Raw genomic sequence first — 144179 nt, forward strand, 5'->3', positions numbered from 1 at the left:
CGAGGTTCCAAGCACTTGAACCTTCCTGTTCCCATACCTTTATTTGCTATATTTCACCCATTATATTCCACCTGCTGTCTTTCCACATGCTACCACCAGCTACAAGTGGGTTTGCTGTTGTCATTTCACTGACCCTGGAGAAACTTTGTTCTGTCTTCAAAGTTTGGGTGGAGTCTGAGGCACCTCCCACAATGTGTAAAATAAAGCAGAAGCAGATGGGAACATGCCAGGCCTTTTTTCTGTGGCTCAAGTTGTAACCTGCAGACAAGAAGATCTCAAGAAACCTGAAATTCTCCAGAGCCAAGCACCCCTCCTGAAAACATTCCCACCAGTTCACTTCTTCTTTCTTAACTTTGCTCACAGTTCTAACAATAGCTGATCTTACACATCTACTTTAACACCAGTGGAAGAAAGAATGGGATCTAGATTTCCTGGACATTATTATTCAGCTTTGAGTAATGCACCCCCATGCCTCCACTCAGAAAGGAAAATGTTATTGGGGAGGTTTGGCAGATGAGCCACCTTGTGCAAAAGTCAAAGCTGGAAATATCTGGTTGCCTTTGGTTCCCTGCACTGCACATGTTGGAACTAAGCCCAAAGGAACAGCCTCACTTCCCAGTCCTCAGAAATCTTCTCTCCCCTTCCTCCCTTCTCCCCCCAGTATTCCTAGTGACCTAATCAGTTCTTCCACGGCTGCACAAAGGGCAGCTTTTAAAAAAAATCTCATTATTACACCATGCAGTACATTACAATGCTGATAAAAGGGGCATCTCTATTGAGCCTTACCTGGCTTCTAGGTTTCAGTCAAAAAAGGCTTAATTTTAAGGATGACTCTTGCTACTTTCTCATTATTACATAAGATTCAGATATTACATTTCCATCTTTATTAATTGATAATCTATGTTGCTCTGGATGTACTTTATTTACTAAGTTTCCTGAAGAGAGAATAAACAATTTGATTCCTGAAAGCTTTCTGATTTTTCCCTCCCCATTTTTTTTTTTTTGTTTCATTCTGCTATTGAACATAAAACAGATGGACAAGAAAAAACAAGGATGGAAAGAGTGCTCTAATGGACAGGATTAACTAATCAAAGAAAGATGAGAATAATGTTTCCTACTGGCAGGTTTGCAACTCTGTATTTTTCTTCAGCAAATCCTTAGCAAAATCTAGACTTTAACACAGGACAAGGAAATGAAAAGAATGCAGAAGCTGCTCTGTGTTTGGGATTGATTCTACTTCCTCCTATTAATGTCCTCCACTATTTGAAAATAAAGAAAAGATACACACCCCATGACTATATTTATTTCCAGTTAAAAGAAGATTCGTGCTTTCTTTTTTTTTTTTAGATACCGTAAAGGCTGAACACTCAACTAACCCCCTGTGTTTAGGTTTCCCTGAGTGCTTCACAGAGATTTGTTAAAGATATAAAATAGCACACCAAACAATGAAAGAGCTTGTTTCCCCAACCATTTCTGTTGAAAGCTACTTTGTATTTGTTCCTATGCAACAAAAATTAACTTTATGTGTAGGTGTTCCATGTTTTTACAAACTCTACACTCCTTAGTTGTTATAAGATTAAAACAATTTTCTCCCTCAGTAAATGCTTCCCTTGAAAACTGCTGGAAGCACATAATTCATCTGTCCATTTATAGCTTCTATTTTCTTCTAGGCACTGAGAAACTACTGATTGTGATTGTTGTTTTCCCTTTTTAGAAGCTGATGTTGAACAAGTGACAGATAAGACAATTTAATGTTTTGGTGACCATACAGATCGATTTTTCATTTATTCTGAAGTTTAAAAGACAAAAAGGACAAGCAACTAAGGTATGATTGCAGAGATTTTGTTTAGCAAATTACTCTTCTATACCCAGAAAATTTAACAAGGCACTCTCATTAAACCTGCAGGGAGTTTTAAGGTAGCTTTAGTACCAATATTTTTCAAAAAATGCATTCAAAGATTTTTCCTCTGAACCATTTTCTTCTCTATGGAATCTATCAGAACAGTTTAGAGATACAGTACGAGTCTTTAGGTGTGAATAATAGAAAAAGAAGAAAAAAAAAAAAAGAAATTTATTACCACAGGCTGCAGAAGGTCTCAATAAAAAGATAAGTGAAAAGGGAACATTGTGGGGTTTCTGAATTGGACAGAGACATGGAAAAACCTTACAAATTTGGGAAAGTGTTTGTATGGAAAAGATAAGGAGTGTCGCACTTTACATGAAGACACTAAACACTGCTGAAATCTGCTGTTCTGCATGAAGAAATCCTTCTGTGGAGAGCAGGGGGCCTTGGGTATCTGATCTCCCTGTCCTCCACAAGTTTAAGGATGAAGAACACCTAAGACAAAATCTTCTTTCCATTTTTTCTTCAAGAGTCTAAACTTGGATGCCAGAAGTGTTTATCTGTACCCAGTCCTGATGTCAGGTAAGGTGGCGCTTGCAGGAATCTGTGCAGTTTTCATGAAAGTACACAAAAATACAAACTGAGATGACTGATCAACTCTGAGTAGTCAACAGAGGCATTTAAATTGCTTTCAGTAACATCCTAAATAGCTTTCAGTCATGTTTCAGCCATATCCACCATTTTCAGCTTACTGGATATTTGCAAGAAATTTAAAAATTGTGTCAAGGATTTGACAGTGATATCCCAAGCAATCCTAGAAATGTCCTGCAGGTACTGTGTTGTTTTATATTCACAAATCTTACTGCCTTCACAATGTTAAACATCACAGATTCACTAGAACAACCCCAGGATTTTAGGTTCAGAAACTCCAGAAGTAATCCTAGAGATAAGCCTGGTTCCATCTATAGATGGATATAAAAAACATGAAGCTACTAAAAATAGCAGAAAATTCCCATCTTTGTTCTTATGAAGGAATTTTTTCTGCCTGCTCATTTTACTGATGGGAAGTAGAATTTTACATCCCAGGGATCAATATCTGTGAAAATAAGTTAGAATGTGTCTATAGATAGTAATTTTGCACTAGTATTCACTATGAGATTTTTCCATGGGCTTAACTGTTATTCTCATTTTTAAAAATACTACAAATCTTATGCCATATTAATGAACATGTTTCTAAGCAAGTTTTGCAGTACAATAGAATTACATCACTATCACTATCCTAAAAATAACCATTGGTTCTGCTAAATGCAAGAGGCATATTTTATTGCCTCATATACTACTCTTGACCACTTAATTAACTACCACAAAAGCTAATTAATTAGACATCACAGTCTCTAATCATTCTGGAATTTGCTCTATTATGTTCAGCTGGAATATCCTCTTTCCTCAACAGACCCCCTAAAGTTTAGATGAACACAATAAGGCACTATGGGGTTTTTATTGTCATCTTTCCAGATACTCAAGATCAGGATTGAATATTTAGACTGATTCTTTTTTTTTAAGATTTTCCCTATTTAACTCTGTCTTTAATTCAGTGGATGTTTTTGTGAGCTTTAAAGCCTTTATCCTGTTTGGCGTTAGTGTTGCAGCATTTTAACCTAACATTGCCAAAGAAATCATTCTTGAGAAGGCAAGAATTTCACCAGCTTAACTCAATGACTGCCTGCTGCTGCTCTATCACAACATGCACGTCACATGCACAGGTATTTTATCAAGTGACTTAGCAATTAAACTCAAAAGCTGCACCTCCACCATTCTAAACTGTTTTGTCAACAAGATGCAGCCGCTCTGTAAAGTCAGCCAGTGTATCGTGGTGGAATGAAAGTACCAATGAGAAACAAGCTGATAAATTGGTTTGACTAATCATTAAAACCCATCCAGTATAATCGTTTTAGCTGATCTTGTTTAAGTCATTCCGAGGAGCTGCCAAGAGAGTTCAGGGACAGGTCGATCTTCTATTCGCATCATGCAAGGATCAGGCAGATAAAATCCGATCAGTTACCTGACCATTCTTGCATTTATATGTAATTATTCCCTGTTGTTTTAAAGCTTCCATCTGGAGGAAAGAAATCTGTTCTGCTCCTGACCTTTTCAGACCTCATGTCACTGTATTTAGCTTTAACAGATGGATTCTACTGATCTGATATGAAAATAGAAATAAAAGATTGAAAACATGAAAAGAGCGAAAAAATATAGAATCATTAAAGCCCTGATTCACTGCTAAGTGCAGGTCAGTGGGTGAATCTTCACTGGATTCATGGGTCATTGGTCAGGCCTCACAGCTTGTTCCTGCCCTAAACTGCAAAAGAATTAAAGAGACTCTATTAAGAAGGTGACTGGCACTACCTTCCTCTGAGTGGGAGAGAGCAGGAGGGACTGCTAGCACACACTGTATCCCCAAGGTCATGGCTACTCTAACACACAGCTCCAGTCTAAAGTGCCAGCTCTGAACAACACTCACATCTACCTTGTGGCAGCAAGAGCAATTGCTCTGAGCACAGCAGATTTCTGTACAAGAGTAGAATTCTTCCTGCCTGTGCATGTCTTTTTGTCAATTTCTTCAATTTATTATTCAATTTTGCTGAATGCAACAGAAGTATTTGTTGTCTCCAGAGTGGGATGTTTTTTGAGTTGTCTCTTGGATCAGAGATAAGGGCAAACAAAAGAAATAAATTTTAAAAAACAAGGAAGTGTTTAACACCATTAATAAGAAAGGATGCAACTGTTTCCTATTTTAGTCTTCCTGTTTAAAAAAACCCTACACATCCTATCATTACAATATAGCTACAACTATCAAGTGATATAATTTCCTTTATTGTTTCCTGCCCTTAATACTATTGAGTATTATTAACCAGTTGTCTGTTATTCTCCAGCTGCTGCCTTTTACTGCAGCAGTGGTTTCATTCCACAGAGCAATTCCTGCACGTAGTGACTTTTATGTAAATAGGGAATGGTTAAATTCATCAGCCTAAATTTAGGAGTCACAAGTCTTGGCTGTAAGTTCTATAAACCAGACACTTTCTGGAGATTGTATTCACCTTACATTAAAGAAATCCAGTAAATTATTTCACCCTTCATCAGTCTAATGCTTTGTGCCATTTCTGGGTAAACAAGTTTGAAAATCTTGACTTACTTTTACAATGGTCAGCAATGTGTTTATGTTTTAAGGGCTATTTTCTCAGTTAACATAAACTAGCATAACTCAGCTGAAGTCAAAGTGCTATCAACTAACTAAGTGAGAATTTATGTTTTTAAAAGCCAATTCTACTATAACTTTGTGATCCAATTTTTCAAGACTCCTAAAACTGGCCAACTGTTTCAAAGCATGTGGCCACATATGAAGACAGTCAGTGTGCCACTGAGAAACAGGTGAGATCAAAGGAAAACTTTATTTTTTCTATTTTTCTTGCTATTTTTAAGAAACTATTTTTTCTACAGTAGTGATGAAATAAAATTTTAAACAAGTTCTAGGCTTTTTATTGTGACTGCAGAAGCATTTTATATTTTTAAGTGTTACCCAGGGTGTTTATTTAATATACATTAATAATAAGGAATAGGTTTGCAACAAAGAAGTAGGAGGGATATTATTTATGCAAGGATCTACATTTATTTCTTTTCTTTTCCATATCTGCACTGCCCAGTGCCTGGCTTCTGGAACCTGTGCTGTTTCTGCACCAGTGCCTAAGGTTTATTTGGGGAGGGGAGGGAGAAGGGCTGCTAATGATCTCCCAGAGATAAATGAAATTGCTGATTTAGTCAAGCTCATTCTTGACCTTGACACAAGATGGGACAGGCAAAGGGAAGAGCTCAAAATAGAGCAAGTGTAAGAAAGGAAGATCAAACGAATGCTCAGGTCTGGCCAAGACCCCCCCTACATTCAGCTAACACCTGGCTGAGTTAGAAAACATGACCAGCCCAACCTTCCTGTAGGAGCCGATTGAAGCTGTCAGCTCCCGGCTTGTCACCCACTGCATCAGGAGGCCCCTGGGCTGCCACAAGAGCCCTAATTAGGCAGAAATGGCACTTGGGCAACTGACCCGCCAGGACCTTTGGCAAAGCATTTAACATCATTAGTTAACATTTTTATTAAAAAAAGTGTGAATGTAAATGAACAGCCAATGCATTTCAATAGGGTTTGTCGGTGGCATTGCACGCCCCCCCACTCTCCCAACCACACACACACTTTTTTGCATGAATAGTTCACTTGTTTTCTCTAAAGGGGGATGGGGAGGTAGAGACTGTTTTTCAAAGGGAACAAGACACGTTCAAAGCAGAAACAAGGTCCTAAACAATCAGACACAAACTCTTGCCTTTTGGGAAGCGTGTTGGGGAGTGAACAAACAGCCAAATGCAATCCTACCTGCAACATGCCTAAGGGGATGTCTGAAAGGGAAGGCAGGCATAACCCACACCTGAGCACAGAGATACTAAATCACATGTTCATCTGATTGTTCCAAGGGTATTCATTGTGCTCTTGTTCTTTTCTGTTACATCCAAGAATAGGTGCCTAATCCAGTAAGCCTGCAACCCTTTGCCACAGCTATCAAATACTACAGCAGTGAAAAAGAATGAACATCTAAGAATATACTGTCCTCCTCTTTCTTTGTAATTCCTTTATTCATTGCACATTACCTTTGACAGAAGATTACCAAAAAATACCACTCAAGCATATTAGCAACCTACCTTAATTAAGTCCCCACTAGCAGCAGTTTATCTGTGAAAAGTTATTTATTCATACAGAAGAGTATGCAGCCTTGAGGCACTTTATTACTACTTCATTTTTTTCTGCAGGTTATTTAACTGAAGAGTTTCCATAATTTATCAATACCTGCCCAAAATCCTGGGACAGATTTTGGAAATAAGAGACACATGAAAATTAAATTATTACAAATATACTTCCTAATAAAGAACAGGACAGGACTTAGAAACGTGTACTGCCTTGTGATATTTTATGTCTGCTTCCTGGGAATATCCCCCAGTCCAAGTAACTTTTATTTTCTTTGAACCCATTATCTCCTTCTTTCTCCACTGGAAGCTACAAAATTCAGTACTAGGGCTGATTCCTTAGGCCAGATAAAGCCCATATTACCCCAGATTTTGGAATTTCTTCCCTCAGTCTATAACAGCCATATCTTACCAGCAACAATTTTTTCCACCAATGAAAAGTTTTCTTCATTCCATTACATTCTACGTACATTCCATTACACTCTAGCTACATGGCCTATCACTTATGCTTTCTAAATAAAGTACAAATGTATTAAGAAATTAAAATAGATCTCCCACAATTTGGGACTCAGGTAATGAAGATATTGGTTCAAAACCCAACTCATCAATCTTGCTCTGAAGCCCATGGAAGTTTATCCTTTTTCTCAGAACCACGTTTAAAAAAATGAAAGAATAATATTATCATTTTATCACACATTGGCTTACCCAGAGATTGCAGTCCCTGACTGTTTCCAAGTCATGTACATAACATACCAGGAAAAAAAACCCCAGATCCAAAACTTGGCTATGCATCTCTCCTGGTCTGGGCTGGGATAGAGCTCATTTTCTTCCTAGTAGCTGGCACAGTGCTGTGTTTTGGATTTAGCAAGAGAATCATGCTGATAATGCACTGATGTGTTTAGCTGTTGCTAAGTAGTGTTTACTCTAAGTCAAGGACTTTCAGTTTCCCATGCTCTGCCAGTGAGGAGGTGATCAAGAAGTTGTGAGCAAGCAGGGCCAGGATATGACCCCAACTTGCCAAGGGGATATTCCACACCACAGAACTGGAGGGAGTTGGCCAGGAGCCACTGGTCACTGCAGGAGGATGGGCTGGGAATGGCTCAGTGGATGGCAAGCAGTTGCATTGTGTATCACTTGTTTCTCTTTCATAAATGCTCTGGGATCTACAGATTAAGTCATGTAAATTCTTACTCTCTTTGTGTGTGTATCTATACACAAACAAGTGTTTGCATTCTCTTTTTAAACAAGTTTGTGTAGCCTTTGAAAGAACATGGAATTCTAGATATACATTTTTAAAGCACAATACTAAGTTTAGGAATCCATGTAAGAAGCCTGGCTTGATCTCTTGACTCAGCTGTTGACAGCAAGTGAGCAGGTAATTTTGGCAGCACTGAAATAATTTTTACCAGTGAATGAACAAAAACAAAATCCACATCTTTCTTTCTAGAGCAGAAATAAGATGAGATAGATATTTTTTAAAATTTATTTTTCAATGATACTCATCTGGTGACTTGTCTATCCCCATGATGCAGGTTTTTGGCTCGAAAACAGTATTAGGAAAACAAAATCCTTGGGAATTGCCCCAAAAGCAGAATCATACAAGGCTCAGAAAGTTGGTAACTGTAAAGAGTCTATATGTGACCCCTTTTCCCATCACATGACTATTTTCCAGTCTGGTTCTTCAGTATGGCTGCTCCTCTCCCGCTGGGAGCTCGAGGGGTGGGTGAAGGGAGAGAGAGGTGACAGCTTATTGAAAAGCCACTGCTCCCTGCCTGGTTTTGGCACATTTTCTGCAGGTGCCTCGCACTATAGCCACAATAGGCTCTGGAAGAGAGGATTCAGACCTGTCAACAGCTACAGGAGGCAACAGCACAGCTTTGTCTTACAGGATAACTTCATTGTCTGCTGCTCTGAACCCTGCAGCACAGGCACCCGTTAATGAGATGAGCCCCTTTTCCCTCCATTTGTTCCTCCCTCTGTTTCTCCTGCCTTCCTGTAATGATTTCACTTGATCGCATTGGTTGCTTTCTAGTGGGGATTGCTCCAACAATCAGATAAGATAATTGCCTGTAGAATACTGCTCAGCAACAACTATTACTTCCTTTGCTGAAAATGTCAGAGCAATTGAAAGCTCTTAGTGAAGTTCAAGAACAAGGAGGCAGAGAAGAGGCAGCTCCTCTATAGGTACCTATCTGTGTATATTTAGCAAGTTTGCAGTGGCCAGCTCTCCTGGGTGAGAGCTTTATAAGCAACATTTTGAGCTGACTTTATATTTTCATGACTTTTAAAACAACTTAAACAATGTAAACATACACACCAAGTATTTCTCACATTTACTTCAGCTTTGGAAGACAATATTATAGAATTGCCTGATTTGCATTTCCCCCAATTCCTATTCCATTTCTACAGACCAAACTAATGCAATTTCTTTTTAATCTTAAAATACTGTCTTCATACAAAAGTTTCTGAGGTGAAATGACAGCTGATAGAAAAGTGACATACCAAGAGAAGACCATTTAAATATTGCACTCCAAATAGAAGTACAATTAAAATACCAGAAATAGTCTGGCCACTATTTAATTCACTTCTTCACCTGAAACACACACTGCCACTGCCAAAACCACGTGATGTTACGCCCTGATGAACAATTCAAGAGCAAACCCACAGACATAATGCTTTTTATCACTAAAGTATACAGGCTCTAGAGATTTTGTATGACATCAAGATCTCCATTTATTTGACTGACAGGGCATATAAGCAAGAAAAAAACACACATGCAAAAATTTACTCAAAGCACAATTGGAAAAACTGCACACAACCTCATCCTTTATCCTTTTCCATTTCCCATTTTCCTATACTGTGTATGCACTGTCAACAATAACACACCATCACATGGCCATAGCCATCAATTCTTTTTACTGTGAATTTCATAAAGAATAAATAGCTTTTGAAAGCTTCTTAGAGTTCTGTGAAAGGAGCAGAGGGTTGAATCAGCAGCTGGATCATTACAGGCTATTCATATGCTGAGTTACTGAGGAACCAACACAGGGAAATTCCTTATTCTTTGGAGAGGAACTCCAACATAGCCAACCACATGACAGTTGAGTTTTGCAGCACCATGGGATTGCAGCACCCAAATCAGTGACTGATATCTGGAGAGATACAGGCCTCAGTCTTGCAATATTATTCAACCAAACTACACTAGTTTAATTATGTAGAGAGCCAGCTGTGCAACTTCTTTATACATTGGATGTTTCAGAAACTGAACACTATTTTAGAGTTAATTTCATGGCTGTGTTTTGCAATATAAAGCTACATGCAGTAGGACTTACTCCTCAAAAACCTGAATTAATCATAGTGTGAGTATCCAATTAAAACAAGCACTGATTTCTGAAGTCCATTTTAACTTATTCTCAGTTACTTAGAGGCTTTTGCTGGATGATAAGTTTTGCAGTAGTGAACAAAAAGGATTCTGTAGACATATTAAATATCATTTCCTCATATTCTTTTAATGAGTATGGTTTGATCATTGCAAGAGGCACATTTTTTTTTTTTAAATAGTGCCATAACTTGTTTGTCAAAATTAAAGTTGAAATTCTGCCTAAAACTTCAACATGAAGAACTGTCATACAGAAAACTGAGAGTAAGTGATCTCTCTTTGTGTCTGAAGCTTAGGCTAGCAGTCTGACTCTGGAGCCCTTGACAAAAACTCACACTTCTGGAGAAAAACTGGAAGTGGTAATTGCTACTGATGCTTGTCCTGAAACAACTTGGCCTTTGAATGAACTCCCATTACAGGGCAGACTGGTGCAGGAGCTTCACAAACACTTCATGACAGTCCTGAAAAAATGACCCTTTAGAAGCAGGAAACACAAAAGAAAAGCTCTGCTATCTTCTGACAAGGAGCCAGGGAATTTAAGATGTTCCTGTGCTCTTTTTCTTATTCTTATCCTCACACAAGGTGGGTAGAATTAAAACAAAATTGAGAGCCACACTGTTTATTAAGATGTTTTGCTGCAAGCAGGCAGTAACCCAGCTCAGATTTAAGCCTAAAAGTCTTTCAACTTGTAGATCATATTCTTGATATACACAGGAGGTGAGGAGTAGATGATCCAACAGCCCTTTGTGGATTTCAGCTAGTAAGTGCCAGGATACCTTTTAACTTTTACAATAGAGCGATAGTGAGCACTCAAAATAATTTCATTGTGTCACCTACTCACACACAGAATGTTCTAGTCTGTGTGTGATAGCCTGCTTCTCTCCCCATGGAGCAGGTGACTGAGAATTATTAAACTGGCACAGTCAAAAAACCTGAAGGTTTTACACCCTGACAAAGACAACTGTGTACATTTGATACTACTCTTGGCTTTATCACTAACTATCAGCAATTGACAAAAAATACATTCTCTTTCTTTGCTGAAGAACAGGATGAATTTTTTATGATGGATGTTTGGGCACATAAGGTGTAGTGATTGTTTTCTGCTTGAAGCCTCATGAGTTTCACACACAGTCTTCTCATTGCTTTAGGTGCATTTCACAAAACACACAAATGCAAATTTACAATCTTTATCCTGTTCTACAGAGTCTTCTGTCAAAAACCTCTTTTTCTCACTCCTCCCCTCATGTTGCTACATTAGCTACTTGTAAGAAATTGAGATTAGAATAAAGTTAAAGGTACATTCCTATCAGTGTAACAGACAGCAAGTAGACAATATTTTGAGTGGATAACAAGCATATTTTCTAATAAATAATACATCCTGGCAGAAATCTGACACTGAATTCTATTCTACAGCACAATTCCAGTGATGCTCCATTGAGCCATAACTTTTCTTACACTAACATAATGAAATACACCATATCAATACACCACAACCAAACAGGGTTGTGCAATTCCATCAGTGCAATTAATGCAAGAAAGAGAAGGACTTACTGGAGTGAGTCCTGTGCAGGGCACAAGGAGGATTAAAGGGCTGCAGAGTCCTTCATGGGAGAAGCTGAGACAGCTGGACCTCTTCAGTCAGGGAAAGAGAAGGCTCAGGGGGCTCTCCTCAGGGTGTATAAATACTTGATGGGAGGGAATGAAGAGGAGAACTCCTCTCAGCAGATCCCACTGGCAAAAGAAGAGGCACAAATTAAAAAATAGCACATTCAGTGTAAGACAAGAGTATAATTTTTGCCATGAGTGCAGTCAAACACTGGAGCAGGTGGCTCAGAGAGGTTATGGAGACTCCCTCTGGGGACATTCCAAACCTGCACATGGTCCTGGGCAACCTGCTTGGGTGGACCCCGCCTGAGCAGGTGAGATGGAGTAGATAATTTCAAAAGGACTCCTCCAACCTAAATTATTGTGATTCTGTAATTTACATCCTAGGCAACCTGCTTGGGTGGACCCTGCCTGAGCAGGTGAGATGGAGTAGATGATTTCAGAAAGACTCTTCCAACCTAAATTATTGTGATTCTGTAATTTACATCCTAGGCAACCAGCTTGGGAGCAGGTGAGATGGAGTAGATGATTTCAGAAGGACTCTTCCAACTTAAATTATTGTGAGTCTGTAATTTACATCATAGGATAGCTTCAGGAAAGAAAGATCAAATTTTGTGAAAATTCATTTGAAAGCTGTACCCTTGTGCTCTAGGAATCTGAAATGCTGTGTTAATATTAAACAGCATTTTCTTCTAAAAGTCATCATGTTAATTACCTTATTTATTTAATAAAGTTTTCAATTGTTCAGTTGAACCAAAAATATTTTCCAAAACCAAGCCACATTCAGAAGTAGAATATTTCTACATTGGTCCATATGTGTTTGAATTTTGAAGCATTTTTATCAATGTCTGAAGATAATGAATGCAGGTTTTCTATTAGAAACATTCACTATCTCTATATTTATATCATCCATTGCTTAATTTTAGAAAACAGAGATATTTGAAATCTGAACTAATTCCTTCTGTGCAAATGCACTGTGCCTGGTTATTGCTCCAAAAGTCACATCTCTTCCAAAACACTACAAACCCAGCAGACTGACCTCGTGGTCATGGAACTCTTTAATTTCCAGCCTTTCTGTCAGAAATGCTATGCATTTACAAGTGTCATCGATTTTCAATGGAAGTCAAAGGTGCACAGGCTCACTCAAAATCTTCTGCTTTGAGACAAGCCACACAACAAGCTTCTAATGGGATTCTCTCAGTACAAAAAATTTATAAAAATAGTATTTCATGGATGAGTAGACCCCCAAGCACTAATGCCAGTCAAGATTCTTTTCCTACAAAATAAGGTATATTTCATTGCAGAAGCTGGATGTCATTCAAACATGTCTGAGTGCCTTATATGGAACTGGTAATATTATGTATTCTTTACAAGTCAGACTTTAAAAAGCTTTTCAGTTTACAATCACATCTCACTTCAAAAATGTGCATAGAGTATGTAAGATCATTATTTCCTTTTCTTTCTTTTTTTAATTAACTGGGTCTTGAAGTGGAGAAAACAATTAAAGATAACAACAGAAATAGGGGAACATTGGGAATTTTGCCTCCTCACCTCACACAGCATTTCCCTAGCCCCAGGGGAACTATTTAGAACTTGTTTGTAGCAAAAAAGGGATCAAAACGGTTGTAAATGTCATGACTTTCATAAAAGATCTGAAAATTTTGCAGAGTTGTGTAAAAATACTGCAACAGGAAGCAAGTTTTTTGAAAAAAAAAAACAGACCATATTTTTGAATTAAAGAAACCTAAATTAGTGAAATGGAAGAAATGAAGTCAGCTATAAATTCATATGATCTTATGGGCTTATCACGAAATGATAGTCAAGCTTTGGCTCCAGATGGTGCAATAGTGCTTGTGACATCCACTTTGAACTGCAATCTAGTTATGTGTCAGGCAGGAGAGTCCATTATTCACTGCATCAGTGCTGGGGAAAGAAGGTTAAAAGTTCAAGACATGCCCCAAGTGATTAAGGTTGTAAAAATCAGGAGATATACCATGGGGAAAAAAATGCCACTCTTCCTTTTCTTCCATATTCAGTTTGTTCCCCAAAAAATGTGTTTAAGAAAAAAAAAAAAACAAATCCAAATAAAACACCAAAATCCCAAAACAACAACAAAAAAATTAATAGGATGCAGGAATACCGCAATTCCCTACAGTAATGTACAAATTATCTTTTTATTTGAACTCCTTAAACCATTCTGCTACCAGCTTCATTTTACCTAGAAAGAAACATAAAGGCTTCTCTTAAAATCTGTCCACAAGGACTTGAGAACTCAGTCAACACTTTCTAATTGTTGTGATCTTCTTCTCAGCTATTACATACTTGTAACTAATTCAGATTTCAAACTATTTTTCCTGTACCCCACAGATCACCAGTTCATCTGCACTAGTCAGGCTTCACTTCTCAGCCATGTAAACCTTTGCTCTACTGCTCAGTGACATAATCTACAAATTGCTTCCCACCACCCCAAAAGTTTCTGCGTTTGTAACTGCAAGTGCCACTTCTCCAATACTTAAGCAAATTTAGATTTCTAATTCAATATAAAAAGAAAAAGATGCAAAACTTGAATGGTGAAGCTTAAAACATTTCAATTAAAAAATACCTTCTGCAAAATTCTTCACAGTGAGAGTAATGTATGGAAAGTATTAGGAAAAAAAGGTGCTTTAGTGCTCAGAACCTTTGAAAAGGTATGAAGTAATTATTTTCAGGAAGGTCTCTTCTTTCAACAAACTGGTAGAAAAGAGTAATTCCATTGTAATAATTTTTCTCCCTGCCATTTTCTAACTCTCTGTTTAGCTCTGTGCTTGATTGCACATTTTTTATAAATTGTATTTTGTATTATGTACTATAAATGTATTATGGCCATGTTGCTGCATCCTCTTCCAAATTAAGCAAATACCTCACATGCAATAACTGATGTATTGGCACACGTTTCATGTAAAGTACTGAATATAAATTTCACATAGCCTGGTAACATTCAGACTCTGTATGTATTTGTAAGTGTGTTAACATTTCAGAGTAGCATATTGACAATGCAGACAATAATCCCTGTAATCCATCACATCAGGGTCCTTGAACTATGTAGGATTTAGTGGTGCCCCAAAGTTCACAACAGTTACTTCAAAATGCACACACAAAGAAATCCTGTAGCAAACTCCTGACATCCAAGACTAAAACCTAGCACTCATCAATAACCCCTGCATTACATAAAAAAACCTACACCCTACAAAACTATATCTAAATTTGAGGACAACTTCCTGTAAACTCAAAACTCAGCTCAAAAACTTGTCTTTAAGTACTGTGTGTTCCAAATCACCTTTGGAGCTAGGATGATCAAACCTGTGAGCTCTCATCCTGCAGATCAGCAGGCTCCTGCAGACAAGGCCAGGCTCACCCTCGCACAGCAGGAGCTGAACAGACCCACAGGAAGGATCCTCAAAGTTTAGAAAGAAATTAGTACTAAAGCCCACTCAACTTGAAGTAACCACTGGAGCAGAGAATGATTACTCAAGACAAATGAACTCACATAGGAGTACTTGGGAAATTAAAATAATAGTGCTGGGGGAGCTGGGGGAAGTCTTAAATAATGATCAGAAATTTCCAAACATGCCATATATATCCTACTAAAGTCCTTGCAAGTTTTTATCTAGACTAAAAGTCTAATCTAAATGTTGTGTTCAGCCACGTCCTAGGACAGAATTTTTTGTTTAATCTTATACATAAAGTTATATTTAGCTTTGTTACTGGAGGTTTTTTCTTTAGAGGATCTAGAATATTAAGAACAAAAAGAAACACTACAGAAGAATTTTATGTAAAAAAGTGATTAAAAAAAAGCCTTTAAGAAAATGAAAACGCCTCAAAAACAGTAATATATCTGTAGAAGAGTAATATATCTGTATATATAAGTAATATATCTGTAGAAGAGAATTTGTATCACCAAGCTAAAAAGACAATCCTGATTTTCTTGGAAACATCATGCAGTTTGTATGTGCTGAGAGCTGACTTCAAAGAAGCCCTTGTCAGTGGAATGAGCACACATTGCTCCTCTGTGAAATCCTACAAGAACACAGATGGCAGTGAGACCATGATCTTAATTGATTTAAGGGTCAAGTTTATATCTTTAAAGAAGCATTTTAGAACAGCAAAAAGCAAATCCTTCATGCAACCCTTAAGCATACTTGGGTTTAGAGCATTAGCACCATGTATTTGTACCCAAAGGAGATGCAGGTGAAAAAGAGAACACACACAACACAGTATCACAAACGAGGAAAAGCTGATTGTCTTTTCTTTCCTGGCACAAGACTTATCATAAAGGCTCGAGGTAAGTAAAAACTCTGTACAGTTGCTCTCAAAAGAAACACGACCCATTTCTCTCTGAAACCAAAATCTAGAAAATTTAGAAATCTAGAAAGCAATCTAGAAAATTTGGGGCAAAATCTGCTGAGAAGACATTAAAATATGATGTCACCCCTAGGAATGTCATATACAGATTGATACAATTATACAGATGGGGTTTTAATGTCTGTGTTGATATAAGGGAAGTATCTTCACTGTTTAAAAACAACAGAAAAGAAAGAACTGCTACAGGGTGCCATTTGTACCCAGTCATTTTTCAAAGGCCAGAGTTACACCAATCACAGGCTTTTCCTCACTGGGTTTGTTCCTTGGCTCTTGTTACATATACTTTGATTAGAGAGTTTTTAATTACACTTTAGCCTGTTATCACCATGGGGCCAATAAAACTAAGAGAAATAGAACTAAATTCTTTTCATTCAACACAACTGGTAACTAAACACCAATTAATTATACCCACACAAGCCTAATGAAGATAATGGGGTTGCAGAGAGTTCACGGATGGTATGAAGTGGCTTGTGGTATCCTAACCTTAATCAGTTAACTACTTTGTAATAGGGAGGATCACAGGATAAGCCACCCTCTTTCTACATGCTTACAATTACTATTACTGTTAATGGAAATTACATGGCCATACAGATAATTCATGTAACATTCACTTGATCAGGAAACAAAAATGATAAATACTTGAGGGACTCCCTACTAGTATTTCCAAGAGTTTATTGAAAACAAGAGTGCAAGGTTATTAAATGAGTATCATTCTGTTTCATCTCATTGCTTCACTTAAGGCAAACCTGGCAGATTTCTTCTTTTCCAGGGAGGGGACATCCACAGCATCTCTGGGAAATGTGTGCCAAGCTGTGCCAATGCCTCACCAGCCTCACAGCAAAGAATTTCCTCCTAATATTTAATCTGTATCCATTTCAGTTTAAGGCCATTGCCCTTTCTTCTATCACTGCATACCCTTGTAAAAAGTCTCTCCCCATCATTCTTGTAGGGGCCCTTTTAGGTACTGGCAGGGCTCTCAAGTTCCCCTGAGTTTTCTCTTCTCTAGGCTAAACCATGCCAACACCCTCAGCCTGTTCTCCAAAGCAGAGTTCTCCAACCCTCTGAGGATCCCAGCTGCTCTCTCTGAACTCATTCTGACAGGGCCACATCCTCCTCATGCTGTGCCCCCAGACACGGCTGCAGTGCCCCAGGGGGGTCTCAAACAATGGACTGGAGAGCCACAATCACCTCCCCTGAGCCGCTGCTCCTCCCTCCTTTCATGCAGCCCAGCCCCAGGGTGGCTTTCTGGGCTGGCAGCACACATTGCTGACTCAGGCTCAGCCTCTCCTCCATCCACAGCCCCAGTGCTGCTCCTGCTCAGCCCCTGCCCTGCCCAGCTCCCTGTCCCCTGCAAATGCCATGCTCAGGGGGAGCTCCATCCACTCCCTGTGCCACCAGTGGCAAAGCCATTCAAGAGCCCTGGGGCCAAGGGCAAAGCTCTGAGGGACACCCTTCATCTCTGGCCTCCACCTGGACATGGAGCCAAGTGGTCCATCCATCAAATCCATCCCTCCAGTTTAGAGAAAATGATGTCATGCTGGCAATGCCAAATGCTTTGCACAGGTACAGATGACACCAGTTACTCTTCCCTCAGGTACCAGCACTGTTACCCCTTTGTTCTCTCAGTCCTTAACTTTTCCTTTGCAACTTGGGTGGTGTAGCTGCAGCACTTGCCAGTGAATGGTAGCACAATAGCCATGGAGTGTATCAGCCTTCCTCATAATCCTAGGCAACCAGTTCTTCCTTCTTCCAGAGAAGTCTGACATTTTCCCTAGTCTCCCTTTTATCTTCAACATGTTCCTTCACATTTTGTTTAGAAAGGGCAGAAGGTGGGAAACTGATAGAGAGAGGCACTTAAACATATCAGAAGACACAGCTCTCATATGGAGTGGTATTACACAGCCTATGATTATGCTCAGAGACCACCACACCAGCACCATTTACCTCCAGAAGCCTTTTCTTCCAGGAATATTTAATTAAACTGGGGCTTTCTGGGGCAAGCCTGTGCATGTGACAAATATCTGGCACACTATGTGGCTACTGCCACCCAGGCCTCTGACTGCCCAAGCCCCTCCTGAGGCAATTGTGTGCCCAAAGGAGCAGCCACCCACCACACCAACTCCTCCCGAAGTAAGAAAATCTAATGAGGCATTCGCTACCCACTCTCCTCAAGGAACAGGTGGTGTCAGTTTAGAAACTTTTTCAGAGGAAACAGCTTTTAAAAAAAGAGGGTTTAAATCTCTGGAGAGGTACCATAGTGTTTCTAAGGGATGTGAAAGGAAAAGAAAATGATTCCTTAGGGATTTTCCTTCATTATCACCCCACCTGGAGAAGTGAGCACACAATGAGCAAAGGTCCACACATATTGATTTTAGAGCTGGGGAAGTGTGCAGCTAACAGCTTTTAAGCATCTCCATTTTCAGTTACTTCAACAAAATTACCAGTGAACAGTGTAAGAAAGTGAAAGTTTTTGTAGGAAATTGCGGGCTAAAAATGATCATTTAGGTCGCGAAATGTTTCCTTTCATTGAAAATGGAGGGCTTTCAAACCTACGAGTTACTGCGGGCGTATCGCAGCGTCGTCTTCACCAGACACTTCCCAAACCACAGCCTGTCCCTCTCTCAGAACCGTAATCTTACAGAGTTTTGCTGCTCGGATGCTTTGAAAACCGAGGAGCGCTGGGTCGGGGCGTCCCGGCTCGGGAGGCGGTGACCGGGCTCTGAGGGAAGTGCGAGCACCGCGCGGCACTGAGAAACCAAAGCCAGACAGAACCATCTGCCCCCAAGCCGGGCTGTTCCCTGAGGGAGCAGAGCCTCGGCAGCAGAGCCTCGGGAACGTGGAGCCGGGCACAGCGCCCGGAGGTGCCGCCGGCCCGCCCTGGAGCTGGCGGGGAGCGGGGGAAGGGGCGGGCGCTCCCTGACTCCGTTGCCCGGCAGCGGCCGCGGCCCCGCGATGGAGGCGGGCGAGCGGCGGCGGCTGCGGCGGGAGGCGGCTGAGTATTACCGAGGGCTCCGGGTGCCGGAGCGGATGGAGGACGCGCTGAACGCCCTGTTCCCGCTGCACCCGCAGGATCTCTACGGGGAGCTGGTAGCGCGGGGCGGGGAAGCAGCAGGGCGGGAGCGGAGCGGCCTCTCCTGGCCCCGCGGAGGGGCCCTGTGGGTGCCCGCCGTGCCCGTGCCTTTGCCGTGCCCGTGCCCCCTCCCGGCCCTTGCCCTCAGCCAGGCCGTGCAGCGAGGAGCTCGGCGTCTCTGTGGTGGCAGTTCAGTGGTTTGTCCCCTGGCCCGGGCAAGCATTGCCGTGGTTCTGTGTTTGTGGCCCGTGGCGGCTGGGTGCTGTGCATGTCCGCAGCAGCCGGGCTTCTTGTTTCGACACAAAAACAAAGTAGCCCACAGATGGACTAATATTTGTCCCTAACAAAGCTGCTGCTCAGCAGGGATGGCTCCCGGGCCAGCGGTGACAAGGGACTGGGTGCTGTTCGCCCTGCAGCTGCTCATGAAAGGCAAATGGGCCCCCATGGAAGGGTCAAGAATCAGACCAATTTTATCTGTTCCCACTTGGCAAAATGGTGTTGATGGTAGTCATAATGAAACTTCAATTAGTGACAATACTGGAATTGCCAATACTAGAATAGTGAGCAGATCTTGAAAAAAAAAAAGATTTCTAGTATGGTCTTTGATGGGAGAGTGGCTGTGGGATGGAAATATCTCATTCCATCTTACCCTGTTTCCCATCTCCAAGTGTTTTGCCATTATCAGTGGAAGGGACTGGAACTGGTAACACCTTTCCTTGCTTTGCTTGGTAGTTGGCATGTTCCTCTTCTTCGTAGCCTGAAGTGTTTTGTACTTTTCCCACTTGGTAACCTGTGGTTTGGTGCCTCTCCAATTCTGGATTAAATAATGAAACCAGTAAGGAAGTATGTAGAAACCTCAGGTGAAAATACAGTCCTTTTTCTAAACCAACATTAGTGTTTATTATCTACGAACACAGACCCAAATGTATTGAGTTAAGATAGTTCATCAGGCCCCATAAAGACCATGTTGGAAGAAGAATGAGGACTCTGCCTACAGAAGTCATGGTTTCCACTTTCTCACAGGGCTCAAAGCTTGCTGGAAAATATAAATCATGGAATAATAGAATATGCTGGGTTGGAAGAGCTGATAATGTATTTGTTTAGTGCTGTATTTGATTCTAAGGTATTTCGTGGAATAAAAGCCTCTTTGCCTGGAAATTGACTTTTAATGGAGTTCTTTCTCTTTCATTTAAGGCTAACTACTTTTCTAGATTTTCAAAAGCTCCAGTAATATGCAAATTACTTGGAAGAAAAGTTATTGATGGAGTTGGTGAGCCAACATTAGAAGTGGAAATATACTGTACAGTTAAAAACTATGAGAAGGTATGAGCTGCTTCTTCTTGTTTTATTTATTTTACTAGAACAATATCTGAGAGAGGTACTATTCTCACATCCCAATGTATGTTTTATTTTCCATCTTTATGACAAGACATAAATCCCAGTTGACTGTTGCAACTTGGAAAAAAAAGGTGTAATGAAAAGTTAGACAGTGGCAGCAGCTATGAAAGCTTTATTTTCCAGGAATTAGACAATATTTTGTGAGTGAGACCTGATAGTGTATCTCTGTATATTAATTTTTTTTCTATCTTCATGATCATGTAGGTTTTCCTTACACATATACTAACCTTATACATTCACTTTCATTTCACCTTTTTCTTTAATTTTCAGATCTTTAAATTTCTCTTTGTGTGACACTTTCAGAAAAATACAGTACAGCTGAAAAACACTATGGATAGAGGCACTTCTTTTACATTGAGCTAATAGGCAGATGTGGGTGACAGTAAAGTCAAACATACCCATTTAGCACCTGCAGTGCAGAATTGATGGCTCATCTCTTCCCCAACCTGAAATATTCAAACTACATCTTTGCAGCTCTAGCTATTGTGGAGTAATTATTTCTACTTTCCCTCAGCTGAACTCTGGTTCACTTAATTCTTGAATTACATGTAACCTCATAGATATTCACAGGATATAAAGTTAATATTGTTAATGCAGGCAACTGTGGGAAATTTGTAAATTATGTCTTCCTTTAAGTGAATTTTCTTAATATCATTTGTTGTTCATCAGTACAGAAAGATAGGTTTGAATTATCTAAGTAAGACAAAAGTAATTGATCATGAGGGATGGCATTAAGCATGAATGCTGATGAATCATGGTACAACAGGCTACCAACAGCTGCAATAAAAGGTGTCCTAGTGACTGTGTGGTCCTTAAAATAACTCCATTCTATTCTGATAGCATAATATGTGTATAAGGCAGACGTGTCAGAGGGGTTTTGCCTTTGTAGTTATAATTTTAGGTCAAAAAGCTTGAATAATGTCTGCAATTACCAAAGTATAAGAGCCTAAAAAGAAGGTGCTGGATGAGAAAAGACAAGTGGAGCAAATAGATCTGGGGATATGTACTTGTAGAGTTAGTAAGGACATAGCTCTTAGTCTTTCAAAGGACGTTTCCAAGTTAGAAATTAATCAGTGTTTTAACCCTTTTACATTGTTTTGGTGGGTTTGTTTTTTTGTTGTGTTTTTTGGTTTTTTCCCCAGAGGATTTGTTCCAGTGTAATGGCTACTCATTCTCAAATACCTGAAAATGCTTTACCTGAAACAATTGAAGCTGATGAGAGAGAAAGAAATGACTCTGTTTATACTGCTGTGGAATGGGTCAGTGAATCTCTGAACACAATGTTAAGGGACTTGGACCCTACTGACCAGTGTCAAGCTGATAAGATGCTTGGGTAGGTCTTGTATATTATGAAAATTATGGCATTTGAATATTTGAAATATTCACCATTAATTAATATTGCAGTGAAAGACATGTAGAATATTCAATGTTTTCTGCCTTTTTAAAAAGTATTTTTAGGATATAGTGTCTGTCTCAGACCCATTTCACTACATTATTGCCTGCTTTTCATAATTATGATATAAAAAGCATGCTGGTTTGGGCTGCACCACTGAACACAAGCTGTAGCAAACAGACCTAATTGCCTTCCATGTGGACTAGATTTGGGAAAACCTTGATAAAGGGAATAAGGACTCAGTTGGGAAGTGAGTCAAAATAAGATTTTAATGCATTGTTTACACTACTTAATGTATCTCACATACTCAGTTTGCCTGAATTGGCTTTCTGTGACCCATGGGTGAAGATTTCCTTTCATGCATGTAATTGAAATTCATTTCACCTCACTGTCTTAACCTAGGCCAGGCTGATGGATGTCATGAAGTCATGACAGGATCTGTTCCTACTCATGCAAAGGAAATAAATCCTTCATGCTCAGGCTGTCTGCTCAGAGCTGACTTTCAAACCAGAGTGATTTACAAAGCTTGTACTAAGGTTTGCAATGCTTCTGGTCCTTTTTTGTTTAAACAGTGCTGCAGATGACTACCAAAAAAGAATGATATGATAAATTTGTGGACTTCTCCAGCTTCACACAAGGAATCTATGGCAGTAGCTCAAATATAAGCACTTTACCTCCTAGCATGTTCTTTACCCTGCTTCACATCTGTCTATATGTCACATGTCTAACAAAATTTTGACCCAGTAATTTTTATGCATCCTCCCTCAGAGAGTACTTTGCTAACAAGGTAGAAGAAAAAAAGGAAATTGAAAAGCAAGAAAAAGAAATAAGAGAGGAAGAAGAATCAGCAAAAGTCACTTCTTCCCCTGCTTCATGCCGTTCAGCCGTGACACCTAAGCAAAAAAAGGGACGAAAATCAGGTTTTACTTAATTTATTTTAATATTTTCTGCAATACAGATATTGAAAAAGGTCCTAAAAGACACCCTGTCTCATGTTCAAAGGGTTTGGTTACTCTCTCCTGACCTTTTTGATCACAGCAGCTTCTGCAGTAAAATGAGGGAGGGAAAAATACAGTTTCCTCATCATTCACATGCATTGGTTGAACAGTTTCTGCCTTTGTTTTACAGTTGGTTTAGACAGGAGGTTATTATTCTTCAGAGTGAGGAATAAGAATGGAGGAGGATGCAAATGAAGAATGAAAATGATAAGGAAAGAAAAGGAAATCACAGAACTGAGTAGTAAAAAGGAAATAGAATTAAGATAGAAGCTGAAAACAATTGCAAGAGGAAGGAAAGTTTCATTCTAACACTGAGAAAAGGAGGAAATACAGAGAAAAGCAAAAGAGAATGAAAGAAGAGGGTGAGATGGGAGTAAGGGGAAGTATAGAGTAAAAGGAAGTAAGCAAACATCCTACTAGAGGAAAAAGGAAAAAAGGGTGTGAGACTAGAAAAACAAGGTAGGAATACACAGCCAAAACCAAACAACCCAAACAAAAACCACCATATGTTATCTCCATCTATACATTAAACTCAGACAAAAAAAGGGTTGTTGTCATTTGTTGGAAGGGCAGAAAATTTTGGCAAATCATTATTTCTTATCAGTTTAGTGGCAACTAAAAGACCTCCCACTTCATATGTTGGATGTGTGCACAGTAAGTTCACCTTCCACCTGAGATTTAACTTCTGCAGTTGTCAGGTCCATCCAGATGTCATCGTGGTGTGTTTGATATTTGAGTCAAGCTTCTGCTGATACATCCATTATGTGTTGTCACTAATTGTGGCATTGATTGTAATGTTATTGTTAGACTCAGTGCATGACTACTTGGAGCCAATATCAAACAGTTCCCAATGCAGTGATTCTTGGGAATCATCACTTATTGCAGGTTCAGCAGGTGCTCCCTGTAAGTGTTCATGTAAGCAGTGTAGGCAATAAATGTGGTAGTGGAAACTGCTTGATTTAAAGGATTTTGGACAAAGTTACTGTATCTGAAAGGGAAATAAATTCTTATGAAAATGTAATGTGTAATATTTAAAAGACCTATTTTCTCTTTGGGAATTCCAGTTGTAATAGGCCTGAAATTTTTCTCACAGTCATTACTAGATGAAATCAAGTGTTTGTACTCCCAATCAGGTTATAATGTAATCTGCAATTTTTTTGCAAAATCTAAGCATTTAAGGAGCACAATTAAGAAGACTGAAAACATGCTTTTGAAAGGAACCTGAAAAATGATATAATGTTATTGGATTCAAACACAAATAAATAAAAATTTCACATATTTCAGTGGCTGAAAGACCTCCAAAAGAAACAGACTTGAAATGCATTTGAAAACAGAGTGAGGACAGGTACTCTTCTTTCTTGTAAGGTCATTCCATATAAAACAGCTGACAAAATTAAGTTTTAAAAAAATAAATTATTGTTTTTTAGTGCATTGAGTGCACAGCGAATATTTACTCACATAACTCTGATCCACAAGCATATATTTAGCACCACGAAAATGCTTAGCTGCTACTCTCTGTGTTGTAGGAAAGAAGGTGTCAGAAGATGCTCCCATCTCACCTGCAGAGCCTGCTGAGCCGGTGCTGTGTGGCAGCTTGGCCATCGGGGGAGCATCACTCGCCATAGCAAAGGCTGGGGCCACCATCAGCCGTGTCCCGTTGTACTTACACACTGCACTGCTGAAACACAAGGTACACCTGGCTTTGGTCATTTGGTTCATTTCATCCCAGTTACCATAATTACTGCAGTTGTGACAGTGTTATTAAATGTGCCTCATAGAACACACCCTTAACACCATTGCCCGTGTTTGAACCCTGTACCATAACTCAAATATATAAGAAATTATTCTGATTTTTACATTTTTATTTTCACCTGGCACTCCCAATTACAGGAGACACCTAAAGAAATTACTCTACCACTCCCAATGGTTACTGTTTTGTACTGTGAAAAAAATTCACCTGCAAAACTGAAATTAGTCAAAGAAGTTATGCTTATACCACCAGTTGAGTTATCACTCCAGCAGGTACTGTTTCCTTTTTTTTAATTAATGTATTGTATAGACATCATAATAACTACATATGTACATAAGTCTTTTCAATGTTGTCCTTACAAACTATGTTTTTCATTTTTTGTTAGCTTAGAAGGCCAAAATTTTAACAAATGTTAGTGCAGAATTCTAACACTAATAGCATTAAGTAAAACGATTATTTAAAAGAAGAACCATGAAGATTTAAGTTAAAAATGGATGTTTGTATAGAGGAAAAAATCAGTGCATTGAAGAAGATGTCAAGGAATTGTGTTACACAATAATAGATTTTGCATTAGTAGATTATGAATATTACCAGTTGTTTGATATAGCACACAAAACAACAAAACCTGTAACAACTTCACAGGAAAGCATGAAATATTTGGGAATAAGTTGCTTTAAAATGAAATTGTGACACTAGAAGGGAATACAAAGAGCAAGAAGGATGGGTAAGACAGATGGGATCAACCCTCTCTCTTTTTGCTTAGCCATGTGTTGCATTAAAGAATGTATCTGCACAAGATGCCTCCATTAGGGCTGGGATTTCTACTTTGTGTGCTGCTGACCTGAACAAATAGCTGAGCTCGATTCTCTTTCTTTTGGCTTTTCCTTTAACTTTTCTGGGTTGTCCCCCAGGGCTGTTAACAAGGTCCCTGATTCTGCCCCATTCAAGGCCAGGATGCCTCCCAGTGCCCATGGCAGGGCAGGAAGGTGTTTGCTGCAGTGCAGAACTCGAAGCTGTTTGTCCTGCTGTTGCCAGCTGTGACTGACTTCTGCCCCCTTCCTGTACTGGCACCAGTTTGAGAAAATCTGAAATGTCCTTTGTGAAGTCCACACTCAACATTTACTAGCTCAGCTGAAAAGGAAAAAGAGTAATGCATTAAAAGTAATGAAAATCCCATAATCAAATATTCCTGCTCATTCCACTGCTACTAACCCTTTATTGTTGGGCATGACTGCATTTTGTGGATGGAGAGATTGTGGTAAGGAGTCTGTAATGGTTTGAGCTTTTTTGAAGACTTTATATTAAAATTTGCATTTAGAATGAGTGTTGCATCTTTTCTGATTTAAGCTGCTAAAATGAATTAATATAACTTTCTTTTGAAGATTACTCTTGTTTAATTTCAGGGCATAGAAATAGTTCAGGAAATTCAGAAAGAAATGACAAGAAAGATGGAGTCTCCAGGCAAAACGGTACAATAAAAAATGTGTTCTTACAGTGAGATTTACTTCATTTGATCTTTTACTACCCTTGTCCTTTCAAACATCCACATGGAACACTTAGCCTATTGCAGGCTCCTGACACAGAATAGAGGATGTGTTTCTCTGACAGATGAATGAAACATTGGTCATTTGGCGATACTAAATTAAAATTAGAAAAAATCATTGTTCTAAGCATAGGCTTTCTGTTTACCTTCAGAAATATACTGGGAGGGAGTGAATGGTATCACAGGGCATATACAATATATATTCTGACCTTGCTACACCTCTCACACAGAACATATTTTATTCCAGGTACTATTACTGCAGCAGTAAATCAGTCTCAGTGTGTGCATGTGCTTTTTGGAAAGCAATGTTGTTGTGTTTCTCCAAGTACAGAGTCTAGATTCTCATTTTTGATGGACTGGGTGAGAATGTCTTGAAAAACAAATGATGGTTGGACAGATGTCCACCTAGAAATAAATATTTTAAATTAGTAACCACTGCAAAATAAAACTATTAAACTATTAAATAAAGCTATTTCCTAACTGAAATATTTGGTCTCTTTTGACCAAAATTCTGTCAATTTTCTTTTCTTTTCTTTTCTTTTCTTTTCTTTTCTTTTCTTTTCTTTTTTCCATGGAATTGATTTCTATCTTCTTTCACTCCCAACAGCCTGTTTCACGAGCAGACAGTCGGAGAGGAAAAGCACAAAAAGCTCAGGTAAGAAAAGAGATTTTATCTCTAAGCCTTCAACAAGGTATTAACAGCAGCAGGGAACTTAAAATGTTCTTAAGGAAGGAAGCCTTAATCTACATCACCATTTTGGAAAGGTCAAGGCAAGACTTAAATATTCCAAATGCTCATATTTTACATAATAATTTAAATTCTTCTGACTATACCTTCCCTTCAGGGGCAGTAGAGGAAATAGGGAGAAATTTCTGGGATCTGATAATTTTTCTCAGATAGAAATCCTGGTAATTTGTCCAAATGAGCATTTTGCAGGCCTCTAACACCAGCAGAGAACTTTTGATTGTGTAGATCATAAAACTGTTAACCTGTGAGATTTGTGGATTGTGCTGTTTCCCAGCCCTGGGAGCAACACTCCAAATAGTGAGATAGAAATGCCATGCAGGTTTTGCTCTTTATTCTGAGATGATTTAAATATTATCAGGTGAGAATCATTACTGTTGTCAAGTATAAAAAAGAAAGGATCAACAAAAGCTTTCCTATTTTATTGTTGCTAAAACAACAAAAACCTCATCATCATGAAGATGCTGGCCAATGTTTTCCTGGTGAGTAGTTTGCATATCAGTACCACAATATGTACTGCAATCATAAGGTAGAATATTTCTGTAAGATATACACAAGGAAACAATGCATTAGATTCTCTGAAAAAAAATTCATTTATTTCAGTAGGAGAAAACTAAAGGAGACAGTAGTGAAACTGAATTTAAAACTGATAAAGGCACCATGTTAGTTTGAACTTTTTTAATGAGGGAAAAAAAGGAGGAATTATAAAGTAGGCAATGAAGAAGAATTTATTTAGGTTAAGGAAGTGAAAACTAGACAGAGGAAAATGTTTATATACAGATAAACAATGCTTTTAATAGAATGTAACAAGGCACAGCATATGGACATCTTGAAAACCACATCAAACTGCAGATTTAAACTCCATCTGAAGTGCAGGAAGACTGCAGCATCTTTTGCTGTCTATTGCTGCATCTTTATAATCCAAAATTTCCCTGGCTTTAAAGCTAAAAAACAGTGTTTAGAAAACCTACAGAAAAACTGGCAGCAGAAGGAAATACATGAAATATTTGCTCAATAGTTGCAAATGTGGCTGATGTCCAGCAATACTGTCCCTGAAGCAGACAAGTGTGTGCAGCTGGGCTGGAGGTATTTCCATGAAATTTCTATGAAATTCGTTCCTTCTAGAAGCCTTGGGAGATTCTTGAGGTTTCTTGAACACTCTCCAGAGTCAATATCAATGTTGTAGTTGAGGGTTAATGAGTAAAAGCTATTTAAAAGTGGAGGATGTGTTTCTGTGGCAAAGAGTTGGTCCATAGCACCAGAGCATGTATGGCAGCCCAGTGGTTGTTAAGAGTGCCTTTAATATAATTTTTTAAACCAGTGCTAGCCATACAAGACTGAGATCTGCATGACTAGACATATTTCCAAGGACTATTGCTCTCTACTCATTAGCACTTGATAATCCCTCTTTCCTAGACAATTGTTGTTAAAGCCACTAAGGAGATTTGTGAGAACAAATCTATAATTTGATGACTAAATGCAGACTGAAATGACAATGAAAAAGAGCCCATAAATATGTATAATAACTATGTGTGTAAATAAAATGATTCTTTTCGTTTTGCTTTCAGCCAGGATCCTTAAAAAGAATATCACACTTAGGCTGCCTGATAACAGGATATGATAGTCTAGAACAACTGCTACTCCAAATGCAAGCAGCTTGCAACAATTTAGGTCTGGAGCTGGGAACAGACATGTACTTAGCAATAAATTGTGCTGCTCATGAATTAATGGATTATGTAAGTTTTTTTTCAATTTCGATTTTCTTGGGTTTTAAAATAAGTGTAGCTGTTAGTTAACATTATTATTATTATTATGTTGCAGACTCACCTACAAGCTCCTAACTCCCTTTTTTAAAGATAGCAATCAAACAAACAGAAAGAATTATCTCTGAATTTATAAATTCTGGCTGAATCTGCTTGTTTTTCCATTCTATTAAGCTACATCTCTTCTTTTCTTCAAACTGTTCTAACATTTGCTTGTATTTTTACTATGGTGTGTTTATATACACATTAGTGCCCATCTCATTGTGCATCAACATTAATGTTTTAATATCAGTTTTTAAATGTTTTTATTTGACAAAAACCTGTCTATCTCCTGACCAAATCTTACAGTTCTTGCCCCTTATTCCAAGATCAATCAGGTTTTTCTCTAAGCAGAAAAAGGAACTTCCAATTCCATTTAGTACCTCATGAGCTTTTTTGTGTTGGGGTGTTCTGTAGTGCCAAAGCTTCCATTACCAATATCTTTTGTGAAAGCATAAGATATCACCTGGCTGTGATATCTGTATCCTATACCAGAATGTGCAAAATCTTAACCATTGAATTACCAGTAATTCTGTAACTTTCTGTTATTGAACTGTCAAAGCCACTAAAGCAGTGGATATCCTGGCACAGTTTTACAGGGGGCCCTTAAAATTCCTCCCAGGCTGCAGTTTGTGCTTCCCAGAATGATGAGACTGGTTTGAAATTAGTCAATTTTTTTTTTTTTTTTGAAAGGGGAAAGAAGCAGGAAAAGGCAGTATCTTGGTTTTGGGCACTGAGAGTGCACTCCTTGCCCCAGCAATATTTTCTTCATGAAAATGAGGAGAAAAAAATCACTTTTTTTTTTTTTTTGAAGAGAAAAATCAAATTTTTTTTTCACATGAGATTCAAGAAAAATGTCAAATATAGCTAACTTCATGCTGTAATTGTGTCAAAATGGCAGTGTTGCCTAGCAAATGCTGAAATAGATCTCTCTCCCTTTGGCAGTGGCGTTGTTCGGAGCCTTTGGCATGAGCCCACTGGAACCCAGGGTGTCACTTTAGGCAGAGTTTTCTGTGACAATGTGCTGACAGCTCAGACACAGGGTGAGGCAGATGAGTGAATGCCTCCTGACTGAAGCACACACAGCCCCTGCCTTCACAGAGATGGGTACACTCTGCTTTGCAGGGTCCTAACTCCTTATCTTTCATGCTTTTTACTTCGCTTTCTAGGATAAAGGAAAATACGAAATACTCACTGGAACATTCAGAAGTCCTGATGAAATGGTTGCCATGTATGTGGAGATGATTAAGAATTTTCCTTTTATTATTGCATTAATAGATCCCTTAAGAAAAGAGGTAAGATACCACAGTGCAGTCCTGCAAAAACTGGTGGTACTGTTCAGTGGTATATCACTGACCTTTTCTCGTTTTTACAAAACATGAAAAATACAAAGCTTCTGATTTTCAAGTTTTTAAGCACAAAAACATTACTAGAAAATGCATCTAACAATTTCTTTGAATATATTTCTTTGGCAATATCCAAATTTTTCAGTACTTTTTACATAATTTCTGATGGAAAATCCTGACAGAATAGAGTCAGTACACATACCGTAAAGAATTACAAGAATTTGCTTTTTTAATCTGATTCTACTTGCTAAACCACTGTTATTTTGATTACATTTTCCTCTTTATGTACACTATTCAAATTATAAGGTGAAATTGTAAAAGTCAAGTGTATTACAAAAAAATTGATGTGTAATGCAATGTTATATTAAGCTGGATAAGCAAACATTTGAATTGTTGTATATTCAGCCCAAAACCCACCAGAATATGTTATTGCTGCAGTTCTTTGTGATGGATATTTATAACCAAAGTCCTGCCACTGGCAGCATTGCTCAGCAGAATTTTTCAGGTGGGAGGAAGACACCTCTGTGATCAAAGTTAGAGGAGTTGATTAGTATGGCCAATCAAGTACAACAAAAAAGCACAATAATATTAAGCATGTTATCAAGCTGTAGATGGATAAAAGATTGCATAACTTTAAATATTCACATTTATACATGAAGTTAAATTTCCATGCGTTAAAAAAAGAATAAAAACTTAATTGCTGCAGAACCTACAATTGTAGACTGAGATTCTGCAGTTGCCCAGCTTAATACAAAATTTGCTCTTGGTGTCAAATTTCACTTTATCTTCTTAAAAATAAATATAGAGAGTTCATTTTTAAGAACAAAACACAAAAAAGCTGTGATTGAAGGGAGAAGAAAAGTGATGTTGGCTCTGTGAATCTGCCCAGTGCCTGAATCAATAATTCTAAAACTGATGAACTGCAAAATCCATCTGATTTTGTCCTTAACTGGACCTTTAAAAGTTCATTTTTTGCATAACTGTGTTCAGTATTCCCTCACTCTGGTTAGCCTTGCCTCCCTGTGTTGTTTCAGTCTGACTCCCTGAATTACCACGTTCCAAAACACCAGGTCATTCCCCACTCCTGCCAGGGCTGCAAACTTCCTTGAGAATTCTTATGAAGGAAAAGATGTGCAAGATGAGAACCAGCAGGAGAATTACAGCACCCAGTGAAGGGCAGTTGGGAACAGAGTACAGACTGAGGGGAAATGCCTCTCCTCTTCCTCCTCCTCCTCCTCCTCCTCCTCCTCCTCCCAAATCTCCAAGGTTTACCCATGCCACATCTTTGCCCCTGCTAATCAAATCCTTGAGGATTAGTTCTGGTACCAATTAAATAATTCCTTGCCAGACACCAGGCCACTTTGGTGTTAAAATTTAAACATTTGTTCAAGTGTCAAAAACTTCATTTTCTCTTATGCACAGGCTTGAAATCCATACAGGAATGGCCCCTTATGTTGATTGCAAGTACATAAGTACAAAAAACTGATCCACAGAGCAAGAATGGCAGAATTATGAACTAGAGATGTTTTTAATGTGAGAACTTTGCATTCTGTGGACACAAAGCAAGCGAATTAATTCGTAAATTTCTTCTTTCAAATTCTTTACGTATCCTTGTCCTTTATTTAGCCTGGACCATGTAGCATGTGGACAATGCATTAGAAAAAAAGAAACAAAGGCCCTGAAAAATGGAGCTTTGCTAGAAAAGAGAGCATTGCATTCCTCTGTTCCCTATGGGTCCTGCCATTGAGTCTATGTCTCCTGTTCATTATTTTATGTTCAAACAACTATGACACTTGAAATATTAACTTGAAATGTAACACAAAAATGAGTCATTTGAATAAAACAATAAAAATTATTTTATGTTCCATCAAAATGAAGTAAATTTCAGGAGGGAAATCAAAATAGCAGGCCCCTACACTTAATTGACTTTAAATATTTTAACTATATTTTGTGCAAATAGTGTTGATTAATTTCAGATTAAAATTTATGTTTTCTAGCAAAATCTTAAAACCCAAGGAAAATCCAAGTGGTATGTTTTTCTTAGGCAGACAGATTTAAAACACAGTATAAAATGTAGTATGTTTATATGAAGGGCATATTTAGGATTAAACCCAGATTATTACTTAGTTTTTACCTCCTCAGTTAGAGTTTCCATTCAGTTTAGTTTTTTTAAATTGCACCTGTTTGCTCAATTTGTTTGTGCAGGACAGAGAACAGTGGAGTAGCATCTGTCGTGCCCTTGGTTCCAAATGCTTCCTGATTGCAGAAGATGCTGCCACACAAATTTCCAAACTCAAAACCGACCAAAACATAAACATAGCAATGTGCAGTGGTGTTGTGCTGAAATACATTAACCAGACCACGGTGTCAGACCTCATAGAACTGACTGGAATTCTGGATGGTGAGTAGAGGGGGGAAAGGCTGAAACCAAACCCTGCAAGCCACACCTGTAAATATTACGTGTTTTCCTTTAATTATTCCAATTAAAGAAATGCTAATTTAGAAGGCACTTGTCAGAAGAAACTGAAATTCAAGTTTTGTTTCAAAAATCCCTGTCAAGGGGCTTAAAACAGCAGTCAAGGCTTCAACTATTGTCAGTTAATACACTGTGAATGTTTTGAACGTGGGTACCCTTTGACACTGCAGCTAAGTGTCATGCAGTTAGATATCAGAATTAAAGAAAATAAGAGAGATGTGGTCAATTCATCTAAATATTGAATAATTTTAGCATTAATAATTTAAAAATTCAGACGTGCAAACTGTTTAAAATTGCATTTAGATTATTGACTACATATTATTGAGCCTTTGTTGTAAGTATTAAGAATCTGTGCAGCTTCATATGTAAGATTTCTCTTTGTGTCAGATTTCCTTTATTCATTTTTATACCTAAGGAACAGATGGACAAATTTAATATAGTGTATTTTTTTTTCTTTTTCCTTAAAAACACCCAGAATCGCTGTATCAAAGTGAGTAAATAGCAACTAAAAAATTCCATTCAGTCAGGATGGTAAATTCTTTTTTGAATAGAAGAAAAATAATTTCTATAGTGAGGAACACATTTAAAATAAATAACACAGCCTGATCAGACAGATCAGGGAGAGGCAGAGACCAGGACAGGATGTTAGATGTTCCCTTATCCATCTGAAAATAAAACAGAATGCTAAAGTAGCAAATAGCAAATACAGCAATGCAGTTTACATTTTTGTCAGGTGGGGTTTACTCCTGTTTGTATTTAAGCTTGGATAGCCCAAGGGTAAAAAGAAAAAAAAAAAAAAGTCCAAACAATTTCTGTGTCAAATATATAAAATATACTCTAATGAAGGTGTTCCCTCCTGTTATATATAGGTCAAAGACATATTTCCATATTAGGAAGTCCAGATAGAGAATCTTCAGATGAGAGCCTCGTGGATCTGGTAAGTATTGAAAGCTGTTCAATTGCAGAATTGCAAAAATACTGCTTTTAACATGTACTATTTTTTAAGGAGAAAGCCTTTTTGTGCTTGAGAAAGAAACAACATTTTACAAAATGGGCTTTTTCTAGGGGGTTGGTTTTTTTTTTCCCCCACAGAGAGTGGTTATTCTTTTGAGTGTAAAGAGAGCACAGAGGAAATTTGCCAAAGCAGGGAGTATATTCAAAAGTGTGTATGATCCATTTGCTTGCATTAGTTTATAAAAAAACTGAGTTACTTACAACATTCCTGCGTAGTAACAACACTTTAAGCAAACACCCTTCACACTACTATATTTAATCTTTTGCACATAAAATTTCCCTTGAGATGCCAGCTGAAATTACTGTTTGCATCGGGCGGATCTTCCGCGGGGAGCTTTTATTTCCCCGTTTTTCTCAGCGGAGGGAGGAGGGTGTTCACTTAGACTCAGGATGCCGTGGTTAATTCTTGGGCATGACTTCACTTGGCCCAGCGAGGAGTTTTAGCCCGGGCCCTCTGTCGTTGCAGGCTGTGGGCCTGGGTGCCAGGTTCCTCAAGCTGGGAGGTCTCTGCCGCGGAGAAAGGGTGGCCAAGTACAACCGGCTGCTGGCTATAGAGGAAGAGCTGGCCGCGAATGGAGCGCTGCGTACGAGCTTCTTTCTTACTTTGTTTTCAGCCTGCCATGAATACGGGCACAAAGATTGGAGGGAGAATGATTGAAACTGCACCCCAGGAGGGAAGCGGAATCAAAAGGCTGTAAATAAGGGCTGACAAAAAAAGCCTAGGATAGCACTTGCCACAATGTATATTGTTGTCCTAATGGATTATCTGTTTACTGAATGTTAAAATAGACCCCTTCTTGAGGAGTAGCCTACATTAAGCTTTTTTTTCCCCCCCAGAATTAATTGGTTGGAGTCTTGAAGCCCACGGTGCAAAAAGGAACAAAACAAAAAACCGTGCATATAATGTGTCGAAAAGCTGCCAAAATGGAATTTTAGGCCAAATACCCCACCTCCCTTGAGGCCCGAAACATATATTGCTAACAAAACTTCATTTCAGAACCCTCTTTTGTACGTTACATTTCCAGCAAAATGTGTTTGGAAAGCTACAATTGCGTGGGTAAGCCTTAAATAAAACCCAAGAAAACCCCAAGTTGACGATGCACATTCAGCCTTAGCCACTTGTATGCATCTGCCTGCCTGTTTCAGGATCTGCATCTTCTTTTTACACTGTACCAAGGCACTGTTAAATGCTTAACAGTTCATTAGAGCCCCTTCTCACTTGCTCAGGTATCAATCAAGCCAGAATAAAGACACGCAGTCTAAAGGGGAGGCAGAGAGACAAGGAGAGGAAGAATGGAAGGAAAGGGTTTGCAGGAATTGTATTATGCCCAAGAAAAGGAAACACGAAGCAGAATTAAGTCATTTTACCCTCTTGTTTGTAATAATTTCCAGTGTTCTACGCATAGGAAAGCAGCACTTGACATGCACGCTATAGAACAAAGTTTTTAGTTGAATTTTTTTTAAATTGAAAATATGTTGAGCTTTTTGAAATCTCCCCCTTGCTCAAAAATAACCATTGTAAAACCAGAAACATATAAATTATTTTTTTTCTGATAGTTTCACAGAATGTACTTTTCAAAGATAAGATAGGTAATACTAGAACTATGAATTTCAACTGCCTCAGCATATTAATATATTGCCTCCTCAAATGGCAAAGGCTCTCGAGTCTGACAAATATTTAGACCTATATCTGATGAAATGAAACAGCAACAATCCCAGACACCGTTAATCACTCGGCAGAAATAAGATCCAGTAGCCAAATCAGCAGCAGGGCAGTAGCAGGTCTGAGCTGCACACCAAGCTCCTCATGTGCTGGGCTGGGCTGGGAATGCCCCGCAGAGCCCAGCCAGGGCACTCCAGCGCTGCCGGGTGACTCCGGGGGACATCAGGAGTGTGTGAGGAGCACCGGGCCCGGCGCTGCCATTGCCTGGCCCCTCGCCCGGGCTGCTCCAGCCAGGGCACAGCAGCCTCCCCTCCCCTGCCCTGCCCTGCCCTCCCTGGCGCTGCCCCTCCTGCCAGGGACACTGTGCTGGGTGGGCCAGGAGTGCCAGGGCTGGGAATAACCAGGAGCTGAACTGTTGGTGGCTGAGCTGCCAGTGATGGGATCATGAGCACAGTCGGCTGATGGGAAGCTGGCAGGAGCACCAGTGCAGGGGGAGACAGAAGGCAGCAAGGTGAGGTGTCAGTGAGGAAAGGAGTGCAGTAAATACCCCAGCTCAGGCTGCAGTGCACCTTGTCCTGGTCCTGTAAGCAGTGTTTTTCTTTTCTAAGGACCAGGCTTCTAAAGGTGTGTCCAGTCTTGGAGGCATCATGTGGCATTTCCAAAAGAACATTACAACAAACCCCATTACAGCAAACATGAGCTGCTTTATTTTTCTTTTTTTCTTCTATTTCAGGTAAAGCAAAACTTGAATTTGTTGATTTTGCTGAAGAATCACAGCCAGGACAACTTGCTGATGTGCTTCCTGCCCCAGAGCAGGATTAGCTGCCTCCACAGCTCTCAGTCAGCCCTGAAGATACACAGCCTGCCTGCTCAGCTCCCAGAGAACAGCACACTAACCTGGGCTCTCAACACTAATTTGGGGATAAATTTCTAAGAAAAAACATTTTACTAAGAAACTCACATATTAACTATTCCTAAATCCATTTATTTTTGAGCAGTTCAGCCAGATATCTCTAAAATGTTTCAAATACTGGCTTCTCTTTTCCCAGGGACCATTGCCTTCAGCTGAAACCAAATTAACTGAGCAGTGACTATAGTCACTGAAAATACCACAAAATTCTGTGCTGCATTTGCAAATTGACAAAACAAATACTGCTGTGTTAAGTCCAAAACTAAATGTTTGTTTTGAGAAAATCAGAATCTCCCTCCATACAAAGAGCAAGCTGTTGACAAACAGTAAAAAAGCCCCAAGCACAAACAGAACACCAGATTTTACAAAAAAAACAAAGGCCTTGAGTGTTCTGCTGCTCCATCCCCCCCACCCCCTCAGTGCTGCTCTGAGATCCAGCCTGCAAAGGAGATTTTGCTCCACTTGCAGCCCTCAAGACAAGTGCAAACCCCAAATGTTGGGCACAGAGCTGTGACTGGCATCAGTAGGAGCCCGCTCCAGTTGGCAGCAGTGAGTAACAAGTCAATTCCACAAGGTCTGGGAAACTTGTCAGGAGTCTTTTTAATAAGCAACAATGAAAAGTTAAAGAAATAATTTATGTTCTAGGTAACAAAACAGTTTAAGTAAAAGAAATGCTTTTTGAAAACTTCCGGGTTTTGCATAATTTGAAAATCTGAACATATAATACAGCAGCAATAATTTGAGGAAAAATACATATATGAAATTTTGCATTTTAAGTTCAGTGTAACAGACAACTAAGTAAAAAATTAACAACGAGAACCAATGCCCCCAAGAAATGAAAATATCAGTGAGAGACAAATTCCTGCAAGTTTATGAACTGTATGTAATTCAGTCATTAGATCAAGTCCAAGATTTTCGTAGCAAACATGCAAAAACCACCAAAATAGATGTGAAACCACCACACTCATTACTATCATTTTATTTTTAGGAAAAGCACCAGACAGTTGCATGCAGAGCCAAACCAACAAACTCAGAACATTCATCCTTTCAATACTATCACTGTTTCAAATAATTAAATAAAAAAGAATCCAAGTGCATTCAAGTATGTGCCCACCCAATTTCAGTTACACCAATCTTTAGGTAAATCCCTGATTCCATTTGTTCATTATAAAAGAATGAGATACTGTGCTGAATTTAAAGAGACTACAATGGAATGTGAATTGACAGTGGAGCAAATCAATGATGTTCCTATCTCACCCTTGTCATAGAAATAAGGGCTGAGGGAAACTGGGATTTGTGTTACCAAATACAGACACCTGAAGTGTCACCTAATAGAGAAATTAATGCCACCAGTGTGTGCCAGGTTCAAAGCAAGGGCTCATTTGTGAGCACTGTGAGCTTTCAGCTGGGAGTTCTCAGAATGTTGATGATTCCCAGTAACTTTCAATCCTAGAATGAATCCCAAATGCAGCCCATACCACTGGAGCCTAAGGCAAGTTATTTTTGTGCAGCAGTAAAAACAGACTCCAGCTGCAGCAGTTCCAAAGCTGCTGTGTAACATTGAAACAAAACTCAGGAGCAAGTCTTTCTTTGCAAAGCTTTTAACCCAAATGACAGCACCAGTCCCAGCCCACAAAGCCCTGACCCTGGCTATCACTGCCAAAAATCCTGGTACCACAATGAGATGCTGCACTGCCTCTGCATTTCAGTCTCTGTCCCCTGACAATCTGAGACAGAAGGGTTGTGCTTGTGCTTTTCACTTCCTGCCTGTGTGGGGACAGCAGGCAGGGGACCAACAAGATCTTGGTTTCAGTGGATATCTTTAGAGCAATGTGTCTAAACACATTTTAATTAATAATTAGTAACACCCCCATACTGAAGCTGATGAGGGTGTAATCACTTACAGGGTCTAACCCAAACCTGTCCAGCTCAAGAGGGGTGCAAGGGGCTTCTGGCAAGCTTTGGAACAGACCTTCAACAAGGCATCTTCTCAATAAAAGAAGAGTTTAAAAAGCCTCTTCAAATCCATTTTTAAAGGTAACTGACACAATCTAAGAAATTAATAACCATACCTGCAAAATTAAAATGGGAAAGGGATTTTGAGTGACACACAGTTATTTAACACTTCAGTGCATGTAACAAAAGCTGCATACAAAGACCATTTCAATCTGTATTGTTTCTGTCTGGAGTACAGACCGTGGCCCCTAGTAACACACCTAAGCAATTCACATGTCCAGATAATGATTCCCAAAAGGTACAGCCTTGCAGAGTAACAATTAACAGCTAGAACTATCTGTTTCTTTCATTTTCCCAACGTTAGTTTCTTTATGCAGTGGCTTGCTTTTTTCCTCTTTCACTTTGTTCTGGTTCAGGGCATTTTCAGACATTTGATCCCCACTGGTGGACACAGGATCTAAAACTACCACGGATTCTGTTTCTTTTTCACTGCTAGAAGCTTTTCTTGTCAATTCTGTGTGACTAGTTGATCTAGAAGAAAAAGAAGAAATATATAAATACAAATGACAGTTCACATATTCAGAAGAGCATAAAAACACAGAAAAGCATTTCTCTTAGTAGCACATACAACCAAGACAGGTCTGCTAAGCTAATAAATAGATTCATGGATTTAACAGCTGTTATGTACAGACAGCAGTGCACAAAATGCACCAGTCACATTCCCCCTCCTGAATCATTTGTTAAGCCAGGCATGGAAGATGAAAAATGAACTCACAAGGCACTGAAAAATGGCTTCTCCACACCTCTATCCCAGAGCCACCTGCCTGGGGGCTGCACTGCATGACTCTGAGGCACACAGTAACCAGGTGTTCCCTTGGCTGCTGCTGGTCTCACTGGGAGCAAGAACTGATGATTCCTGGAAATTCACCTGCTGCTTTGCTGAACTGTCAAGGGCGTTTGACCCAGGCTCTGTGCTGCAGAAATGGGGTTACACCACCATTGTTTGCAGTGCAGGGATTTGTGGGGATAAAAAGCCTCTGAGCAGGGAGGAAGAAAAGGTCAGAGACACCTGGGTTATTTGTCAAAGTTGGCATCAGCCTATAAACACTACAAGCACTTGTGTGTATTCAGAAGCTTTGTACTGATGTTGCAAACATGCAGGCAAATCCTTAGATTAGCTGGAATGCACCAGCAGAGAACATGGCAAACACTGGGAATGCTCCACCTGAACAAGTGGCAGACTGGGTGGGTGTTCCCACTGCCACCTTAACCCTGCTGGCTGGGCAAACAGAGCCTGAGAGCACAGGCTGTGCCTGCTGCACCCTGCATTCCAGAGCCTGAGCCCCTGAGCTGAGCCCCCAGAGCCTGAGCCCCCAGAGCCTGAGCCCCCAGAGCCTGAGCCCCCAGAGCCTGAGCCTTCCAGAGCCTGAGCCCCCAGAGCCTGAGCCCCCAGAGCCTGAGCCCCTGAGCCTGAGCCCCCAGAGCCTGAGCCCCCAGAGCCTGAGCCTTCCAGAGCCTGAGCCCCCAGAGCCTGAGCCCCTGAGCTGAGCCCCCAGAGCCTGAGCCTTCCAGAGCCTGAGCCTTCCAGAGCCTGAGCCTTCCAGAGCCTGAGCCCCCAGAGCCTGAGCCTTCCAGAGCCTGAGCCTTCCAGAGCCTGAGCCCCCAGAGCCTGAGCCCCCAGAGCCTGAGCCCCCAGAGACTGAGCCCCCAGAGACTGAGCCTTCCAGAACCTGAGCCTTCCAGAGCCTGAGCCTTCCAGAGCCTGAGCCTTCCAGAGCCTGAGCCCCCAGAGCCTGAGCCTTCCAGAGCCTGAGCCTTCCAGAGCCTGAGCCTTCAGAGCCTGAGCCCCCAGAGCCTGAGCCCCCAGAGCCTGAGCCTTCCAGAGCCTGAGCCTTCCAGAGCCTGAGCCTTCAGAGCCTGAGCCTTCCAGAGCCTGAGCCTTCCAGAGCCTGAGCCCCCAGAGCCTGAGCCTTCCAGAGCCTGAGCCCCCAGAGCCTGAGCCCCCAGAGCCTGAGCCCCCAAAGCCTGAGCCTTCCAGAGCCTGAACCCCCAGAGACTGAGCCTTCCAGAGACTGAGCCCCTGAGCTGAGCCTTCCAGAGCCTGAGCTCCCAGAGCCTGAGCTCCCAGAGCCTGAGCCCCCAGAGCCTGAGCTCCCAGAGCCTGAGCCCCCAGAGACTGAGCCCCCAGAGCCTGAGCCCCCAGAGACTGAGCCCCTGAGCCTGAGCCTTCCAGAGCCTGAGCCTTCCAGAACCTGAGCCCCCCAGAGCCTGAGCCCCCAGAGCCTGAGCCTTCCAGAGCCTGAGCCCTCAGAGCCTGAGCCTTCCAGAACCTGAGCCCCCCAGAGCCTGAGCCCCCAGAGCCTGAGCCTTCCAGAGCCTGAGCCTTCCAGAGCCTGAGCCCTCAGAGCCTGAGCCTTCCAGAGCCTGAGCCTTCCAGAACCTGAGCCCCCAGAGCCTGAGCCTTCCAGAACCTGAGCCCCCAGAACCTGAGCCTTCCAGAGCCTGAGCCCCCAGAGCTTCAGACCCCCAGAGCCCCCAGCCCAGTGCCTGTGGGCTCAGAGCTGGGCAGGCTCAGGGATGGCAGCCACGTTGCACTGGCCCATCCTTAGGCTCAGCCTTACAGGCCACTATGGATGCACCATCCACACCCACAGAGCCCAAACTGGGCAGCTGCTGAAATCCCTCAAGCTGGAAGGTCCTACATGCACTGTAGGCTTGTCCTTTTTTTTCCCCCACTTTTCCTTTTTTTTCCTCTAAATTTTCATGTTTATTTTTAAGGAACAGTCTTCGATTCTGGCAAGGTAACACCCTTGAGAAGGAAAGGTAGAATCAACTGGAGGCCAGAGAAAGAAATTCAGCTACAGGATCCATCTGCCATGAACTGCCCTTTACTGTGACAGTCTTTGTCCTAAAGAAAATGACAAAGAAGAAAGAGGTCACCCCACTCAAAAATCAGAACACTGGGTGGGTACTGCACCAGCTCCCATGTGATGGGGAGAGAGGAAATGAACAGGTTAAAACCAAGAAATAAATACAGAAACAACAGTTGCTGCACTTTCTATTTCAGAAAGTATTTACTCAGCTTGCTGCTGCAGCACTGGATGGAACAAATGAAATTCCATGTTCAAGCTTTAATTACAAGAATTGTCTCTAACATTAGAATTTTGGTATAAGTTAATTAATGCAGAAATTGGCACTAATAGATACAGTTTCAGACTCATTTGATTATCATCAGAAGCTAGTGATTTCAAAAGGAAAATAATGCTTATTTTATGCAAAAGTTGTCAATCATTCCAGAAAAATACAAGGCGGGGTATTTTGAATGTTACAGCAAATTAAACTTTTTAAAGCAGTGTAACCAGAAGAGGGTTATTTTAAAAAGTGCTACTTTTGAAAAGCTGATTGCCCAACACTATAAAAATGGTCAAAGCCATAAATGCCAAGTTCATTTTTATTTCACTTTGGAGGTAACTATCTTTCAAATCCCAACAGCTGGACTATTTAATACAATCTGGTGAATCAAAGTATAATTCTTCACTGGGCTCACAGTGGGGAGTCTGCATTAGTGTATGGCAGCATTCCAACAACTGATGCACAGCCAAACGCTCTGAAGTCTGTTTCATTTATAACAAAAATGGATAAAATGGCAATCATATTTACCACCTTCAAAGGACAGAAAAATGAAAGATGTCGATATAAAGTAGTTTAATGGAGAAAACCGGTGATTAAATCAGTGTTTGCAGCATAAAAATAAGAATTACTATCCGACTTTGTTGTACCAGTATTGCCTTCTTCAAATTCCTCACACTGGTGCAGCACCAGCCTGACAATGCTGCTGTTACAGCTGAGGCATTGTTAAAAATTATTAACCCTATTTATCAGTTATTCACGGCTTACTTTCAACAGTTTGCCAAGAGCAGAATGTTTCAGTGGGAAGAATGAACATAATTTTGGTGCTCCTTTTCAAAAAAACAGCATCTACTTGTACAAATAAAGCTGGGAAAAGCAATGAGCAAAGACAGAGTTTGCTACAGTTCTGAAAAACTCAATTTTGTCCAGCCAAGGTATTTGCATTTAGTTCTGTGCATAGCTCTTCCCTCAATGAGATGGTTAATGCTGTTATCAATACAAATATTGTTATTTGTCCAGCTATATATTTAAACCAGAAATTGAGACCCTAGTTCTATTGTACTCATTCACACAAAGTTGCTCACAAGTCTGCATTGTATTTTTTTAAAACTAAACACATCAAATCTGCACTGTGAAATATGGATTTAGATGAGAAATGCATTTGAGATTAATTCTGTGGGATATGCAATATTCCATGCTTTGTTATGTAAGAATATCAGAAGCAATCTATTCTGTTTATGTAGTTACAGAGCCTACAGAAAGTGTAAATACTAAAGGGTTACTAAAGCCTGTGACGTAGCACTGCTGTGACCTTTGCATAAAATTTACAGTAGGAGTACAAAAGGACAAACTAGGGATCAGATTGTCAACTGAGACTTGGATTTTCTTTGTTTCCTCTGGTAATATCAGAACCTTGGCATTATTTAACCTGGGTCGGTGTTCTATTCATGAAATTGTTGTAAAATCATTGTCATGTGTATCCATTAGAAAACAGAATTTTATGTCAATATTCATTGAGAATAAAAGCAAAAAACTGCACGTGTCTATTATTTCAGAATTCTCAACAAGGTAGGAGAATAAACCAGAGAAGAGCACAGGCTAATACTGAGCAACAGTAAAAAAGACACCAATTCCAAGTTTTGAAAGTCTGAGATGAACAAAGAATTCCATCACAGCACTACCAGTACTTGTCCAGCAGTGATTACAGGGAACATACACAGTGACACTGGTGAATCAGCCCTCTGCTCCCTACTGAAGTGCTACCTGCAACACCAGACACCTGTGAAGGAAGGGCAAGGAACCTTCTCCATTTCAGAATGCCCCTGATAACCCAGCTGAGTACAAAGCAGCCAGCAGGACAGAGCTGCAGCCAATCTTTAGCATGGACACTGTTCCCACTTTCAGGTGCTTCTTTTGAAAAAGCTCAAAAAGATCAGCAAATTTACTTAAATGAAGAATCTTGGTGAGTTTCTGCCTGCACTGAGATGGCACACAAAGAGTACAAGCTAAGAAAAATGCCTCAGTAGCTTCTAAAGCAGTTAAAATTGAGGAGACCTCCAACTTCCAGAACATCCTATTGTTTTCTTCATCTGTTGTTTAAACTAAATTGCCCACGTTCAAGCTGCACTGGAAAACCTTTGCAGTTCATTCCAGCTGAGGCTGAGCTGCTCCCTGCAGAGCTGGTAGATGATTTGGGGTACTAAGATTACAGCTGGGAGAGGGAGGACAAATCCTTTAATTGTATAAAATCATCAGATTAAGACTAACCCTCTCTGTAGTGCACTCTGTCAGCAGACAACTCTGCACCCCAGGAACACAATGCTTACCAAGTGCTGAAAAAAACCCCACCAAACAACCCAAAACCCAGGGGCAGGGCCAGACACACCTTTCCCTTCTGTGCCCACACGCTGCAGGGGGTCATGGGAACTGGCTTTGCTGCCAAGGAAAATAAATTGTCACCTCTTCTAAGCAGTTGTCCCAAAATTACACTCATACTGGGTTAAACACTGGGGAAGAGATCTGCAGAGGAAGTTACCTGCACACTCAGGTGAGGCCTCAGTTTCGCTACAGGACACAATTACTGATGTCTCCCCTCTAAGCAGCACCTCGGCAAGATTTCACACATTCCAAACCATCTCCTCGATGGCTTCAGACACACAAGAACCTCTTGCACTGAAATAACACCTCACCCAGGGCCTCTAAACTCAGGTTTTCTATAGCAAGCTGTACATTAAAATCTAGGTGAAGAGAAAAGAATAAAGCCTGCCCTGCAAGAGACACCTGGCAATGATGAGACATGCAGTGCTCCCTGTGATGGGAAAGGTTTGCTCAGCTGCTGCAAACAGATTAACAAGTCACACCTTGGTTAGACTTCAAGGAATTGCAAATGATGGGAGCTGCATCTTTCAATCTCAGGTGGGAATAAGGAGAAGAGGATTTCTCCTGCAGGGTACCCAGTCCAGGCAGGGCACTGTTTGTTCAGTGCTCTTCAGGGAATGGAGCAGTGCAACAGGAGCAGAGTGTGGAGGGAAGCAGCCCCTGCTGCAGGGCACTCAGCTCAGGGTCATTCACTGTGGGGCCCCCCAGGACAGCCAAAAACATGGATGGATCACATGTCCTGGTTTAGCTTCACTCATGCCATGAATCCAGGGATCCAGGATGCACTAAGGGCACTCCAGATTACAAATCAAAGCATAGCAAACACAGACAATAGTGAGATTTGCTTCAGAAGTGCTCTGCTGATCCACGCCAAGCTGCTTGCAGGGAAGCCCAGAAAACTGCCTAATTACAGAGCTGAGTTGTCAGACCTGCTGGCCAGATGAACTCCCCTCTGCTGCCTGCTTCCAACAGTGCTTCCACACCTCACAGTCTGGAGGCTGCTTCTGCCAACCTCTGCTGCAAACAGCACCCAGGAGAGAAAAGCAAAGCAGTTGCTCTGTACCGTGGTGTGGGGCCTGCAGGTTATCCCTGCTCCTCCTGCCAGCCTGGCACACAAGAGCAGGAGAGCCCCAGCACCTCCTCCCTCACTGGAAATCCATCCCCAAGGACGAGTGGTCCCAGTTAAGCAGGTCTACACCAGCCACTCAGTGCAAGCAAGCCCTGCAGCACTAAGGACTCTGGCCCACCACATTTGTTTTAATGCTTTGAACAGATAAATTCAAGTGAAATGTGTCTTTCGGGATGTCACTGAATAGGCAAGCTGAGAAATAAATGGAGCTTCACATATGCTTTTCTAAGACATAACAACTGTGACTGTCAGCACAAGATCCTTTCCACAGCCAATTCACCACGCATTCTGTGAGACCTTGGGCCTGTAATTATTTCATTTCCTTTCTTGTAAATGCAATTTCCACTTAGTTCGTTGAAATAAATGTACACAAAAGGTGGCAGGAGTTGTCTTGTGTTTTCTGGTTTGTTCCAAATCATAGAAATCCACAAACTACAAACACAATTTTCAGGATCAACCTCACCTTTCTGTCAAGGGTAGCTGCTCAAGAAAATGCAATGGCACTATTCATGCCTAAACAACTGCTGAAAATATCTTGATCTTTCTGATTAAATTAAAATGAAGATCATTTTTCTTCTAAGGATACTTAAATGAAATAAAAGGGGAAAATACATATGATTGAAAATGGCATTCTGCTTTTAATTCTCTGTGGGAATTAAATACAACTGTAGTGCACAAAAGGAAATTGGGCTCTCCATCCACTCAAAAATAAATGATGAAAGTACCTGCATAAGAATGAAGTATCAGTTCATAAAAATAGATGCAAACTGAATATTCAGCTCATTTGTTATGAGTTTCTCCTCTGAACAAAGCAATGGAGACTTGCTAGAATAGGTACTGGTGGTATTTTCTAACTGACAGAGCAGGAAATCAGAAGTTTAATTAGCCATAACTACAATATTTTGCCAATCTGATTTGTCTCATCTCTCTCCTTTTCTTGAAATGACAAACTGACAAGCAACCTGGCAAGGCAACAGAAAGTGCTAAGCCTAATTCCAAAAGGAGCCTGGTACTGTTGGAGAACAAACCAATCCTGCAGGGAATCTGAAATAAATATTGCTGAAGTAGGTTTAACTCTGATGCTGGTTTCAGGTCTTCAATTTGCTGTGGTGAAAGATTCTGCTGCCTACCTGTGCAAATGCAGCACCTTTTTTTTTTTGTTGTTTTTTAAACTTGAGATTTCAAGGTAATTCAAAATTTTTACCAACAAATATTTAAGAGCAATAGTCAGGACTTGTTTTGGTTCAACAGAAACATCCCTGCACAGCAGCATATAGACCGAGATGACTCACGTGATTGTATTTTTTAAAGTATTTGCCAGAACTACTTTTAATCAAGAGTTAACAAGATAATTATCATCCCTCTTCAGGATATGGAAAAACCCTCAACCTTGTTATTCTTCAAATAAAAAGCCCTCTTGAGGGCTTTTTTTTGACAAAAATGAACATGTTTTGAAGAATGTTCACAGGTTTTAGAGGAAAAAAAACTTTATTAAAGAGAATTTAATTTCTCCTTTCACATGAGGCTGCAAATTATTTGGGGAGTCAGTGGTAAACAGCTGCAGACTGTGCATTTATCTTGTTAACCAAAACTGATATTAAATCACTTACCAAACACATCTTGTACTACAATATATCTGGAAATCCATGTTCTACTTACTGTAAAGTAGGCTTGGAGCCTGTAGCACCCTTAGGCTGGTTGGGGACAGGACCTGAGTTGGGTACTTTGGAAGTGAAATCTGTCTCCACATCTTTCTGGTTCAGTGCTGCCTGTGGGCCACTGGCTCCTGAACCCAGCACAGGCAGAGACTTTGATTCTGATGTGGCCAAGATCCCAGTGGGACCTGAAATCCAAACAAAGTTTAATGCTTCTGTTACCCAGACTGGTCTAGAAACAACACAAGAGCAGAGCAGAATTCAAGCTAACTGCAGAAATCAAAATGCAATTTTAATGAACAGCATCCAGTGCAAGAGAATATCAAAATACTGCATTTACAGCTCCTGCTCTCCCTTCCTTGTACCACAGGCAGCATTTGCTGTGTTGATCCTCCTGTCTTCTGGGGGGTGAGTCCTGCTGCCCTCACAGCCCCACTCAGGCACAGTTTTGGTGCTCTCCCAGCCTGAGTGCAGAAAAGCCAGCTCTCAGTACTAATGAGCTGTCTGCAAAGATAAAGCTCTACAGTGACATTCAAACCAGCCACACTTGCACCAACTATGGCAACACCTGCACAAATTGTGTTTGTAGCCAAGCAGAACATCAACAGTTTCTTACAGAAGATGCAGTAAAGCACAGCATAAAAACTGGAAAACTGGAAACCCCTGGTTTGCAGAGGAGGTTAATTCAAAGCACCACTCCTAAATCTCATTTCTCTGGCTCTCATTACTCTCAAGAGTATTTTCACAGTAGGTCTGTCATGGTTTTATGCTGGTGCAATGCCAGTGCCCCCATGAAAATGTACTCTCCCTAGTGTCTACTGTGACCAGAAATAGAGCAAAGCAGAGACAAGGTTCAAGCAAATAACATCTGAGCTCCAGGATGGAAAGAAGAATCTGAGTGTATGTGTGTGCAGAAAATCCTGACAGAAGCAGCTCTTGGAGAAAATGGAATGAAAAGCAACAGGTGAGACAGGGAAGAAGAAGAAGAAGAAGGTGAAGTTCTTATAATGGCTGCAGTGGCAGTGGTCTGGAAGATAATGTGAGCTCCAGGAGCCCCTGAATGCAGGGAGGGGAAGGGGACTCCTGAAGGGCAGCACTTACTGCCACTGTCCTGGTCAGTGGTCACTTTCCGGCGCCGCAGGACTCGCTCCAGCTCTGTTTCACCACTGTCTGTCTCAAGGGACTTCAGGCTTCGGGAACTGGTGGATTTATTCAGTGTTTCCTGCAGCAAGAGAAAGGCATGAGAAACTCTCTGAGGACAGATGATGCCAAGCAGCTCACGTGCACAACTTCAGAATCTTTCACACTGCAGCTCCAGAGCAGCGTGCCAAGCTCTGCCATTGGCACAACGGGAGCAGCTGGGATCCCCTCCCCAGCCCACCCTGACCTGGATTCATGATGCAGGGACAAACCACACTCACTACACATTAGGGAGGTGATATCAGGCTGAAGAGAGATGCCCTGGCCCTGCCACTGATGAGAAAATTCTGCTGTTTGTGGGAAACTGCCAACTTCCTCCATCTTAACGTGTAAAGGGTCTTAAGAAACTGCTGGAGAGTTATCATGCACATAATTAACCTCTGCTAACAAAGAGCCAAAGATCCATTTTTTACTGCTCCAGTGGGTTTTATATTTTAGCATGGTCCTGTGTTGCTGCATCCTGGTGTATACATGTATGTGCAGAAGTCAGTGTTTATCAGCTACAACTGCAACAGATTATATCCTATAACGTAGCTGCTCTGCCATAAACCTGACTCTGTGTCTATATACTTCAAGGCTTCTCTTTTGCACAGAGTTAGATCTCAAGCTGAAACAGTTTTTTATACATACAAAACATAAATAAATAATATTATTAAATATTATTAAATAAATGCTATTAATAAATGCATAAGCAAATGCTATTACTGCCTTATGCCAAGGCTAGCATGTGGTATCAGTGAAGCTGCAAGTTCAGGAGCACTCTTCTTAAAAGTGGGAGGAAAAGAGGCTTTAAGCAAAGCCTGAAACCTCACAAACTTGCCTGCAGGAATTTAAACACACATTTAGTGCATACTGAATGCATTTTCCCACTCCCAAAAATCAGTTGTTGGATCAGAACATACTTGATTGTAAAATTTGCCCAAAATGTCTATAATGCAACTGGAAATTTGGTACCCATATACTATTTCATTTTCCCTCTGAGTCTTTCCATAAATCTTATTCATTCAGCCTTCCAGAACATGTCAGACTCATACAGCATTTTTCCAGATCATAAATAACATTCTATTGACATGTTTTGTTGATAAGCACATAACTTTTGACTAGAAATAGCCAAGGAAAAAAGGAAATAGCACTGCAAGTTGCAAAAGCTGTGCTACTTTCAGGAGCCCTGCAAAGATGCTCTTAATTCTTCACTCCTGCCTAGAAGTTAAAAAATTTTCTTTCAAAACTATTTGAAATTTAACTGAGCAGGTTTTTCATTAGTAGCATGCCCCAGATCTGTACAAATGTACGTGTACAAAAGCAACTTAAAAACGGGAGCCACTCAAACTCTGGAATTTGCACAACATAAATGTGTTTTGTTTGTAACAATTATATGGAGGTCTACACAAAATGCATAATTAGCATAGTAACAACAAATGTTTACTCCATCACATTCCACCCCCATGTTTGTTGTCTGACTGTGCATAATCACTGCTCTCAAGAACAGACTGGAGCTGCATTTTACAGAGTTGGTCTTGCACTGCAGATACCCTGAGAGGCTCGAAAGCAAGGAGCCTGACACAGAACTGCAGTGCCTGCAGGCTTCTCCCTGCTCCCCTGAGTGCACAACCAAGCCTCCCTGATGTCAGAGACACAGTGCTGGAGAAATAAAGCAGCTATTAGAGAAAGGAGCCTGGGCAGGACAGCCCTGTCCAACCCTCACTGCTGCAAACAGCACACCACATCCCACTACTCCTGTAATTATGGAATTCTGCCTAAAGAACAGTCTCACTGCTGCATTTTATTCCTTTCCTATTTACTGCCACATTTAATTAAGTGTCCCTCTAATTAGGGCTCAGCATTAGGGTCTAGTGACTCTCTCTAGAGACCATTTCTTCCCTTCTTCCCCTGCTTCTTCACATGACTGGAGAACAGCAACTTTAACCCATCACTGCTGATTTTAAATCACACTCTGCTGTACTTCCTTGCATCCCCCAAAACACCACTGAACTGTTTTTGTATGGGCTGTTTAGCACAGGGTGATGAGAATGATTAGCTTCACCTTCTAGAGTGGACATGAAGCATTTTGCTTCAATACTGGCAGAATTTCACCTGCCAAAGAGGACCTCAAACGTTTCAGGGTTACAAAAGTCAGGGAGCAAGAACTACAGCTCCTTCTGACACAATTTTAGCTCTTGTGCAAAAGAAGCAACAAGCAATGATTGAGTAAAGGACACAACAGGAGCACATTGCTTACAACATGCCTTAAGTTTTTATTTTATGATAAGGGGTTATATGGACAGCTACTCAGAATCCATTTTTTCTACATATAAATGCAGACAGACCAGAGCTATTGCTTTATTTAAACCTCACCTATGCTAACACGAAATCTGGTGCCACAGGAAAGAGACCAGTTGATGAGGACAACTCTTCATCTACTGCATGTGCAGTCCAGGGGCTTTACTTTGGACTAGGTGCAGATACTCCATCCCCAAGCATCCCCACTGTGAGTACTTGGAAATTTTCCAAAGAATCTATGGCAGACACAGACCACAAAATCCCCTCTAGTGGCAGGAGCACACAAACCCAGAGAAGAGTGCAAAAACTAATTCTCCTTAAGCCAAACCAAAGTCAAGGGTGGAATTGGGGGATTTGCTTCTATGGCTTCAACCCAAAAGGCAGAAGTTTCACAGTTTGCACAGAAGGCCCTGTCAGCTCAAGGAGAAGAAAATGAAATTTAATATGAAAGTTTCCTCTTACCAGAATCCCTTTTAGCTCTTTCATTGCACTTTCAGAGGGCTTTGGTGTTTCTGGCTGTAAGCAAACACAAGACACAAATGTCAAAAGTCACATGAAGTGGCGCAGGACAGGCTCTGTGCCTGCAGACAGACCTCACCCAGGGGCTGTGGCTGTGTGACACCCCCCTGTCCCCTCCTCCCCTGGGCACAGGGCTAACACTCCATCCATTTCCTTACTCTGATGAGGAGCAGAGCCTCAGCTCTCAGCATCTTGTGAACCACAGACTACAAATAAAGATTATGCTTTTGTGAAGGAAGTAAGCAATGATCTACAGTAGCCACATTCAGGTACAAGTTGTGTTGCATAAAAGAAAAAAAAGTGTTAATGCAGTCTACTTGTTGATCATCCCCTTTAAGCACTTTAGGTATTCTCTCTGTGCTTTTTGTTTCTTACCAGCTGTTTGTTTACAAGCTTCTTTTCTGTGTCAAAGAAACTGGCCTTTACTTACTTACTGCTGCCTTCATTGGTGTTGTTTTTTGTTTTTTGCTGCTCTAATTCATTTTATCCAAAATCAAGCAAAGTAAATGAGGGGAGGAAAATGTGTTCTTCTGAATGTATAACAGAAAAGTTTATTTTCAGTGTAAATTACTGTACTCAGCTAAAATTATTGGGCTGCTACTTATTCCAAACCTTTGTTTTAGGCCTGCTTGACTGGTTGACTGGTCTCAGGTGAACTCCCTTTTTAATCCTGTCCATCATTTCTTCCACAGCTTGCCTCTTCAGATCTGTAACTTCTTCACCTGCTAAAAAAGTCAAATAACAGATCACAATTCAGAGAGGAACTGCCCAGAAATGGTACAAAGTAAAAAACCATGTTCTCATTCTGGATACAGGGATCTCTGCTATCAGCTCAGCTGTCCCCAGCTCCCCAAGGATAAAATTCCACCCTGCACTGAGCATCCTGACTTTGCAAATGCCCAGCTGCAGAAGTTTGGGCAGAAGCAGGGCCCTCATCCTGAAGAGCACCAAGCTCCAGGACCTGTTTGGGAATTGCACAAGCTCAGTGCTCTAGGCTGAAGCAGCAGGGGCTGGAAGAACACAGCTCTGCTTCCACTGGGGCTCAGCAGAAACTTCCACACTGACACAGGACAAGCTGATAATGCCCCAGGACAGAGACTCCCCCATTTCTCATGGGTTTGAGGACCTGGCAGGAACAGCACACCAACACCTCAGCCTGACCTAAACCCACCCCTTCAAAAAACCCTGCATCAAGTTAAAGGGAAAAACTGAAATACCGTGGAAGGAAATGGCTGCTTTGTCAAGAGATTTGGTATCAGGACTGCAAATTATTGAGATGACATATGAAGCTCTGTGATGAACCTAAATAATGCCTGTTAACTTATTCTGGATAACAAAAGAAAAAACCCTTAACATACCAGGAAGGGGAGGGGGGGGAAGAGCACTTAAATACTTGGAGAAATAGAGTTGATGCTATTCAAAGCTGCCAACCTTGTACCTTATGTAACAGGAATTTTAAAAAGATTTCTGCTCTCTCACTTGTCAGGGTACTCTTGATGATTCATAGAAATGTGGTTTATGTATTCTAAGCTGATTTAATGTCAGCCTTTAATTTCACAAACAGGCTGTTTCAAATATAAAGGCTTAATTGGTGGTATGGGATAGAAACCACTCATTCTAAGTCCTTAACAGGGGTTAAAACAAGACTCAAGTTTGATATAATAACTAGATAAAGAAAGAATTTTCTGCCTTTTTAAAATTGTTATTTTAAGGACAGCTCAACTATTAAGAGGAAAAGCAGTTTATATGTAATTGAAGAAAGGTCAGAACTGTTAGTTTACTAATAAATAATGAAAGAATGGGGAGTTGAGAACTTAAGAGTGAATTTCAGAGTATTTCATGCAATCACTGCTTGTGACAGTCTCAACAGAAAGTTGTAATCAAAACATCTAGGATGCTTCAAGGAACCCTGACAAATCAAGGCACCATAATTGGACTTCTACTGAAAGATAAGACTGACCCTTCATCAGAGATCTCACACAAGGTCATCTCTCTAACTGCTCTATCCAGGCCAACAGCCTTGCTTCTCTCAGACTGGTAACCAGTTCCCAGAAATTCCCCCAGGGACCTGCCCAAGTCACTCCATTCCTCAGTTCCTCACCTGAGAATGGAAGGAGTAAAACTCTCTTTCCCCCACTTCCTGCCTGCTGGCTCCATGCAACAATCCAGCCTGCCTTACATACCATTAGTCTGCTAACAGCAGGGGGCTTTTTAACAGTTATATCCTATAATTTCAGCCAGGTTCCCTTCTTTGTTTAAGTGGCAGCAAATGAGTTAAGCAATTCACTAAAAACAAACTCCTGCTGCTTCAGAAGGAAGAGAGAAACAGCAAGAAAAGCCTTGGTTATTTAACTGGCAATGCCTGTCTAACTAGCCCCGACTCCTCAGGCACTCACAGTCATTTGCAAATCTGTACTTAACTCCTGTTCTCAACCTACTAAGTTTCCAGCTTCCATCAACAACAATAAAATGCAATTTCAGCTGTTACTTTGCATGCAGAGCTACCTTAGTGCAAGACTGTTTTGTTTTAGGTTTTCAGTGTTATTAAAGGATTAGAATTACAGTCAACTCTGAGTGGTAATTTCACAAGATATGAATTGAAGGACGAAAACTGAAGTATTTAACAAACAAGCTCTGTGGAGAGGCTCTAGACAGAAGAAATTTCCATGTGGAAGTTCAGAAATTTCCCTGTATGATGCTGAATAGAACCTGCTCTCTGTTTAATGCTCATAGGTTTGGTCTTCTGCCTCTTGCAGGTAACCTGCAGAAGCACAAAGCCCTGCACATGCTGCAGCTCAATCAGGAAAATTAGAACTTTTCTCCACTTACAGCAAGTCCTAGGTGTTCCCTTGAGGTTTTTGACCTGCAGCCTCAAAGACTGTTCATACTCAAATCCTTTTGGAAGAAGTAAATTGGATGCTGAGGACCAGTTCATTGTGGAGGCAGAGGTGGCTATGAGGGCTACACAAATTTACTTGGGATCTCAAGGAAGTTTCGAGTAGAATACAACAAAATGTTTCACTGTGACCATCTGGTCCAACAGCCTGACCACTTCAGGGCTGACCAGAAGTTGGAGCATGTTCCTGAGAGCCTCAAAAACCTACAGGCTTGGGGCACCAACCACCTCTCTGGGAAGCCTTTTCTAGTGTCTGACCATTCTCACCATAAATAAATTCTTCCTTATGTCCACTCTAAGCATTCCTTTATGCAGTTTTAAACACTCCCATGTGTTCTGTCACTGGATCCCAGGGAGAAGAGCTCAGCACCTCCCTGTCCCTTCCTCAGGAGCTGTAGAGAGCAATAAAGCCACTCCTCAGCCTCCTTTTCTCTGAACCAGACAAGCCCAGAGTCCTTTGGTATTCCTAGGAATACCAAAGCTAAAGTACCAAAGATATCACTTCCCATCTTGGTGCACATATGTGACTGTGTTCACTGGGGTCTGAGGATGAGGGAAGAGATGAGGATCTGACTCCATGCTTCACAAGGCTGATTTATTATTTTATGATATGTATTATATTAAAACTATACTAAAAGAATAGAAGAAAGGATTTCATCAGAAGGCTGGCTAAGAATAGAAAAAGAAAGAATGATAAAAGCTTGTGTCTTGGACAGAGTCTGAGCCAGCTGACTGTGATTGGCCATTAATTAGAAACAACCACGAGCCCAATCCCAGATGCACCTGTTGCATTCCACAGCAGCAGATAATCATTGTTTACATTTTGTTCCTGAGGCCTCACAGCTTCTCAGGAGAAAAAATCCTAAGGAAAGAATTTTTCATAAAATGTGTCTGTAACACACATATTCCTGGGCTGCAATCCCATTTCTGGACTGCAAGGCAGAGGAACATGCTGGACATGGAGAGCTGTAGATAATGCTGTCAATCAGAAGCATTGAACCACCATCTTTATCCCCAGCTCCTTTCCTGCAGCCCCAGAAGATAACCCACACAGCCTGAGAAGGGATGAGCCATACCTGACTCCTGCTGAGGAGGCTTCTCCTTCTTGCTCACGTTGGTGTTGGAGTGAGATCTCTTGCGAATCATTGACATGAGAGACCTTGGGGGGAAATGAAACACATTGTCATTCTGTCCTGGGTCCCCTCACTGTCATTCTGTCCTAGGTCCCCTCACTGCCAGAATGAGCCTGAACATGACACAGCAGCAGCCTGCTTACACCTGATTATACAGCCACTTACAAAAGACTCATTTAATGGTTCTCGAATGCAGATGCACTGAATTACCCCCCACAATGCCTCCCATCAAAATGCACCAGAGAAATTTATTTCTTTTTAACAGACATTAGGCACAAATCAAAACACTCCAGATTTGAATATTAAAAGCCAGGGTCTCGTTGTGACACATGACAAACAGAAGCTGCTCTGGCATAATAAACAGAAAAAAGAGCTGGAGATGTTGAAGTATTGTTCTCCAGAGGACACTTAAATATGGTGATCAGTATCTCCTCACCATTTCCAAGTTTGTAATCTCTTACAGTGTCAAATAATTATCCCCTCACTATATTCACAATGTATAAGTCCACACCAGCAAATGATTCATCTTCAAGAACAAAGCTCCTGTGCACATCTGATGTGTCAGTGGGGCCAGTCACTCCCTACTGAACATCATTCCCTACACAGCAGTGACATCCCTGCCTAAAAGGCCAAACTCTGTCCCAGAAAAATGCAGCAGCCATTGCCTATGTCCTGAAACAACTTCTACCCACATACACATCACAGTGCATGAGGAAATAGTCTGACTTTGCTTAAAATTAATAGCTGAACCTACTCCAAACAGTAAAGGGCACAAATTTAAACAAAAAATCCCATGACATCCCTCCACAGTTACTTCATGCTACCCATCAGTGAGAAAGGAGCAAGCAGGCAAATGAGTTAATGGACATAAAAGAAGCAAAAGGCCAAACACAATCTTCCTGAATATGTTCAGTTTTCAAAAACAATGCAAGATGCACAAAGGGATGAATTCTCCCCAGTAATCAGATCTACTCATAAGTTTAACACAGGAGTTAACAAGACTCCTGCATGTCATTTCTATTACAGAAGGTTGCAAACTGTCATCCAAGCCCATTTATTTTTAAAACCAAGCAGACGATGTCAAGGCTAGCAGAGTTTTTGAAATTAACTAAGTGTCCTTTAGTGTTTTGTTAATTAATTTGGGTCTAATGCCTGATACATCAGCATAGACTGGTCATCCTCTTTTATAGTCCTTTGTAGAAATCAAGCCAAATTTTGATAATTTTGCCCAAAAATGCTTGATGACTGGGTGGTGATTTTCATTTGGTTTTTTTTTTCCTCCTTTTTAACTTATGAAAGTAATTGTGGGAACTCAATGGAGTCTGCATTTTCATCATCAGTATCTGACATGAAGGAACACACAATAATCCAACATATCCTTTGGTTCAAAGGAGTTTTCTTGGCAATAGAAAGCATTTCACAAGTCTATAATTACAGCTATCAGGTGAATAGGAAAAAAAATAATCTCCTAAATTTAGAGGAGACAGGTATCCCTCCTCCTCCAAAATCACAGTCTAGACAATCTGTTAGGCTTGGCAAGGCAGGCACTGCTCAGAACTGGTCAGGCTGTTAAGTCTGGGGGCAGGTGGGGCACTGAGCATGTCCTGCAGTACAGTAAATACAGAGCAACCCCGATGACAAAGGGAGAAAATGATGCATCTGACTCCACTGATATAAAAGGCTAATTAATTCCTTTATTATACTATATTATTCTATATTATATAAACTATATTACACTGAATCTGCACAAGCACTCAACTCCACTCAACTGAACTGAGCAGAATCTTGTGACTGTCTGCTGACCAACAGCCTGGACACGTGCTTGGCCCTGACAGGCCAAGGAAACAAAACCCCGTCACTCTGGCTAAACAATCTCCATATTGCATTCTCCTTTGGCACAACACAGGCACAGCAAATGAGACAAGAATTTTTTTTTTCTTTCTCTGAATTTCCCTGCTGTGATTCTCAGAAATACCCTTGGGAAGTTGTGCCTTGCTTTTCTCTGTGAAGAGAAATGCAGCCACGCTGCAGCTCAGGAGCCCCAGACAGGTGGAGAAAGCCTTTTTTCCTTTGAATTCCACTCTTCTGCTTGGATGCCAGTGATGAAGGAGCCCTGCTTCTGCTCTGCCCTGGCCGGGAGCACTCACCGGATGGGGTTGGGAGGAGGAGGAGGAGGGAGAGGCGGCGGCGGGGGCGGCGGCGGAGGCGGGGCAGGATTTTCAGACTGCTGGATTCGCTTCTGAAGCTCATCAACTGCACGGGGCAAAGAAACAAAGCACAGTCAGCTCCTGGGCTCTCTCGTCCCCTCTGAAAACCAGCTTTGGTAGTTGGTGAGAAAAATCTCTACTAATTAACTAAAGAACAAACAGGAGTAAACCACGCAACTGCCCAAAGTCAATTTTTTGACGTTTTCTACCAAGAACAACGCACAGGATTCCCATTAAAACAGCTGCCTCCAACCTGAGTTACTACTGAAACTGAAACTCTCCCTCACACAGGATTCTTCAAATAAAACCACAGCGCAGGGAAAACTTGATCCCATTTCTGCAACAGTGTATCAGAGGTTGTATTTGAGAATGAACCAACAAGAGATCAAAGAAATTGACAATTTCAACCTCCAGACCTGTCTCTACCTCGCTGATGGTGTGGGCTTTGCCCATAAAAATGGTTGAAATTGGGTCGTGGTAGAATGGATTTTTTTCTCTCCTGTTTTCATGTCAGACCTAAAATGTAGAAATTGCTTTTCTGCACTTGAAATGCTGTCAAATATAATTAACTGGGAAGGGGCAGAAACAGAGGCAAAAAAAAAAAGTCCTGAATTTCTTTTAGTTACAAAAATCCTTAGCAACTGTTTTGTGTGCAGTAGGTTATGGGAGAAGTAAGAATATGATTTCCAAAGTGGATATGGTTCTTTTTTCTTGCAATGATGGATTCAAATTAAAACTGCAGTATTTCAAACTTGCTTTTAAATTTCAAAAGGTAACAAAAATTAAAAATCAACGAAGTGACTTTAAAGTCCGTGGGTAATCTTTTGTGTCTTTCACACAGACACCTATTCCCATATATTTATCCATCTCTAAGACTCAGGGCAACCTAACCACAGGACTTTTGTTCCTGACAGAAGTTTGACAGGGTTATTCCTGGACACACATTTTGGACACAGCTGTTCTGCCACTGAAGGCAGCTGCTGTACTTGGTCTAATGAAGCAAAGGTCTGGGTCATGGCTACACAGAAGCTTCTAGGGTCTCAAATGTAGATGTGCACCAACCACACACACACCTCACCCCTGAAATCAAAGTTATTACACAATTTTACCTGAGTGCTTTAGGTCCCTAGCTTTTTCTTCTGCATGCTGACACTTCTGCTCCAGTTCTTTTTTGTCTTCTTCCAAAAGTTCTAGTTGCTGTTTAAGGCGACCAATCTCCTTGTGCAGGGACTGATTCTCTAGCTGCTCTTCTAATTCTTTAATCTGCAGTTAGCAAACAAGAGCATTCATCACAATAAAAGACATTTTCTGTCCCTCCTGTTGGCAAATAACCCACTAGGAACAATTATGGCTGAAAACATCATGTTATAGTACAGGAGTGAAGCAGAAGTCCCAGAAAAAGGAAAAATTTTGAATGAGAGCTGGAAAGATTCTTCTGAGAGATGTCAGAATTTTCTGTTATGATCCCAACTTGCTTTATCTCTTCTTTAAAATATGTCTTTAGCTCCAAAGTACTTAAGCTTTACGTTGTTCCCTTTTCTTTTTATAGAGTTTTTATCACATAATTAATTTCAGAACATTTCCTCATTTGAAGCACGAGAACGTTGACATTTTTGTTCTTTTACAGCTTCCACTGACAGGCTCATTATTTAAACTCCCTTGTCTCAACTCATGCAGATGCCAGTGGGGAAATTATGGAATATCTGAATCAGAGGCAGCATTCAGATGCAGAGTAGCAGTAACTTCACAGCTCCCTAAATATATACATTTTGCTCTAGACTTCAAAGTAGCCAAAGATGCAGAGGTTTTCTATGAACTGGAAATGATTCTTCCAAAATATTCATTCAGAGCATTTGAGAATGCAGTCTTAGTATTGCAGTGTTGATGGAAGAACAGGAATTGTTTACCTATCCCTTCTCCTAACAGAGTTTTAGGAACAGGCCTCAGGGTTAAAGCAAGGCTCATTTTCAGGCTTTCCTGGGAAGCAATGGTGACTTCTCCCAGTAAAGAGATTGATCTAGTCTAGTTTCAGAGCACAAATTTGTTTGTATCCAATCAGTTTAGATCCTCTCACAGCACTTTGCAGATTCACCTAACACTTCCCTGCTCCAGTGTATCTGTCTGGTTTTCCCCCATCCATTTTTTCAGCGAGAACCAAACCATTGCCTACCTCTCACCTCTTGTTCTTTCCTTACACCCCTAAGACACCCTTTGTATTACTCAATGTCCAAAATATGCTCTTGCCATCTCTTCACTTAATGGAACCTGACTCACTGCTTCTAACTGCACTTCACTGGCACCCAGAATAAAATACTTGCCTAAACCAGAGCCTCTTCAGGCTCAGGAGCCTTTGAGTTCTGTACTCACATCTGAACAGTGACTCAGAAGGAAATCACAACCTTCTCTGAAATTTAGTTTTTAAACTCGAAGCTCTTACAGGGGGTATGATCTTAAGTAATCCTGAACACAATTAAGACACAGCACTCCTTAAATTCAGGAGGTTTTCAAAGATTTCCAGATGAGATGAAAAGAAATTCTGTTTTACCTTTTGCTGGTGTTGAAGCCTCTCTTCTTCTAATGTGTGGGTTAGCTTAGCATTGTCATCCAAAGCCTTCAAAAGCTGTTGATCAGGAGCAAAATTTTGCAGAAGCAACTGACTCTGCCTTTTCATCTTGTTTTGTTCAATAAACATCTGCCAAAACAAGCCCACACCCAACAAAAACAACAGTCAGGCAAGCACAGTCTGATGCTAAAATGGCAATTGGAAAGAAAGTGAGATATTAACATCATGTGAATGTGGAAGAAATAATGAAGAAGAAGCTGAGAAGGAAGGGGAAAAGAAGTTTGAGAGCAAAATTCACAAGGGCTAAGCTCACACTGAAAGGAGCCAGGTGTTTGCTCAGAACCACCCACTGGTACAACCTCAATTACCCACATGTTGGCAGCATTCAGAATTTAAGCACATCTCTCAATTCTGTTTCCTGGAAATGGGAACAATCTGAGCCCCATTCTGGGAGCTCTGGAAAGACTAAAAGAACTCTAGGTGGAAGATAAAATATCTATGAATTCACAGGCTAGCTCCTCAAACACATCTGCAAGCCTTGGCATAAAGCCACTGGGTTAGCTGGATATGTGAATGATGGAAACTCATTTCTTCAGGAAACAAATTTCAGCCCATGACTGTGTAATCAGTGTAGGCACTTGCCCTGGGAAAATGCTTTTTAGGACAATTTCAGCCTTTTAGTTCTGATCCTTGTGTTTCTTCCTCTTCCCAAGTTATATTTTTGATGTGGCAAATGAATGCATTGCAGGGGGCAGGCAAAAATCAAAAGGTCTAGAGACCTGACATTGATAAAAAATTCCCACACATCTCTAGGCTTCACTTAAGAGGTGCAGAAGCTGTCAGCATATGCAGTTTCACTGAGAGATCTGTTCCTCCCAGACTGTTTAGGAACTAGGAAAAAGAAAAAAGATTGCTTCCCATCAACAAAAAATTCCTAGTGAATTTGTTCTACACCTTGACATCTCTTTCAGGTAGATGTTTGCCCCCAGGCAACAAGGGCTTGCACTCGACAAACTCAGCTGTGCCTGTTCTTGGAGCAGAAACAGGGACTGGGTCATGCTGAGGTTTCACGGGAGTGTGCACAGGTCAGCAGAGCCACTTCTGGCAGCAGAACAGAGAACAGCCTGAGAATGCAGGTACTCCCTCAGACTGCAAAAACACTGTTGTAGAGCTCAGCAAAAGCAAGGAGATATTTTAAGAATAAAGTATTAGAAATACAAAAGTGCCATGACATCTTTTCAGATTCTCATCCTGTTTATTCACAAACCAGAATTACAGACACGACCCATGGTTTCTTCCCCTCTGGTGCCACTGCAGTGCTCTGTGATTTATTTCTTTTAATATAATTAGATATTAAGTATGAGCTGATGCTTGTGGCAAGCATTCTTTGCACAGACACCTCAGCTGAGCCTTCCCAGCAAGCAGCTCTGTGCAGACAGACTGAGAAAATCTCTGAACTTTTACCTGCCCTGGCAGCCTGTGTGACCCTGCATGCCAGGAGGAGTCACCTGGTGCAGCCCTAACACCAAGAAAACCTGCAGGGAACACTCCACTGGGCAAAGCTGTGCCATGGGGGCAGGCAGCAAAGGACTGGAAGCATTTGATGGAGAGGAAATGATGAACGTGGGCTCTGGCGCTACAGTTTGTTACACAGCAAACAGGAACAAACTGCTGACAGTGCAGAGTCAAATGTGCACTGGACATCAGCTCTCTGCCCCCACATTCTGCCAGTCAAACCAATTTATGCTTATGTTGTCTTTTACTGAGAAATCACTAGTAGGGCTGTGGCAAAAACAGTTCAAGGGCAAGAGAAACTGGGAATCAAAGCTACCCACAACAATCCATAAAGGTTTGCCTTAGTACTGCAACTGATTCATTTAACACTTGGGAATATTCTCAAAAGAAACAGCATCTTTGAACATTATACTTGAGAAAGGCCTCTAAATCACTGCAAAACAACTCAATACTGTCTCTAAGTTTTCTGTGTTCCTGTCAAGTCACTCACAGAGGTTATTTACCCCTGAAAGAAAACAACCTCTCTCTGGAAGCCAACTTCAGCAAACATCAGTTTACACATTTTCAAAGCAAAACGAAACCTGGATTTTTAATTTTTTTTTTAATATGAAAAATACTTTAGGTGATCAATTCCAGATTTTTATTCACTAAGTTTCTGCCACTAAATCCAACCAGAGTTGTTCCAGCCTGAGGGAGCAGAAAGCTGCCAAAACAAGAAGAAATCAAGTAGAGCAACTTGATTTCTTCAACTTGAGTAGATACTTCACCAAGTGTAGAAAATTCATATTCACTTTGTTTCATGTTCTTCTGCAACAGAATGATAAAAATCCTTTTGAAGACCTGGATGAAAACTTTTCCCTTCAGAAGCTTTCACATCAAGTCCTGCATTTTCAATTAGCTTTATAAACTGCTTTAGTGATACTGCAAATATTTTCCTGCTCACAAATATGAAAGCACCTTCAATATCACAGAAGAATAATTTTGATTATAAGGTAATGCTGCAATCAGACACGTGGGAACCAAATTCTCACGGGGAGTCCAAACCATCTCAGAAGCTACTTACATAATTTCTATAAGTGCCAGCATATTCTAAGTGGAAGGAACAATACCAGACAGGACAGTTGTGTCAAACAAGCTGGTGGTACTGATTCCAAGTTTTTGAGAGGCTGCACTGTTTGACATAGGACAAAAAAAAGACACTTGCAAATTAATTCTAACTTTAAATTTTAAAAAAATCAATTCCTGCTTTAGCAGGGTGGAAACCTGCCTATCTGCACAACCCTGAATATTAATTAAAGTGACTGCTGAAAGGGCAAAACAGCTGCTAACAAGATTATTTGGACTAGGTGGAATTTAACCAATTGATGGATTAGTTCCGACTTTGCCACCTGCTAGACAATTATCTGCAGAGCATCCCAATCAATGCTGGAAACACAAGTCAATGGTGCAGGAATCTGCTGAAAACCACACCTGCAGCTGAAGGCAGACCACAAAGAAAAACAATTTACTTACACCTATCAGTCTCATTTTTAAAATCACCCATTGTTGTGCAAGCCAGTTATGTATCTTCCTCTCCCTGAGTTTACAAAGAGAAGCTGCAAAGTACAGGAAATCTGGGCCACTTTCTACCAGCAGAGTTTTGACAAGAGCTGGGGAGGTGGAAAGAAGGGGGTGAAAATAACAGAAGGTTTTCCCTCGACCTCAGTGAGGCCAGAGCTCATGCTCAGCCCCTGACCCGACAGAGCGTTCACTGCAGCTGGTTGTTGTTTACAGCAGGGCTGAAAAAGGAATTCTTCCTCATTAAAAATGTTAGAAAGCAACTTTGTTAGTGTCAAATCCCTGGGAACACCAAGCCTTGTTCAAGTAAGGTTCATGATAAAACTGGATACTTTCCAACCAACCCTTCTCCCAGGAGCAAAACACTGACAAAGGAAATTCTTTAATATCTGTGTGAGGCTGCACTTCCATCTATACATCCTTTGGGTATTTGAGCAATAACTTTTTTGTCTTAGTTACAGTTTAAGGGAGAAAAATGTCCCAATTTTCCAATGTCCAACAACAGCAGGTGTTGTTCTAATAAGGTAATTTTATGGCTGCATAAAGTAAAATAAAAATCAGTGGCATGCTGTCCATTATAAATAGAGTAAAAAAAGGTAAGTAGCAAGGCAGAGTCAAACTTGGGACAGTCACACAGAAGTGAAGATCACTCAAGTGAGCAGCTGGTCCTTTTTTCAATCCTCAGCAGCACTGCCCCATCCCCTCCACAACCTACAGAGGGTAACCCATTCACATCTGTCACAGTTCACAGGAGCTGATGCCTTCTGCCCTATGTGCACCCCAAAGCCTTACAGCTTGTGCTCAGACCTCAGCTAAGTCCCAAGAGAGGTAGGTTCTAGGTATTTGTATCTCCCCAAAGGAACAGGCTGTTTGAGGGATTTTATGTGATGGGGAGAACAGAGTGATCATGTCTAATTATGGCTTGACAGGACACTAAGTGGCTCTAAAATTAGGATTAAAATACAACTCCAGGTATGGTTTTTAGTTCAATGGCTAATCAGGAAAAAAACCCAAAAGTCCCTTAGTGGAGTCAAAGTCTAATCTAGTTGTATTAAGTGAGCAGTGTGACCATGACAAATGTCATATACATAATATGGACAGCCAAGAGTCACTCATAGATGATTCATAATATTTCTGACCAATAAAGATAAAATCCAGTTGATTTTAGTCACCTGGCTAATTGCCAGACAGCTTCTGAAGGGACTGTTTTGAAAGAGCTACAAGCTGCAGCATTAGTAAGTTTTGTGGCTCAAAAGAAGAGGTCTAATTCATCCAGAATGGGAGAACTGGAGGAGATGAGTTAAGCCTATTTTTTGTCCATTGTTTGCTTCTCACCACAGAGGTGCTTGGAGCCTGTACTTCTGAGTGTGAGCAGACTGTACTCCTACCAACAATGTGACTTCCTTAAAAACAGAGCATTATTTATTTTACCAGCCTGCTCTGTACAAAAGGGTTTCTCAAACTACAGCACTCATTCTTCACTTATGAGGCATAACTGCACAAAATACAGGGGGAAATAATCTCTATTGTTATTTATTTCTTCATTTCCTGCAGTTTTCTTTTTGTCATGGTAGAAGCATAGGGATACATTCTATAATGCTCACAGCCTTACAACATTTAGACACCATCTAACAGATTCACAAGTAGATCATACACCACATGAAAAAGGAGGAAACATCTTCACTATTTTTCCCCCATAGACTAATTGCCTGAACAAAAAGAGATGGGGGGAAAAGAGACCAAAGAGTTTCCTGGAGCATACATCTGTTACCATTCCCCAAGCCTCTTCCTGGGAAAAAGCTTGATGAAACAAATTAGCATTACATCATGCTTCAAAAGTGGTAACATCCAAGCTCAGGAGAATTCAAGTACTAACTACTTATGTCTCTTTAATTATTAAATCCAGTTCAGTTAGCTGGACTGCAAATTAATTATCTTCAGACACCAGTTGCAGTTGAACTATCCTGGGTAAAGCACTGAGAGTGGCACTTGCAAGCACAGAGTTGCTTCTCCAGTGCTGCTTTTGCAGTATCCACTCAAGAGATGTAATATGTTAATGCAAAAGTCCTCACAAATTAACCCAAAAGGTCACAAATGCATCTCAGGAAGATGTCTTTGGGAGCTCATGTCATCAAGATAACCAAACTCATTGCATTCAACCTCCTGAGTAGTGCAGACACCTGCCAAGAGTGACAATGATTTTCCCCAAGCTGACAGCCACCTTTTATCCTTCAATATGGGAAGATTCAGTCCCAGAGTAAGTAAAGTAAGCTGTGCACTGGCCCAGGGATGGGATGCAGGTATTTTGAGGAAAAGAAGTTAAATACACATTTTGTTGTGCAGTAGTTACTTAAAAGCACAAACAGCTGTAGGATGGTGAAAGCATTGAGGAGGGAAAGTCAATGAAAAGATGAATGATGCCCATTAGAGATTCACTGAATTGTTTTAATTCATCTGGATCATATTTCCTCTGAATGCAGCCTTTCAACTTCTTAACTGCAAACTGTTTTACAGGTTACCATAAAGACTTGGGAAACCTTTCTTTTTCCAGTTGTGCATTTTGAGCAAAAAGCCTGTGTGAGCCTCAGAAGTGAAAGGAACCCCAACAAACTGCTCAGCAGTTTCACACTTCATTTTTATTTGTCCAAAATACAGAGGGCAGGGAAAAAATCAGCTCAATGTCATATTTGAGAGCACTCTGTCTCTTCTGAACCATGAGGTTTCCAGAGCACTTCAGGTGCAGGGATTATCTCTCCACCAGCATACACTAATAATAAACTGTTCACTTCTGCTGGTTTTGGCTGGGAGAGTTAATTTTCTTCACAGTAGCTGGTATGGGGCTGTGTTTTGGATTTGGTAACAGAAAGATATTTTCATTATTGCATGGAGCCAAGGCCTTTTCTGCTCCTCACCCCACGCCACAGTGAGTGAGCTGGGGGTGCACAAGGAGCTGGGAGAGGACACAGCCAGGACAGCTGAGCCCAAGTGCCCACAGGGACAGTGCAGACCAGGTGGCACCATGCTCTGTGGCCCATTGCTCTGCATCCACAGCTGGGGGAAAAGAAGGAAGAGGGGGACCCTCAGAGTGATGGTGTCTGCCTTCCCAAGTGGCTGCTGTACCTAATGGAGCCTGGCTTTCCTGGAGAAGCCTCTGTCTGCCCATAGGAAGCAGCGCACAAATTTCTTGTTTTGCTTTGCTTTGCTTTTGGGTGCAGCTTTAGCTGTACTTAGGAAACTGTCTTTATCACAACCCATGAGTTATCTCATTTTTAACTTCCAATTTGCTCCCCCATCCTGCTGGGGGAAGGTGAGCAAGCAGCTGTGTGGGGCTGGGCTTCAACCCCAACATCACTTTACAAAATACTGTTGCAGGGCAGGATGTATGTTTAATAAACACTTATGCAAGATTATTTTGTTAAACTCAGGAGATTTTTGCATGCCTAAGAGTTTCAGTTTGCTTCTCACACTGTGTTCTTCTGCTTTTGGCTTGCTTTGGCTGCATGTACTGTATTTTGCTCATCTTTGTGGGTGAGTGCTTTTCAGGGCTACCTCTGTATTATTGCAATGGCCTTCAAGATACTCTCTGCCTTCCTTTGTTTTCTTATAAACTGCTTCACAAACAGCTGAGAGATCTTCAAGTGTCTCTTAAAACCTGACACTAGAATTCTGGTTAAGCTTGCCAAGATTCCTGTGTTAACAACCCTGTTTTATTCAGGTAGGTACAGATTTTTCCATGCCTCCGCCCCTTACACACTCTATTTATTTAGTTCTTTTATGCAGATTCCTGTACCTTTCACAATGGATTGTGACTCACTTCAAAACCTCTCTCCTTTTCCTTCCCCCTCTCCACACCACGGCTGACAATATTTACTCAGTTTCTTTAGAACCTCTAAAGAGCATGAATTCTAATGTTTGAAGTTGGATCACTTTTGATTAATTAAATATATATTATGGTGGTGCCAGCAGCATGACTATAATTAAAGCTGTATTTGGCTCTTTTTTTTTTTTTTAATTTTAATCAAAAGCTCTGATTTTCAAGTGTTCCCTCACTCCTATATGTGCCTGCTCCCTCCATGTCTCTGCTCTCCCCCATCTGTGCTGGCTTCTGCACACAGCTCACCTGCCCTTCCCTCTCACACCTGCACTCCCAAGTGCTCCTGTTCTGGGCAGAATCCTCCTCACCTGGCACAAGGGCAGGAGGCCAAAGGCACCCCTTTGAAAAGCAGCCCCACCAGGCACTCCCCTGAGAGCCATAATGCAAAGACAGAAGATGAAGCCATGAAAGGGCTGAGTCTGAATGCATGAGCTGACCACACCATAAAGGCAAACTTAAGGTGCTTCAGCCCCTTGGACAGACAACATGCCCACCACCACATGGGAACCTCCACAGGCTGTAGTTCTGGCTTTTACTGAGCTAAAACACACATTTGACTGTTTGAGACATCACAAAAATCCAAAACACTAAGATGTGCCATTTTTCAGCTGCAGTGACAGCCACATTACTTGGGGCCTTTTTCCCTTCTCCAAGTGCTCCAAACAAATCAAGAACAAAGCACTGCACATGCAGTGCTGCCTTTACTCAAAGCTCTTCCTTCTGTTGACACTGCATAGCTTAACACAACCAACTACTGTGGCTTTTGCAAAATCCAAGCGAAAACCCAGCAGAAATTTTGAGGTTTAAAAGAAACATTTTACAGAGACAGAGAAAACAGGCTAATGAAAGCAGGCAGAAAATCCCTGAACATCCTTACCATAATCCAAACACGGCTACTGTAAGCACATCCTAGAAAACTTCGCTCTCCAAACACAGCTGTGACCTTGCAGCACGATCCCTGTGAGAGGAAGCTGACACAGCCTCACTCGAGCAGAAAGCTGTGCTGCTGTGGATGCAGTTGTGGCCAGAGCCTCTCTGATGTCTCAGGTCACTCAAGGGACACCATCAGTGTGAAACTAGGCCAATGATAACAGGTTTTTAAAGTAATTTTAAATATTGGCTCCCCAAACATGAATCAGCAATGCCTTTGTTGTCATGTGGTCAGGTATTTTAAGAACTGTTCTAAAAATCCTTCTGAGCAGCACAATACCACAGGAAGACAGGCAGGTACAGAAAGGGAAGAATAATACAGGCCTAAAGTTCACTGTTGTAGTGATTCCATTTTGGGTAAGAGAATTTTATGGAATTAAAACCTTCAAGTGAACAGCTACTCTGACAGTCTGCACCAACAGGGGCCCATAGTCTGGAAGAGGCAACAACTAAATAATGACAAAACCCAAGAAACAGCTGTTTGCAAATAATCAGCATTTCTTTTGCACTGTAGGTAAGTTGCCTGTCAGCTTGTTTGTCAATTACAAGAAATACTTTAATATAATGTTTCAAAATGTGTCCCTCAATTGATACTATAGCTTTAAACACCTTTTTTAGGAGTCCATGTATTTTTCAGGAAAAAAAAAAAACAGTCCTTCAAATTATATCACTAGAAATTTCGACAGCTAATCCCTCCCAATATTCCACAGTGGGATGTTGTAGCAAACTAAGCCCATGATAAATTTAAAGCCTTGCCTTGAAAGGGGATGGAGGTAGGACTGCATGAGTAATTCCAAAGTACTTGTAAATGCTTGTTGAAACAGTAAACTCGTTTTCATGGATGAAATACAGATGTTACCTAAGCAGAATCTGGGGCTGGATGAGAGCTGGGAATTGAAATCAAGTCCTTCAAGCTGGCCCACTTGCAATGTCTTGATTTTCCCTTGACTACTCACCTCCTGTGCAAATGACTCTGCCTTCTTCCGCAGGTTCTTTTCCAGCTCAAAGTTTTCATGAAGCTCTTCATATTCCTCTACTGCCAGCACAGACACTGTTTATGTGAATTAAACAAGATCAGAAGGAGCAGATCAAAAGAAGAAGTACTGTTTGATTTTCCCAGATAAGCTGCTATTCCCTAGTACCATGGATCCCTGACTGACAGCATGACCTAGTTTTACATTTCCATATACAATCTTCTCTGCAGTATTTGTCCTAAACCTCACCACATATATGCACAATTACTAATCTTCTGAACAGAGTAATACTCCTCCTTTTCAGACTGAAAATCTCCAATAACAGGCATCAAGTAACACAGACCAGATTTTGCCTCTCTTTGCCTCAAAAGAGCTTTACTGAATCTATCAAAAATCTATGTTATTCTTGAGAAATCCATATTTGTTTACCTGGTTTGGAGATGAGCATAACAGTTTTTAAAGGAAGGTACAGTAAGTGGTAATTTAGACAGTGGGATACACATACCAGCCTACCTGACTCTCAAAGTGATTCTAACTTAAAAAAGCAAATAAACAAAAACCAACCACACACACAAAAAATACCCAACAAACAACCCACATACTTAGAAAGATTTAAGATCAATTCATCAACTCTGACTCTGAAATGCACTGAGTGCACAGCTCCAACACAGTGCCACATAAACAGAGGATACAAGAGGTATTGAATACTTTGGTAGCTCATTTTATACATACAAAAAAAATCTTGCTTTAATTTAACTCTTTTCTCCAGGAAAACAGGCAAATGTGAAACTAGGGGTTGTTCTTTCCATAATGCTTAGAAAAAAGAAAAAAAATTCAGAAAATTTTCATCTGTCATATTATCCCATCAAAATCTTCCAGCTAATCTGTTTAATCAGCTGTTCTGAAGTTTACTGTTTTGAGAGCCTTCAAGTACTGCCTGTCATAGGTTAAGAAATGCAGACACCTGGAAGGGGTAAGGGATGGACACCTGGAGAGAGCTTACAGGATATGCCCTACTATATCTCAGCCACTCCAGGAAAATGGGAAACAGCCAATGAGGCTTTCTACCAAACAATTTTTAATTTTTTAAGGCTTAGTAAGCAGCAAAAGGAAAGGGCAGAGTAATCTAAGAACTAAAAACTTTTCCCTCTCCTCAAAACTTCTTTGGAATCAACTATTACTCATGTAGAAGCATGCACCTTCATTAAGCAAAAGCTTTCCTTTTTTGAGCTGTATCTCTTTTTAGTCTTTCCCTGCCCTGGTTTTACCTCTCTTCTCTTTCCAGTAAAGGAAACTTCATTATTTTCTTCTATAACTTGGAAATCTTAATTCTCATATTCTAGCACTCCTGCCTTTTTCTCATCATCCTCTGAACATAAAACAAGTTATTCCCAAGACATCAGACATTCAAAATGAGAAGCTGCATCCCCACAAAAAGGAAGGCTGGTGTAATGATTTAGGAAAGCAGGGAAGTAAGGTTCAAACCCCATCTCTGTGAAGGACTGTGCCCCTGGTTTCCCACTTGTGGCACACAGGAAGAGATTTCCCTATTCTCACATAACAGCTGCTATTCACATTTTCCTGGAGTACAGAGTCTGGAACAGTCCAGGAGTTGATGCAGTGCCTGCAGCAATCAGCTCAGGTGTCAGATCTGGGCCACAGTCACTGTGCTGTAACCTACTCCTTGTACTGCAGCAGAAAAGCTCTGCAGCTTCAGCAAACTCTTGGAGAACCTGCTGAGACTACACACCTCTGTTACACTTCTCCAACAGTTTTTGTTGCTTATTAACTTCAGTCGTCAAAACAGCCTTTTCTTCTTTCAGCTTATTTACCTAGAAAAGTATAAAGAACACATCAAAACCAAGAGCATTTCAGTTAATGGCACAAGGCTTACAGCACATACATAATTCAAGCAGTATTTTGCTGTCAGTAGCTCTGTTTCCTAGGTTTGGCTTGATGCTGGAATTTCCAGTGGGATGGAAAGCACTTTTACTCCACCTTACAGATGTTGTAACAGATGTCATAAAAGGGTTATGAACTAATCCTCCCATGGCATGTTCCAGTCACAGCTGCAAATACATGATCTTTGGAACCTTTCTGGATCAGGTGCCATAGCACCTGGTTGGAAAGTTACTTGACTGTTTGCATTTTTATATAGTCAGACCCCTGGGCTCTGTTTATTGTCCAAGTGCTGTCAGCTGTGTCTTTCTGAATGCAAGTGCTGCATAGACAGGAAGAGCCACTAAGTCTTGATTTGCATCAGTACATGGCTTATCCAGTTTTCAAGCAGGAATGAAACTCTGCTGGCTTAAAAAGCCAATTTGCTGGTCTAATTATGATGACACAGCACTGCCAATGGCTGAACTTAAGGATATACTCAAAGAAGTAGCACCAGTGATTAAACTACGTGTCCTACAAAAGTATTTCTGACATATCTATGGGTTTAAGGAAATCCAGAAAACCCCTGCAGACTGTGAGGGGTGAGGGGCTGTCAGGAAGGGGACCTGACAGTTGTAATATGGGCTTAGATCAAACAGGTAAGGAGAAGTCATGTGCCAGCTCCAGCAGCAGACTGGACTGTGATGCAGAGGGTCCCTTCCAGGGACATGCCCTGAGTGATCCATCACTGGCAGGACTGGAGATTAGACAGTATTCAATTAATTTCACAACTGAGCGTTTTCAGCAAAATAAGCTAAAAGTTACAGAAAGGACAGACTCCAGGCTGACATGGTCTCGCCTTCCATGGTACAATACATACTTCTTCAATTACTTCTGCAAGTTTGCACCTCAGGTTTTCCAGTTCAATGGCCAAGGTCTTCTTTTCCTCATGAACAGATACGATTTGATCTCGCAGCTCTACGGTTTGAGGAAGGAAATGAAGAATATATTTGATTGGAAAAACAACAACAAAGGAAATATCACAGCAATGCAAGTACAGTTGGATATGAAACACCTGAACTACGTATCAAGCATCAGTTGTAACCAAGGAACCTCCTCAATAATTTATGAGCTTTGCATAAGTGTCAAGTAACAGATCTATAACTGGGTCACAGTTTCAGATTTACTCTGTTGAGGTAAGCTCCTTGTTCAGGCCTGATGTCTTTATTTGCATTTTGAATGATTAATTTCCTGCTATAACAGGGCCAATCCTGCCACCACAGAGGGTCCTCAGTCCTGCTCTTGAGACTGTCACATCATAGAGACTCTGGTATGGAGGCAGCAGAAAGCAATTTTTAAGAAGCATCCTTTAAAACAAATTAATACACTTCAATTCTTTTTGGATCGTGAGTTCTTGTCACAAGGGAAATAAACAAAACAACAGGCAGTTAATACTTGGGAGGTTTTCACAGAAGAAATTGTCCTGAACAGCTGCCAATTTATAGCCTTTGTAACATTATGTGAACAGAGTCAGAATATAACCTTTACTGATGGAAGAGCTAATGCTTGTAATTTTCCCCTCAGAATTTTTGTTCCTTAATTATTAAAATATGAAATAAATTAAATTCACAATGGAATAAAACATTTGATTATAATCACTTCTTAACAGGAGATCAGTTTGCATACATAATATATCAAGGTTTAGGTTAACATAAAATCACCACAAAAATCAAAATTTATTGATATATATTAGCTTTCAGTAAGTGCTCCCATTCACCACCTGCTTCCAGTATTTCACAGCACTGCTGTTCATTGAATACCAGCCATGAGTTGAGAAAATTGTGCCTAATCAATTGCAGATGATGATGATGACATGCTGGATGTCATTCTGGTAGGTCTCACATCTTCAAAATGTCCATTCTACACCAGCATCCCCCCTCCCAGCTCTGGAGCCTCAGATTTATCGTCCTCTAAATTAAAAGCATACACTTTCTAAAGTAAATAAAAAGACCTGTTTTCTCAGAAGATTCTTGATACACCTTGTCCATTTTATGGATCTGTGCTCTCCAGAGAAATTAATGGAGGAAAAAAGTCTCACTGAAATTTATGAGACTTGGATCAATTCTGGTTTTACAATACATGTATCAACCCCACTATGCAGAGAAGAAATCATATCCACAGACCACAGAGAGCCTCAGGTTTTACTACCTTATTTGTATATCCTTACAGAAAAGTGGTGGGAGATTAGGGATCATTCCAAGAAACATCCAATACTTTCTTGAATGGTGAGAAGGCTAAAGGACTTAGAAGATCCCCCAAATGCCACTTTTCATGCTTTAATGAATTGTTCATCAAGACAGAAAGCAGATACATCAAAACCTTTCTTCAATATTTCTCTAGTTTGACCCTGCTACTCTCCCATCTGATCTGCAGGCAGTGTTTATTCCCTAAATGTATTCTAGACACCTTTCTCCAGTACAAAAGTCTCACTTCCCATTCTGATGGGTTGCATGGTGTGCATCACACCATTTGCTGCCTGTTCTTGCATCTAGAGGATGGCAAACTGATTACAGCAGGGTACTATGACACCCTATTTCTTCAGTGGGATTGTTTCACAAGCATTTTTACAACACACACCATTTTCCCTCAGTGATACTTTGTACTGCTCCTTACAGCTGCTGCTTTCAAAAAGACAACAATTAACAAGGTCAAACTGAAAAGTTCAAAAAAGTTGTACTTAAACATCATGTGGTGCTCCAAGTTACAATAAAAAAACAAGTGAAAGCCTTTTTTTTTTTAAGAAGTTAAACACTTTATCTTGTCACAAAATCCAGAATGTTGGCATTCCCCTTTTATGGATACTATGACACAACAATATAGAAAACCATGGTGACTTCATCAAAGGGATGAGAAATAAGACTGATTTTGGACAATGGGAATATTAACTGCCTTTCAAAAAAGAACCAGAAATTTCTGAAAAAAAAAAAAAAAACAAAAAACCACAGCTCTGTCTTATCAATAGATTTCCATGTTCTCCAGCTGTGTTGTTTTACCCAGTACAACAGTCCCTCTTTAGGCTGTTTGTTTGGTAAGCTCTGGAACATGAATGAAGTTTGTGCATACAAAGGTACACAATGGAAACAGAAATGGAGAGTTCTGTCTGACAGGCTCTGAAATAATGACATTGCAGTTGAGGATGACCTTGCCCTTCTACTTAACTTTTATTTTTTAAGGGTTTTAGGAAATGTTTCTTTTACTGATTCAGTAGCATTGAACTCTCTTAGCTGGGTAGATCTCATTTTCCTATTGCATTTAACTTCCTCTGCAGGCTGTGTATCCCCCACCATTTATGTCACACACTACCAGCCCTCCATGTTCTCAGCCATTCCTGGAAATCCTTTGATTCTGACCACTCCCAGAGGCATCACTTGGAACAAGGCCAGCCTCTGGTCCAAACCAACAGTGCTGTTCTTCAGATAACTCCTGCCCTGCAGGTGCTGTAGGATCAGCAGCAATGCTCACCTTTTATTTGCTGCTGACAGTGCACAGAATTGCATGGTCCAGAGGTAGCTTCTGTATCCGTGGATGATTCATCCTCATCAATGTTAATCTCTTCAGTGATAATTTCTGGGCCCAGTTTGGCCATACAAAGCATACTAATCCTTTTCAAGGTTTTATTTTCTTTGTTCAGCTGAAAGGTGAGAAGTACAAACAGTAAGAAGCTGGTTAGTCTGTCTTTAAGCTGCTGGGCAAGAGAAAAAAAAGTCAACTGTTTTTTGTCCTTTATCATTAAAAGATCTATCAAAGAAGTCAAAAGTAACATTAGATTAAGTTCCATTCAACACTAGAATGGTCTGAAGATGGGGTGGTTATCCACTTTTTCCTCTGAGAGGTTTCAATTCAACGTGATGCTTTGTCCATGCCTTTTTTTCCCCTCTCTGGTACTTCTGTTTAATAAATACTGTGTAGGTTTAAATCAATCAAATCAACTATCAAGCTGGCTTAATGCTACACAGGCTTTGTGACAGCTGCTTCAGCTCCTCACCTTTAAACATGTACCAGGAGACCCAACTGAATGACCTGAAGAAGAGTTTGTGCTCCTGAAAGCTCATCTGGTTTTCCAAGTTGGATCAATTGGTTAAATAAAAATCCTTACCTTCTCCTATATATAAACTACAAATATATATAATAATATATAAACAATAATAATAATAAAATAATATATAAACTATATTATATATTATCTAATTTTAATATATAATTATACATAATATATTATTATATATGTTTTATATATATATATATATATATATGAAATAGATATCAGATATATATAAACTACAAATACTACCACTACTATATTCCTAGTCACAACAGAATTATCTCAAAATTCTTTGGAGTTATTACTGTAGAGTCAACATACATAAGATGAGAGCCATCTCATGAACCAATTCTTTATGGGTCTGACCACAAGTCAGAAACCACTTTGGGCTGGATGCCTGAACATGTGGCTGGCTGGTGGATGGTACACAAGAGATCCTACATAGCACCTTGGTCTTGATCAACAAAAACTCAACAGGAATCACTGCAAATGTTTAATTCTCTTTCACTGTCCTGCATCCAGACACCCCAGGGGTGTTCAGGTAAATGTCAGGGTGACTGCCCACCCATCAGCCAAGTATTCCCTGTGCTCAGGTTTAAGAATGAAACTCAGTTTTCTACTAAAGACACACCATGTGCCAAAGTCAACACAGACTTCAGAACTCCAGTATGCATCTTCAAAGAAAATATACACAATACAGCTCATCTGACCCCAAATTTTCACCTGAACAATCATCTCTGACCCCCCTTATCCTCAGCCTCTCAACTATGGGAGATTCATTCAAGGATTTATCTCCTTCCTAAGGAATGAAAGTGAGACAGTGGGGAGAGTGGTGTGAGAGCCCTACATGGTGCAGCCAGCTCACAGACAAACAGCCCCACGGAGCAAAGGGAGTCTTTGAACTGCCCTTGTCCCTGCATTAAAGGGAAAGTGCAGAGAAGAAGACAAGTTGCATAAATGTGTTCATTTTCTTACTTATATGCTGATTGTCTATCTTATGAATTCTAATATAGTGTCATTATGCAAACAATTAAGTAAATACCTCCAGAAAGTACATTGCTAATGCATCTAAATTAAAGTGATTTCTTGCTGGTGTGATTTTTACCATATCTAAGGATGTACTTTGGGCAGGGAATGGGGAGGGAGGGGAAAAAAAAAAGAAAAAAAAAAAGGCAGTCAGCATTGCTAATGAAATTTGGTTCAAAATTGCTGTAATCCATTTTCTGATGAAGTGGCTCAGATGCATTTTACACAACCAAAAATATATAAGAGAGATAAAAACATTCTTTAATAATAATGCACTTCTGATGAGATGGAATATAGAAAATTACACACTTGCTAAATTCATCAGACTAGACGCAATCAACAGAGCAGTGGAGGTCACCTTTCCCCTGCCCTTGCTTTGCTTTCATAAACAATCACCTGAAATGTAATGCAGTGGTTGACTTTTTCCATTTGATTTAGACACTGAAATGCTCATTATTGTTTTCACACAGAGGAGTTCTAAAACTTATTTTCCATTTAACCTAAATGCATACGAAAGCTAGAGATCAGGATGCTTGTCCATGAAAATAGAAACTACATTAAAATGGTTTTTTTTCCTTTAAAGGCAGGAATGGTGTTTTGCATCTCGCATCTGGCTGTTAGTTTTTTGCCACTTCCAAACTATTTCACAGCTCCACAAGACTATACAGAAATATATAAGGGTCATGAATACAATCTCAAGTTTTAAATAAATAAATAGGTAAACAGGTGAATAAATAGATCAACAAAAACCCAGCATCACTATAATTCTTCTCACCTTAGAAGCCAAAGCCTCAGCACTTTCACGACATGTCTTCTCAATTTCAAGATGGTTCTGAATACAGTTCACTTCCTCAATAACCATGTGAGAAACTAAGGGAACAGTTCAAAAATTAGTCAGTATTTTCCTGAGATTGACACATGCTTCCCATGATCAGAAATAGCATATCTTCTTCTGCTAACTTTCATTGTGAGCATTTCAAAACACAGGGAAGAACATAGATAATCTCCACGGATAGGAACTGTTCTGAGCATTGGATATTGGAGCTGTTCCTTTAAGCAATTCTCTCAAGACATGTTTGCAGCATTAGAGGGGCAACTGTAGAACTGAGCATAAACTTATGGAAGCAGAGGACCAGCAGGAGCCTCCTTGACAAACCTCACTCATCATCTTTATTTCACTAACACTTGAGGATTCAGAATGACACCTTTAGGATAATCCCTTAAGAGATGTTCACAAAGTTCCTCTCCACTTTCTGGTCTGTTTCTTATTGCCAGTCTCTTTGTGCTTGAGTAGGCCCCAAAACGAGCACCATGGTCTCACCTACCTCCACTGTTCACAACACAGACTTCAACACACTCACAAAAATCTTCCCTGAAACCAAGACTGGGCTATCTGACTGCAGCTGGAATGCATGGCTGTACATCTGATGTCACAGCTGGAGGAGCAAGTGCCACATCTGTCCTCTGCTCTTAGAAAATCCCTATTACAATTGTGGGTACACATCACTTTGCCAAAGACAGGCAAAACAGTGACCAAAAAGTTCTGGAACAAATTCTGTTTTGTAACATGGGAGACCAATGGGAATCAGAAAGAATTTAAAAGCACAGATACATTTTATCTTGCAATTCCACTCATCTCCCATCAGTACATATGTACTTTATGAGTGTTCAAAGTCTTAAGGGACAGGTTTAAGGTTGCACAGGGGAGCAAAGCAGAAAACCCCAGAATAGTTTTCCATTTCTCAGGCTCATGGATGCAATTCCCCCTTGGCTCCTGGCACACTCATCCCATCCCAAACAACAGCCTGGACCCTAATTCTGCAAGTCATTGCAAGGCACAAATTCCTCCTCAGCCCAGTGTCACGATTCCAATGCACAGAAAACTTACAAAAATGCACAGGTTACTTGCAGCTGAAAAACACTTTGGAGCAGGAACAAGGCTGGAAAATACAGTGTAAATACAGAGGGATTTTTTCCTAGTAGTTCTTCTCCTTTTCATCAAGATAAGCTTTAAAATCTAGGGATTTTATACCACTGGGTAGAAAACCCCCCTTACCCTATTCCAAGAGTTTTGACCAAAGACTGAAGAGAGATATTTAAGCCATCTTTGATATACAGAGGTCATCTTAATAACTACAAAACAGGACTTCATGATAGGAAAAAGAAGGTCATTAACAAATGTTATTTATGCAGCTTTATACTTAGCATCCACTGAAGTTTTCATTATTGAAGTTTTGATGTTGCCAGAGGGAACTAGCAACACATTGGTTTGCTGAGTAGCTGCATGAAAGACCCAAAATCTACAAAAAATAAAAGGCAGGGAGGTGTACTGGTAAATCTTGGTCTAAAAACTATATTCACGTGAAGTCTTCTACCAGCAGTGCAACCAGACCTCTTTCTTTGATTATCTTTTTATTTTCATTTCTCCTGGAGAAATTATCTTCATTTTATTTTATTTTCATTTCTCTATGGAGAAATTATCGGCTCCAAACGTGTCCTACCAGCTGCTACATTTGAGAGACATACAATAGATACAATTTGAGAGAGGAAAAGTTTCAGGCAGTACCATCTCCCTGTCTCTTCTGGTTTTATTCTTCTGAGCCCTGGGAGCTTTGAGCAGTGAGATGCTTTGGGCTGGGTGAAGGAGCAGTGGAGATACAGAGCTGCTCCCATTTTACAGACAGCAATCTAAGGGCCTCAAGCAAGGCTAAAGTTGGGAAACAAGGATCAGGCTCTCATGGCAGAACTAGGGATTACTCTTGGTTCATTTAAACTTAATTAACCTGCAATTATGATTAACTCAGGGGAAAAAAGTCTTTCCAAATTAAATACAAAAAATATATTATTTCCTAAGTCTGCCCAAAGTTCTTATTATGTTAATATTAATATTCATAAAGAAGCACTAAGTGGCCTGAAACATCTCTAACCTTGACAGTTTTTTTCAGGGGTAATAATAATCCGCAGCAAATGCAGGCCAACCAAAAACCACTTAACTAATTAGTAGTTGCAGTCACCGAGAAAACATGAATCAACACTGTTATTACAAGTGGCACATTTGAGTGGCATCTAATTATGACTTGATGAGCACGATACTTGCATTATCAACATTACTACTGCATCCCATCAGGGACTAAAAGCCGCTGATGGCATTGACTGCGAGAAACTCCCCCTCAATGGTACCGCAGCACCCAACAATCTCCTTGGCAGGGGCACCCTCACTAAATGACATGTTAAGCATAATTACTGGTAGACATTGTAAATAAACAGGATTGGAAGTGAAAATTGTACCAAGTGCATAAGACACAATCTGACACATTGGAAGTGGCAGCCTTAATTGAGAGTTTCTTTGACTGCTCAAGATCATTTCAACTGCATTTCTCGGAGGACAGTGATTATAACTGTGGAGACAGACGGCATAATGGTATCAGCACTGCTGACAGAGCAGTGAATTAAATTGTATCTGCTGTTGTGTGAAAGCCTTGATGAGAGGTACAGATCCTTAGTGGTCTTATCATTATAACACAATGGTCATGTTGTCATCAACCTTGCTGGCTCCAATTGAAAAGAAATGATTGTGTGTTGAAGCTTTCCCCCCCACCACCACCTTCTATCTCTTGTGCTCAATAGAACCAATTTTCAGAGAGCTATGAAATCACGCAATAGGGCCTAAAATGCAGCTGCTTGGCATACAAACGGGGCCCCATTAAACTGGAATCACACACAATATGTGTTTATGCCAGGAGAACAAATAGAAGCTGAGTACAGGCCAAGTTTATTCACAGACACAAAGCCAATGTAGCTCTTCATCAATATAATTGCCTTTTATATTGTCGTTTAAATAATGGGCTCTATTATTGCTTTAAAATCCTAATATTCCTGGCATTTTATCACTATGTTTACAAGGTATGTCCTTTAAAAATGTGAAAGGAAGATAAAAGAAACCTATAAAATCTTACAACATCAAATATTACCTCAAATTTTAAGTCTTAACTACTTGACATTTTCTGCCACACTCCAGTATTCCTCGTATCATAACAAACACAAAACCGGCAGCCGTTTTTCCACAGGAATTGTACTCCTTAGAGAACATTCTTGCTTACCTAAGATCATTCAAGGCAGTAGACAATTCCTGTTGATTTCAGATTATTTTCCATAATTGTATCACACGAACTATTATAAAACAGAAGTGAGCAAATTCCTCTTTAACACAGTCACACAAAAGTACAGACCATGTGATTTCCTTCTCCTGCATTAACTTCATCCACATTTCTGATGCTTCACCGTGCAGTTCACTGTACTGGCACAAACCAGACGTAACAGACCACAATCCCATTGTAATTGTCTCTTCTAAGGAGCTATTCCACTAGGATACTTCCACTCCCATTAGATGTGCTTTGTTGCTTCCAGACACCATACAGTTTCAATAGAACCATTACCATAAATGTGCAAAACTGAATATTGAGGTTCTCACAGCCCAGACGAGATAGAACTTGCTCTAAAAATTAGCACCTGAGAGCAGGTCGTCCTAAAAACCTTTCCTGGTATGTCTGTGCTTAAAGTAGTATTACTCCTTCATGAAAAAATGGCCATTTTAATTATTATTATTATTATAATTATTAGGAATCTCAGCATCAGATCCCACTCACTTCAAGCATGCATCATTCCAAAAGTCACTTGCAGAATCCAGGTGAGACAGAGCCACCTTTGCACCACTGTATTTTCACCACTTTGCACCTTGAGGGTGACTACCCATGCCAGAGAGTACAAATGCTGTAACAGCATTTATTCTGACTACTGTGGGCAAAGTCTCACTGGATTAGCTCCTTAAACTCAGCTTTCAAAGAGAAACAGCAAGTGGACCTGAATCTCAGCATTCTTAACACTGCTGTAGAGTGTGCAGAACTATGATGATAACTGTCTACGTCAAGAAAATCCCACTGACATTGTCAGCTTACTTTTCTGAAACTCCTCCAGCTTTTTGACAGCCTCATCTCGTTCTTGCTTGATTTTGTCACACTGTAGGAAAAGAGAAAATTGAAATGAAACACTGATCCCAGTTATTTAATTAGCAGTCAGTCACAACATGCAAAATCAACCAGGATCAATTGCCAGCACAATAATGTACAGAAGCCTATCAAAGCATTTCTTTTTCCTTTCAGCCATGTAAGATCAATGGAAATTATGCATAAAAAATTCATTACTCAGAGTACTTCCCAGCCAAACTGGCACACTGTACTTGATTTAGGTTCTGATTCAGAGCTACTCTGAAAATATTTTAAAGAGACACTTTATCCAAAACTGAAATAAGCAGTTATCCATTTTACACCAACAGTAGAAGCAATACTCAGCATGTCAAAAATAGGCTTCAGGTCTAGTTTCTTTAACACAAATAGACTCAGAAAAGAGGCCTACATTTCTATACCCACCATGTGCAGGGAAAACCTCAGAGCCAACCATCAGGGACATGCTGTTTAATTCCATTACATCATGAGCATAGTTTCAGCTTTGTAGAGACAAAGGCACTCATTTCATGCTTTAAGGAGTTCCCATCACCTCAGTTTTATTAATTTTGTGGTTATTGCTAACACTACACAGGCCTGCAATCACTGATCTTATGATGGAACGGGTTCTTCACAAAGAAAGAATAAAACAGATGTGAAATAGAATTCTCTAAGAAAACCCATTCTGTAAGTAAATGAAAGAACTCAAAGAAATGAGTAAAATTCACAAGAGACACAGTCAGTGATTAACCACAGTGTGAAAAACACATGACCCAGGGGGAAGTATGACTGGCACACAAGGTGCCTTACACACACATCCTTCCTCACATGCGGCTGGGCATGTTCACAGCAATAAATCAACCTAAAACCATGAGTTAACTTCTGGAAGAGGTCTGTGTGACTGAGCTCCTTACAGTGCAACTCCAATTACAAGGATGCTGGCCACTGGAACAGAACTGGGTAAAAAAAAAAAAAAAGAAAAAGACAAAAAAAATACCCAAAAAACCCTGAAATTATTTTGCTCGATTTTCGTTTTTTCCACATGAGGAGCCACTTTGAGTAAGCTGGGAAAGGAACCTGCTGTTAAGCAACAAGAAGGGGGAGAGTCTGATTCAAAGGCAGCCAAATTCAAGAGAACTCTTCTATGAGCTACAGAGGACCTTGGATGAGACCCAAAGAAGCATCTGCTCTCAGGCAAGGTGAGGATGCCCCTGGTGCTGGCTTGGGGCAGCTGATGGCTACCTGTGGGAGCAAAAGGAGCTGCACTCAATAACAACTCTCTTCTGATGGCACTGGGGTGATGAGGCTTCAAGGGACAGGGGCTGAGTAAGGGGACAGGTCAGTCACCAGCTGCTGTAAGGACTGTGAAAGAAGGCAGAGCTGCAGAAGGAGCAAAGACACGCTGAGCCAGCAGCGCCAGACGAGGACTCACCATTTCCTGGGGCCCTGTTAGCAAATAACCTGGGAAGAGAATCTTGCAGAGGAGAGGTGGGGAAGGGAAATCTCTGCACGAATCTTGCTGCCCTCCCTCCGTTTCCTCAGAAAAAATCTGGGTTACCTTTGTGGCAGAAGTGCAGTGTAAGAGCAGGAGGCAGTGGAAGATGCAGAAGGTGTTTCTGGCTGCTCTGCAGAGCACAGTTCTGCCACAAAAGGGAACTGGTGGGAGCTGCTGCCTCCTTGGATTTCCCCAGAAAGACCCTGGAGCCACAATGACATATTTCACCCACACATGATTTTTCTGCACACTGCAAGCTTTCAGCCCACTGCACATTAAATGAGCAATTTAAAAACCAGAAACATTAACATTTTAAGGATCTGATCTGTTGCCTGTAGAAGTCGACAACTTTCCTACTGATGGAAACCTTGCTGTAGAGGACATAGCACACTCCCTTATCCCAACGACGGGAAAAACTCCTTTTAAAATCCTCCAGGCAGCAAAAACTCCTTTTCAAATCCTCCAGGCAGCAGGCTGTAAGGCAAAGCAGCTTTCCCTGTGCAGTCAAAGGGGAAGTTAAATGACCTATTCCACTTCACCTCGAGTGCTATTTGCAGAGAGAGCTCCATTTGGACCACGGCAAGCTGACTATTCTCCTCATAACTGCCACATTTCTCTGCACAATCAGGGTCTCTAGGCTTGGGTCTCTGCAGAGCAATTCCTGCTCCCAGTTGCAGTTTTCTCAATACCTTCCTTTTGCTGCTACTGTGCTTCAGAATGAAAGAAGAAGAAGAAAAGGAGAGTGGGAGATTGCTGCCCTTGCTGAAATGATCAATGGAAAGCACTTTGCCTTCTGTCTTGCAATCAGAGCCATGCAAGCAGAGCTGTTACAGGTCCTTCCAAAAAATACCCTGGTTTATCTTCTAAGCATTAGAAAAATTTGAGATTTTCTTTAACTATTTAAACTGTTTCAAATTTGAAATTTACACAAAAATAAAAATCCTATAAACTATGTTTCATAATAAAAAAAACTCTGCCACCCTTTAAAATAAATTGACCTTACCTTTAAAACTGAAAAGTTTTAAAATCAAAATTTAGATATATGAGCTGCTCCTAAAATGCTCCAGAGAAGTCTTAAAAGTTCATAACCATCTCACTTTTCAAAAATGCAGTTATAGGCATACACAATGGAATCATGAATGGACAAAAGTATCACTATTCCTAAATATTAAAAGGCAAATATCATAACATGACTATAAAATCTTCCCTTTCCACATTCAAGCACATGGAACTGCTAAGGAGAAAGTCTCCATGTATTTACTAAGCTTTCCCTTTTCAGTGTTAAGGGATAACTCCAAACTAAAGAGTAACCTTGAATAAAAATTTAAAAGTTTGTAGCTCCTGGATTGCCAGTCAATTTTCAGTTTTTAACTTAATTAAGAGTTCCAGCTTCTCTGCAAAGTAAAATAGCCCTTTATTCTATTTTATTTAATATATCTAGTATTAGTAATCTAATATTTATACCACCATTATCTCACCTATAAAACCCTAACAATGTAAACAGAAAATACTGCAGTGCTGGACTGGCTACAGTGATAATCTCCTAGCAGTACAAATACATAGCATCTGTATTTTTAGAAATTAACAGTCCAGCTGCCACAGTTAATTTTGTGAATAACTCCATATATTCTTCATCTTTGCAGGCACAAGTTCAGAAGATTTGTCAATCCCACTCCTTTCAGATTTTAGCCTTCTAGGTAGCCAATACACAAGGCAATATTTTAATTTCTAGTTTCTTGTCTATTCTCTACTAACAGGCTTCTTTTTTGCCAACTATTTTGCACATAAGCTCCTACAGACTTCAGTAAAAGGCCTTCAAAGGGCAAAAACAACAGGGAGATTGTTCAGCCCAGATATTAAGATGCAAGAAGTTCACGTAGTAGTCATATAGTCAATTAAACCATTGCTAAGCAACACAAGACACAATTCTTTCCCATTTACACAGATTGTGAAATGTATGCAGATTTAATGCTTGCTCTAAAACTGTGAGTTTGGTGCAGTGCTCAAAAGTATCCAATGACATTTGCAGTACTCTACTCAGAGAAACAATGAGCGTGTCATCAAGGCAGAGTCCCTTCCCCATTCCCACTTGGTGATAAAACATATAATCCACTCCATCCCTGTGCTTCAGCACAGCAAACACCATGAATGATGTATAGAGATACACTATTACACCTACTGTTTTGGATAGCTGTCTTGCTTTTTTTTTCCCCTACTGGCAGCATGACAAAACACTGTCAAAACCAGCGTTCAGAGTCATTTCTGTCTGATTAGCAAGTAGTCAAATATTTATTCATGATCTGACTCTGAATATGTCAGAACTGCATATTAAGTTACCCACATTTGTGTGCAGCTGAACATTTGTTATCCATTTTTGGGGGGCTGGTATGAATGTTTTGTTGGCTGCATCATTAAAAAAAAGGTGACCTAAGAGACGTAATCTGGCAATATAATTTTGCCTCCATTGTATCTAAAAGTATTTAAAAACACTAACAAAAAATGTCTGGGGAAATGTTGTCAGAGACTCCACCAGTGGTCTCCAAATTGGCAGTTTTGCAAGGCAATGAGGAAGAGACATTGTGGATGAAAGATCTTGTCTTTTGCTCCTGAATTTTCAAGGTTATTAGCATTCCTTTCAAAGCAGCAGTGCTTTGAACAAAGTAACCCACGTAAAAGTCAATTTACTTCCTAATTTTAAGGAAAAATATGGAACAAAGAGCATAAATTTTCAAAAATTAAAATTATATCTCAAGTTACCTACCCATTATCCACTAAGTTCCATGTGTCTGATGGAAACTAGGACAATTTCTGCATGCACAGCTCATCTTTCAGAGCCATACAAGCACAGCAGTGACCTAGGAAAGTATTCCACCAAGTGTACCAAAAGCACATACACACACACTGCTATTTAATTCCTCTGTGGCACTTTCCACACACACTCTGCAAGTCACCTGCTAAAAAAATTAACATCTCATTCTCCTGTCCACACAATTAATTATGTGACCACAATTGATACAGAGGAAGCCATTTGCTGACATTCACAGTGACAGACAGTGGCAGAAATAGGAACAGAAGTCACCCACAACTTCCCAGACCACAAGCAGAGAAAGTCTGTGCTACATTTTTCCAGCAGCAGGTTTGATCCTGCAAAGCACAAACTAAGATACAAAGCAAGAGATGCTAAGGACCTTTAGAATTACTCTGCCCTCCCATAACACAAGGAATAGTTTCATTTCAGTATTGGCACTGGAAGCAAATATAACCATGAACTCTGTATCAGTAGATTTATTTTTTTTTTTTGTGGAGGAAATGCACTTAGAGCCTCACACTTAACCACTTGAGTCCAAGCACTTGAACAATGAACCATGACTGCTTACACAAGCACACCAATTTGCAGGATGGAGATTTTGGAGGGAGAAAAGTTGCATAACAACTGAAAATCCAGCCCTGAGCACGTGTTTAACTGTTTGCTCAGCTGGGAATGTAATCCCCATAGGCTCAGGCTTGGGGGATTTTTGGGTGTTATGCAAGAATTCTGCAAAAGTTCAAAGCAACCTCGAGATGAAACAAGAGTAGCTAGAGATTTGCAGCTGTAGGAAAGGAGCCTTGTGAAAGAGAGGAGCAAGGAGGCAAGAAGAGCAGAATGGAAAAACAACCTCAGAACATCTCATTCCATCTCAATTTCAGAAATAAAATTTTTCATTGACATTCCCTTTGAAGGAAAAAAAAAAAAAAAACAAAAAAAAAACCCATAGCTCAAGGGAAGTCTCCCCATTCCTCCCTTCCCAGCTAAAGAGAGCTTTGCTGAAGAAACACCAAAGCTGATGGAACTTGGGTTCAGGGCAAAGCTGGGGAGCCTGTTTTTCATGGGGTGTACTCATGTCCTGGCATGGCACTCCCCACATGTGACAGAAGCCAACAGCCAGCATGGGACAACCTAAAGGAGCAGAGCAGTGCAGGGCAGGATGCTGAAACCACTCCCAGGCTGAAAATGGTTTGGAGACTGCAAGAGAAACCTGCCCAGGTGTTAAACGTGCTCCTACACGCCTCCCTTTCTGCTCTCAGAGACAGCATTCTGGGCTGGAGGAGTCCTGGTCCAAGTCAGTCTTATTCTTATTTTCTTCTGTGCATTTCCTCCAAACAGCAAAGAGAGAGGACAGATTTCCTGGGAATAGATCAGCAGAACAGGAATGCAGCAACAACCAAAGGGAAAAGGACAAGGAGGTCAGAGCACAGAGGGAATGAAGCACATTGTGCTGACCTCAGTAGAAATACAAATAATCTTTGCTGAATCATAAGTGTACATAAGTATCAAATTTTCTTCAACAATAAGAAAAGAGTTAAGGACAAGATCTTCTCAATACAGCCTTGAATTGAAACCTTTGTAACTAAAAATGACCATTCCAAAATGATTTCAAAAGAAGCTCAATTAAACCTACATATCCTGGCAGCTAACAGGGATTTAAAAACGAACAGATTTCTTACATCTTCAGCTCACTCATACTGGAGAAGGAGAATTTTGCTTACAATACAGCGTAGCACTGACTCCCCTGCATTCCTCCCTACCTTCAGAAATCATATTCCTACATTATAAATGTTCAGAAGCTGAGGGAAGTTTTTCTCTTTTTTTTTCTTTTCAGTAATTAAGTCCCCCATGCAAATGAAGCAATAATAAAACAAGACTTAGATCAAAGAGAAACAATTTTATCTGAACACGTGACTTGGTCTATGCTCCCACTGATATCACATGCAAATCTGGTAAAGCAGCAATCACTTAAAATATATTTACAGGAACTTTTCTGCAGTGGGACAGCCAGAATAGTTGTGAGAGCTGCATTCATTGCTCCATAAAACACATAGGTACAAGTAATACTTATTATCATAAATTAACAGTGAACTCAAAAAAGCAGTCAACAATCTGCCACAGTCCACAAGGTGTTTCAGTATTAAATGAATAATTGGTTCATACAAACCTCTTCCTTCGTTTTCTTATTTTCTGCTCTAAGCTCTTCATATTCGCCAATAGCTACACATGGGGGAAACAAAGAAAAAAAGTTAATATAGCAGTACCTCTTTCCAAATTAGTTCTCCAATTGATTAAATTGAAAACTCTTCTTTTGTCTATGCAGACTTCTTAAATAACATGGGTCATAAACTTCATTAATAGCCTGTTAATGTCCTATGAACTGGACAGCCCTCTAGAACTGAAGCAATTAGGAAGTGTCTGAAAAAGATGGTAGCTCCCAAAACAATCCATTTTTGATCAATGTAGAGTTAAATAATCTTATTGATTGGGTTAAAAAATTATAAAGTGGATATACTGGTTTGCAATGACCATTTTAAACCCACACTGGCTCGGGTTACAGATCAAGCCCATAAAGAATGGTTGGTGTGATATATGGGTTCTTGCAGAGCAGCTGATCCGTGCACCAGTAAAACCAGGGTCTCCCATCCATCCCTTAACTTCTCCATATGTACCCATGATTCCATGCCCAAGAAGCAGGAAAAACAATCAACAAAACAAAACAAAACAACAACAAAACACACACACACACAAAAAAAAAAAAAAAAAACAACCAAAAAAAACCCAAACCAACAGATAGATGAACAACCAAAAACTCACACTGGTGAAACATTGTATTTCCTACACAGGAGCACAAAGGCTGTGCCTCTTGGTCACTGCTTCACTGCCAAGCTATTATTCCCTGTTCCCCTCAGGAAAATAAGGGAAGAGACCTCTACCATCTAGATGCATGAAAACATCTAGAACATCTAGATGCATGAAAAGGAATGCAAATTGTACCAACAGAGTCAATTCAAGTTTCTTCATACTTGAAAACTGCTGGTGTTTGCTTGCCTTTAAGGCAAAGCCATTCTTGACACTCAATACTTTACAAATGACTGAAAAATGTAAATATAGATTTGCCCCACCCTCGACAGCTCTCTTCACACACTCCATGAACAGAGAACTCTGACTCATTAGCCCTGAAGGAGAAAATAACAGAATATTCTGGGCTATAGCTCTTAACCCACCCAACTATTCCCAGCCAACCCTGCTCTTTCTTACAGGAAAAGAGGAAAACCCCAAAAGAGCCAATATGAGTGAACACAGCACATTCCTCCACAACAGTGGCCTCACTTATTCACCAGCTTCTCACTCCACAGCTCAGCAGGCCAGAAGGGACTGTCCTGGAAACATACCAATAACCTCTATCAGTATTAAATTAAGCAAGTAACTTTGTATGCAGAAGCTCCTTTAATTATAACTTAGTCTTTTGATTTTCAGTTGTCAACCTGTGTCTCCTGAACCTGAATTTGCTAACAAAATGTAAGTATTATCTAAATTAGATGTTTTAAATATTAGGTACTTACTATGGCTGAATAGGACTTTTTACTAAAACAAAGCCATAAGGGTAAAAGTATATAATGACTATATTCACAATGAACAACAGGAAAGATACCTTCATTTGCACAGAGTGAGGTGGTGACTATTCCTACTCTTTTTATTAAAAACTTAATCAACCCCTTTCCTAAAGCTGCATATTAAAAAACACAAGTTAAAGAAAAAAACCCCAAAGTTTAAAAATGCTACATGCATAAACTTCAGCATTTATATTGCAAACCAGGGCAGCCTTCCAGTCAATTGAGAGATATTCCATGCCAAATCAATCAGTAATGGATTTAAAATCTACTCATTTACTCAAAAAAATAAGAAGAGCTGTCAAAGGAAGCAAGTGTCACTCGACTGTTTTTGCTTCCACACCATGGACAAGGCATGTCTTTACTGGTACAGGCAGGAGAAAGAGCTGATGGTGCAAAAAGTCCTCTACTCCAGATGAAACAAGATATCCCAATTAAGTCATATCTTGTTGGTAGAAGTAAACTAACACCTGGCTTTTTGGATATATCATTAGAGACAGAATTACCCCTGTCAGCACCAGAAGCTTTAATGGAATTGCTGCCACCACATTGCTCCTCCCAGTGTACATGGAATAGGAAAAATCAGACCAAAAGTGCTGTGAAAACTCTCGAACAACAATGGCCTCCTACATGTACAGCATGCACAAGACTGTGAAGTGCTGTCAAAAGGATAAAAATAGCCAAAAGGATCAATTTTCCCCTTGTTCACCATTTTAGGCTCAAAGTAAATCCAACTTATCAGCATTTCAACAGGATGCAGTAAGCATCAGCAGCACCAGCCAGGTGCACACTATTTTCAAATAAAGCCTGGGTGGCATTTTTAACACCTCCTTCTGTTGAGGGCAATCTATGGGACAGCATTAGCATTACACCCAGCACCTGACAATGACTCCAAACCCTGACTCACAAACCTTTAGCAGGCCTAAAGCTTACATGGGCAAACCAAGCTTTTGGTCAGGTATCAGTTGCATTTGCTGAAACCTACATGGCTCAATTACCTAACAGTTCTTTAAAAAATAAATAAAAAGCACCTGTGTAAGTACACAATGATAAGTGTTAGGTACAAATACTGTAAGTCTGCTCCTGTATCTGTGTCCCCATATGCCTTGATTTTACTCAAACCTGTGAAAGTGTATACAAGTAAATTTAATTAAACCCTGAATTTGCATCTTGCAGTCTTACACCTTCCTTGAAAAAACAGGGCAGGAAAACTAAACACACCACTGCCTGATAATGACCAAGCACTAAGTTCACACAGAAAGACTTGCCTTCACAAGTTTCTGAAAAAAAAAAAAGATAGGGTTCAACACAAGAAACTGAAGAGGAAAAACATCTGAACTCTAATACATTCAAGAAGGATGGGTTCTGCTGGGGAATTAATGTTGTGTACTAAGATATACACACAGGTACACGAGGAAAAAACAAATTACAGAGCAGGTGAAGACAGCAGCCAAGAAGGTGTCCTAAGACCATAAAAATTACCCATGTGCTACAAAGTAGAAGGAATTTGTCAGGCCACATTAGGAGCTTGTCAACAGCATACATTTAAAAGGTACTGCTCTGAGATATTGCTGTCAGATTGGCACTCTAGTCTGCTCCTAAGAAGATACATATAAAATGTTCCCTTATTCAAAGGTACTGACATTATAAGAAAAAGTTTAAAGAAATCAAATAGATCATAATAAAAGAAAAAGTATACAGAGCCACAGTGCTTGGGACTAGAGACTGGAAATCATCACACTTCATCAAATCCAGCCAACAAACAGAGAGCAAAGTTAGACCATTTGAAAATGAAGAAAAAAACCCAGGCAATATAAACACCTTTAGTATATGTGTGGTTAGCAGCAGTTATTAACCACTGCAATGTAGCAAAGTAACCAGAAATGTGGCTATGACAGTACTGAAGTGTAATTTTACCTAGTTTGTAACTCCAGACACTTTGATCACTGACTCCTGTTTTCAACTGAACAAAAATGGGACTATTGCAGAAGATGACTCTGTCTTTTAAGGGCAAGGTTCCAGCAGTGCCAATAAAACCAAAGACAAGCAAGGCAATTTTCCAGGCAAGTAATCAATTACTGTTATGATTCAGCTGTTAGTCAACTTTGCTACCATTCCTCAGGTTCTACAACCAACCACTAAAATAACACAAAGTTTTGCCAATCTACTTTTTTTTGGTTTTAAGTCTTACCCACAGAAATATAAGGGCCAGTTGAATAGAATGTACATCACTGGAAACATCACTTAAAGTACAGTGAGGCAATAGTAATATTTATAGTGAAACTGCTGTATTAAATCATGACATTTCAGAAAACTATTTGAGGATTAAAACTCAAACAACACTTTTAAGTCCAAATACCATCAATACAGAGATCTTGTTTCTTCATGATGCTCACCTTAAACTTAGTAATGGAGCAAGCTGAAGAATAATCAGTATCAGGTATCTGAGTCTAACACACAGGACTTGGAAAATTCAGCATGGGTGAAAGATAAGAGTATCTTACACACAAACGGCTTCAGTGTCCTTGTTACTGCTCAGAGCTCTGCCAAGAAGCCAGGCAAATTTGCCCAAGCCCCAGAGAGCTTCACAGCTGCCACTGAGAATTGAGTGGGCAGCCACAAAACACCTGCCTCAGGTTCAATCTCCTGACCTTGGTGAGGAAAGTAAGAGCAGCAGCTGAAGTGTGACAGCAGTCAGCCACAGACACTGCTGTGGCACCACTCCTCAGACATGTCATGTACCTGGTGCCAGGCAAGCCTCTCAAGAGTAGAAAAACACATCCTGAAAAAGAAACCAAGCCAACAGCTACTGAATGAATGTTTTCTGAAACCTTTCCAAACCCATTTGCATTTTTCAGAAATCTGAGTACACATCAAAATGTTACAAAAACCTGAAGCCATACACTGCTCTGAACAAAATAAAGATAGGACACGCCTGTGTACCATTACCCCAAATATTCAGACCCAGCAGATCCTTCCACCAACTGCATTTGTTTCCAAAATACTGTTATTTGCATTTGGAAGCAATAAACAAGAAAATTAAGAGACTCTGTTCAACAGACCATCCTAAAATTACTTGAGGGAAGTTGGTGGTATCTAAAATAGTCTTGTTTTGCTATCAATAAGAATGGAGGGGACACTATCTATTCCAAATTACAGTATATAAAGAGTTGGCAAATTTACTTGTCTACAGTAACAATGTATTTTATCTAATGACAAGAATAATTTCATTTATGTCATTACCTTTTCACTGCTTGAGTTTTTCACTCTAGGCACCAGACTCATCAGTTAACACAACTACTGATTTAACTATGTGTGCTACCTTTTTTTTTGCATAGTTTAAGATGTAAAACAGAGAGTATTTTAATTTTTTTCCACTAGCTAACTTTTTGCCTACAAAAAACAACTTTCTCACCAGCCACATCATCACAAAAGTGTATGTTAGCATAACAACAACACACCAAAACTCCTGTGTTAAGGATGAACATCCACTAAGAACAGAGCCTTACAGGACTGGATCTGCCAAGTACAGCTTCTATTTCAACAGCTCAGGTGGATCTGGGACAGCCAGTCCTCAAGTTACAGTAACTTTCCCTTGAACTAATTCTTCTAGTCCTGTAAAATTTCCTTAGACATTAAAGGATACCCAGCACACTGGAGGAGAAGACTTTCAGAGAGCAGAACTGAAGCCCTGCTCTAAACAATTTCAACAGGCTGTTTTCTCTAAAGAAAATAACACAAACTTGTCTTTTTTGCAACTTATCATTGTCACTTTAATAAATGCTCTCTTGGAGGCAACAGTACTGGAGGGAAGCAGTCAGTCAGCAAGAGAACCAGATTTTGAGCCATGTTTTTTGGTCTCAGATTACCTAAACACTCAGCTGTAAGATTATCATTTTATACCTAATGAATCCTTCCAAGGCAGAATCTATCTTGTGCTGATGGTAATTGTGAATTTCCGAAGCTGAGCATAAAGGAAAAACCCAAAAAGTGACAAAGCACGTCATAAATAGTCCATTAATATTCAAATGAAACTTGGTTAGGAAAAGCTTCTGCTAAACACAAAAGTGATGGAGCACATTTATGGTTAGAATGAATGACAGAAAGATGGGCACTGATCACACCCCTGTAATTTCACTCCTTTACACAACTTTGCCCAATAGTCCCTTTCCAAATTGCCCCTCCCCGGCTCACAAGAGACCAGGAGAGCTCAGTAGTGGGAAATGCCAAAGGTGAATTCTAGCGTGGGCTCCTTCACACCTCCTGCACATGCAGGAGGCAACACCGACCACTTGGTGCACGGGAAGATGTTCACAGTTCAAACAGTCTGGTGCACAGAAAGATGTTCACAATTCAAACAGATCTTCAAACGTTTCAATGTGCCCACCTGAGTAAGGCTGCAGCTTTGTCGGATCAACCTGGCTCAGGGACACAATGACCACGGGGGAGTTAAAAATGGCTCATGAGCACCCCAACTCCTTTCCACGCGCCTTCTTGCAGAGGATTAAGTATTACAGTGTTCTAGTTTCTGAGTCAGACTGTGCACTCGTGAAACTGAACATGCTGAAATTCTGGCCTTTAGTAGTAAAGCACCGAAAGTGACTCACGCACGGCACCAAAGCGCCAGGGTGCAAGTACTGAAAGTGCTACAGAAACCGACAGCGCATCAGGACAGCCCTGAGCGATCAGCGGGAACTTCGATCGCTGATGGGAACTGAGATGCCAGGAGTTCGATGGGTCGGGCCAGGGCCGGACCCTGCAGCACGGAGCGGGACATGGGACACGCTGACAGCTCAGCACGGCCTGGCTCAGCTCCACGTGAGGCTGAGCCCCTCGGAGGAACAGCGAGGAGAGCAGACTGTCACCCCTGGAGCTGTCCGGTCCTGCTGCTCCGAGCTCCCCGCCAGGGCAGCACCGGGCACCCACGGCCCATGTGCGGCACCGCCGCCTCCCGCCACCGCCATCGGCCCCCGCGACGGCCGCGCCGGCAGAGCCGCTCCGTCAGCGGGGCTGGAAAAGCCCGCAGAGATCATCGACTCCAAGCCACCTTCAGCCACAGCGGGCACCTGCGGGGCGGCGAGGCGGCCGCGGCGGGCGCCCACATGGGGAAGAGCCAACACGTTCCACTGCCCTGCTTTATTTCATTAAGGCTTTTATTATTTCCCTCCGCACGGGCAGAGCAAGGGGCCTGGGAGCGGAGCCGGGGGACGCCCAGGCCGCGCCCGCCCCGCCGCGCCCCGTTCCCCCGGCGGGCGCGGAGCCCTCGCCCCGCGGCGGCCGCGCTCCCGCCGGCCGAGCCCGGGCCCGCGGCGGAGCGGGGGGAGCCGCTTTCTCCAGCGCCGGAGGCGGCGCCGCCCGCCCCTACCTTGGTCCTTCAGGCTGGCGAGGAGCTCCAGCTGCTTCTCCTCGTCGGAGCTGTTCATCCTGCCCCGCCGCCGCCGCCACGGGCCGGCGGCTGCCCCGCTGCGCTCCGCCCCGGCGAGCGCGGCTTCACCTGGCAGCGGGCGGGCGGCGGCGGCCGCAGCCCCGGGGCGCGGCGGGCGCGGCGAGCGGCCCGGCCCGCTCCGCTCTGCACATGCCCAGACTCCCGCGGCGCCCCAGTGAGCATGTGCGGGTGCGGGCACGGCGGGCCCGGCCCGGGGCGGGGGTCTCGGCTGCGGGAGCCGAATGGCAGATCGGTTCGGCTGGAATGGGCTGCGGGGGTCATGGAGCCCAACCTGTGAGCGAACACATCGGTGTCAACCACACCATGGCACCAAGCGCCACGTTTAGACTTTCTTTGAGCACCTCCAGGGATGGGGATTCCGTCACGTCCCTGGGCAGCCCATTCCAATGTCTAATGACCCTTTCTGTGAAGAAATTCTTCCTAATGTCCAACCTAAACCTCCTTGCCTTAAGACTGTGCCCTCTTGTTCTGTCGTTGGTTTCCAGGGAGCAGACCCTGACCCCCATCTGGCTCCAACCTCTTTTCAGAGAACTGTAGAGTGAGAAGGGCTCCCTGGAGCATCCTCCAGGCTGAATACCCTCGCTGCTTCAACTTCTCGTAGGACATCTGCTCCAGACACTCCACCAGCTTTGTTGCCCTTCCCTGGACTTGCTCCAGCACCTGTGTCCTTGCTGAATTGAGGGGCTCAGAACAGCACTGAAGGTGCGGCCTCACCAGTGCTGGGTACAGGGGAAGCATCATTTCCCTGGGCCTGCTGCCACACTATTCCTGATCCAGACCAGGATGCCTTTTTGGCTGCAGACCAGCACCCCCAGGTCCATTTCCACGAGGCTGCTTGCCAGCTGCTCTCCCCCAGCGTGTAGTGCTGTTGGTGTGGCCAAAGTGCAGCACTCTGCCCTTGCCCTTGCCCAGCCTCGTGCTGTTGGCCTTGGCCCATCCATCCAGATGTGTCCAGGTCCTGCTGCAGACCCCAGGCAAGGTCTCCCACAGTGTCAGTCCCCCATGAGCTGGGATTAAGCCCTCCTGATCCACTCCCCACACAGCTGCTGGTGTGTTGCTGCATTTTTAATGTGCCCTTTTGCACAGCTTGCATAGCACAGCTTTCCACTGAGGAACCCTTGCCCAGAGAGAGGTGGGGACATAAAATGGTTGTTTGAGTGCTTTGTTACAAAGAAAACTAAAAGGTTTTAAAAGAACCCTGGAAGCTTGCATTACTGTTTGTGAGGATCCGAGGGAAAACAACTGCATGCCAGTGTCCAGCACTTTAAGGAAACTTTGGTACAACATTAGGGCAGAGGGCTTTGACAGAGACCTGCTGTGTTCACCTCAGAAGAACACGCTTCTCTCTGCTATTCTCTGATGATCCCTTTCTGAAAAAGGAGAGGATCCAGTCATAATCTCTGTATTGAAAGGGTTACCTTACCCAGCTTACCCCAAGGCTGACAGTAAGGTGCAATGCAGAGTTTGCTTCTGTTCTATACATTTATACATTTTGCTGAGCTCCAGCAGCAGTCAGCTGAGCAGCAGCTATCTCCAGACTGACATGGGCAAAGGTACAGTTCATATGCCTCCCTCCCTCCCTCCCTCCCTCCTTCTTTGGCAAACACCCATCAATCCCTGTGGCAGGCAGGTCAGAACACACTGACGTGGCAACATTAGTTAGAAATACCAGAGTGAAGGAAAAAGATCCTGCTGCAAAAAGTTGCTCCGTCCTCTTGTCTCCTTTGTCCCATACAGTATCCTCTAGTTTTCCCATTTTTACCTAGTAAATCTTTAAAACATGAAGAGACTCTCTATGGATGATTTACAGTACTTTTTGTCCTACAGGTAGTTAATGACACGTGTAACATCCTGGAGAGAAGCCATAGGAACCATGTGAGCTGTGCTGATGTCTCAGAGGCATGATATGCCCCAAGGCAGCAGCAAGTTCATAGGCTAGTCAGCTTATTTGGATCTCATCAGCACAGAGCACCCTTAACTGTACCAAATGCAAAGTTATGGATTTGTGCTCCTAGTCATATGCAAAGAATGGGAAATCACCTTGAAAAACGAAGGCTCTGTAGAGGAAGTGGGAGGCAAAGTGCAAGCAATTATGTAAGTGCTGTCAGAAAGTTACTGCTGCAGAAGAATGGGGGTATGCTGACAGCAGGGTAAAAAGTTTCTTCTGTAACACTGACAGGACCAAATAAATTTTCAGTATCCACTTAAAAAATGGTACAAAAAATTTAAAGAGAAAGCACAAGAGAAAAAAAAAAGACCTAAGGTCTGAGAAGAATGCTTTGCAATGAGAGACCTTAAACCCTTGATCTTTTTAATTGAGCAAAAAGGAAACAAATTATTTGGTTATGGCAGTTTCAATATTTGAGGGCTTTTCAGCCTAGTGGAAAAGAGTCAACCAGAATCTCTGTAACCAGAAGCTGAATGTAAAAGCTACAAATAAAGCCACACATCAATAAATGCCTCCATTTGAAGGAACACAGAGGTCCCATTTAGGTCCTTGGAGTTCTGGGATGACCTTGGTTTTGAATAGCCCCCACTTTAAGTCAGAGAAGTTTTGCCAGTGTTTTACTTTTTAGTGTCCTTTCTTGGGCTGTCTTGTTGGCTTCCCTTCAGCCACAGGTCTCCTTCCAAGTCCCTCTTCCCACTGCTGATATCATTCCCTTTCATTTCCAAACCAATTTCCTTTATGCAGTGCAATAGCAGGATTTGCAAAAGAGTCATTGTAGGGTTGCTTATCCCTGCACAGTGCCAAGACACTGGACATTTTCATCCTCCAACAATGTTCTGTCTGTTGTATGCAGCCAGAACAGGGCATAAAATCCCTTTGATATCTGCAAAGGCTGCAAGTCAATTCTTCCATTATTTTATTTGTTTACTCAAGTTAAAGTAATATGTCCACATCAAAAGAATTCACTTCCATAGTTTCTATATTAGGGCTTCATAATTTTTCTTTTTGTTTTTATTCACTTATGTTTACATCCAGTTACAATACTTTGAAAAGTCAGCATTTAAAACAAGGATCTCCTTGTTTCAGGCCATGCTGGTTGCAAGAACAGGATGGCTGTCACTGCAGTAGTATTATTTATTATTACTATAGTAATAGTAGTAGTAGTGATAATAATAATAATATATTAATCAATTGTTGCTAATATTTTTCTAAGTTAGGAGATAGCTGAAAAGTTAACTCTATTGCTAATAACTGATGTCCTTTGGGAGACCAAAATTCAGATGGATTCATCATAGCTCTAAATTCCAGCAACTCATGGTTGCAATGGGCGAGAATCTGCCTGATATTCTCAATTACACAGCCATCAATCATACAAAGTAGGCTACTTACAGGGAAAAAAAGAAAGAAAATAAAAAATACTGGAAGTTCTAACTTTGTCTTACTTTGAGATAGATCTTAGGGAGGTGTTGGACACCTCCTGTTATTCTGCTGCTTGAACCTGATGCAAATGATCAGTTCCCAACAGGTGTGTGTAACTCAAGCTGATGTACCTGCTTGCATATCATTTTTTCAACTTTTTCCATGGTTCACCTCTTGGATGGGACTTTGATGAGTAATCTGTCATTTGATGGACTTGGCAAGTTGAAAATATTACAAAATGACAAACTGGAGAAGGTTGCAGTGATTAGTCATATAACTCCTAAATTCATAAGATCTAGAGTGAAGACCTAGGAATTCATAGCATAGTAGAATCTTTGAATTTTGAAATTTTGAAATTTTGAATAATTAAATTTGAAACAATTATCATGTGTATGAACAACTTTGTCCTGGGACCACCTAGAAACATTAAGTGTGTATTTTATCACTAGTAAAGTGTAAACTTTATCTATAAATCCTTGGACTTTCTTTTTTTCCCTCATATTTTGGCTATTTAGCATAACAACACTCATAACTGGGCGTACAGAAGTAAAGATTTTGATACCCTATCAAATAGGTACAACAGTCAGGAAGTTGATGTGGTTGTTATCTATCTATCTATCTATCTATCTATCTATCTATCTATCTATCTATCTATTCTATCTAAAATATGCATATTTGTCACAGACATCCTTTCATTAAAAATCCTTTCCTTAGGATTTTTTCTTTCTGAGAAGCTGAGAGGCCTCAGAAACAAAATGTAAACAATGATTATCTGCATTGTGGAATGCAACAGGTGGATCTGGGATTGGTCTCATGTAGATGTTTAGAATTAATGGCCAATTATGGCACAGCTAGCTCTCTCTCTGTCCGAGCCACAGACCTTTGTTGATTCATTCTTTTCTATTCTTAGCCAGCCTTCTGATGAGAACTTTTTCTTCTATTCTTTTAGTATAGTTTTAATGTAATATATATCATAAAATAATAAATCAAGCCTCCTGAAATATGGAGTCAACATTCTCATCTCTTCCCTCATCTGAAAACCCCTGTGAACATCATCACACATATTCCCATTCCTCATTTCTGGATAAAATTTACTCAGACCTTCTAATGGATACCAAGGCAGCCTTAACTCTCCCACATAAATAAACCCCCACCATCTCCAAGAACAAAGAGCAAGGAAGGGAGCAGTGGACCCCTCTGGCTGGGAGAGAAAGGCGTTCCCTGGGGAAGCAGTGCAGCCCATCAGTCCCTGCAAAGCCTGAATTGGCTCCTGAGGGTTCATCACCCTCCTGTTGAGGAGAGCTACCTGGTGGAAAGAGCCGTGACTGCAGGCTGAGCACACCCTCAGGGCACCACTGCAGCCATGTGTTTACTACTTCCAGAGCACTCAGATTTTATGAGAAGTGGGGGGACAAGATAAAATAAACTACATAATCACTGCACAGATAAACAACTATCAATAAACTGGAAAAAAAAAAAAAAGAGAAATGGCAGTAGCTATTTGAGCATCTAATTAACAGGATGAATAAGACTAAGCAGCTTGTTATGCTGAGGTAATGTATATTTTTCCATCAAACCAATCAGTGCTGAATAATGACCGGCATAATATATTAGGGTAAATATAAGCACTTCTTGTCTCCCTAGGACAGAAACTAACTAATCAGCACACATTCAAACTGGAGTATAAGTATGATTAAAGATAAAAAAACCCCTCAGATAATACAGATTCATTTGAAAAACTTTAACCATTTGATTAGAGACACTAGCATGATCTTTGCTAGTCATCTCCATCTAGGATGGCAAACATGTCTGTCTCTGCACAGCAAAAAGGCACAAATTGATTGGGGGATAAATCAGAGGAAGATTAAGTATTTATCATGGCATTTTTAAATGCTCTAATTGTACCATAACTGACAATCCTGGATATTAAATTTGCAACTGTAAACTATAACTAGGCAAATTAAATCTACTCACCCTTCCTAGCAGTTCATTGTACTTTATGGATGCTCACCTCATGTAATTTGGTTGAAATGGGTGCATCCTCTATCTTCAAGCAAAGACAGGTGATGAATTTCACCCACTGAGGTGTGAACATCTGCCAACACCTGTGAGGAGACATATTTAGAGATAACAAATAGCTCACTAGTGAGATCTCCCATGCTTCCAGCCTGTCAGAGACAAATACCACACTTTTGCAGAGTTAGAAACTGAGTCACTTTTCAGACCCCTTTCCTCAAATGGGGAACCCTGTTTCACCATCACTGGGGAGGCTGTTGTTGCAGTGGCTTTCATGAGCTCCTCTGGGGTTCTTTACTTTGCTCTGCAGCAGTTTGGACAACTGGGCTGCCAGAGCAAAGAAGAAGAGAGGTTATACAGGAATCTTTAAACCACTAGGTGTTATGTGATGGTAAATGACAATAGCAAAAAAGTTCTTTTTTTTTTCCCTAGGAGGAAGGGATGATCTATTAAAAAAAAAAAAAAAAACAGCCAAAAAAACAAAACACCCTAGCCATATAGGATCATAGGATCAAATATGTCTGTGCTCATAATTTCATGGTGACACATGGACATAATCTGATTTTGGTGTGAACAGGTATTTATGATGGGACAAATCTTAGGGAAACAGCACTCTGCAAGCTGATGAAGTGTCACTGAATACAAAAACTTCTTCCTTAGTAAGTTATTCCTGGAGCTTGCAGTGCTGTTTCATACCTTGTTCTTTGATAAACAACTAACATCATGTCAAACTAAATAATAAAATCTGTTAGTTAGGAACTTAAATACATTACAATACAACAGTCAAGGTCTTTTGGTACTGATCATAAGCATCTTAAAAGACCATTCATTATGCATAGCTTTTGGATTCAAAGCCACTGTTATTTTGCCTACGTCTTTAGTACGCTGATCTGCAAAGTTGCCATCATAATTAATTTCTACAGAAAGGGCAAGTCATTTCACTTTTATTAAGCAATTTTGCAGCTTATGAAAAATAACCCATTGCCCTGCTTCCTCAACACACTTTCCATCTAGTATTTATGTGCAACTGGAGCCACTTTGTCTGTCTCTCTCTCCCTCTCAGTTGAACTTTGCATACAGCTCAACAGCAGTTGATGCTTTTGTTCCTGTTGCAGACTTGTCCCTTTTCTGGTGCTTGCACTACCTCCATTTTTCCACATAATTAGGGTCAGATGCTAGTTCCCTGAATTAAAAGGCATTTGGGCTCTCCTTCCAACAAGCCTTTCTACTCCCTTCTTGCAAAACAAAGCTGTCACATGCATTCTTTAGCTGGTGTTGGATTACATTACACCACTTGACCACACTTACTACATTAAGATAATTATGCCAGGTATTTTGCTGATAAAAATCACCATGGCATTATTGTGTGCTGTGGAAATCTATCAGTTCATGTCAGCAGAAAATTGGGTTCTTTGTAAGAATTTAGGGACAAACCTCAAAGTTGCCATAAGGATTCTCACCAGCTTAAGCAGCATTTCTGGAAGTCCTTCAACAATGCAGAAGGAAAGGGACCAAGGAGTAAGTAAATTTATTTCCATAAAAATACCCCACAAACTTTCTGCCACTTGCAGAAACTGTACAGCATCAGTAGAGAGAAATTCAGCCTTTGCAACACTTGATTTTGCTGATTTGCAGTGCCACAGGCCAGCTCCTACAGCTGACACAAGCACTGCTCCTGTCTGTGCTATAAACAGAGATAAAGAAATTCTGTAATGAACCTTGAACTAGAAAGTCTGAGAGGATTATACAGGGCTGTTCATGAAGGATAAAAAACTGCTCTCAGTGGAGTTTTACTGGTACTAAACTTGGCCCAGAATGTTAAAATTGAAGAGAACTCCCTGCTTTGCCCTGTGGCTGCTCCGCATTAAATGGACTTTCAAAAAGCTGCAAGTTCCCACCAGAGTTTGAAACCAAGAATCACAGACAGTGAAAATGGAATCCAGTGTGCCCACAAGGGATTGCTCCCACGGAGCCTTTTGGTCAACAAGACACTCCAGTGTGTCTTCTCTATCAGAGCAGGTCATACAATGCCTCCTAAGAGTGACATTGAGGGGAAAAATCCTGCTTGACATGCTGGTTCCCAGCAACCATCTTCAGTTTAAAAATATTCTCAGGTCACCCCATTTTATCATAACAAATTCCTTGGATGAGAGCATATACTATTTTATCACCAGTAGTATATATGATATTCTCACCCTGCCAAAGCTATTTTTCTACATTAAGGTTTTTTCATTAATATAAATGACAAATCAGGCATTAGCCACATCTCTGGGTCAGATCAGTCAGTTATGTGCTGGCTTAATTGCATTACTTTTAACTGACTTGCTTCACATTCCAAATATCAAGCATATCATTACTCATATATAATAAATATACAATAAGTATAATAAAATATCCTAAAGCTGTGTGAAAATACTGCTTTTATGCAAAAAAATGGAGGTAGTCTCAGAGAAGAAAGCTATTTCCTACATTGTACAAAACTAGTGCAATGAAACAATCTAATAAATGAGAGTGTTCTCACAAGGTGAGTTGTTTTGTCAGTTGAGTGCTTGAAATGCTATCTAATGTCTCTGTGGAAATGGCTGAAAGAAACAACAGATGTCTCAGATTTTTGCCTTTCATGTCTTATTAAAATCAAGGAAAGATGGAAAGGCAAACAAAGGGTTACTCATCATTTTTCTCTCCCTGGAAGAAGTTCCTATGAACACCACCTACAAGAAGAGGCAGTGATAACTGAAAGACAAAAAGCAATTTAGATAATGATGAACATTTATAAAAGAAAAGATTCATTAAGAACACTATTCCCAAGGATAAAAGGTGGAAAGGAGACAAGAAATTCTGCAAGCAGCTGATGTGAATAGCGTGGCAGTGCCACTGCAGCCTCCAGCAGAGCCATCTTGTGTTGTTCCCTGCCACTCACATTCACTGAGGAACCCGAATGGGAGCCTTGTGATCTGATTCGTGCTGCGTATTTTTGACTTCACTCCCTCATTCAGACTCACAGCTCTGGCCTCTGAGGCACCTCCCTGCTCTGCAGGGACTGAGCAGCTCTTGCCTAAGTAAGGCTCAGGGATTTGGGGCATCTTGCTGGATGTTTGCATCAGGCTGTTCCACTGTCACCACCTGAGATATCCCCAGCTCCTGCTGTCATCCACTCCCCACGCTGCCTTACATGTGAAGCAGCAATGTTTGCCACTGTTCATTATCTGCTAAACTACAGGAATTATTAAAATCTGCTTCACATTGCTATGGTAGCCACTCACACTTTGCACTAGAAGCCAAAGTAAACACCCAATCCCTTGTTCTGTTATTTTCTCCTTCTGTTTCTGCAGGAAGATGAGTATGTAATTTGCATTGGCTATACCAAGCATCTCCTGATAAGATGAGGATCTTATCAGGCTATCTTAGAGAAAATGCATATGCAAAATGTGACCCAAGCAGTATTTCTGAGCCCCATTTCAGCACAGCCTGGGGAGCACATGTCCAGCCACCACGCTGAGTGTGTGTGTCACTGTGTGCTGGGAGTCACACAGCCCACCTGGATGGCTGCAGGTCCTGGCATTCCCTGAGGACACCTCTGCTGCCACTCCCACACCTCCACAGGCAAAGTTCTGAACCCATCCAGGCTGTGATTGGCAGCACTTGATGAGGCTTTAGAGAGAAGATGCCAGAGAAGAGATCAGACTGTTCTGCAGTAAAAGCCACTTAGAGGAGATGTGCAGAAATCCAGCTGAAATACATAAAAAAGTAAAATAATAATCCTACTTTTGAATTCCTGAGCCAAAATACTGCAGAGGAGTTCACACAGAATAAGTTGGCTTTGATCTTAAAAATTTTACACTTCAAATAAGGAAACTGAGGAGACAGTGTTTCATTCCTTAGTTATTTTCATTTAAGGCCTGAATCCCAAGGTGCAGATACCAATGGGATGTGCTGATGCTAAGTGCCACTGAAAATTGACAAAAATCAGTTTTTAAACCATTCAGTAAATGACCTCATACATAATGCCAAAGCCTCAGGCACTGGAAAAGATTGTGCTGATGGGTGGTATATGTGAATTTGTCTTTAGACAAGGCTGTCCTCAAATAGAGACCATAGAACAATTTAAAAACCCCCAAAACTTCTAATTAATTAATTTTTGGACACTCCCTACAAAGATTCAGACCTTTTATTTACATACAGATGCATGAGAATCAAAACACTTCTGTACCTTCTGTAAAAGTTTTTTGACGAATTGTAAAGTTGTGTTGCATACATGTCTTTATAAGGTTTACTTTTGTTTATAGAATTGCCAAAATTTAATGATGTGGACTAAAGCATTCAGTGGCAAGTTTCTGAGTAAAACCAAATTTGGGGTTTGTTTCAGTAGTTACACTGCCACTAATTTTTCGTTCCTTAAGGAAAAAAAAAAATCAAACCTACACCAAAACAAATTACTGCTGCTTGGTTGGGAAGCTGTAGCACCTCACCACCTTGTGGCAGCTCTAAAAACCCAGCCAGGGATCCCTGTGGTGGCTGGGAGACTTCTTGGCCACAGAGTTTGGTTTTGTCAAAGCAGAACACCAGGAGAGATGGGGCCAGGGCATCCTGGAGAGCACAGCCTCTGTTCTGCCTGGGTCAGAGCAACCCAGAGATGGGCTCTGGAAAACCCACCCTAAATGATCATCATGGACAGGGAAAGCTGAACCCTATCCTCACCTGCCTCCTCTCCTTCCCCTCCCTAGGTTTAATATGCTATAAATTAGGAAATACCTCTAGGTGATGTTATAAGACAAACCCAAAACAACTACCCTTTTGAAGATGGCCTGTCAGGTGTTCCACTTTGCAAAGAAAATATTTGGGCATGTGTGCCCTAAACAAAGGTTCTAATCTTGACAATTCTTCGCTGGAGCAGGAATTTACAGCTGCAGGTGCAGGGTGAGGGAAGGGGAAAGGGAATGCTGTGAAGGGGGCACTAACCCCTCTATTAGGCCAGGCTGCTGTAGCATGCATTCCTGTCTCAGGACAGGATTACAGCTGCAAGTCCAAGCAGCTGCATCCCCTCCAGAGAGGGGAAGATACAGAGCCTGTTCACTCTCTGCTGGGATTGAAGTCAAGTCTCCCATGCCTGTGGTACAGCTCCTGTGAGATAAGAGATTCATCCCTACACTTTGTGCAACACCACCAGCTCCAAGATGTTTCCAGACTACCTGTTGAAATAGGTATAGAGTGGCTTAGGTATTGAAAATAAGTGTAGAATGGCTTTGTCACAAAAATGCCACACCAATACACTTCCACCCTGGCTTTGGGTCCTTGCCCTGAATGAACTGATCTACAGCCACAGCAGCATTTGGAGAATCCCTCCCTTCCACCAAACACATCCTCAGGCCTCCAAGCCACTCCAGAGGCATCAGAAGAGCCAAAACCAGGCAGTCTGTCTTGAACAGCAGATTTCTTTGGAACAAATGCTTGGCAAAAAAAAATGTTTTTACATTTTTGCTTCCTGCAGTGCCTCAGAATGGTGTCTGTTTAACTAGCATGTGCTTATTAATCTGGTAAGGAAGGCATTCTGGTGTGGTTAGTGAAAAACACAGGCAATTGTGTCTTGTGTGGGAGACAGTCCAGCTTGCCAAGCTTGTCTCAACAGCCTGCTCTGCCCTATCATTTATGAATAACTATTTTACTTCTCTAAGGAAACCAGCTCTATTTTATGGAAGTAAGGGTGATCTTCTGACCAAATCCATTGGTAAAAAGGTCTGAAAATGAAGGCAGCTTGCAGAAGCGAGAATTGCTGCCCATCTGGGGAGAGCTGGCACTGTGGGTCTATGAGATCTCCAGCCCTGGCTCTGGTGCCAGCATCAGGGTCAGTAATGAGTCTCAGGCCCATCCAGATCTGATATTGGCAGGCACCAATGGCCATTTAGTCTCCCTTCTTTCTGCTGAAGAACAACAGACTGCAGTCAAAAAACACTCCAAATTGTCCCACTCACAAGTCATTCATACAATTTACCCATGCTGGCAGATGCTAATACCTTTCTGTCTCTTTCTAGAAGCTAGATTTATTTTATCAACAAATAAATCTTGAGCCAGTCTGAGTTGGCAACCTAAAGATGAACAGTTTGAATTTCAATTTCCTCTCTTATGCAGTCTCACCAGACCACATTCCTGTGCGTCCAGAACTACTGAAAGCCAGACACACTTTGAGTAAATATACATTTTCTAACTCTGCTGCTTCTAATGCTCTACTGTCTTTGTCTCTAGTGTCTTAGTATCTCAGTAACACTTTTGAAATATGTCTTAGCCTTGAGTTCCAGGTTAAGCACCAACTGGATTTTATCAAGCAACAGAAAATCATCCTCCCATCAGGAGCTCAGGAGGAAATATCTTGAAAATACCAATTGCTTTCCAGTTCTCTGATATGTGAGAGGAAGCCTCAGTGGATCTGCAGCAAGTTCAAGGTGTGTCAAATGGTCAAGTAATGCAAGTTGGACAGAAATGTATGAAAGTAGGAGTAGCAGGGGAAATATTAAACAAACAAAGACTAGGTCAAATCCCAATAGGAATGAGTTTACAGCGAGGTGGGCAGTATTTAGCATAGGAAATCAACATTCTGGTGTGCACTTTGTCTTGCCCTGCATTTCTGCCCTCTTCATTTCTTTCAGCTGCTCAGCCAATGGAAAACATTGCACTGATGAGGTATTTTCCATGTCCTTCAGGTTCCAGTTTCCTCTGCTCATAAAGCCCACCACCCACCCTTTAGAGCTATGGGATTTCATAGCTGGAATTTCTCAGGGCTCTATTCAGCCTGTCTGCACTGCAGTGGCACCTGACCAACCCTGTGATGGTGGTCACAGGGGTCTGGGGATGAGGGAAGAGACGAGGATCTGACTCCATGTTTCAGAAGGCTTGATTTATTATTTTGTGATATATATTACATTAAAACTACACCAAAAGAATAGAAGGAAAAGTTTCATCTCAGAAAGCTAGCTAAGCTAAGAATAGAAAAGAATGACTCAACAAAGGTCTTTGGCCCGGACAGAGAGAGTCAGCTGGGCTGTGATTGGCCATAAACTCCAAACATCCACATGAGACCAATCCCAGATCCACCTGTTGCATTCCAGAGCAGCAGACAACCATTGTTCACATTTTTGTTTCCGAGGCCTCCCAGCCTCCCAGAAGGAAAAATCCTAAAGAAGGATCTTTAATGAAAAGATGTCTGCGACACAACCCTGGCTGAACCCTGTGCTCATCATCCCAGCTGCTACAAAAACTCTTGCAGGCACTACACCAGCCAAACCTCTCCACCCCAATCCCTCCCCCCACCCCAAAAATAGTCAGCTTCAGTAGATAATGCAGAGACTGGTGGAAAGGAGGCAATACCAGTGCTGTCATTAGACTGTTTCTATTGCTGTTTTTTCCATTTCCTTTTACCTGCCAGCAGACCTTGAGCTCATGACTCTGGCCCTTTTGTCCTTGCTTTGGCACATTCAACATGTGGGATTCATCACCCTCATAAGGGCAGCATTTGCTTTTAACTATGCAGGAATTCTATAAAGCATTGTTGTCATTGGTCCGAGAGAGGAGAGCTATCAGCACAAATATCACAGATGAACTGAAATAAGATTTTCAGGATATATAGGTCTGAAATATTTCTGACAGGTCAGCTAAAAGATGCATTAAGGCAGAATATAACACACATCAATCTCAAGAAATGCTTTTCTTTCCTTGACTTCTACCCATTGGAGCAAATCCTGAGCCTCTGAGTCAGCTTGTTGACATACTGGGGCAGAAATGACTGAAAAACACTTGTGAAAAAAGCATTGCAAAAGCTCTGTAATAAACCTCTGTATCTTAACTCAACATTATTGATATATGCAGCAGTCATTCTTCATGGGTTTGCTCAGTGTCCTGGGCAGCCAGGAACCACACTCATTTTAGATTATTAAAGTACAAGTGCATCTCTATTGACATAAACTTGGAGAAATACATCAAAGGAACAAAAATCAGGTCTTGCCTTCCATGAAATTAAATCAAGAGAGATTAGTGCAGAAAGGACAGTGACAGAGAGAGAGCCTGCCATTGAAATACTGGTGTTATAACCAGCTGAATTGCCTTCCCACTTGGTTTTGTCAGGAGAGAATCCAGCAGTGTGCTTTCAAGGGGTTAGTGGACACTTGGAGGAGCCACCAAGAAGTCCAACACAGCCAGCAGTAGTGGAGGGATTGTTCACAGCTCCTGGACTGTGTGGATCAGGGAGGTTTGGGCTCTCAGCCCCTGAGCTGCAGGCTGGAGCAAAGCAGCCCCAGGAGAGGCTTTTGGGCTGGTGGAGTCTGGCTGGACTGGAGTCAGGTCTGATTGATTAAATAAAGGGCATCTTTATGTCTGTAGACCAGCAGGGATGTCTGACTGGGAGATCTTCTTATCTGGGAATTACCCAAAAATGCCTTAACTAAGACAAATATATCTTGGCAACTCAGAGCTGAGAGCTGGACCCACCTCTTAGCAGGTGTCTCTAGGTGCAGGGACACTGCAGTGCTCCATCCTCCCTTTGCTCATAGACAGACCACAGTGAGGTTCTCAATGCTTCAGCTGCCCTAAATATCATCTATCCCATGCAGTCAAGTTATGGAATTATGGAATTATGGAACCCTGGACACTTATAAATATGAAGACTGCATTGACTAATGCCTCAGCCAATATTATATGAATATAGTTTAAATTTAACTGCATTACTGCTTCATACTGAAGGATGGCCTAACCCATCCTGGAGATAAATGTAGGTTCTGCAAAAACTCACTTAGCTGCCAAATACAAACTGGAATATTTATTCTTATATGAATAAAATACCATTTGCCTCCCATGATGGTAAACAGGAACAATATTTAAAGGACCTAAAGTACATGATGAGCAGTCTCAACCATTTCACAAAAGCAAATGTAATAATAGAGAAAAAAAAGGAGTCTTATAAAAATATTATAATGAAAATGGCATTCAGAAATCCATTAGCTGTGCTTCATCACAGCACCAGGAAAGTATTTCTAATGTAAGCAAGGATCTTTGCTTTTAAAATCCTTAATGAAGATGTAAAGTACTAAAAGCCACTGGGAAATCTTAAAAAATGAAAGCAAGACCGTGCAGCAAAGCGAACACCTTGGTTCATAATGGATTACTAGTCAATACTGTTGTTCTTGCATACATTACTGCAGACTGCCATTATCTGAGTGAATGAAACTGCAAAACTCACCTACTTTTTTTTTCCTTGGCCTCCTTATTTCTACTAAGATTTGCTTCATTTGTTGATCTCCCTGATGGGTACCACAGCAATGGATGAAACAGGGCCATTTATTGAAAATTCCTTTTATTAAGTTAAACAAAATGCATTCAGGTGAAAATTGAATGGAAAGATAAAATGGGCACTGAAAACAGGTAAGGGGAGTACTTGTGGAGGATTGGGTTTTGAAACATAGCTAAAGTTTGTTCTTTTGGTAGGAAATTCAGTGCAATCTGTACATTGCAAAGATCCAAATGGATTTTAAGAAGAACATTAGGGTTTATTAGGTGCAGAAGCTCCTAGTTTCTGTATTCTGCAGCAACATCTTGGGGTCAGAGCCTCCCAAAGCAGATGGTGAAGACACTGCTAAAGACTTCTTTAAAATGTCCTGCACTAATAGGGACCTTTTTCCTGTAGATGTACTCTTCAGACAAAACCTGTGATTTTTTTTATGACCACATTTTTTCCAAGTGCTCACCCCCTGTCATTTTGTTGTCAGGTATGGCTACAGCAGAGTGTGTTGTGCAGCCACTGAATGTCTCTGAGGAATGCAAGGGTAGTTTATAAGGGCATAATTTCACTTCAAACAAGTCATTCAGTAGTACATTGCTTACTCTGCCATGACAAGGAAGAGAAAATGCCCTGGAAGCTGCAAAGCACTGGAGCTTATCCTTTACCAGTAAATGAATTGAGGAAAACCTCAAAGCTGATACCTCATATTTGTTAATGTAAACCACAATTAATGGAACCCTGGCTTCCAAGGCAGGTGGTATCTGAGAAAAGGATTATTGGAATATGTTCTGCAGCAAGAACAAATGTTGTGCCTGGCCTAGTAATGCTGGGCAGCTCTGCTCAGTGAGCTGGTGCCCACTGCTGTGCTTTAAGCAGCACATTTGTGCTGCAGGCCCTGCTTATCCCACAGGGAACACTGGGGATGTCCCATGGCTGCTCATCAAGGCAGATCCCTCCACATGGGCCAGGACCTCTGCTCTATGACAAGTTCCAGCTCTCATCCCTGTAGTTCCAACTGCAACAATAACTGGAAATTACCTGCTTGGCTAGGACCGAACTCCAGCACATTTATAATGAGTAAAAAACCCCAAATCCCTGAGTATAATCAGTCGTAGAACCATCCCCAAGGTCTCACCTTTGGCTGTAATTCCATCAGAAGTCAAACAAGCCCTGGACTCACTGGTCACTTTGTGCTACAGGCAGGATCTGCTCCTGGTTTGCACACTCTGAGTAGCTCTGTGAGTAGCACAGCCTCCTTGCATCCTCTTTGCAGTGCAGGAAACGTTAATGTTCAACCCTAGATTGAAAGAATCTGGCTTTGAGCTCTCAATTATCTTAAATACAACCAAGTACACTTTTTTTTTTTAAAAAAAGATGCTTTAAAAGCACACAGCTGCATAAAGGATGAATGATTCACTTCCTTATGCCTGATGGAAAAGAGAAGTCAATGTCTTAAGTGTAATAAAGCTGATGAATTATGGGCTTTAAGAGGCAGATCTTACATAGGAATAAAGAGAATGCAGCAGGCAATCAGTGTTGTGAAACTACTGTTTATGCACTTCACAGCTTAACAAATAACATAACAATATATAGAGATTGATTTTATAATACAACATAACGATTTCATGCACGGTAGCTGTTATAAAGTGATGTATTGTTTATTTGCTCTGTCAGTGCCCAGCAGTAACTGGTTATTTGTCTCCCTGTGCAAGAAGGGAGTTGGCAGAATCTTACCTTGAAGGCAGTGCTGTTTTCTAGTGGTTGACCATTCAGAAGGTGTTACAAAGACTGAATCTATGCTGATAAACAAAGGAAGTCCAGGAATAAATCACTGTCCCCAGGCTCAGCCTGGCTTACAAGCTTTCTGCTCAGGACTGGGTCATCTTGATGGGCCATGGAGGTGGCCCTCGGTATTTCTTAGGTACACTGCAGCTTGAGACAGAAGTAATTCCAGTTTTAGGGCTTCTCTTTAACTTTCAAAATACATGAAATAACACAAGGGCTGTGGTGCTAGTTTGGTGGTTTTGGGGTGGTGTTTGGTTTGATTTGGTTTGGTTTTTATTTAAATTTGTGTAAACCAGCTTATGCGTTGGGCAGTGGGATTGAGACATGGGTGTCACCCAGCTATCACCCAGCCCCCTGCTCTCTCCTGCACTGAGATTTTAGGCACTCAGTATTACTTTGCTGACACAGGTGTTTCAAGTGGCTGTGCCTGATGATTTGGGGCCAGAAGTGAGAAAGAAGCTTCTCCCTCCAAAATCAAGGTGGGCAGTGAGGAATGGCAGATTGGGAAAGCAAAGCAAAGCTCATCCTGAGCATGAGAGTCTGGACATGCATCTTTTGAATTCTTCACAGGGATGTACCACATTGCCATGTGCTCAGGCCTGGTGAGGTAGGTAGCTGCTTGTTTCTCATGGGTCATGGGTATCAGACCCAGTTCTCTCCTGGGCTGGGTTCTGCAAGGCTCCAGCATGTGGTAAAAGTCATGCAGCTCTCTGAGGACAATGGCTGTGTGGTTGGACAAAGACAAGGGAGAGACGTTAGGAAAACAAACATCCAAAGAATAAAATGGCTTGTGCAGACTGACACAGTGAGCATGTGTGTGCAGGTGTGTGCAGCACCTCTGTGTGCACATGCACCACTCGGGTTCTCTCTCTTGCATTTGCTGGTTTGAGTCATACCTGTCAAACTCCAGACCTGAACCTCCTTCTTTCTTTGCACCATCTATTTCCTTTTTCTTTTAATTTTGCAAAAAACCTCTACTAGTCCTGGACAGTGGCAGAGAGGACTCACTGTTCCAAAGCATCTTAATTTGTATGATTTACTGTATTTCACATCAAGCTGCCTACTCTTGTGGGCACTGGTAGAATCAGAGCTGTGTCTGTGCTTCTTCTGTAGGATTTCTATGTAAGATCTCAGAGCCAAAAGGCTTTTAGCCATGCTGGTACCAGTGGAGATATTGAATATTTGGTCTGATATTATTGGGTCAGCAAAGAATTTGATGTTACGTCCTCAATGGACCCTTTTTATTCTCATTATTTTTTCTGCGAGAAAATAAAGCTTTGAAACTACTCAGATGTTGTTGGCCTTGCCTTATTGCATGTAATTTTAAAGCATTTGTTCCAGGCACACTACAATTTTTGCCATTTAGTGATTACCTTTAAATTCCACGAAGCCTTTTCTCATGTGCCCTTGTGCAGTGCTTTGGGAGATTGTCTGATGTGAAAGGCACTGTTACACATTGAACTGATTATTGTTGTTTGTTGCTGTTAACACAGACAAGAAACCCTTCTGGCAGGGAAACAACTTCTTTGCTAATAAGTATTCATAATTTGTATCTCAGCAAAAGATGTAAACATATATTATCATTAAATAGGCTGTAATTTTAATTGCCTATAAATGTTATTAATTCTGATTGTGATTATTCAATAGGTAATAAAGATAAAGGCTGTCAAAATTAATTAAGTACATATTCATTAAATTCAAGGTAGCTTCAGTTTCTTTATTGCACAAATACAATTAACACTTAATCTGAATCTCAGTAAGTTACATAATCATGTGACTCAAAATAAAGGGAGGATACAACCTTGGCCTTTTACTTTTTACATGGGAAAACATTAATGATGCTGACATTGGAGACAATTAGACAGTGTCGGCCAATTGTTTTTAGTCAGCTTTCTCTCACATCTGTGGTGTCTACAAGCAAGAAGGGCCATTGTTTCTGCAGGCCTCCGTCGCGCTTTGGCTCTTTGTGCTAACCGTCAATCTCTTGCTGAATATCAAAGCTGTGAGGAAATTAGAACAGACCAGCTCTACTGCACCACACTAAAGCTTAGCAGGGTGCATCCACTATGCTACTAATTAGGCAGTGGCCAACAAAATAACCTGTCAATGTGTGCTTGCCATTTCCCACACACCTGCATTTCATACACTAATAAGCGTACAGCCGCGGAGAGAAAGGAATAACTGCTGAAGTGTGAAAAATGAACAAAATATAACAATGTTTCTCTCCCCACCTATACTACTGCCAATTACCATTTAACATGAGGTAGAATCAACATGTCGGAAGAAATACAATACAGTATCTGAAACTAAAGAGGGGGTAGGAAGGAGCAAAGCCACACATAGCGAGTGTATTAATGTTTGCTGCAGAACACCGCGCTAAGTGGAATCTCCCTTTATTTGTATAAACCAGGAGGTTGAAAATGATCATGATTAGGGTTTTTCTGTTCACGTCAGCCCAGAGAGAAATCCATATTTCTGTTGCTTACCAAAAATATGTGAATAAAAAACAGTGGCAAAGGACTCCTCCTGTGCTGTTGTAGCAGACTGCATGCTTCGTGTGCAGCAGTGCAGCCAAGCCAGCACAGGCCGACTGAAGTTCTCATCTCCCTTTCATTTACTTTCAGCCAGCCAGTTGCAAGCCTCTCTAAAGCTTCTGTGCACCATCCTTCCACCTTGCAATTCCTTCATTTGAAATCATATCAATCAGGATGTCGGTACCCGCTTGCCCAGTGAACTTAGCACATTTGCGCTGTTATTTCCTGCCATGAATCTTTCCCCTACCATACACACAGTTAGAAAACTCCTAGAAATTACTTTTCTATCTGAGTGATAAAGGTACACAGAAGTGTCCTGTTATTACTGCTATGAAAGTGGGAGGAGGAATGCTTATGCAGTGATTAGAAATACTGTGTTTGAAAGCAGCTCATCCCCAAAACACAGAAATCAGTTTTATTACAAGCGTTACCGCATCGCTGCGAGCTCGCACAACTCCCACTTATGAGCCCTTGTAAATTGCTAGGTTCTGTACCATAGTAATTCTCACACCATATATTTCTTTCCCTTTCCCTTTGCTTTAATGCCTGATCAGATTGCAGGAGTGATGATTTAGAAGTGATATGCTCTGAAAACAAAGCAGAGCAGAAGTAAAGATATTAAGTCAGGTGCAAAGCACCCAGGGCCAAGCTGCTAAGGCCATTACCTTTGCTAAGGGTCTGACTCAGCTGAATTCAGCACTTCAGACTTGGAGATCTTTATGTTTTTTTACTTTTTCCCCCTTTGCACAAACCCAAGGGTTATAAATGCAAATTTACTCATATGAAACACTGTGATTCCCTGTAGAACTCCCTCCCCCTCCATCCTGATGCATATACTTAAATTCTCTTTTTTTATTCTTCCATGGACTTGAGCTTTGTTGGATCAGGTAAATGAAGGGCAGAATTCTCTTCAAAAACAGATTTATGGAAATATATCACTCCTGAGTAGCCATCCTACCAGGCACCTTCAATATAAAGCTGAATTTAAAACATGAAATGAAAACCAGAAGGGCCGACACTATGTGTGGATGAAGCTGTTTTCCTCTACAAGAAAAATCACTTTATCTCAATATGTAGGAGAAATGACTATATTGTTATGCTATCCTTGATGGAAATCATACAATAAAGGCCAATATTCAAATGGTATTTGTTAGATACTTTTGAACACCACTCTGCCTTTCATTAGACTTTATCCAGGAGCAGCATTTTCAATTATAAATAAAAACTTTCTCCGCCTCTTCCCACTTGAGCTCAAGTACAGAAGGCCCCTATTTAAAATGCAGCTCCCGAGCAGGCCACCAGGCCGCCTGTTCAGCTGCCAGTGGCTTTTGTGTACAAAGATGTTAATTGGTCCTAATCCCCTCCTAGAAGCTGTTTTGGTAGCCTGACCTGGCACCCCAAAGGACACCTTGGTGTGAAAAACTAAAGGGCCCATTGAAAAGAGAGTGAAAAGCAGCACTGAGCATTCCAACACATTTTAATTTCAGGAATTAAAAAAAAAAAAAAAAAAAAGGAAAAAAAAAAAAAAAAAGAAAAAGCGAGGGGAGGGGAGGGTGTAGCCAGAGGGGTTAGGGCAGAGGGGGGATGGCACACATCATCTTGCTGATTCTGAATTGGTCATACAAAGCTTTAGTAACCATGAAGTAAGCTCTACAAACACTCTTTACACACACACACACACACACATCCAAAAAGAAAAAAAAAAAAAAAAAAAGCCAAGATATTCTTATATTTCAGCTTCAGGTTTGGATCTTTCTTCCATTTTGTTGTTCCCAATGCACAAACTCTGTTTCAGAGAGCTGAAGGAACCCAAAAGCAACCCAAGGGTCTGACAGCCCTTTTTGGGTCCTTCTCAGGAGGAGCTGGGTAAATCCAGCCCAAAGTTAGTTTCCCTAAGGATTCTGCTGGCCCATTATGTGGCACAAATAAGCATCCAGGACCTGAAGGAGAGAGGACATTTTTTATTAGGTACTTCCAGAGCAACCAGGCGGGGGCAGGGGCGGAGGGGGAGGACGGGAAGGACAGGGAAAGGGAGAAAAGGCAGCTATTATGGCAAACTTATAATCAAATGTACACAAGAAATGTTAGATATAAACACTCCCCCTTAGGAAGTTGTAAAATGCTATCTGTCCAGCACGCCATTGTGCAAAATGTACATTTACAGCTTGGGTGGTAAATTATGCTAATAGAATGCACAAACCTCAACCGTGAGGTTTTGAATTTTTTGACACAGTTCACAGATCAACTTCATAGGTCAAAGGAGTTTGCCTCCCACAGCCTGATAAAGTAGAGAGATGTACAGTCTGTGTGCATTATTATAATTTTGCTGAATGTAAGTTTTTGGGTAGGATATATTTGGTATATTTTCGTCTCCGAATTCGTTCATAATGATTATTTTCCATTAGACACTGCTCTAGGCAAGGACAAAACACTTAGGAGACTCTTTTCATGGAAGTGTTTCAAGGTGTTGAATGCAAAAACCCGGTAATAAAAGCTTCCATAGCACACCAATGTACACAGAAAAAAAGCTACAGTAGCAATTCTTTCACCGAAGAACAACTACTCAGATGTACTTTTTCATCAGCTTTTGCAGTGCAAGGGGGAAAAAAAGGGCATATAAAATGTTGGATTCCTTAATCAGCAGAGATTTTTCTGCTCAAAGAACAGGGGCCCATGGTTAGAGTTGGAAGGTAAGACAAAGCCACGATTCTTGCACAATTATTGTAAAACAAACAAACCGACCCCCCGAACACAAAGCGCCTAAGAAATGTGGAGTATCCATTTGGAGAGAACAGCAAAAAGTGCTGAATTCTCCTGCCGACCTCCTAAAGCACTTCTGGGCAGCTAAAGTTTGCAAATCACACTGTTGGCATTTTCCAGACTCATAGAAAAATATGAGTATATTTTAATGCCAAATTAGGAAAGGGTAGCTGTCAGAATTTCATCTTGGTCAGTTATCTCAAGGTACCTTTTTTGATTTGAATGCCTGATTCACTGCTCCCATCATGATAAAATTACTCTGTCGCTGGCATGGCATTTTCTGGATCAGCTGCTTAAAAATGTTATGGTAAAGTATGTCTCAGAAATATATATATCAGAAATAAAGTGGGACCACAAAAGCACCTTAAAAATGGATGAAAAGGAAGATGATCAAGATAAAAAAAATTTCCCTTGGAAGATGAAAAGTTAAATGAAGGGAAATGTTAAAACCTCAATGCAGAGTAAAAGGGCTGATACATTCCTTTTCCCAAAATGTATTTGTCTATTTAAAGTATACAGACATATTTTAATAATTTTGGATGTTTTATGGGTTTATTTGTGTTTCAAATAACTTCTTTGCAATGAAAGCAAAGGCAGGAAGGAACTCAAAGGGATGCAGGGAGACAGGGTTTGGGTGAGTGTCTCCATGTGCACCCCTTAAGATGTGCTGCAGGAGCTGCTCAGCAAGCACAGAGCATCTGCTGGTTGAAAAGGAGGCATTTTTGAGGAGTTTTAATTTAAAAAAATCAGTCAGAATCAGACCTAGACCTCAGTCTGTGAGTGATCTGCAGGTGAATAATGCTCTGTCTCCTGAACTGAACTGATTATTCACATGAGTAAGGTGAGCAGGGCTTGTTCCAGGGTCACCCGTGTGAGTTCTCATTACAGAACAGCCCTCAAGTTGCCTGAAGTGAGGCAGCAGAAGTGACTGGACAAACTAACCCAAAAAAATCCCCCTGCAAACCCCCCTGTGTCTCCCCCAGCTCTGCAAGCTTCTCTGGCACTGCACAGGGTCAGAGCAGAAGACAAACCTTACCTCAAAGCAAGGGCTGGCCCTGGAAACCAGAGCAGGTCATTAGAAATGTTAAAAAATAGTATTTATTTTCAAGAGGATTGAAAATTAACTGCTCCAGGGCAGCAAATGGTTCTCATTTTTCACTGGACTGCTCAGAGAAAGCTTTCAGATGAAGCCTTGCTTATGAGCTGCTGCTGGTGTGTGTGGATCTGCACTTTCCCCTCAGTATTCCTGCACTTAAAAAAAAATATAAAAGGGAGAGAAGCAGCCTCTGAAAACCACTCCTTCCTCTTTTGGGAGGTGAGTGTATGGTGAATATGTCAAACTTTTTTTCTCCCCATTCCAATCATTTCCCTCCACTCCCCCTCACATTTACAGCTCTAGTGGTATTTCAATCCAGTTAATGTTGTAATCCACTGTTGTAAATGTCACAGGGGTTAATCTCCACCAAGCTTTTAAGAAAATAAATCAGCATTTTGACTGATTTGATACTTTAAAAAAAGTTTCCACCCACTCTTCCTTTCTTTTCCTGATGTGGCAGGAGGGGTATTAAACTCGGGGTGAGCCTATAAGACACTGTTGGATATTTGCTGTTATCCCTGCCAGGTGGCAGAGAACCACAAGAGTATACAACTCCTTTTTGCAGGAGATCAGTAAAATAGAAAGATTCCTAAATTCCAGGTGCCTGATCCTGATGGGCACCCATCTGTCCCCCTTGAATTCTGTAATAACCGGGAAAAAAAGAAATGAAGCAAAGAATTTGAGCAAAAGAGGAAAAACTGAAAAATGAGTGTGAGCATGAGGTGGCATTCCTTGACCCTGTTGCTGCACCCACAAAACTTTGAGCTGTCTGCAGGGCTTCCAGGAATTTCCAAAGTTGCAGCTTTTGCTTTTGAATTTACATCTGAGGCTCTTGGGGGGCATTGGTGGAAATCCCAACCACACTCACACCTGTTTACATTGGCACCCAAAGGATAGTGCTCACTCTGAACACCTCTCTGGCTGGAGGCACCAGCAGAGCAGAGCTGGGGAGGGCAGCACCATTCCAGGGTGTAAAAAATGTCCTTGTTCCTCTTTTTGTCAATGTCAGCAAGCAGCAAACGCCGGGCTGGGAAGGAGGGGCCGTGCTGTGCGTGGTGCCAGCTGCTGTGCTGGGGAAGAAAGGCACACCAGGAGCAGCAGGCAGAGAATCAGCGAGCTCAGAGCCTCCAGGGCCTCCCCCAGCCCCAGGCAGGGACTCAGGGACCCCCAGTGCCCCCATCCCTTGTGAGGAGCCTTGGGCCAGCTCTGGAGAGCAGTGGCAGGGACCAAAACGGGGGCAGCAGGACTGCAAAGCTAAGCTGATCTCCTCAGAAGGATGCAGAATATTACTGCCATGATTTTACTGTCAGAAATTCCTAGAAAGGTGAAGCAATTAAATATCACAGGTGTTCTCTGCACACTCTGGGTGTATCAGCAAGATAAACTTCTGCTATCCTACTCCAAATGGAAAATCTGTGTTTTAGAAATGAGGAGGTTCAATACAAAACTGGCACAGGGCTTCCAGAGAAAACCTGTCACATAATCAGGAACAGAACACAAACATAATGTTTAAAATCTCAGAGGGCTGCTGGGGGAGGGCTTGACCCTACAGCACACCCTCTGAAACCTGCTAGCCTTGAACCCAGGGCTAAGAAACCTCCTAAAGGAGGTCTCACAAAACTCCAGAATGTTTAACCTTTCACATGGGATACACCATCCCCCAGCTCAGATTCAGATGATAACAGCAGTTTTGTGAATCAATTAATTCCTTCTCCAAAAATCTCCATTCACTTCACCGTTTTCTGCAAAAGTCTGGCAGTATAAAAACGTGTAGTTTTTCTAAAACTGCTCAACAATGAAGTACCAAAAAACCCACCCTTGTTCTCTCTAAATAACCTACATGCCTAGAAAACAGTGAATACCCAGTGAATACACAATTTAGGGAAAATCAATCTACATCTGTCCCCAAAAGCACAGCAAAGGTAGCGGATATGGATTGGCTTCCTGTATTTGCATTTCCTTCACACAATGAGTGGATCTAGTTACATTTGTTTCACCTTTCAGCCAATTCTCCAATTTTCCTTCCTGAATGGAGGAATTTATCCCTTTTTTTTTCTCCCAGAGTCAATGCTGGGGAGGGAAGCAAGGAAGTTATCAAAGGGGGGAGGGTGAGGAGAACAGCCTAGCCAGAGCTAAGGCTGTAATTACCTTAGAAACATAAAGGTCTATTCTCTCATTGCTGAAAAAGGGGAATTACACACATAACTTCCATTAACATTAATGGGGCTCACCTACATAAATCCCTGGCACATCAATGGGAGAATAGATCCTGTATAACTATAGGTACTGTTTACTCAAAGGAAGTGTGTACCAAAGCATGCTGCCTAAATCAGGATAGAGTGGGAGAAAGCTCTACCTTACTCATTTCATTGTCATTTGCTCTTGAAGGGCAATTATCAAGAAATTATTAGGTAGTGGCATCTTAATATCATGCTCTCCTGCCTTTTTACTTCTTCCCTGACAAAGGCAAAAGCTGACAGAATGTAAAATATTTTCATAATGGATTTTTTCCTAGTTGTTTTTCTGGTCCTTCCCCTTTCCTACAAACAGAGACACACATCACTTGTGTTTATCCCTCTCGGCTCTGTCTCTGTGTGTGATTATGAAGGCTGGGCTGGTTTATAGCCAGCAACATGAAATAAAAGGGTCTTCATCTCTCTTTCTTCTCATGGATATAGGAAAGAAAGTATTTCTTTTTCTCGAGTTGATCTGCTGTTCAGAATGGCTATTGCATGGATGTCACTCCAGATCCTGCATGTGGCAGGGGATTTAGTGCCACAAGTTCTCATTGAGTCAGTGCAATCATAAGGAAGGAAACTGGGAGCTCCAGCTACCTGCTATGCTTTGAATTGCTCCAGATTTTGGAGTGGTAGGACAAGAATAAAGAATATTTAGAGCAGTCCTGGAACTGCAAATCACCATCTGACACTTTATGGCTGCAAAAGTTAAGCCCCAGTAATTGTGCAGCCTTCCCTTGGCAGGCTGTGTCAAGGCACTGCCAGCCCCAGCACAGTGACAGGGGGTGAAATGCTGGCTCCAGGCAGCCTTGGTACTGAACTCAGTGTCCCTGTCCCCATATTCCTAAAGCACAGGCCTCAAAGTACCAAATGGTTAGTTCTTATTTAAATCTCACATCATTTACTCTTGGCTCTGGAAGGGTTTTCTGGTTTGGTTTTGTTTGTTTGTTTGTTTGTTTGGGGGTTTTTGTTTGGTTTGTTTGTTTGTTTTGTCTTGTTGGGTTTTTTATTTTAGTTTGGGTGTTTTTTGGTTTGGTTTGGTTTGGTTTGGGGGTGTTTTTTGTATGTTTTTGGTAGTTTGGTTTTTTTTTTTTAATTCAGAAAGTGTAAAATTCATCCACAGAAAAGCATTGATCTTTGGATGGGGCAGATATCACCCTCATGGAGGAACTGAGTGAAAGGGAAATATTCTCCAGGCCATGCCCTGCCTGGTCTGATCCACCCCTTCCTTGTTGGCTCTTCCCTGGCTTTTAGGAGGCTCTGTATGGCTTTGGGAGGGAATGCCTTTCCCTACTGTTCCAAGGGGAATTTCCCTCTTTAAGGGGCTCTTCAGCCAGTTTATGGTGCCCTACATCCCCCGCATTGCCAACAAAAAGTCCAGAATGAAAGCAAAATACTGTGTAGCAGAATGTAACTGAGAAAAGTGTAGGTGGTGTTTAAACAGAACCCCCAGCCTAAAGCCTGGAAGCACTGTGTCAAAGGGATCCTTTGGTCTGGGAGTTGTCAGTGTTGTCTATTCCAAATGCAAGGATAAGTGGAGGAACAGAAAATAAAATCCAGACCTATTCAGGTCTGATATATATACCAGGGACATAAAATGGGAAGATTGGATTTGTGAAGAGGCACAGCTAATGTGAGTGGCATGAGTCTGCTCAATGTATCATATCCAGAGAGGAAAATCATTTGTGATGGTCCTGCAGCTCTTCTAGGCATCTGCAGAGATCATATCAAATCTACTTAAAATGTGAAATTTCTGGTTCTGTACGTCAGAGTCAATTATGTCCCTGGCTTTGAAGAGGGCAGTTTCACTCCCTATAAACACAGATGCAGTGAAGTTCTCATTGTTAGCTTCTTTGGAGCAGCTCCTTCAGTGATTCCCCTTTTAATGAGACATACTACTCTGGCCAGGTTCTGCAGACCTTGTTCCTGTGAAGGGTGGGTGAGCCAATGTGAGTTTTGCTTGAGTTTTGCTGCAGATGTGACCCTGTGCTTTGACAAACCAGCCCCCAAGAGAATTGTTTTATAAGCAGCAAAGGTAGGCAGAGCAGGACCAACCAGTCAGGACCAGGGAATAACTTTGGAAAACTTGTGAAAACAGGGGAGAGATTTTAAAACCAAAAAGCTGTTTTAGTTATAAACAGGCGTCCTGTAAAGCTCTTAAGATTTACCTGCTCAGCACAGTATGCAACAGTTGAAGTATAATATACTGACTTTTCTTGGAAAAAATAACTTCCTTTTTGTATTTAGCTGCCAATTTTTATGCTGAACTCTTGCCTTTCCTGGAAGCTCCTCACATGAGCACTTGTAACCAGATTTTCCCTACCTGTGCAATGACCAGGCAGGAGGAATACACCAGGCATGCTCTTTTCATCTTCTCATGTCTGAAGCATGGAACACTCCTGTATCAGCCAAGCCTGATAATAGGCCCTGAATACAAAATAAACTAAAGTAACTAACTCAGCATCATCTAAGTGTACCTCCTCATAAAAAAAGCAGCAGTGCCCTGGACCACTTGGCCTTCCTGATCTGCTGCCATCGATCAAATCCTACTGATAGAAACCAACCTTGAATAGAGCTGCTAACACATCTCTGCTCTGAGAATGGCTCCTGACACCACACTTATCACTGGTGCCAGCTTGGGGCTTTTGATTCCTCCTCAAAATGCATGTTTGCACCCTCTGCATGCTACTCACTTACTCTTTCTTCCCAGAGAGCACAAGCACCTTGATTTGGGGGTTTAACTTGTGCAGGCAAAGAAATGCTGCCACATTTCAGCAGCAAAGACTGTGATGCCAGTTGCTGATCCCAGCCATAATTATTGAACAATTTTTTTCTTTGGAAACACACAATTATTGAATTCATTGTAGACATACTGTATGCACTAACTTAATTTTAGCTGTATAATCTTATAATGGACATCAGTGAATAGAGGATTAGTCAAAACCTGTTAATAAAGAGATAAAAGAGGCCCTCAGATATTTTCTTTCAAAAGGCACAGTAAGCTTCAAGTTCTGCTTCTAGAGCCCAGCTTGCACAGTGGGCAGCATAGTAGGGCAAGAGGGAGAAATCACTCCCTTTAAATTGTGGATTAAAAGCAAATCTACCTTGCAGGTCTGAATTTAGTTTTCATTTAGCAGTAAAGGCTTTTTCTTAGTGTCTGTCTCCTTTGAGGTCCCTGAGAACCCCTCAAGGGGTGGTGGTCTGCACAGTGCCCCAAGCCCATGAGTGTTTCTGTTTGCTTTTGCATAAAAATCTAGGCTCTTTTGCATAAAAATCTAAGGTTGCAAGGCCTGTGATGGTGTGGGGCTGAGCTGGGGCTAGCAAAGCATAGAACCAGCAAAGGGAGCAGCAGGGCAACCTCCTTCCCACACTGCTTCAGCTCTGAGCTGGCAGCAGAGCAAGCATAGCCCAGTGTGCAAAATATCCAAATGTGATCTGTTCTAAGGTAGATCAGACAAAAGATTATTTTTTCTGCGTGTGTGAACACAGACTTACGTGTTTCAAACCTTAGGAGGAATAAATCTTCAAGTGGTTCACATGGTGGTAACTTCTTGCAGTTGGCCTGATTCCATGCATCTGAAGTTGATGGAAACTCCAGCAGTGCAGGCTGGAGTGAAGTTTAGGTGAGCTGTATTTAAAAATTTATTTCAACACACATTGGAAAATTGTTTGGAAAATGTGGACTAGGAACAGAGGAGTAACTAGAAGGAGAGCTTAGCTGAACATCATCTCTGTGCCATTGGGAGTATTTTAGCTGTCTGGCTTTTAGAAATTTGGTAAGGAGAGAGTGGCACATCCTGAGAACTATCCAGTACAATAGATCATTGTCATTTCTTTTACTGCCTGGAGAGCAGACTATCCCAAGGCTGTTCCTGCAGGGTTTCTAATTTCCTTCTCAGAACCCAGAGAGGTAATGGACAATGTCACCAAAAAGAAAAACAATTATTACCATTCCTCCCCCAGAAAACCCCTAAACCAAGAGATGGCTGGGATATAATACTACTGTGGCAGTGCTATGCCTGTATTGTCTCAGGCTTCTCAGCTGAAAAATTTCAAGGACATTTTTCAGGACACCAAAATCCACCTTTTAGCACCATTTTTTCATTTCAAATCTCTGTCAAAGTATTCCTCTCCTGAAAAAGGTATGAGCACACCAGGATTGCACTATTACTGTGGCTGTTGCTTTCACATTACAACAGCTCATAGTGAGACTGGAGACAGGAATCCTAAAAACAGCCCACATGGTGTTAGAGCAGATGGACTGTGCTCTTCCCCAGAGTCCAGTGGCAGTGCAGTACCAAGAAGGGCTGGCTGGACCTTAAGGACTGCTGGCAGAGCTGAGGGGCAATAGCTGTCACTTTATTCTGCACACTTAACTCCTATTAGTATTAATGGAGCAGCACATAAACAGTTGAGAGCAGATCATGGCCTGCAGCTATTTATGTATTTTTGTCTCCTATCTTGCATGTTATGGCATTGTTCAGTGGTGTCACCCATAAGCTTGCAGTCATTGTGTTTCTATTTTGACATAGATAGGAACGTGCATGTGAAATTTGTACTGGCAAAAAGGGAGGCGTGCATTTTGAATTGAAGTGTACCTTTCAACGAGGGAAGTGAATTTCCTCACGTAAATTCTCCTGCTGCACAACCCCCCACTCCAAGACTTTGTGTGGCCCCCAAGAGCTGCTTTTTGTAGGCTGCTGGTGCCCTCACCATCTTGTGCAGGACTTGTTTATTTTTATTCCAGTGGCACTTAGAGCTTCCCGAGGAGTGAGGTCCATTGTGTTATGTGCTGGGCACACAGCTGAATTGGAGCGAGCACGGCTTTCTCTGTGAGTGCTCTAGAGAGAGAATAGATCATTAAGGTCACTTGTTTTCCTTACAGAGGCCAAGGCAGGATTGATTCCTACATTATATTCTATCCGTGTATGTATTTTTCCTTCCCAGTTTCAGACAGCCGAGGTACCAAGATATACTCACTTCCCTTAGGAGAGTCTTCTGCAACCCAGACACCTTGTTCAGACAAAGTTATGCCTGAATTTTTTAAGCCCACATTTTTAAAAATTTCATTCTATTATTTCCAGATGGGGATTGTTCATGCAGATAAGGACACTTGTCACAGAGGGAAAGGGGAAGGAAACCGTGGCCCCTGCCAGGGCAAAGAAAGGGTTGGAGGAGGCAGCCTGAGCCAACCACAAGAAGAGTCCCACTAGCTCTTTCTACCTCCACCCACTTCCAGACACTCCTGGCCATGTTTGAGACAGCACTATTGAATCCATTCAGCACTACAGCATTGTATCTGTTCAGAGAAATGCACTTCAGCAGGCCAACCACCCTTAAAACCAGCCCCATTGTTTCTCCTAAAAGCCTCATTGAAATCTGTATATATAACTGGCTGCTGTTTTGTGAGTTAGCCATACTTGTGTGTTACTGATTTGAAAATGAATGCTCCTTGGAGGGTTATTTGCCTTGAAATACCTCTTCTCGAAAAATATTCCTCCTTCCTTCAACAATATCACTGTGGAAATGCCACCCTTTAGAAAGATGGTCAATATTGCTTTGTGGACTGGGATCTGATAGGAATTGGTATTGGCAAGGGCATCAGAGCAGTGGTTTAACAAATCTGTGTCTCTGTTTACTGAGGAGCAGTGTTACCTGCCTTGCCCAGCAGAGAGAGACACAGCCACTCACACACCTCAGAGTGCTCCTCTTGTGTGCTCTCAGTGAAGCAGTAAAAGCAGCTGGACTAGAAGGAGCTGGGAGGAGTTATCTACAGGCTGCATTTTTACTATCAAGATACCTTGCAGTAGCAGATTTGTTTGAATTCTTAACAACACAAGCACAGGCTGGGAGCACTGGCAGGTCCAGCAAGCAGATCCATGACATCTCTTCCTGCAGGTGACGGTGCAAAACAGGGCAGGGTGAAAAGCATGATACATCTGTGAAGCACCATTCACAGCTGGGCTTCACAAAACTCTGGTTTGTTTCATTAATCACACCTAGAAACCCCTCAAAACTATAGAAATGCATTGTCAGATGTTCCAAATGAAGACCAGCAAATACACCTGATGTCTAAATATCCAAAATGGTGTGCCAGCCTTCACCCCTTTTGTGAGCCCTTGCTGACCATGCTGCTGATCAGCAGCTCAGCAGGTTGCTTGGAGCTGTGTTGAGGTAGGTGCCTCTTCCAAGATACAGCTGTAGTTACCTGCCCACCAATGCAACCATAAAATCACAGATTGGTTTGCTTTGGAAGGGCTCTTTAAAGGCCACCCAGTCCAACCCCCTTGGAATAAGCAGGAACCCTTTCCACTGGACCAGGTTGCTCAAAGCCTCATCCAGCCTGGCCTTGAATGTTTCCAAGGACAGGGCACCCACCATCTCCACGGGCAACCTGTGCCACTGTTTGGCCACCCTCATTGTAAAAACCTTATTCAGTACATTTAAAATAATTAGCCTTTGCTGTATCTCTACCAGCACTATGAAAAGTCTGTCCTCACCTCTGGTTTAAACCCCTTTAAGATCAGGTGCACCTGCAACCCCACTTCACTCAGCTCCTGGCTGGATGAGGTTTTTCCTGCAGTTGCTTGTGTGCAGCACTGAGGTGCATGCTAAGACTGGCTTCCAGGTGCATTAAGACACATTCAGCTGTGGGTGAGGGGGGGAAATCTCCATCTCCACCTTGAAATGAGGGGTTAAACAAACCTGTGGCAGATTGGACTGCTTCACAGAGTGTGGTAATGGACTTGGTGCCACGTGGACGGCAGAAAGTGTACACGATATTGGCCAGTTGTTTGATACTGCCACTCTAAAGGCCCCAAGAATTAGACCAATTTCACACTAGAAGAGGTGCTTGTTTCTCACATTTTCTTTCACAGTTGGAGTCCTGGTCACTTGTTGATCTTCTGTCCTCATAAAATCTTTCCAGTTCATTTAAAAGTTGGCTCTCTTGTGCATTTCTTAAATTCTTTCTGAAGCTCAAGGTTTGAAATGCTTCCTTACATCTGAGACTCGAAGGGCAAAACTGTAAAGTGAGCACCCTGACCTCAAAGGCCTTATGCTGCCAAATACAGTCAGCAAGAGTTTGTGGTAAATGGGGCTGTGGAGTCATGCTCCACTGTTAAGTACTGACTAAACATTGTCTTGCACTTGAAGGCTTCAAAATCCTTTGCTTTTTCTCCAGCCTTCTGCAATGCATCTCTGTGATACAGAGTAGAGTTCTCCACAGAGAGATTTTCAAACTTCTCTTTTTAAATTTTTACTTTCCCCATAAAAATAACAGGTGGTCATATAAGGCTGGTAAGTTATTTCCTTTAAGTTAGGGACATCTCTTCTTTCCCTATAATTTTAGAAAATACAACCTTTCAATGTGGTTGTTTGCAAGATAACTCATGAGAACGTGGTGCTCCCTGTGCTATTCCCTTTCCCTCTCTCAAAGCACACTGTATATATGAAGATGAATATTTCTCACATAACAACAGAGATCAAGTAGCATTATATTAATTAGCAATTGTTCACAGTTCTAGCTATGGAAGGAATTGAAGTCCTGCACTATTTTGTGGTACAAAACTCACCAGTTCTAGAAAATTCATGCAGGAGTTCACCAGTAGACTAACTCTTGAACTAATCAAGACTGAAGGGGTTGCCTATTAGCATTGCTGCAAAACATATTTTTGGTTCATGTCCAATCCCAGACTACCAAGAGTTAATAGACTCAATATTAACCCATATACACTTGGGTAATCCCCACAATACTACCACCACCAAAGCACACCTTGAAAGTACAGAACTCCCTTGTCTTCTTATTATGATGGAGACATATTTATTTTACATTGGTTGAATGGGTTTTTCTTCTTTTTCTGGTACTTGTCACCTCTTGATTTTTACACATCAAGAACTTGCAATGAAACACCTGATAGTTCTTTATGAAAATGTCATAAAACCCCTGATCTTGATGTTTAGGTTAGTCTCTTCTTTTAAATCTCATGCAATAAATTTCAGAGTAACAAAGCAAAAAAGATTCAGCTTTACACCAAAGATTGCTTCCTGGATTTGTTCTTCTGTTGGGATACTCTCTGTTTTAGCCTGCACAAACTGACATTGAAAAATCTTCTCTGCTACTGATTTTTTTTTCTGTGTTATCTGCATGTCCACACCAATTGCCTGTGGTGTGCAGGCTGCTTCAAGGGTTGTTCTTAGCAAAAGCATATTTGTGTTTACATATAGCCAGACATTAAACTTCTTGGAAGCTCTAGATAGGTGAACTCTGGAATTTTTTTATTTCAATAAATAGTCCCACAGGTATTAGCAGGAATATTTTATAGTGCTAGTGTACTCACATGCACCTAGAGAGGAATGTATCTGCCCTCTAAACTGTGAAAACAAATGATGAGGTAGAAAATTATCATTTATCTCGAGTTTAATATAAACTCGAGCATTACAGTTCTTTAAAGGGTTTGAACTTGTGGCTGTAGACTTTCCACTGTTTACTGTATTCTTAAGGACTAACAAAGCTATTTATTATTGGTAGTCATTTGAAAGAAGTGATTATTGATTGGCCTAATTATGCAAATGCACAGCAGGGGAGAATTTCTACCTGCAAATCTTACAGATAAACTAAATAAGAGTGAGAGCAGAATGGAAAGGGAAAGCAAATGAACAAAGTGGAGCTCTCTGATTACCAACCAAGGTCTGCACATTCTGTCCCCACTGAACTTCTGTAATGTTGTACTTTCTCACAGAAGTTTGCCAGACACAAAACCATAGTTCTGGAAAGAGCATTTAATGCTTTTAAATAAGGATCCTGATCACCTACAGATCTTAGAAATATCTTTTAAGTGACGTCAAGGAAATAATCTTTCTCCTGTTAACTGTGACAAGACAAAAGTGTGTTTCATGTACATTTGGATTATATGGAGGTTGTGAAACATGGTGTGCTGATTTTGGCTGTGGTAGACTCAATTTTCTTCACAGTAGCTGATGTGGGAGTGATGTGGGACACAGTTTGGATGTGTGATGAAAACAGTGTTTGTAATTCAGGGATGTTTTTATACTTCTGAGCAGTGCTTGCACAGAATCAAGGCCTTTTCTGCTCCTCAGCCCGCACCACCAGTGAGCTGGCTGGGGGACAGCTGGGACACTGATCCCAGCTCCCCACCAGGGTATTTCCTACCAGTGGCATCATGCTCAGCATACAAACCTGCAGGAAGAAGATCCCTCTGTGGTTAGAGCTGTAGGGCTGAACCAAGCAGGCAAACCTGCGGTATCAAAAGGGAGTTGGAGCAACCAAGCCTTTCATTTGAAACAATTTTGCCTTTCCTGATTAAAGAAATTCGCGACATGGCACCTCATCCCTGACCTGTCCAGAGCTGCCTTAAAAAAATTACAGACACATTTAGTGGGACGTTCAGATCGATTCGTTCAGGTCCCTCCTGTGCCGGTGTCGGTGCCAGACCCGCCCCGCCGCGGTGCGAGCGATTCCCCGCTCCCGAGCCCGGGTTCCCATCCCGGCCCCGCGGTGCTGCCGCCGCTGTCCGCGGTGCTGAGCGGCCCCGGAGCTCCCAGCCCTGCCTGCAGAAAAGGCTCTGCCTCCATCGGGCACCAGGCTGGACCTGCATCGGGAGCAGGTTCTGTCGGGACCCAGGACATCCCTCTGGCTGCCCTGGAGGACTCGAGACCCTGGCACAGAGTCAAAACCACCCGTGCCTTCGATTTTAATCCATGGAAACAATTGCCAACGTTGTGTGAGGAGCTACAAGCCACAAGGGTTTGAATAGAATGATAGTGAATTTATCACAGGGTGGAAAAGTAGAATTTTGGGCTTTTTAAGAATGGGGGTTCAAAGAGGTGAGATGGAGGAATCTGGGCGTGTTCTGTCTTTCTCCTCCTCCTTCTTGTCCTCCATCTTCTGCTGTGATGGTGGCATTTTTGGATTGGTTTAGAGTAGAGACAGACTGCCTAACAGAGGTGATAGGTATTGGAAAGTTATTGTAAATAAAGTACATGTAGTTTTTAGTTTAAAAAGATAACACCGCTCCGAGGGCGGTCAGTGTGCCTCAAACTGACCTGCTGGACAGATCTCAGCAGGTCAGAGAAAGAATGTAATAGATAAGAAAAAATAAACAGCCTTGAGAACCAGAGCCAAGGAATCCTGTCTTCTTCTTCAGTCTCGGGGCTGGGAAAAAAAGAGATTTTTTAACATCTTGGGGTCATCTTGACACCAGAGACCTCGTCAGGTTCCCCTCTGAACATGAGCAGTTACACATAAAAGGAATTGTATTGATATTTCTGTTAATTCATTTTTGTAGCGTCACTGGTGCTTAGGGCACTCTTGCAGAAAAAGACCATTTGCCTGAAATTTTTATGCCTTGAGGCGTCTCTGGCTAAGCCAGTGCTCTGGAGCATTGCATTGTGTTTTTCCTCTTTGATTCATGTGTCTGACTGTCTGAAAACAACATGCCAAAATTTAGCTAGAACATTGGAATAATTGCCTTAACTGTGGATGAAAAGATAGAGATAAAGCTCACACGTTATGTTTCATACTAATTATATCCAGAGGATGCAAGGTTTGGCTCATGGAGAAGTTTTGAGACAGTAACACTATCTCAGCTTACTGGCCCACAGAGCCCAAAAAATAGAAGGTAATACATGCTCAAAACTCCTGTTTGCAGGGAGAGATTTCTATAGAGATATCTGGGCAGCTGGATTTGAGCATCTTCCAACAGAGTGAAAATATTTCTTCTTTACTTGGTTCCTTTTTTATAACAGTGTTTCATGATAAATACTGTATTTATTGATTTTTCATCTTTTTCACATTTATCCACTCTTCTCAAATAGCCTTCACATATTTGTTCTCAACATTGAACATGCTTCTAAGAAACCTGAGATGAGCCATAGAAGAGTCTTTACTACATTATTAGATGGCCATTTCTTCTTTTGTATACACAAATTAGCCCTTGCTTCTATGAAAGTCTGTGCACAGAGTCCAAGGCATTTCGCTGAGAAGCATTAAATCAGGTTGCCACATTTCTACTTAAAAACTTCAGGAGCTCAAATTTGTAATGAAATACAGACTAAAAGATGAAATGGAAATACAACTTACAAGTCTGGTCCTTTCCCTTTGCAACAGACAAATTCCATGTCTAAAAGTTTTAATCAATTCCTCTGGGTTTTTCCCCACTTGGTTCTTCTGATAAAAGAGAAAACTTGTTCTGAACACAAATAGTCTATACTAAGAGTGAAGGCAGTCCCTCTGTGGTGATCATCTTCTCACAAAATACCATTTAAACTCTACCTGACAAAGGATCTGATTTCATCAGGTAAAATGCAGTAGGACACTTGGCAAGTGGATGAGAAGCAAACTCACCAAGTTTCTCAGGATCTTAATCTTAACAAAGGGCAACTACTTCATGTATCTCATATTATTTTCCCTACGACCACATTGAAATTACACCAGTGGAAGAAAGTATTAAATATACATGCAAACATCATTAAGCATGTGTATGTATCAATTAACTTGGTAAATAATAATAATGACAGTAAAAATATCTAAGAAAACACAATGCCCTGAGAAATAATAAGCATAATCCCTTCCATTCAAAATGTTTCACTCCATGGGGCCAGTAATCCAAGACTGTTTCCATAAGGCTCTGCTGTTTTAACAGCTGTGACACAGTATAAAGTTTCCCATTTGGAGCCTGAGCACAATTAAAGTCCTCCTCCACACCTGATGTAATGGGCTCTTATTTGCTAATTCATCTCAGTAATCAGCTGATCTTGAGGATGTTCACAATGCTGTGTCCAGAGAAATACAGAGATTATCTTGGAGCATGCACTCAGGATGCCTTGGATTGGCTATTTATCCTCCTCAGCTCTTTATGGCAACAGACACTTCACTCTCCTGCCTGTTTCTAATTTCCATTTAGGATTTGGTTTATGAAATTGTTTAGAGGCCTCAAGGAGATTATAACTGTCTAGTGGTAGACACCCTTTGGAGGTTTAAATTAGAGACCAGGCAAGAAAATAAAGAAAAGAAGAAAGATCAGGGCTAACAAGAGGCAATAAGTGCTAACATTGAATTGGAGTCAACTATGGTGGCTGTCAAATTTTTGATCACAATTTTGCCTCAACTTTATTTCAGTACACTTGTACTTGACACTCATACCTCCTTCTGAATAGGTTTAGATGAGCATCAGCATCCCCATTGCAGAGGAAGAGCAGATAGAAACTCACTGGCTAATGATTAACAGTGCTCTCAGAATTGGACAAATTCTGGCAAAAATAAGAATTTGTCTTCTTAATTTTCCTAATTTTTCTTCTTAATTGTCAAGAAGATTTTGAATTAAGCCATGAGGGAATCCTTCCATGCTTCTGTACACACATCAGGTTGTGCTTCAATTGTTTCTCTCTCTAACAGCATTTTTATAGCCAGGTATGACCTCAGTAACCTTTTTCTCTCTTTTGTGTCCTGGATGGCATTCTTCCCAATATCCAATCTGAACCCACAGCTCATGACTTGCCAAATCATTGCTTGCCAGGATGAATTTCCTTCTAATTTTTGTCCACTAAAATAAGAGAAAAAAATGTGGAAGGGAATTTAAAAGAACAAGAAGTCTGCAAGGTTTCCCTCACAGATTTTCTGCTGGATTCATCCCTGTGCAGCTAGACTAATAAAAAAATCTTCTAATATGTAAAGGATACCAACCTTAGGAAAAATTTAAATTCATGTTCATTTTTTAAAATTTTTGAGACAAAATTGGAAAACGAGTTTCCCTTTGGTTTTCCAGTCATCTCACAGACTGGTTTTCATGCACCTTCAGGGATGTGCTTCTGGACTGTTGTGGTGGTTCATCTACCATCCTCCTCATCCTTGGGCCTGCTCTGTGACCTCAGAAGCTCCTGATAAACCCTGGTGGAACCAGCTGAGGGGTGAAGTGTCCCTTGACCACACCAGTCCAGCCATAAATCACTCCCTGGTTGTACCAGGAGCTCTTGCATGGTAGAGGTGTGGAAAGTACCAGAAACATCAGCTTCCCAAAAAAAGGTGGGAAACAAAGGATAAGCAATTTTCCTTTGTAACCTTGGTAAACCACTTACCTGGGCTGTGGCCTGAGTGGAGTGGCAGCAGTGTGAACTGTAGCCTGGGTGGAATGGTACCATTGTCACAGCCCTCTGGGAAGCTGCAAAAAAAGCACAGCAATTATTGGCTTGGGTTATGGTCAGGAGGGAAACTTACTGATGGCCAAAATCAATGTGACCCTATAAATGGTGGTCCTAAGTGAGACCCTTTGAGCTCTCCTGGACTGCAGCAGCTGCACCAGCACCTCCCTGTGACTGGGGCACCTCCCAGAGCTCCCAAGCCAAACTTGTGGTACTCAAGGAACCATCTCTGACAACAACAAGGCTGAGGCTGATTCCCCACGCCACCACATCTCTACATTCCTCAGAGTGAAACCCTTGCCTGTCAGGAAGTGCACAGTGTGAGCATTGATGATTTGGTGTGAGTACAATGATTTGGTGTGAGTATTGCACTGAACCTGAGGGGAACTTTTGAGAGGAGCCTTTGCACCCACAGAAATCGGTGTACACATAATTTTACCTGTGTGCCTGTGAATTGATTATGGTATGAATGTTACTGTCTCACATCTCTGGTTAAGTCATTGTTGTAGTGAGCCCTACTGAATCACTATTGTAAATGTTAAAGAATTCAATGATTAACTGCTGCTAAACCCTTTTGCACCCTTGTCTTTGCATCAATATCCTTTACACCTTTACCTGCTTTTGCATTCCCAGATTCCATACAAATCATTTCAAATTGCTTCTAATTTGATCTTCCTTTTTACACTTTAACCTGTACAGTAAATGTTAGAGTGAACCTTGCCATCAAACTCTGTCAAGTTGTATTTCCACAAATTATACTAAACCCTGTTTTTGCCCATACCTTTGGTGGTGTTTCTTTAAGCAGCCAATCCACTCACTTGTGAGAGCTGTAAGAGGAGGTTTCTGCCAGGTAGGTGTGCCTGGTTCTGTGACAAACTTTGTGGACCCACCTTGTGTGGATTGAACTCTTTTATTTGCCCCCTCCTACATCTGGTTCCTTGGTTTTCTGCTTCAGCTGAAATACAAAAAATGAATTTATTCACCCAGGCTGTGGCATCTCATCAGATGAGGCCTGTGATCCAGTTTTCTTGCATTGGCAATGACACCAAGTGCCAAGTGAAGGTTTGTGTTCTGGACAAATCCTTGCACTGGTGTGATGTTTTCATTCTTGCTCACAGCAGGGAGATCAAATAGAAGAATGGGTTGAAGATAGCTGAAGAGAAAAAAGCTCTGGGAATTTATTACTTTATTTTTTTCCACCGTGAGAATAAGGAAAAAAAAAAGGCAGCACCTCTTGGCAAACAGTTATATTAAGTACAGTTTGCAAGAACTGTGTATGAAAAGAAGTTAAAATTATTTTGATTGTTCATGAGAAAGGAGACAAAAGGTAACATGGTAAAAGAATTAAAAAGGACATGGTTGCAGAAGGTGGGAACATCTGTTCTGCTACTTCTAATGACAGAACTTGGGACAATTCATGTCAACAAAAAGTTGGCATATTAAAAAAACCATCTAAATATATAAAAACATATACAAAATGTAATAATTTTTGTTCTGTGTGTGATTGACTGTGGAACTAGCTCCACTAGAAAAGTTTAGGACAATATACAAACTAGAATCAGTCACTTACACAGAGATGAAGAGAAGCATGAGCACTAACAACTACATATAGAAAGATAATAAATAAATACTGTGCTTAAGTTGCTCAGCAATTATTAGAAGCAGAAAGATGGGGAGTAAAGTGCTTGTTGGGGAGTTCTTACACCTGAGTCAGAAATGTTCCAGGTCAGCCCCTGCCAGCCAGCACTTTGGCCACAGCTGTGGTCCAGGGTCACAGTTTGTATTGTGGCTGTTGCATAGACAGCATCACATCCATTGATTTCATTTTAGCTTCCCTGGTAATTTTGTTAAACACTTGCTGGTGTCTGTGACTTGCTTCTGTTCAAGAGTTATTCTTTAAAAGTGTTTTTCTTTCCTTAAAAGTTATCAAATACTCCGAAGTTACTCAGAGACCTCGTGTGCTTTTTTACATGTCACAAGGTCACGTACCTTGGGCTGATGACAGGATTGCAAATGGAGACAGGGTGGTCAGAGCCTGCACTAATCCCTGGCATGAGGGATATGGAGGAGCAGCAAAAAAAGCAGGTCTATGTTAAGTGGGTGGGCAAATGCTTTTGAAAAAATCCTTTAAATAGACTGATTCCTCTTTTCCCTATGTGTAACATTGTTTTGTGTTTTCCCTGGGTGCTCTGGAGCTGACCCTGGGAGCTTTTTCCTTCCTGAGAGCCACAGGAAGAGAGATATTGTCCATGGACCTGTGAAAATATTCCTTGAGTTCAGGAGAAATTTAAATAGCCCATGCTGCACTCCATCTTTGTAAATCCTTACTCACTCTAAGCCCTATGTGTAGCTGCTGCTAAGGGAAAGTTTGGGGAAGCCCACCTGCCACAGAAATCCTTTTGTAATTTCCTTTAAAAATTCATGCCAGATATAGATTTATACTTGGTTTATTTCCTTTCCTACTGAATATTCCTGCCCCTCACACTCACACATGCTCCCTCTGCATAAGCCAAATATTTCTCTGATTGAGCTCTAATGCCCCAGTGATGGCCACAAATCAAAATACAGCAAGTAATGCAGCAAAACCTTTCAGCAGCAAATAGCTTCAAGAAGGTGGCTTGTGTTCATTGCTCCAGTAGGATGAAAATCAGCATTTCAGTGCAAACAGGCAAGTAGGGTCTCTGGGCAGCACACAGCTTCAGAACAGCTTTGGTGTAGTTGGAAAAAAAAACCAAAAAAAACCCCACCAAACTAACCAACCAAAAACCAAACCAGCTTTTATATTCAGCTTCACTGTATATGTAGGTGTGTGTATGAATGATTTTTAACTTTTCTTATGCAATGACACAGGTGGTATTCCCTTTTATTTTTTTTTTTTTTTAGAAATGCAGATGAACATATTTTATATGTCTCTTTTGTAGAAAGCAGGGTGTTTTGGCTCTCAGGGACCCCGTGCTTCTGAGATGCTGAAATTTTTAAAGGAAATGACCGATTGCCTCCTTCCCTGTGGAGCTCCAAGGTTTTGGGGTTTTGGCCTGAGTCACAAGCAGAGACTGGAACAGGACTGTGACAGCCCTGCACAGGGCTGGGGAGCCTCTGGTTTTTGCTCCAACCCCAGCCCAGAAGCAGCCCCTGATACAGGTGTGGGACAGGTGGAATTTGAAGGAGACAAGAAAAAAAAAAGAAATTAAAATTTCCTGAAGTATTTATTTCACCTGAATCACTCCTTCACACTTAAGGCACATCCCTTTTTTTTTTTTAATATTCAGAAATAATTAATAATAATAGAAATAAGAATAAAAATGTCTAGCTCTTCACATGTATACTGAGGGCTGCAAAGCTCTAAAATAAGGGCTTCTGCTATTGTGTCAGCAATTTAGCCTGGTGCTGGCTTAAACTGCCTTACAAGGGGAGCAGAGAGCTTACAGTGACCACAGCTCCAGCCTGAGACTGCAGATCAGGCCAGCAACCAGGGAAAAAGAGCCTCGTGGCACCTGTGTGAGGGGACAGGAATGCTCCTGCAGTCTCTGGTTAAACAGAGGAGAAGGGGAATCCTCTTTTTAGATGGGGGCACCTGAGCCAGCTCTGTCAGAACACGTTTGTGCTGCTGTTCCCATGGCTCACAACGCAGCAGCGAATTTGGGCACTGAAATGGCCCCATCTCAGCTGCAAGACAGGGCAAATTCATCACACAATTCCTGCCAAGTTTGGCAGGGGAGCCCAGGGAGGGTTTGGGTGGTGATAATTCCCTCCTTGGGAAGGGAATTCCCAAAGGCAGCCCAGGCCAGGGCTCCCCTCTTTGTTCAGGGCTGTGGGTGATGCTGTGCAGTCCAGCAAGGCACAGACTGAAAACCACCCTCTCCCTCCAGATCTCCCTGGCAGATCTCTTCTGTCACATTCAGCTCTTTCCTTTTTAACAACGCTTTTCCCTCCCCTCCCCTTGAAGTTTTCCAGTCTTGACCAGCAGTTTCAGTGCCACCTCTTCAAATGTCACCTGCGATCCCCTCCTTCACCCCGGCTGCCCTTCCCCAGATCATTTCTACACTCTTCATAAAAAACCAACCAAATCAGCATCAGCACTGCATCCTTCCCCCCTAACCTGGAGCAGTGCATCTGCCCTGGCTGGGACAGGCTCATGGTAGAGCTCAGCAGAGGCCACAGAGGGACCTGAGGGCAGGGCAAAGGCATGGGGACAGCAGGTGCCACCCTGCCCAGGCGGCTTGGCCTGGGGAGCCAGGGCACTGGGGGGCTCCTGGAAACCTGCACTGCCTGCCCAGTAAAAGCCCTCGGGGCTGGGCTGCCCATCAGAATGGAAGCAAGAGCTGCTCAGAAAACCCCTCTAAATATCTGTGTTTGTGCACACAAGCCGTGCCAGCGTGTTTAGCTGTGCCTGCACACCTGCATGCTGTCACACAGGCACGGATGTGTGCTCAGGTCTGGAGGTGAGCAGTGCCCTGCACAGGGTGGCACCTGGCAGGGTGGGCACCTCCGGGGCACCCACAGCACCTCGGGCACGGACACGGGCACGAGCATGGGCGGGCACCGGCCCCGCGGGCCAGGGAGAGCGGCAAGGGCTGGGTCGGAGCCGAGCACGGGACTGGGAATGCCCCAAACTGCCCCAGGAGGGAAATCACCCTCTAGGAAGTGGACCTCACAGCCCCCCGCTCAAAATGAAACATTAAATTGAATTTTAAAAAGAGGAAAAATCGGGCAGGTTAAATAGGGATAGAGTTTTGTTGTTTTTTTTGTTGATTTTTTTTTTTTTTGCAGTGCATGTGTAAATGAAGGCAATTTGGGTGCTACAAATATAAGACGAAAATACACCTAATTCCGTCATCATATAGATATAATATATTTCACTCTCACCACATAAATACAAAACATCCAAATATCCAAAACATTCAGAACAAAAGTTAGTAGCAAGGGCTCAGCGCTCGATTCATTCATTATTTTTTCGACTAGTTGCCTAGAAACTTCAGACGTAAATAATTTACAATAAAATTACTATTTTCTTTTCATCCAGCTCCTTCTGTCCAGTTCTGCTCTATAGTTAATTCTATATTCTACAGCAACCATTCCACTTTTTGTAATTTTTTTTTTCTTTTTTGGTTACAGTTTGGTGGCACGTATTTACACAGTTTGTAAACGCCATGTGTTAAAGTTCAAAGAAAGATAAGAAACTTAAAACCAAAGTAAATAATTTTTTCCCCCAAAGAACTACCTAAGTACAGCGTCCCTTTTGTGGCAAATTCAAGTACCAAAATTGAACAGAAAATATTTGATCCAGAATACTAGAAGGTGAAATACATATGTTTGTGGAGAAAATAGCAGTAAGAATTATGAAAAAAAAAAAAAAGTTTGTTACATAGATGTGTTTTAAAGTACAAAAATAACAATAAAAGATACACTTTTTATATTTTACGTTCGTTTCAAATGAAGTGTGAGCGATATGCGAGAGGGTTATTTTAGGAGGAAGGAAGGCTACAGGGTTTTTTTGTGTTTAGATGAACATTGAAATTATTAAGAAAAATCAAATAGAGCAATAAAAATTAAAATTACGCTCGCAACAGATCTAGATACAAACAGATTTGTGAGTTCCATGATTTGTCTGTGGACTTGTTTTTGCAGATAAGCTGCGCAGGACAGGCCCGTCGGAATTCAAATAAAAAAAAAAAAAAGGAAAAAAGGAGAAAAAAAAAGGGGGGGACGTTGTGTTATCTCGAAGGAAGAGACAATTTTATGCAAAATTTCTGCAGCCACTGGTTTCTGTCTCCCCTATTCGTGACTGTACGTTCAGTCAGTCTCGGCCCTTCCCACAATCAAGATTTACCGTGAAAAAGAAAAGTTGCTGGAGGATTTCCTGACTGGTGCTAAGGGCTCGCTCGGGGCTGTAGTGCAGCGAGTGTGGGGGTAAACGGGGGCCACAGGTGGGGCCCCAAAACCTTTGTGCTTCGAAATCACTGAGTCTGGGAGACACAAAAAAACCACCCCAAAACGGGCATCACCTGGCAGCTCCATCCTCCTCTCTCCGAAATCCCGCTCCCTCGCTCGGCATTGGCCAAAGCCGATGCAGGGGAGCCCGGCCGACCCTCGGCCCGACCGCTGACCCTCTGCGTCCCTTCCCGAACGAACGAGCAGCGCGATCGCCCCTCCCGCCCGGACAGACGGACCGCGGCGCAGGGGGAGCGCACCGGGAGGCGCCCGCAGCCCCTCGCCGCGCCCCGGCCCCGGCCCCGGCCCCGGCCCCGGCCCCGGCCCCGGCCCCGGCCCCGGCCGCCGCCTCGGCTGCCCCGGGCTGCGGGCCCCGCTCCGCCCCGGCCCGCGGAGGGAGCCGCGCCGCGGGGCTCGGGGGCGGCGGGGAGCGGGGGCACGGCTGCCGCCGCCCGTCCCATAAATACCGCCACAAATAGAGACTATAAATATAAATAGGGGGAAGGTACTTAGAGTCAGTCCAGTGCTTTTTTCTCAGCGCTCTCTTTATTGTTGGTCCGGGAGTAGGGCTCGAAGGCGGACGAGCTCAGGTAGCGGGCCGACAGTTCCTGCAAGTTGCCCGCCAGCGAGCCGGCCACGGCCAGGGGCGCGGAGGAGAGGCGGCCGGCCACGGAGCCCAGCAGCGCGGGCACCGGCAGCCCGAACAGCCCGTGCCCCGCGGCCGCCGCCCCGTGCAGCGCCGCGGGCGGGGGCGGCCCGGCGGCTCCGCTGGCGGCCGGAGGGTGCGGGGAGCCGCCGCCGCCGCCCGGAGCCGCCGCCGCGCTGCCGCCTCCCGCCGCAGCCAGGCCGGGCCCGCGCAGCGCCGAGCCCAGCGCGCCCGTGGCGCAGGGCGGCAGGAGGCCCGGCAGCCCCGGCGGAGACAGCAGCCGGCCTTGCTCCAGCAGCCGCAGGACGCTGCAGGTGGCGGCGGTCTCGGACACCACCGAGCGCAGCTCGGAGTCCTTGCCCTGGTCCTTCTTCTGCTTGGTGCGCCGGTTCTGGAACCAGACCTTGACCTGCGGGCCGGGGAGAGAGGCAGGGTCAGCGGGGCGGGAGGAGCGGTGCCCCCCGGCAGGTGCCCCCCCGGAGGCTGCGGGGGAGGGCTGGGGCGCAGACGCTTGGCAGCGGGGAGCGCTTCCAAAACGCACAAAGCCACGCTCACAGAACACAGCCCCCCGCACCCTCTGTCTGGTCCCGGTTTCGGGGTGACCCCGGGGCCTTTCGTTCTGCATCTTTAACCAGACCTCTCACTTCGTCCTAGTTTACTACAGGCCGGGAATTCTCCGGGAGACGGAGCCAGCCCTTTCTCACCGCTTTATTCTAAGCCGGCTCAGCCGGAGCCCCGGGCACTCCGCGGCTCCCAGCAGCCGCTGCCCGCTCCGACTGCCCTTCCTGGGGGTAGCAGCAGCAATGAGTTTCTTTCCCCGTATTCCAAACTGGACGCTCTCTCTCTACCCCCAAATAATTTTAAATAATATTCAACTTTTAAAAGGAATTCTGGAAGTCACCCAAAAAACAACAAGCAAAACCAAAACCAAACCAAAACACACCAAAACCCACCCATGGCAGGTTCTGTAACCTACAAGCTGTTGAACTTGTGACTCCTATGTGGCAAGGAAAGAAAAAAGCTAATTATCGTGTCAGGGGAATTTAGTTATATGATGTTTTGTGGAAATACGAAACAGGCTTTAAGAAGTTTGGACTTTTTGGATGCTTCCCCGCGCTCTCACACAGTTTTAGGCCTCCTGTCGTTCCCCGGCCTTTCTGCTCTGGAGGGTGGAGGAGCGATTCTCCCCCTCGGACATACAAGGATTCAAAATACGGCCCAAACATCAACCCTATCCCTGGATCTCTCATACCCAGGAAAGCCCAGGCCGAACATCTCCAGCCCGGCAGCCCTGGGGGAAGGTTCCCATCTACCCCTGCGACTTTGAGCGCCTGTATCCCGGGGCTGGGAGCGGCTCGGCCTCCTCTCGCTTCTCCCAGGCCGCAGCAGTGAAATCTCCGCGCCCGGGGGCGGCGGCTCGGCGCAGCCGGGCACACCGAGCCTGGCCGGGCCGGAGCTGGGGCAGCCGGGCACACCGAGCCTGGCCGGGCCGGAGCTGGGGCAGCCGGGCACACCGAGCCTGGCCGGGCCGGATCCCCGCGGGCCGGAGCTGGGGCAGCCGGGCACACCGAGCCTGGCCGGGCCGGAGCTGGAGCAGCCGGGCACACCGAGCCTGGCGGGGCCGGATCCCCGCGGGCCGGAGCTGGGGCAGCCGGGCACACCGAGCCTGGCGGGGCCGGATCCCCGCGGGCCGGAGCTGGTGCAGCCGCTCCCGGCCCGGCAGGAGTTTGGCTTCGTGGCCAAGCTCCCTTCCAGGCCCTCGGGCCTCCTCGCCCGCGGGGAGAGCCCAGTGGAGCTGGGTGCGGGGACACGAGGGACTCCCTTGGCCAGCAGCTCCCCTTCCCATGACACACGCAGTTAGGGACACACTCAGGGACACACGCAGTTAGGGACACACGTAGTTTAGAGACACGCAGTTAGGGACACAGGGACACACAGGGACACACGCAGTTAGGGACACACTCAGGGACACACTCAGGGACACACACAATTAGGGACACACGCAGTTAGGGACACACGCAGTTAGGGACACACACAATTAGGGACACACGCAGTTAGGGACACACGCAGTTACGGGTTCCCAGCCGGGACTCCTCAGCCACGAGCCCCTCAGCTCCATCCCGGCCGGACACGCGTGGGCACCTCGGGGCTGCCTCGCCCCTCGCCCCGCGGGGGCTGCGCTGGGGCGCAGGAGGCGCGCAGGGCCGCGTCCTTGGGGCCCGCAGGGCACGGAGCTGCCCGGGCCGGGAAGGAGCTGCTCGGGCCGAGAAGGGGGTCCCGCGGAGCAGGGCAGGGCAGGGCAGGGCAGGCGCGGCTCCCCGTCCTGCAGGCGCTACCTGAGTCTCGGAGAGATTGAGCTGGCGGGCGAGCTCGGTGCGCTCCCGGCCCACGACGTACTGGCAGCGCTGAAACTCCATCTCCAGGCGGTAGAGCTGCTCGGCCGTGAAGGAGGTGCGGGTCCGCTTGGGACGGTCCAGATCAAGCCCTTTAGGCAGAATAATCTCTCGGATTGAACCTTTGGCATCTGGCAAAGAAAGGCGCAGTCAGCTTCAGACCCGGGCAACCCTCCTCTGCTTTTCCCCTCCTTTTTATACTTTCTAATTTTTCCAAGGGAAAGAGCCGTCCCCAGCGCCTTCAGAACCGAGACACGAGTCGGGATGGAGCAGGGTCCCTGCGACTGAGGCTCTGCACCTGGCCACTGCACCCACGGAAGGAAAAAACCCACAACAGAGAAGGAAGGAGGGGGCGATGGGGGCCCAGGCCTCTATAATTAATCCCCTCAGCCCATTTAAAAATTACTTTGAATATATTGCACTCACAGTGCGACACTGCGGCATCACCCACGGCCCCTCTGGGAAGCTGGGGAGAGAGAGATCCTTCAGGCCAGGCTTTGTGCCTGGAGTGCAGGGCTACTCTTTGTTCCCCTTGGGCTCCGGGCTAGGACTTGCTGGTAGCCACCATACACATTCCGTCCGCCCCCCCAAAATAGAAATCCTTCTTATTTTTTTTTTTTTTAATAACAAGTTTCTCATGCTTCCAAAAAAAAAAAAAAAAAAGCTTTCGGAGGCAGCAGTGTCCCGACCTGGCTGCCTGCCACTGTGAACGTGGGGACACCTCCAGCCCACCCTGCACCGCTGCCGCTGCCGCTTTGGGGTTTTGGCAACGAGAAGCAGGAGGGGGAAAAAAAAAAAAAGGAGGGGGGGAGGGAAATAAACCAAGGCACCAACCAGCCCGCAGAAACCTCACTTTTCTGGTAGCCCCGACTGAAGGAAAGCGGGACAAATCTCATTAACACGACTGTCAAGCTAGAGCCAGATTCAGGTTACCTTAAAGCCTTCCCAACTTTACTTGCCGTAATTTTACCTCCTCGGTACGTTTTAAATCAGAGACAATCACATCATTTTAATCTGACCCTTCTCTGGGTCAACCAGTGGCGTAAGGATTAATTCTGGCTTTCAGGGCCTGCTTCCCACATATTTTGTTCCGATTCTCTTCTCTCCCTCCTTCCCCAAAACGCACCTTAATAAAACTGAAATTTCTTCAGGTAATTTTTTCTTTTTTTTTTTTTTTTTTTTTTTTTTTTTGAGGGAGTAAGAATAAGATGATTTCGCTATTTTAGCCTGGAGAAAGGACGAAGATTGAAGGAAATTAAACGTGTAACTATTAAAAAGTAATCATTAAAAACCCCTTCGTCATTCCTCCATTTATTTTAGGGCTGGTGGTTATTTTAAACCAGCCCTTTCCTACGGGCTGCCGGACGCGGAGAGAGGGGGCACCGAAGGAACCTCTGCCCTCCGAGAGGGCCTTCCTGCCCGCAGCCCCACGCCGTGGTGCGCGGCCGGCCGCGGGCGGGATGCGCGGGCGCGGAGGGAGCGCGCCCGGCCCGCGGGGCAGAGCCGCGGCCCCCGGGGGAACGCGGTCCCGGAGGGCTCCCCGCGGGGACGGGCACCCCGGGAAAGCTGCGGGGCAGGAAAGGAAAAACAAACCAACAATGAGCGGGGCCGGTCCGTTCCGGGGCAGCGCCGGGGAGCAACAACCACGGCTTAACTTTGCGCCGAGACGGCGGCGGCAATTCCCCGGGATAAAGGGCGGCGGAGCGGGGTCCGGGGCGCAGCCCGGCCCGGAGCGGGGTCTCTCCCCCGCAGCCGTAGGAAGGGCTTTCGAGCCAGGGCCAGACCCAAGGCAAAGCGACAAAATCAACCCATCTCCCGGGCGTGAGCGCGGCTCACCTTCCCCCACCCTCGCCAAACACCTCAAACTCATACCTCTAACTAGGATCCTCCTGCAATAGTCCGGATCAGCCGAACTAGATTTACTTTTATTACAACCTTCCGTAGCTGCAGAGGCAGAAAAAGTCCCTTGCTGATCCTTCAAAAAAGAAGTAGAAATATTTCCTTCAGACCCTTTGCTTTCCTTGCCCTCTTTATGTCCGTTCTTCGAGACCCGGTTAGCTTCAGTCTCTGAACTGCATCTAACGTCCATTTTGTCTTGTTTCCCAAACATGTAGTGCAATAAAAACAAAACAAAAAAAACCAAAAAAAAAAAAAAAAGCGCCAACAACGATAACAAAAAAATTATAGAAGAGTAGAAGAAGAAGAAGAAGACGAAGTCTATGCTGGATATTGCACGACTTAGGGTGAGATCGGTGGGGATCTGTAAAGCACCTTGAGTAAGGAAGATCGGGTTTTATCCCACTGGAAAAGCAGCGGCTTCCTCAGTCCCAGCGTCCTAATGTGACTGTCCAGCTTCCCAGAGCGCCCAGTGATCAGGTACTCAACAGTACAACTCTAAAATGATTTAATGTCTGCCTTATTACAGAGACATGTAGTTGTTAGACACACAGAGGGACGCGCACTCGCTGTTTCAATTGATTACGGGTAATTTTGCAGCCTCCACATTTAGGTTACCTCATGAATACACTAAATTGTTTGGATAATATATCAGATCGTAATGGATGGTTTGTGTGCTTGTCCCCAATCAAGTAGAGTTTAGCCAGTGAATAAACTGAAATGATTGGTCTTGCTTTCAGGAAACACACAATCAAAAGACTGAGACTTCCAGAAAAAAAAAAAAAAAAAAAAAAAAAAAAAAAAAAAAAAAAAAAAAAGGAGAGAGGAAAAAAAGGGTGGGGGAGAGGGGAAAAAAAAAAACAACTTTTGACAAGATTCACCCTGAATTGTTAGCACCATTAGCAGCCATTATTAACTTTCTTCAGTCTGCCTTTGACCTCCCGATTATATAGTGGCTTTCTCCAAAGCACGCCAAATAAATCTGAATAAAGCTGCTAGGAAAGGCTGAAAAAATGCAGTTGCAGGGGGGGTGCAGAAAAAGCAAAAAAAAAAAAAAAAAAGCCCCCTGAATTGTAAACAAACAAACAGATCCCCAGAACGCACACACCCAAAAAGTTCTTCCTTCAAGCAGATCTCTCCAAGGAAGCAGGTTATCTTGGCCAGCAGAAATCCTCGTTAACACATCTCCCCACAGACAGCCATCTTAAACTCCTACCTCTCCTTATTTCAGTCCCGATACTTGCTTTTTGTGCTTCTCCCTCTGTGTGTGTGTGTATGTGTGCATGCATGTGTGTCTGCTAATTCTGCACCTTCGCAAACACTGAACCTATTCGCAGAGCCTGCTCATTGAAAAAAAAAAAAAAAAAAAAAGCCAGCTTTGTGTGCAGTGGATCCAGGAGGGGGGAGAAAGAGAGAGGGGGAGAAAGAGGGAGAGAGAGAGAGAGAGGGAGGGAGGGAAAGAGAGAGAGAGAGAGAGAGAGAGAGAGAGGGAGAGATAGCCCGTGAAAAATCTCAACTGCGTGATCCACTAAAGGAGAAAAAAGTTTTACTCTAGCTATTTCATTGTCTCTGCTACAATATCTTTGAGAACCGCAACAGCCAGTAATCCAATAAGACCATTGATTAGGCTACAATGATTCAATTCAAGCAAATGGCCTTGTGCAAAGAGCATGCTCCAGTCCTTCTTGTCACCTTGCAGGGCAGAAGCCCTCTT

General features: G+C 42.1%; 3 protein-coding genes across 6 annotated transcripts in view; 1 reads left to right on the forward strand and 2 right to left on the reverse strand.

Annotated features, from left to right (window-relative positions):
- The first annotated feature begins 18942 nt into the window (after positions 1-18942).
- ENO4 (enolase 4) lies at positions 18943-37223 on the forward strand. Of its 2 annotated transcripts, XM_071445993.1 has the most exons (14): positions 18943-19100; positions 20278-20406; positions 21624-21814; positions 22643-22794; positions 24399-24562; positions 24763-24894; positions 26026-26091; positions 26773-26820; positions 28479-28646; positions 29882-30007; positions 32264-32459; positions 33404-33471; positions 34015-34132; positions 35945-37223. In XM_071445993.1, the coding sequence occupies exons 1-14, from the start codon at positions 18966-18968 to the stop codon at positions 36031-36033; spliced, it is 1782 nt and encodes a 593-aa protein (XP_071302094.1). In that variant the 5' UTR covers positions 18943-18965; the 3' UTR covers positions 36034-37223. The 2 variants fall into 2 exon arrangements, with proteins under 2 accessions (XP_071302094.1, XP_071302095.1); XM_071445994.1 differs by lacking the exon at positions 34015-34132.
- On the reverse strand, positions 36697-93515 carry SHTN1 (shootin 1). Of its 2 annotated transcripts, none has more exons than XM_071445992.1 (17): positions 93304-93515; positions 86492-86544; positions 79979-80039; positions 75799-75893; positions 73418-73586; positions 70776-70873; positions 69768-69849; positions 68000-68094; positions 59150-59296; positions 57714-57867; positions 56545-56650; positions 54341-54423; positions 50981-51090; positions 50312-50365; positions 47471-47591; positions 46374-46557; positions 36697-38608 (listed from the first exon to the last, which is right to left on the reverse strand). In XM_071445992.1, exons 1-17 carry the CDS (start codon positions 93359-93361, stop codon positions 38398-38400), a joined length of 1881 nt encoding a protein of 626 aa, XP_071302093.1. In that variant the 5' UTR covers positions 93362-93515; the 3' UTR covers positions 36697-38397. The 2 variants fall into 2 exon arrangements, with proteins under 2 accessions (XP_071302093.1, XP_071302092.1); XM_071445991.1 differs by having other exon boundaries at positions 50981-51093.
- A 38019-nt stretch (positions 93516-131534) lies between these two features.
- The window catches only part of VAX1 (ventral anterior homeobox 1), a 12694-nt gene continuing 49 nt past the window's right edge, over positions 131535-144179 (reverse strand). The window contains exons 1-4 of one of the 2 annotated variants that reach the window (XM_071446254.1): positions 142442-144179; positions 140513-140700; positions 138040-138585; positions 131535-131619 (exon numbers count right to left, since the gene is read on the reverse strand). The exon at positions 142442-144179 is cut by the window's right edge and continues 49 nt beyond it. In XM_071446254.1, the coding sequence (XP_071302355.1) occupies positions 138046-138585; positions 140513-140700; positions 142442-142679 (966 nt within the window). In that variant the 5' untranslated portion in view covers positions 142680-144179 and the 3' untranslated portion in view covers positions 131535-131619; positions 138040-138045. Of the gene's footprint in view, positions 131620-136427; positions 138586-140512; positions 140701-142441 lie in introns of those variants that run through there. The other variant, XM_071446253.1, reaches the window with a different exon arrangement.

The sequence above is a fragment of the Agelaius tricolor genome, unplaced genomic scaffold, assembly GCF_023055355.1.
Source record: "Agelaius tricolor isolate 1412-34295 unplaced genomic scaffold, bAgeTri1.0.p SCAF_22, whole genome shotgun sequence".
Taxonomy (NCBI): Eukaryota; Metazoa; Chordata; class Aves; order Passeriformes; family Icteridae; genus Agelaius; species Agelaius tricolor.

What these genes read in the sequence shown, in the direction of transcription:
- ENO4 (XM_071445993.1), top strand. Translation starts at nt 18,966, where the DNA reads ATGGAGGCGGGCGAGCGGCGGCGGCTGCGGCGGGAGGCGGCTGAGTAT. An exon ending in GAAAAGCACAAAAAGCTCAG is followed by an intron (nt 26,821 to 28,478) that starts GTAAGAAAAGAG and finishes TTTTGCTTTCAG; the next exon opens with CCAGGATCCTTAAAAAGAAT. An exon ending in ATGAGAGCCTCGTGGATCTG is followed by an intron (nt 33,472 to 34,014) that starts GTAAGTATTGAA and finishes CTGTCGTTGCAG; the next exon opens with GCTGTGGGCCTGGGTGCCAG.
- SHTN1 (XM_071445991.1), bottom strand. Translation starts at nt 93,361, where the DNA reads ATGAACAGCTCCGACGAGGAGAAGCAGCTGGAGCTCCTCGCCAGCCTG. An exon ending in CAAGCAGGCCTAAAACAAAG is followed by an intron (nt 50,366 to 50,980) that starts GTTTGGAATAAG and finishes GTTTGCTTACAG; the next exon opens with CCAGAAACACCAAAGCCCTC. An exon ending in CACTGACCAGGACAGTGGCA is followed by an intron (nt 46,558 to 47,470) that starts GTAAGTGCTGCC and finishes TTTGGATTTCAG; the next exon opens with GTCCCACTGGGATCTTGGCC.